The sequence below is a fragment of the Neovison vison genome, chromosome 4 (assembly GCF_020171115.1).
Source record: "Neovison vison isolate M4711 chromosome 4, ASM_NN_V1, whole genome shotgun sequence".
Classification (NCBI taxonomy): Eukaryota; Metazoa; Chordata; class Mammalia; order Carnivora; family Mustelidae; genus Neogale; species Neogale vison.
The window spans coordinates 28,839,657-28,961,552 of NC_058094.1; the positions used below are offsets into that span (position 1 = coordinate 28,839,657).

General features: G+C 41.6%; 1 protein-coding gene and 1 long non-coding RNA gene across 7 annotated transcripts in view; one reads left to right on the forward strand and one right to left on the reverse strand.

Moving 5' to 3' along the window:
- Window positions 1-3,279, reverse strand: part of LOC122905527 — a 7,643-nt gene extending 4,364 nt beyond the window's left edge. Inside the window, exon 1 of the long non-coding RNA XR_006384345.1 lies at window positions 2,578-3,279. This is a non-coding gene — a long non-coding RNA (uncharacterized LOC122905527). The remainder of the gene's footprint in view (window positions 1-2,577) is intronic.
- A 38,041-nt stretch (window positions 3,280-41,320) lies between these two features.
- SYBU (syntabulin) lies at window positions 41,321-119,378 on the forward strand. 6 transcript variants are annotated; one of them, XM_044245076.1, is made up of 8 exons: window positions 41,321-41,465; window positions 45,195-45,275; window positions 47,015-47,219; window positions 70,622-70,819; window positions 107,671-107,773; window positions 113,950-114,153; window positions 115,657-115,806; window positions 117,316-119,378. In XM_044245076.1, the coding sequence occupies exons 2-8, from the start codon at window positions 45,252-45,254 to the stop codon at window positions 118,418-118,420; spliced, it is 1,989 nt and encodes a 662-aa protein (XP_044101011.1). In that variant the 5' UTR covers window positions 41,321-41,465; window positions 45,195-45,251; the 3' UTR covers window positions 118,421-119,378. The 6 variants fall into 6 exon arrangements, with proteins under 6 accessions (XP_044101011.1, XP_044101008.1, XP_044101009.1 ...); XM_044245073.1 differs by lacking the exon at window positions 41,321-41,465 and adding an exon at window positions 44,682-44,780; XM_044245074.1 differs by lacking the exon at window positions 41,321-41,465 and adding an exon at window positions 44,682-44,780 and having other exon boundaries at window positions 47,018-47,219.
- Window positions 119,379-121,896: the final 2,518 nt, after the last annotated feature.

Sequence of the window (121,896 nt, forward strand, 5' to 3'; positions counted from 1 at the left end):
TAGCATCTAACACTCTTCCTGTTTGACTTATTCCTTTGAGGAAAGGCATGGCCTCCAGAAAGCCCCTGCAGTTAAACAGGAATACAGAATAATCAGAAATACTTGGGTTCAAATCCCCACTCTATCATTTACCACCTCTGTCACTGTCAACAAGTCATGGGCCTCCTTTTCTGCATCTGTAAAGTGTACTAACTGCTTCTTAAGAAAAGTATAAAATTAAATTAAATGATGTAAGTTGGTGCCAGGTATACAGTACACACTCAGAAAATGAGAACTCCTCTTCATCTCGGTTACTTGGAGAAATAACATATCAATCTAATCACACTTTCACAAATGGAAAGAGGAAAAGGAAAACCAAGATAGGCCTAGAATACAGTATTGGGTAAACGTTACGAACAACTAAATTAATTATAGACAGGGCACCTGGGTGGCTCAGTGGTTAAGCCGCTGCCTTCGGCTCAGGTCACGATTTCAGGGTCCTGGGATCGAGTCCCACATCGGGCTCTCTGCTTGGCGGGGAGCCTGCTTCCCTCTCTCTCTCTCTGCCTGCCTCTCTGCCTACTTGTGATCCCTCTCCGTCAAATAAATAAATAAAATCTTTAAAAAAAATAAATAAGAATAAAAAAATAATTAATTAATTATAGACAGGTACTAGCTATACATATTTTGATAAAAACAGTGAAAAACTAGACTTCAAATAGTCTTAGCACAAAAAAATTACACTTTAGCCCCCGGGGGGGGGGAAGCTTACATTTTTCTGTCAATATTTTAAGTGAATTTATTTTCCTATAACTTGGGAGTTTCTTATAGGACCATGTAGCTTCTGGGCACCCACTGAATCCTCCTACCTATGAGCTAGTTATTTAATATCCTCATGTCTAGAGAAATGAAAGGAGAATTTTCTCTAGTCTAATTAAAATCTAGGATCTGGGAAGAAACGACTGGTAAGGAAGAGGATTTTTTTTCTTCTTTTTTTTTTAGTAGCCATGAAGAATGCCCTGGCTTGCATACTTATGAGTTTTGAGGAGGACTTCTGTGCCAGACAAAAGAAACAGAGAACTCAAGAACTGAAAAGCATGATTATCGTAACATCTCAAAAGCTGCATTAGATTATCTTTTAAGATCTTCTTGATCTCCAAGACTCTATAGACATCTCCGTTTAAACGTTCCTTCTAAAATGAATTCTACACAGTTTCTACAATTATCTTGTATTCTTGCAGTCTATCCAGGACAGCTTGAGTTAAGTAGTTGGTGGTTTGATAACTATCTAGAGATATTTCTTGTGTTCTTAAATAAGATGGATGGTGAATATCTAGAGTTATTTCCTGTGTTTTTGCCTTCAGAAGGTCAACTTAGAGAAGATGCATTATGGAGGATATATACTGACAATGAGGAGAAACTAAGTTCTTATGGTCAATTTTGTTCCATGGCAGCCAGTACTGGGCCTATTCTGACGAAATCCATTCCTGACAGGACTTTCCTTCCTCTTCTTCCCATCTTGCAGTCCACTTGAGACTTCCCACTCAGAAACTCCACATCAGTACCATATCCACCCCCCCTTCTCCACTTTCCCACTCCTTTCCCCACCCTCGAGCCTTCCATTTTACCTCATGTGCATACACACACACACTCCCTATGATCTGAAGGCTTCAGAATAAAAATCTAATAGCATTTCCTTCCAAATAAGTGGGAATCCCTGTTTTAAAATCTCATGCAAGGGCATGAGACTGGTTATCTTTAAGCCGATAGTCCTGTTTTTCTGTGGCAATTTCCAGGCGCTTCCCTTTTTAGCTTCAAAACAATCTTAGAAAGAACTAAGAGGGATTCAATGGGAAGAACGCAGGAATGTCTGATGCAGAGGACCTGGAAGCCTGGATTGTGAGGAGAAGAAGAGGAAAAAAACCAAATTTCTAGGACCCTGTCCCAAAAGACCATAAATCAAGAAAGTGAAGAAAATGCTGGTACAGACAGCAATTTTGAGGAGAAGCCACAGGGACAAATTTATCTCTGTTGAAGGTCAAAGGAGGCTTACATCACTGATAGGACCTTGAATGGAAGCAGATAGGGTGGGATCACAAGGTACAAACTACCATCTAGTAAAGTCAAGATTGGGTAATAGAAAAATTTCTGTTGCGTTGAGGTTCCATTATGCTATGAAACTTTATTTTTCAAGCAAGAGGGTCTTTCCAAGACTTAGAAAATATAAGAGAGAAGAAATCTTAAAGTCTGAGCCTTATGATCAGACAGAAATAGAAGATAAACCAAAGGAAAATGAGCTGAGACAACAGAATAAAATGTTTCATGCATTTCACATTAGCCAACTAACGTGAGACTGCGTTTCAACTGTACAGAGTTCTCTCACACATACTGAGAAGTCTGTTATACTTTACGCTCACTCTATGTGCTAACCTCTAGGGACTCTGGTGAGTAGGAGAGCCAGGGAAAGGAGAAGGCAGTCAGGGTAAGGACCACTGGCATGCTGCTCTCCAGAAGCACTCTTCTGTGAAGAAAGCTCCCTTTAGGGGTAAAAATGAAGACAGATCTAAGAGTAAACAAATAGCATATCCAGAAACTCACCAAGAAGGGCTCTTAGCCAAACTGTGGTGGCTGCCCTTTGACCCTCAGCTATGGTAGGGTAGAATGATAAAATCGGTTTCATCATGAGACTTTAGTAAAGCTCCATGTTCTGGATGGAGCTCCACGGGGCTCTGGCAATTCTGAGCAAAGTATCTTCCCGCCAATTTCTTCAAACTACCTTCCCAGAAAAGCAGGTCGAGGGGCTGATGAATTAGTTTTGCATTTGTACTAATAAATCAGAACGGTTTTCTTCCGAGTCTTAAGGCTTCCTTCAGCCTCTCCTAAAGTCAGTACAAATTGTACGTATATTGCGCTTGTTACTAAAGATGTCTGGAGTGGTTTTTTGTTTGTTTGTTTGTTTGTTTTGTTTTGTTTTTTGTTTGTTTGTTTTTAACCCAGTCGCTATTACCTCTTGAGAGTTAGAAAATGAAGAGCCACGTTTATCCCCAGAATCAGGAAATTCAAGAGACACCTTGTTTAGGAGAGGCGTCCAAGGTCACTGGCGAAGTCGGAAAGAGCCGCGGCTTCAGGAAAGTCTCCGTCCCCAGCTTTGAGCAGTGTCTCCTTCGCCTTCCCCAGACGACAGGCTGTGGTCGCGAGAGGAATTTTCCCGGGAGAGACTGTCCTAACGGGGAGCTCGGGTCCACGCTGCGGCGTTCAGGGTTTGCGTCTCCACCCGGGGCCAGGAACATGTTCACTGCGGTGGGCTAGGAGCGCGAGGCGGAGGCCGGCCCCAGGCTCGCCGCTGCTCCCGGATCCCGACGGGCGCGAGAAGGGGGTTGTGCCCCGGACCCTCCGGCCCGCAGCCCTTCCCTTCAACCCGCGGGAACCCGGAGCCTCCGAAGGGCGCCGCCCGCCGTCCCCGAGTGGCTCGGGAAAGAGCGGCGACACCATCCGCTCGCCTCGGGAGACCCGCACAGAGCCCGCGCGTCGCGAACCCCGGAGGCAGGCCCCCCGCGCCCCCCGCGCTCGGCCCTCACGGCGCCCACGTCGCGGCGCCCCACCTCCCGGCGCCGACCCTTTCGGTCCCCGCCCTTCCCCTCACGACGTCCGCGGCTCCTGCGGCGGCCGAACCGGCTGCTGAGGCCCAGGCACCGCGGGTCCCGAGAGCGCGGGCGGCCCAGGCACCACGTGTCCCGCCCGGGCTGGCGCGGGCGGAGCGGGCCGGGCCCGGCTCCCGGAGCCTGAGCGCGCGCCGGCGGCTCCACCGGGTCGCTTGCGCACCCGACCCCGGGCCAGCCGGGCCCCGGCCTCCCGCGCGCGCGCGGATGCCTCCTCCTGGACGGCGCGATGGGCCCCTTTTGGGAGAGAGAAGGTAAGACCGGGCGTCGGCGCGGGTTCCAGTGTCACTGATCGTGAGCGACTAGTCAGTCCTCTTGGGTCCAAGGAGAGCGGACAAGGATACTCCAGACCAGCGTGGTGAGGTGGGGTTATCTGGGCGCTCGGGGACCCACCGAAGGAGATCGTTGAAAATGGGGACACTCGGCAGAGGGATGGAGGTGACAGTGTCCCAGTTTCATTGGTCATTGAGGTGGTTGAGCTAGACTCCTCGCACAGCAGGCAAGGTTGACCAGGCCATAGGATTTGGATCGCCTCTTTACTAGTCAGTCGTCCTCGAGAGGGGAGCTTGGAAGGGGTGCCTTTCAATAAGGAAGATTCAGTGAAGAATTAGTGTGATCCAAAAAGAAAGCCTCGGTAGATCTCTCAAAAGACATGGATGGCCCAAAGTCCCCAGAGGACACTTTTCAAGTTTCTGCTCCCTTGGGGATTTTTCATGCAGATTATTCGAGGTGAAGAGGGAGGACGAATTTTCTTCAGTATGTTGTTGAAGGACTCCGCTGATGCGCTCAACATGTCCTCATGCAGGAAGGCATCAACAGGTTCAAATTAAAATGAGTAAATTGTAGAGAAAGAGATCGGTAAGCTTAACATGGTGCATAGGAAGAGATTCCTAAAGCTTTAAATGGAAGGAGTCACTTGGGGAAAACGGCTTTCCAGTTTTTTTAAATCCTGTTCTGAAATGTGAAGCAAGGAGTGATCTCTGAGAAAGCAGGAAACTTCACTGCTAGGTTCCTTGCAGGTCTGGCCCTGACCCCAGACCCTGGGCAGCAGAAGCAATGACCTGCTTGTGTCTCAAACTCTCTTCTCAGAAAAGGGCCAAATGTGAACCCCAATGTTCAGAATTTTGAACTTGAAGTTTCTGCTGCAGCACTGCCTACTCAGATGCATTGCCAGGCACATTTTAGGGATGTTTGCTTCCTCTTCCCTAAAGGATGTTCTTGGGAGCAAAGAGAGTCAAGTAATCCCAATGCCAGGTTTTCTCCACCTGTACATTTGGAAGAATGGTAGCCCGTCCCCTTGAGAGATGGGTCCAAGTCAGATGATGTTTTTATTTGCTTCAGATTTTAGAGGAGCAGTATATTTTCATAATGCAGCTTTTGGTTAGTTGTTTGGTAGTGACACTATTTTAGTGCAGAATACATTTAAATATATTCAATCTTTGTTGATCTCCACATATTTAAATCATGATTTCTTAACTTTGTTGGCATTTAATAATCTTTAAAATAATATCATGACTGAGAACAGTAATCACAGGTTTTCTTAAATGCTGGTCCTCTAAAAAAAATCAGAGTCCAAACGTTCATTTTTATAGATGAGCTACTGAGTCTATAGAGAGTAAGTGAGTTGTCTAAGGACATAAACTAACCAGTAGCAAACTTAGAACCAGCCACTTCCTAACACCCAGTCCTGTGGTTTCCCCATATTTTACTAAAAATATGTAAGAGATAAGCATAAATAAGTAATTTTACAGACTAGTGATTGGCAGGTCTTAGAGATGGGGTGAAGAGGTCTGTGATTACAAAGAGGTGTATGAAGGAGATCCTTGGGATAATAGAATAGCTGTGTTTCTTGATATGAATGGTGTAGATGTATGAATCTGCAAATGTGATAAAATATCAGCAGTGTACACACATTGGACTAACGTCAGCCTCCTAGATTTCATTTTATACTGTGGTTATGTAATATACAGTCACTGGGGGAAACTGGGTGAAGGATATTGGACTTCTATACTGTCTAAGCAACTTCCTATGAATCTGCAATTATCTCAAAATAAAAAGTCTTTTTTAAAAACAATTTTGTAAGTACTTCAAAATTCAATCTTGACTATTTTGCTAACTCTGAGTTGTACACAAAATACCCTTTTTTGCTGTATATGCTATTTTATGTATGTGATACAAACTAATGCTTGCATATTTGCTCATTTGATATTTTTTAAAGATTTCATTTATTCATTTGACAGAGAGAGAAAGAGAGAAATCACAAGTAGGCAGAGCAGCAGGAAGTGGGGTGGAGAGGGGAGCAGGCTCCTCACTAAGCAGAGAGCCCAATGTGGGGCTTGATCCCAGGACCCTGAGATCATAACCCACTGAGGCTTAACCCACTGAGCCACTCAGGCGCCCCCGTTCATTTGATATTTAAAAAAAACATGTACACTCCTAATGCATATCTGCTCATGCTAGGATATCCGTATATCCTGGAAATGCTAAATAGCATCTTAGCAAGAGATGCAATTTAACATAATTTATTTAAAATTTCAGAAAATAGGCAGAAAGTGTCTTTTTTAAGTAGTTATTGTGCTAAAATAATGGGTGTTTTTCCTTCTTTTTTTCCTAGAAAAAAAAGGAATACTGTGGTCTTGGCTTTACAGTTGGTCTTTCCTTTTCTTAGCAGAATGTTTTCCGTGCTTCAGGCGATTAAATGGTTAGAGATCACCAAGTGGAAGTGGTGGGAAGACATAGGCTTCCTTTAGAAAGAAACTGATAGTCATAATGATTTTTTCTTCTTTATGAGAATTCAGGAATGTAAATTAATTAAAATATCTGAAAAGTTTTTTGTGGATTTTTAAGAGCTACCTTATCAGTTCCAAGATGAGGTTTTCTTTATGGGGTTGGCCGCCAATGGCAGAAGCCCTAGAACACATTCCAGAGGAAGTGGAAAACTAAAGCTTTGGCGGTCTTGTAGCCCCAGATCCTTGTAGATCATGAAAAAGGAAAGGAAGATTCTTGTATACACACTTCTGACCAAAGAAATATCATTCTCTGGGGTGCCTGGGTGGCTCACTTGGTTGAGTGACCGATTCTTGATTTCAGCTCAGGTCATGATCTCTGGTCGTGAGATTGAACCCTGCATAGGTCTCAGAGGGGAGTCTGCTTGAGATTCTCTCTCTGCCTTCCCTTTGCCCCTCCCCCCTTGCAAGCTTGCTCATGCTCTCTCTCTCAAATAAATAAATAAATCATAAAAAAAAAAGAAAGAAATACCATTCTCCATGGGAGGAGGAACTATTTCAGAACCTCAGTTATTCTAGTACACTTCAAAATTTCTACCATTTCTAAATACAAATTGTACTACTATTTACTTAATTACTATTTACTTAATTTACCAAAATTTATATCAACACACTTTTTTTTTTTAACTTAGCCTTCATCTAGGGAATAATATCCATGAAATACCAGGTTTTATGTGTTAGTTATATTTCTTCCAGTATGTACAATTAAATGTGTAAATTTAATAGAGACTTATCCATAAACCACTTAAAGTGTACCACCACTGGTACACTCAGGACACAGGCACACTATACAATGCAAAACTTTACGAGGCCCCCTAGGGACTGGTGAGGGAAGCAAGCCTAGAGTGGCTCGTGAGCAATGGTATGATGGAGAGAGAACTAGGTTGCTTCTACATCCTAGGAGCCATTTCAAAAATGCCCTATTATCCCTTCTAGAAAAAAAAAATTTTTTTCATTAAACTTTTTAAATTATATAGTATTCCTAAAAGTACTCTCATTCTTTATTGGAGTGAAACATCTCAGCAAGTATATTTAGCTCTGTAGAAACGAGAAGCAATATTTGGTTTTACTTTCTACAATTTATAGTAATGACTGTGTAAGTTGTCTCTCGGGCTTAATCACCAAGTGATATGAATGTGGGCTTTTTCAGTCTTTCTTCTCAGAGTAGGTCAATTTCATTTACTTGAACTATAAGGCATTTGGTTTGGTATAGAACCCTTTGAAAAACATCATGGATAAGAAAATATTTGCATTCTTCAAGTGAATTTTAAAAACTATATGACAAAAGAAGGGTAGATAGTATGGAAGGACCAAACCAGCGTTCCTAAAAATGCTTTCAAGGAACTTTAACTCCTTGGGCTTCTACTGGTTCCAAAATGAACTTTTACAACCATCAAACTTAAGTGAGAATATCCACTCATCACAGAAGAAGACAGGAGTACTTGGCTGGCTGAGTTGAGGGAACGGGCAGCTCTTGATTTCCGGGTTGTGGTTGAAGCCCTATGTTGAATGTAGAGATTACTTAAAACTAAAATCTTTAAAAAAAAAAAAAAAAAGAAAGAAAGAAAGAAAGAAAAGCAGAACATTTACTGTAACAACATGTGGCTTACAAAGGCATTCTTCAGGGCTATGATTCTTTTTTATTTAAATAATCTTCTTGCAAATATTAAAAGGATTGGTTGCTTTGTTTTTAACTTTGTTTCTCAAGAAATATTAGCATGCCTCATGGACAGTTAGAAAATATCTTCCTAGACCTTACCTACCTCAAAATCCATATTTGAACGTTCAGTCTTTGACTATGACTGAATTGATAAAAGGAGAAATTAACTAAGTCACAATCTAAATCCACCAGTTATTTCTGACCTTTTGTTTCAAGAAAAGCTAAGTTATTTACACAGTCAGATCAGATTATTTTCAATACATGGTAATTAAAGAAAAAAATCTTTTCTTGGGGTGTCTGGCTGGTTCAGTAGGTAGAGCACATGACTCTTGATCTCAGGGATGTAGGTTCAAGCCCCATGTTTGGTGTAGAGGTTACTTAAAAATAAAATCTTTAAAAATATTTTTTCTTTATCCTATTATCAATATAAATAGAAAAGCAAGAAGTTAGATTGGGACAGAATCATGTATAGGTCTATCACTAAGCCACCTCATTTTAGAATTACAGTCTGCCACAGCATGAAGAGAAAACGAAGATAAGATGTTTTCCTTAAGGAGGATGATACTGTTGTAGGAACAGTCACTGCCAGGTGACAGATGATTTCATCCTCTTCATTCTTCATCCTCTAAATTATTTAAGAGTTTGAAAGCCAATCAAAGATAATGTAGGATGTTTGGGCTGCTGAGTCAGCAAAGTATTCAACAGGTTGGTGCATCAGGAATACAACTATGTATAGATACATATTGTTGACTCTGTATTCCATCTGGTTTATCATTTTGCCTCAGCAAAGTGGCAATTGTGTAATGAATAGTTTAGAAAGAAAATGTAAGTGAATGAATAAATACATTAGGTTAAAAACACCTATTTGTCACAGTGTAATGTTCTGTTCACCCTAAAGTAATTTCGTTTTCTGTGCTGAGTGCATAGGAAAATTCCAATATAAAGTTAGCCCACCAAGAGCACATTTATAGAGTGCTTATATAATTTAATGTCCATACTGGGGCAAATAGAGAATGCAAACTCCATAAAACAGAGATTTTTTTTTTTCCTGTTGTATTCCCAGGGCCTAGAGCAATGTTTGGCAATAATAGGTTTTTAATAAATATTTTCAAACAAATAAGTAAATAAAAGAATACATGTATATATCGCATAAGCATATTAAAATTTATGAAAAATATTAGCATTAAATTCAAAATTCAGCCATAGGTTATTTTGTGAATTGCTAAATTGTGGTTAAGGTGAATTCTTCTAGTATAAAGGCAGTCCATCTCATCATTGGAAAGATCTAATTATCCTTATATTGAGATCAAACTTGAACTCAACTAACTGGAATGTCTTTATTGTCACCCAACCAGTAATTATTAATAATGATGTCATGTGAAACCTTGCCAAATTCCTCACTGATGTCTGTATGTTTTGCCACATGTCCCAAGTTGGCAGCCTATGGGCCAGATTCAGTCTGCAGGTATTTTTTGTTTTGTCTTAAAAGCCAGGGGTGTATTCACTAGTAAAAGTTTGCAGTTTGAATTTTTTTTTAATCAAGAGGATTTGCAAAGAAATCCCATATTTCTGATTTCCCTAGAAAATAAATAATAAAGTTAGAGCTGAGTAGTGGTAGCTGAGCACAATCTCTTTTCTTCACAGCGCCCATTACCATTCTACCTGATAGTACACTGGGGCATTTAGCTTGTTTATGTTAATTACTTTAACTAAGAAAGCCTCTAAATTTGTGACTTCTGTCCTAACTATTTCTCAGGTTTACTAGTCTTAATCCCATCAGAAAAAAAAAAGAAAAAGAAGAGGAAGAAGAAGAAGCTAGGTTTGCCCCAGTTTGGAGCCCAAGCTGATTTCTAAGTAATGCATTTGCTCTCCGAAGAGCTCGCAGACCATCTTTTTATTAATTTGTGCAAGAATGTTGCCTGATGTCTCACTTAGTCTCACCAATGTTTTAGACTCTTTAATTTTTGAAACTCAGAATTAAAAAGAATTATTCTTTTTTTCTAGATCTGTACCCTTTGGGCATCTCCAAGATTCTTGAAAGACATTAACAGTATTATCATAATCCTATTTGTAAAAAGTGAGATTATAAAGCCTGGGACATAATTTGTCTGTCAAACGAATTAAATACCTTCAGAGAAACTAGTAACATCACTTGGCCTGAGATTTACTCTCTTTTGCCAAGTTTTATTCTATCCTTTTTAGTTTGGAGATCATTTTGCATGATAGAGAAGTAAAAGAGAAGCTACAAAGTTACATCTTCTCTTAATCATCCATTAATAATAAATGAACTGCAACAAGTAGTGATTTTATGCTTTTTTTCCTCCAAACATAATTGCAATGAATATTGTTTTCATTCTTAATATTTTTGAAAGTCAGATTTCAAAATTAAATTGTGGTCTTTCTGATACTATGAACCATAGTTTTGCTGCATCAAAGGTTCCTGGGATCAGAACTGTGCATTTTTCATTTTTTTGCATTAATAATACTACTTATTATTATAATATTTAACTCAGATTTTAAATTGATTGAACATCACTCTTTTGTGTGAAACATGGTGATAATGTGAAGGAGAGATTACAAAATAATGTATATTTAAAAATACATATAAAAATGCCCTAAAAAGCCCTCTAAGTTCAATTTGTAAGATGAGTACATAAGGGGAAGAAAGTGAAGAGTTATCTGTTTGTCTAAAACTATGGAATAAAATATGAACTTAATCTCAGAAGTGCACATATTTTCTTCTTCCCTGGAGAAAACTGTAAACCTTTGGTGACCCAACCAAAGACAGTTACCTGAGTTTAAAACTATAAAAATCCATTTAAGTTCAACTTACTAATAGTGAGCATTACTTTCCCAAGGGCATAGCTGACATCTTTTGTAGTACAAATGAAGAATGAGGTAGAAGGTAATATTAACGTGTTCTCTCCTTTCTTCCTTGGTTTAACCTGTGCCCAGGGAAACTCAATTCATAATTTCTTCAATTTCACACCATTAATACGCATTAAGTTAACTCTAAAAGGTAATGTATAATAGTGTGAATGAGTTGGAGCCATTAAACCTAATGACACTTAAATGCATTCATCATAGTAATGCATGTCTTTAGAAGGGCCATTATGTTTTTCCATAAGATAGAAGGGGTTTGAAAGTATAAACTTTATATTATCTAGCTGAACATTATTTTGTATTCATTTGATTCTTAAAATATTTTAAAATGGAAGATAGCTACTATAAAGTTATTTCATATATTTTAACCTAAGGGCAACGTTTCCTGTGGGTGCCAAGAATAAGGCAGAACTTTGGGTCCTTTGTCCATGGTGCTGAAACCAGCTTTTCCCTCGGTGGCCCCACTACAGGGTTAGATAGAGCCAGGCAAAAGGATTGATGTTTGTCCCAATTAATGACTTATAAGAATTTAAATAAGGGTTAGAAATGAGTGTATTTTTCAGCTTTATAATCAGCATAGTAAGAAAAATTGTACCATAGGTTTGTGTATTTGAATAATGTGCAACATGGAGGCTGAAATAGCAAACATTTGTTTTTAACTCATTTGAAGTACAGCTTGGGAATTTTCACAATTTTGCTCCTACACACTGTTATTTATTAAGATATACCAACATCAGTAATATTAAACAGTTATCAATTTCTATTTGTTTTCTCAACACTTTTCATTTTAGCTTTTCTTAGGCCCATAATAATGCTTTCTCTTTGATTTGCTTTATATTCCTCCAGTACAATGAAAAACAGCATTAAAAATTATTTGAAATTAAACTTATTACTTTATTTATTTATTTTTAAAGATTTTATTTATTTATTTGAGAGAGAGACAGTGAGAGAGAGCATGAGCGAGGAGAAGGTCAGAGAGCAAAGCAGACTCCCCATGGAGCTGGGAGCCTGATGCGGGACTCGATCCTGGGACTCCGGGATCATGACCTGAGCTGAAGGCAGTCGGCCAACCAACTGAGCCACCCAGGCGTCCCAAAACTTCTTACTTTAAATATACCATGTTAACACATGAATAAGTTACGTTATTATTAGGTTTTGTTTCCTCTTCATGGCTTTAACTTTCTCATAGCATTTTTTACCCCATTATGCAATGCCTTGATCTATATTTCACTGCCCTGAGGAATTTTTTTTCTTTTTATATTACCTGCTTTTATCTGCCAAAGAAAATTTTGCACACCAAGGAGAAGAAAGAGGTAAAAAAAAAAAAAAAATAGAAGGCACATCTTTTCCTACCTTAGTGGATATTTACAAAAAGTGAAAAATTTCTTTTCTCAATGTCCCCAGTATATCTTCAAGGAGATGAGGTACTATTTATTTACACAGATTTCCAACTGTTCAGATTTGCTAGTACACAAGAGAGGTTCCATCTCTGGGACTTATTTTTTTTTTCTTTCTCAAGATATTTAAACTGAATTCTTTGTCAGACAGCATTGGTGTTCCCTGAACAGGCAGGAATATAAAGTACAGCTTTAGCATTAGCATTCTACTTAGAACAAAGGGAGGTGACCAGAAGCACCCCCTGCCAGTCTCTGGTTTACCTTTAGGGGTAGCCACAGGTACCTCTGAGGTTCATTTAAACAAGTCTCTAACCATTGGCTTCATACCTGAAGCCTATATTTGCCTGAGCCAGTGGTTTTTTTGTTTGTTTTGGTTTTTTAAGTACTTCCCCTTCTCAATAGGTAAGTTTGCTTCTGATGATGAGCGAGGACTCTTTATTTTGTGAAGGGTTATATTTTCTTACAGAGATTTGTTGTAAAAATTAAGGAAGATGTGGTTAACTAAACCGCATTTTATTATTTTTTAAATTTTATTTATTTATTTGACAGAGAGAGATCACAAGTAGGCAGAGAGGCAGGCAGAGAGAGAGGAAGGAAAGCAGGCTCCCTGCTGAACAGAGAGCCCGACGCGGGGCTCAATCCCAGGACCCTGAGATCATGACCTGAGCCAAAGGCAGAGGCTTTAACCCACTGAGCCACCCAGGCGCCCCTAAACCGCATTTTTTATAAAATGTTACTGATTTTTTTCAGAAAAGCCTAGTTTTGGAGGTGGAAGGCATCTGGAGGAAATTTGAGTTTCCAGGTGAGCATTTAAGCAGCAAAGACTTGATATTGCTTGATTTATAATTACTGCAAAAAAATTACAAATCAATTTATCATTTTGGTAGAAGGAAGCATCCTTATATCAAACCATATAAAGCCATACTTCTGTGTTACAAACTGTGAGTATCTCTGATCTAGTTGACAAGGAAAGAAGTGCTAACTACAGTGGCATTTGGCCATTCCCACACTTGCCAACTAGATAGCTGTTGAGTGAGTAATTGAGTTTCAGTGAGTTTCTATCCAGAGTTTATTCCAGACTCGATAATTTTATACTGCAGACTTTGCTTTAGAACATAACTGAAAAATAATGCTCTTGTTCTAGAAGTGTTTTAATTAAATTAAATTGAGTGGGATTTGTTAGTTGTTTAGAGGGTGTTCAAATTGAATGCTTCTAGTAGCCTATGAGAGTTTAGGCCTGCTCTCCTGGGTGGGAACTGTCACAGATTAGGACTGAAATGTCCCATCAGCCATTAAGTAGAAGTGCTGTATTATTTATTGCTAAACTATCTAGTATGTAGATTTTCAAAATAGCGGCCATGAATTTAATAGTCTAGTTTACAACTTGATGGAGACTCTTTCAGTTGAGTCTAAATGTGGCTGCTTTCTTAGGGGGTCCAATCCATGTTGGATGCCAGTTTAGCCCCCACCTCAAGAAAGCGGTAAAGGGTTGCTGCCTGCTGCCCTATGGCAGCTTTCTCTCCATTAAGGTGTATACTGTTTTTGCAGAAGTTCCGAAAGCTATCCCAAAGTGATGGTGATTATTGTTACTATCTGAGGAATCTCACTGCTAACTAATAACAGAGAGCTGTCCTTAATCCCCCACACTCACCTGGTGTCCCCAAACTCATCTTATTTGAGGTCACATGGAGGAAAGAGCAAAGCAATTGTGAAAGAACAGTGCCCTTGTTGTGGATGGAAACTAAGAGCAAGGCTTTCTAACCTTAGCTTCACATTACAATCACATGATGGGTCCTGGGCATCAATATGTTTTTAGTTTCCCAAGTAATTCTTAGATTTACTCAAGGTTGAGAACCACTGCCTAAGAAAGAATCATTTCCCGGCATAATTTTTAAAAGGCCTTTGCAACTGATCTCTTCTCTACTTCAGACAACAGTATCAGATAGGAGAGTGGTTTATTTACTTGTAGGAAAAGTAGGGAGGTATCAAGGTTAATCCAGCAATCTTTTTTTTTTTTTTAAAGATTTTATTTATTTATTTTACAGAGAGAAATCACAAGTAGATGGAGAGGCAGGCAGAGAGAGAGAGAGAGGGAAACAGGCTCCCTGCTGAGCAGAGAGCCTGATGCGGGGCTCGATCCCAGGACCCTGAGATCATGACCTGAGCCGAAGGCAGCGGCTTAACCCACTGAGCCACCCAGGTGCCCCTAATCCAGCAATCTTGAGTTGCAGGGAATGATGAAATGAAATTCGTAGGGGTGCAAACATATTTTGCTTTAGGGGTGCCCGGGTGACTGAGTTAGCTGATTGTCTGCCTTTGGTCAGGTCATGGTCTTAGGGTCCTGAGATTAAGCTCTGTGGCAGGCTCCCTACTCAGTGAAGAACCTGATTCTCCCTTTCCCTTTGTCCCTCCCCCCCCAACTTATGCTTCTTCTCTCTCTCTCTTGCTCTCACTCTATCTCAAACAAATAAATAAAATTTTAAAAATACATATTTAGCATTAAGATGTAAAGCCAGATGTTTTATCTAAATGCAGATGTATATGGAGTCATGTATGGAAAAGTAAAATGTAAGAGGGTGTTCCATTTTACTTTTCTATATCTCAACATATCTATAACTAAATATAAAAAGTAGTGTGCTTGAGGGCGCCTGGGTGGCTCAGTGGATTGAGCCGCTGCCTTCAGCTTGGGTCATGATCCCAGGGTCCTGGGATCAAGCCCCGCATCAGGCTCTCTGCTCTGTGGGAAGCCTGCTTCCTCCTCTCTCTCTGTCTGCCTCTCGCCAACTTCTGATCTCTGTCTGTCAAATAAATAAATTAAATAAATCTTTAAAAAAAAAAAAAAAGTAGTGTGCTTGAGTTATTCAGCAATGCTTATCACACTTCTCGTGTCCCTGAGACATGTCTCATCCTGAAGTTTGGGCAACACTCAAAACAGTTTCCTCATCTAGAAAAAGTGGCTAGATTACTACTTTACTTAGAGGGTTACTGGCACAATGCATGTCCAGATGTCTAGCATGATGTCTGATGCACAGTGGAGGCTGGCCCTAAGTTAGTTTTCCCCTTCCTTCTTCAGCCAATTAATTTTAACATTAAAACAGTCCATGTTAACCTTCAGGCAATGGGTATGAACAAGTTATTATGTCCCATTATATTATGTTTATTCCTCTTTTGTTTTTTAAAATGGATTAATTCAGAGCTTTGCCTGGAATATGATGTGTATGTCTTTGTAATTCATTTCAAAATATTTAAGGAATTCAAAGTAACTAAGAATTCATGCATAATATGCAAGGTTTATTAATTTGCCTAAATGTTAAGAGAAATGACTAAAAAATCCTTATTTTTAAATGCTGCAGAAATCATTTAAAATTGAGTTGTCTCATATTGTTAATGGTAAACTTGTCAGGGATTAATTTCTATATATTATGTTTACTTTTTTTTTTTAAGGATTTTATTTGTTCACTTGACAGACAGAGATCACAAGTAGGCAGAGAGGCAAGCAAAGAGAGAGAGAGAGGGGGAAACAGGCTCCCTGCTGAGTAGAGAGCCGGATGTGGGGCTCGATCCCAGGACCCTGAGACCATGGTCTGAGCGGAAGGCAGAGGCTTAACCCACTGCGCCACCCAGGCGCCCCACTATATATTATTTTTAAAGCGTCTTCAATTCTTTTAGTTTTGTGAACGTTGTCATTTATTGACAGTTCTTTCAGAAGCTTCCAACTCAAATCTGAACGCATACTAATGCATACCACTTGCCTCTTTCTAACCAAACACATATTTTTGCTTTTTTCTTTATCTCCCTTAACAGAGAGAGAGAGAGAGAGAGAGAATGAGAGAGAGAAAGAGAGAGAGACTTTTCTACAATGTATACTCTAGGATCTTAGCCGGTTTACATGTTAACTGACTCCTGCCAAAGCAATCCACTGAATGCCAAACTGACACATTCTTAATTATACAAAAAATCCCATTCCCTGTTGGGTACCATGTCCAACCTCAATTTATTAAGAAAATATTTAAGTCATTTTTAATCTGACAACCTTTGGACATCAAGCTATAAATCTCAATACACAAATTACTTATGCTTTGTCTATTTCAGTTGAATTCTTGCTAATTTATAGTTTGTGTGTGAAGACCCTGATGCTGGGCCGTGAACTTGGAGTTAGACAATTCCCGCTGATACTAAGACCCCACATTCTGAGTTGCTCAACCACAGTTTATTAAATGCACAGCAACCTTAACATCACTTGTGTTTGTTGTGTTCTTTCTAATAACGATAAACAACTACATGATAATTTATTAATGTCAGCAAATGTTTTTCTGAGAAAGTAACTTAGAATCTATATCAAGTATATGCAGAAATGAGGTGTAGTAAAAAATGAATAAAATTCACTAATGAAAAAATGAACAAAATTCATTCTTATTTATTTGTTTTCTTTTTTATATTTCATTTATTGCTGAGATTAGGTAGATGGTTCAGAGAAAATATAATCTAATACTAAGGAAAAAGATTTTCATACCTATGCTTACATTACATAGTATATTTAACACCCTCTTTATTTGTTCATTTTGACTTTATAAATGAGTTTTTCAAAAGGTTTACACTAATAACTCCTTTTTAAATCAAGGGGAGGAGGAACATTCTATACTCATTTTTATAATGAAGTATTATAAAGTATCCACAGCATCTTCAATGCATATTAATTAACTCTTAGGCCTAAGCAAGAAGAATGAGTCCAATTTATATAAGGAAAATAAATAAGTGACACTAGTCCTTCCAAAATAAATGAGATTGTTTTGTTTTCATATTTCAGAAAATAATATTTCTGAAACACATGGAACAAAACCAGTTTAAAACTTTTCAAATGTTGGAATTACTCAAAGTATTTTAGGGCAAAGTGCTCTTGGACTAATTGATGTGGCCAGAAATTAAATTCCAGTGGAACTGGAACGCACCAGAGTATTACTTTAAGAAATTTCTAGGAATTTCTAGGAAGACATCTGCTGTCTTCTTGAGCTTCCTCCCAGCCTCCACTGAAAGACACCCTTGAGGTTTAGGCTGAGTGTACTTCTCAGAGGACACATCAGAGAGAATTCTCCATGTGTGTATATTCCTTCTATCTCTAATGCTATGAATAATGAATAAGAAGCTTATGAAATATGCACTCACATAACCTTCCTCTCTTTAAAAAAAAAAATACTATGCCGTACCCATAATGAGGAGAAAACCTAAGAAACCTGAGATTAAATTTGTCTTGAACTTATATGACTTCACCATAAAGAATGGTTTTCTGCATATAAATTTGAATCCTCTCTATCAAAAAGAATTATTATGGGGGGAAAAACCAACATTACATATTTGAAGTCAGGAATTTCATACCTAATTACTATACTGTGAATCGAAAAGAGCAAGTCGCTCCATCTAGAAGATTTATAATTTGAGAGGTGTTCTCTCAGTCGGTCCTTTAAAAAGAACCTGTAGATGCTTTTATCCCTTAGAATACAAAGAGGAGCAATTCTGTATTGAGATTCCCTTTGATATCTACATAAACTAAACCAATCTCTCTCCTTCTCTGTGTCTCTCCCCACATCTCTCTCCCTGTCTTTCCTTTCTTTAGAGAAAAATAGAATCAAAGAAAATTATGTTATATCCAGAATGATATTATATATAAGAAAGGGAGGGAAGGAAAGAGGAAGGGAGAAGAAAAGGAAGGAAGGAATCAGGGTTGTTTGGTAAAAACTGATATCCTGGCAGAGATATGGCAAAAGTTTTTAAATTTAAAATATTATTTGAAGGTATATTTAGGAGCACTTGGGTGGCTCAGTCAGTTAAGCACTGGACTCTTGATTTTGGATTAGGTCATGATCTCAGGTCCTGGATTCCAGCTCCAAGTCAGGGCCCCCACTCAGAAGGGGGAGCCTGCTTGTCCCCCTCTTCCTCTGCACCCTCACTCTCTTTCTCAAATAAATCTTTAAAAAAAAAGATATATTTAAACACTGATGATAGAAGTGAGCTACCATTTATATACTCGTTCAGTAGTACTCACAAGACAAAGATAGTTACACAATAGGCTCTTTTAAAACAGTATTATAGGAAAAACATCATCATAGGATCAAGAGGCCTTTAGAAATTAAATGAGCCAGTGTACATGAAAATGATTAAGATATATAAGATTAAGGTATATAAGATAATATGTTTAAAGTTGTATTTTTCTGGGATTTTCTTTTTGTAAATACAAAAAGTCTCAATTTTAAAATTTCCTTAAAAATGTTACCGTTTTCATGTTCAGTTTTGATGTTTTTATTGGTATAGTGTCTCTCTCTCTCTCTCTCTCTATATATATATATATAGGTATAAATATGTAATAGACAATAACAGAATCTAATTTCTATATCATGGAATTTAATGTATTTATTAGAGTTCTGTTCATAATTCTATTATCACTAATCTTTCCTTCATTTGGCTTAAGCCAATTAATCCTCTACATTTATACTGAAAATAAAAGTACCTGTGATGAACAGTCCATCATTAATAAGGGCTTGGATAGCGTAAGCATGCATGAATTTCCCATGTTTTACATACGTAACTAGGATCCAGGCTCCGTCAATAGTACTTACAAAAAGAGAGTTGTAATCAAGGCATAAGCACTGATTTAAGCTAACAAATGCATGTCCTTCACATGGAAACTTTAAAATCAATGGATGTGCTCTTCTCTGTTATAAATAACATAGCTTCTGACTGCTTTGCATTTTCTTGGACAGACTGGGGAAGAGGAGTGGAATGAGGAAAGAATAACCCCAGAGGAACTTTGCATTAGTAGAATCTCTAACTTGCGCTCCAGAAATTAAAACATAGTGTTTGAATAAAACCTCACATGGTATTAAATCAGAAATGACAACTAGGGGTTTTCCACTTGAAATTCAACACACTGATATGTTTTATATAATAATACTCTGTAAATGTAATTGATTGAATCAGATTTTATAGGCATTTATGCCAGGGCCAATAATTATCTTCAGTTTCAGAGATCACTTACTTCACAGAGTAGTTAAATAAGTCAGGGAAATAAGCCTGCATTTCTCCTACCTGGTAAAAATTTTGCTGTTTTCAGTGTCTCTCCTTTCATAGGCACTCAAATATTTGACATGTGATGAATCTCAGTCCATTTGTACTTAAAGTCTAATGTAATTGAATTGAAGACACATATTTATAATTTCCTCACAAAATACACATAAGCAAAATGAAGGGGAATTTCAAGTTATAAATTACTGAGCTTGAGCTATCAGCATAATCTTTTTTCACTGTGACTCTTTTGAAGGACTCTCCTATTTGAAAATAAAACCACATTTATCATTCAGTGTTGCCCTGACTCAGTCATCTTGAGAACCCCTAAAATGTATTCAACTTTGCCATCAATGGTCTGAAAAAGAGGATACTATTTCGCTGCTTAAAATGATACCTTGAAGAATATGTTTCTTGGCTTCACTTTTTTTGTCAAAAATTATGGAGTGATAACCCCTTAAAATCACCTCTTACCCCCTATTCTCCTCACACATGTCCGTGCATACAAAAGGGACAGGATCACACTGTCTGCTGGGTTGAAGTTTGAAAGAAAGCACGCAGGGTAAATAACAGCAAGAACAACAATAATAAAATTCAAATTATCTTTGAAAATTCTTTAAATTGTTTGTAAGTTCATTATTCATCCAATTTCCTTCTAGCATCACTTTTTGTTAGTTCAATACCAGGTGGCTTTGTTGGCTTATAATTAGAACCCTTGTACATGTATTCGTATCTCTAAACCATTAGAAACGCACGTGGCTCAATGAGATGTGAGGAGGAGAAAAATAACAGATTCACATCTCCTATTTAAAAAAAAAAAGTTCTTTTACAGTTTGATACCATTTTTATAAAGCCCTCAAACAAGCACTATTAAACAACATATTGCTTATATTTTTAGGCCTAAGTTGACTCCCAAGCCCAAGCTGGAAAATGCTTCACTATTAAAAATCTCTCTCTCCCTCTCTCTCAACTTGAATAGTTGAATTTGATTTATGTAAATGAGAATATGACAAGACTTGACTGTTTTGCCAAAAAGTCCATTAGCCTTCTAGAATTACAAGGCTCATGGTGTCCAGCCAGCTCTCATTAAGAGTTGCCCAGGAAGCAGCAACACACACACACAATGAACTTGAGCCTTGGCATTAAAAAGAGACGAATTTGAATTTCTACCAGGTACATTAGTTTGGACAAGTTACTTCAACACTTAGAACTTCGGTTTCCTTAATCATCAGATGTAGGTCACAATACCCACCTCAAGCCACTGGTAAGGGTTAAATGAGAGAATTTTCATTAAGCCTACTACAGTGTCTACCAATAAATGGTATCTATTGATATTATCAGTGATTAGGATGGTTCTTTAAGGTTAGGGGTTTTTTTTGTTTGTTTTTAACTATTACTTTTTTTTTTTTTAAACAAACCACCAGGGGGTAGTAGAGAACAAATAGTTTGTATACATTGTTCAGGTGCTGTCTCTATGAAATTGCCATGTTCTTGTCCTCATAATACATCTGTCTGCCTGTCCTGTCATTTCAAAGTAAATGTATAAGCTTGAAAACATGAAATATGCTTTTACTATTCTTAAATATCCAAATTTTACATATGACGAGGAATAGGCTGTAGTAAGTATAAGATGCTTCATTCCTGAACTATTTTAAAGGAGATAGAGAAATATACTTCTTTCTTTGAAGTGTTTTATTCATACTTGGTATTTTATATAGCTGGAAAGGTTTAGGGTACTAATTAAAACATGAATTACTGCATCTTTGTGATATTACTGAAGAATACCATATTAATGGTAGCGAAGTTTTAGTGCTTTTCTTGTTTATTTAAGGAGTACAGGTCATTATAAAAACAATTTCAATATATACCCTTGACATATATCTAAGGGGTTTTAAGCTGCTACGTTTTTTCACTGTTGCATATAACAATTGATTGTATATGAAAGTCAGCATATCATCATGATATATGATATGTTGATATACCAATATGATACCATGATGAGATGCCAATTCCTGGTAAGAATGAGGTTGGGTATTTAAATTTAAATTAGAAGGCAGGCTAAAACCAGATCATTGAGATTGAGAAGGTGGGACACGAGAGAACAGTATATGAAACTAATGTATTTTCCAAAGTTGCAAGTTCTCAGGAAAAACAGATGTAGATAATAATATATTAATGGGTTTGTCCTGACGCTAGAGCTCTAGTATAATTTTAAGTCTATATTTTTCAGACTTTGAAGAGCTCAGTGGTTCTCCATCAAGGGGAGTTTTGTCCCCCAGGGGACATTTGGCAGTGTCTGGAGAAATTTCTGATTTGTCACGACCAGGGTGAGGGCAGGTGTGGGGGTTGTTCTGCTGGCATCTGGTGAGTGGCGGCTAGAGACGCATGACGCAGGGCACAGGACAGCCCCCCACAACAAAGAATTACCCAGCCCAATATGTTAATAGTGCTGATGCTCAGAAACCCTGGAGTAAAGCCATGAACTTTCAAAGACTATGCTGTGTTGTTGGCTATTTTCCATTTCTATTCCGTGTCCGCATTGGTCGTTTAGAGAAGAGCTCCGGGCCCCAAAGCACAGCAGTTGCCTTGGAGCTGATCTTCCCTTTTTAAAGCAGCAGATTTTCTAGAGCTTCCATTTAAAGAATGTGCCATATTCACTCAGTGTCTGATGGGGATTAAATGTGCTTTTGGAAACTTCGCAAGAAATGTACAAGCTCTCAGTAGAGAGAATTTGTAGAAAACAAAAACAGAAGAGCAGGTTTCTAGTTTTTCTTCCCCCAAATGGCCTCAGTGGTTTCAAAAATGGGAAGTGTGATTAACACTGCTTTGTATTTTAAGTCGAAGCATTTGGAAGCATGGGTATACTGCCTTCAGGACATGAAATCTTCAGTTACATGATCACTTATTTAGAAATGTGATGAAGTGTGAAGAAATTGTACCAGCAGGAGGAATCATTTAAAATTCTAAAAACCTGAAAAACAGTTTCATAGAACATGTATATGGTTACAAATCTGCTGGCATGTGTAGTAGAGACTTTGCGTTTAACTGTCACAAATCCACTAACTTTTCCTGACTTATTAATAGTTCAGAGAGCCAAAAGAGAACAAGAAGGTAATTTATTTACATTAATTAGCTGATTTGGAGAGAACATTGAGCTTTTCACTTTTAATCTATAATGACACCTAAATTGCCTATATCAAATCCAGCTAAAAATTAAAACATAAATTTCAAAAACCAAGAAAACAAATGTGTCATACTAATTTAAAGAGTTTAAAACTTGACAGTCATGGTCAATTGTATTAGAAAACTACCCAAATTAACTGTTTAATCCAATTTATCCAAATAGGTAGATCTGTTCAATGCAATATTATAGTGTTAGATATGTGGCCAAAACCAGAAAAATTCCAATAATTTTTATGTTGATAGCATGTTGATATGACAGTATTTTGGATATGTTGGCTTGAATAAAGTGTATTGTTAAGTTAACCTATTTCTTTTTATTTCCTTAATGTTGCTGGTAGAAAATTTAGAAGTATGTTTATAGCTCATTTTTTTATTGGACAGCACTGGCCTAGACCCTTCAGGTTTTAATTAAATAGTTACTTTCATGATCAAGCAAGCATTTTAGAAATTATGGTTATGTGAGAGAAAATGTATACCTAGTTTGGTAATAATTCTATGTATCATCATTTACATAGTGTTGACCTCCCATATCCTCATTTCTACCCTGCAGCAACCTCCTGCTTCTCCCAAAGAGGTTCTTCCACACAACCCTTGAATACCTTCTCTTCTCTCCTCTGTTTTTCCTCTCACAATGTGCCCATTGTCTGGGGTGCCTCCCCTCCTCAATTTACCTTAGTCTTCACCTCAGTCTTCAAGATCTAACTGAAAATATTACATTTTAGTAATTTTTTTTACAATTGTGAGTGGTCTCATTCCTAAATTTCTTCAGCACTTACTCTGTACTGGCCTTTCCTGAAGTGTGTTACTTCTTACACTGGGACTGCCAGAGTAGTGTTTTCTGAGGAGAAAAGTTACCATGGTCACATGGGTTAGGGAAATAGTGAATTCAATAGTGAAATTATTCTCTTTCCTGCAGGATTTCTTTGGGACTCTTATAGTTTAATCTGGATTAAGAACTTTTAAAGAGCCACTTGATATATAGCATTTTTCAGTCCTTTTTTCTTTTCTTTTCTTTCTTTTTTTTTAAAGTTTATTTATTATGAGAGAGAGAGAGAGAGAGCAGGGGAAGGGGCAGGAGGAAAGGATCTTGAGCAGACTCCCTTCTGAGTGTGGAGCCCTGTGCTGCTCAGCGGGATTTCACAACCCGAGATTATGACCAAGAATCAGACGCTTAACAGACTGACCCTCCCAGTCCATTTTGACAATGGAGTGGTTTTTTTCCTTCATGCATTTCACAGAACTGAGTTTCTAGAAACACATCTGGAGAAATAATGTGTATACCATTGATCAGCATATACCCTTCTGTACTTTTTTTCTCTTGATTTGAGCCATTATATAAACTCTATACCTTGACCTGAGTTCTCAAATTTTTATTTATTATTTCGTAACATACATTGTATATGATTTTCCAAAGTCAGAAATCACTTTGTCAACACTATGCAAAATGTTGCATTACCTGTTGATTTAGCTTAATACATTAAATGGAAATGTATTCCTGTTTGTGATGTGTTAGTCCTGTTTGTGGTGAGAGCAATATTACATGGACATTACAGTAAAGCCAAATGCTATAGTTCTTACTTTCAAATTTAAACTATAATTAGTGGGAGGAGGATAGGACAATCTGCAACACATTCATTAGGGAAAACCATCAGCAGCACTAAACAGAGCCACTAAGTACCTCAGCTCTTTCTTTGAGGGCAAAAGGGGTAAGTTACTGGAAAATATAAACTGGAGGTCAAGTAGAAGATGTGAAAATGAGAGTGAAAGACCTTTAAAAGTGTGCTAGGAAGAAGGAAAGACAAAGTTGAATAATAAAGTATCACCAGAATTATTTTAATTACATGACAGTGAAAAAAAATTCTATCAAATATTCATTTGGTCATATATTAACTCTAATTTATTTTTTCAAAAATATGCACTCAGTGACCAAATTCAAAAGGGTAATTGATTTATTACTATTACATGTACATGCAAATCAAAATGACAGTATTTAAGCCAGTCATAAGGGTCAAACGTGATAGATGGTACCTAGGAAATGTCATGTTAGGTTTGACCCAGAGACAGTCCTACCCATTTGGTCCTTTATTGTCCCTATCACGGTCAGTCTTTTCTCTGCCTTATTCCCTTGTTTTTATTCATATATTTTTCTAAACATGACTCCCTCCAAAAAATATATGTGAAGGGGACAGAGAAGAGATTGTCTTAGGTCTTTCTATATTTCTGGTGCCTGGTGCAATTCACTGAATATTTGCAGAGTCCCTGACATTGGCATTAAACGTTGTGTTGAAGAAGAGGCTAGCTGTTTTCTTGATTTCCACCTCAAAAGTCAAGAGCATATGTGAAGATCCAAGTTTCCCTTAAGAACACATGAGAAATATTTTCCATGACTTTTTCTATATTGTAAAATATTTTAAAAGATTTTATTTACTTATTTGACAGACAGAGATCACAAGTAGGCAGAGAGGCAGGCAGAGAGAGAGAGAGAGAGGAGGAAGCAGACTCCCCGCTGAGCAGAGAGCCTGATGCGGGGCTCGATGCCAGAATCCTGGGATCATGACCCGAGCTGAAGGCAGAGGCTTCAACCCACTGAGCCACCCAGGCACCCCTATATTGTAAAATATTTTAATCAACTGATCAACAAGTGTGTATTTATAATCTGTTTACTGTGTTTGGGGCCAGATGCTTTGGGAAGGTAAAAAGAAAGTAAACTACCTGCTTTCTTTGAATTGAGGGTTGAGAAAAAAGGAGAAACAGATAGTAGGAAACAAATGGAGAGTGGGAGTGAAGTTCTAGGGGACATACACTTCAGTTCGGAAAAGGGAAACTGAAAGTAGGCCTTGAAACCGAGGAACTCGGTTCGCAAAGTGAAGGCAACCTTGAAGGCTGTTAAAGCCAGAAGCGTGTTTTACATTATGTTCTGGTAGACATCAGAGAACCCATGAGGAGTTTTGAGGAGACAATCCACAAGAGGGGTTCTCTTGACTCACACAGCCCAGTCTGGGAACAGATTAGAGCAGGGAGAGACAACAGAAGGAAGACCATGTCAAAGACCGTTGGCTTTAGCCTAAGTTGGAAGGGTGCATGTCTCTTTAGGTTAGGGGCCATGGAATTAGGCCAGAAGTAGCTTTGAGAGGAGAACAGGTAGGACTCAGTGACTGACTGAAACAGAAAATTAAAACATGTGGGTGAGATGGTTAAAATGACCCCAAAGTTTTAAGCACAGATTAAAAAAAAATAGTTAATGTTTTTGAGAATTTGCTCTGTGCCAGTGTTTTGTGTCCTTTGCATGGATTTTCCTGAGTTGCATGATACATCTATTGATGTAAGTACTAATATTTCCCCTGTTTTATTAGGGAGGGAACAAATTCATAGAGGAAATAGAACTTGAACAGAAATTTTAATCCAGGCAGCCTAGATTCAAATCCCATACTCTTCACATCTATACTAGCCTCCGTCTCATGTTCAAAGAAGAGACGGTGACATAGAGAAGTTTGGGATGAGGAGTTAATTTGAAGAGAGTAAGAAAGAATGACTTATATTTGAAATAAAGTTTGGACTTAGGACAGTATTTGCAAGTACATGCGTCCAGGTAAGATTTGGAAATGAAAGCCCTCAGCTTTCAGATCAAAATTCGACAGTATATGTCACAGAGATTTCAAAAGTTCTCTAGAGAAGAAAATACATCAGAGATATCAAAGACTGCGTTTTTGCATAGATATTATTTCTCATAGGTAATGAATTTGATAAGCATACATATTGGCTATTTCATTTTATATGACCCTAGACATGTGCTCTACAATCCTCTTTGGTCATGTACCTCTAAGACACCATTTTTGAGCATACGCCCTTTTGTATGTAACTATTCTTCTTTGTTTTCACTTGATAATGAAGCTAATGATGAGTTCATACTGGGAGAAGACACAGCTCTATTCTTTCCTTGTCTGCTTCTCCTTGCACTTTGAGGAGGAACTTCAATTTGCCATTATTCTGCAGACTACTTTTTAAACCCATTTGTTCTGAGTTAAAACTAATCTGTATTATCCAGGCCCATGTTAACTGCACTCGGTTACAACTTTAGAAAGATCTCTCGTTCGCATTGCATTTTTTACATAGGTGGAATCAAACATCTGACTTGGGAACTAAATTAGGGCACTGGTTTCATTCCACATATTAAATAGTGTAATTTCTTTCTTTCTTTTTTTTTTTTTTTAAAGATTTTATTTATTTATTTGACACAGAGAGAGAGATCACAAGTTAGGCAGAGAGGCAGGCAGAGAGAGAGGGGGAAGCAGGCTCCCTGATGAGCAGAGAGCCCAGTGCAGGCCCAGGACCCTGAGATCATGGCCGGAATTTAAGCCACTGAGCCACCCAGGCGTCCTGATATGGATTGCCACACTGACATTTCCATACGCATAATTTTTCCAGCTGTCCTCCACTGACCATGGAACTTCTCTGCACTTTGGAGATCACTGATTTTGTCTTAACTTCTCAAGGGTCAGAAGGTGCTTCCTCCATAGGCCTCTACTAGCGGCTGCTGCGTGGACAGGTATGAGAACCGTGTAACTGCACACTCCTGTCCAAAACGCACCTGGTTGGTCCTTCCCAAGTTAGAGGCCTTGGAGTTTTAGTCTCTTCATGCAACATCCTCACTTTTTTTTTTTTTTTAAACATTTTAGTTTCCCTTTCTCCTTTTAATCACTTTAGCTTCAGCTTTCTCCTGTTTCATCTTATGGTTTTTGAGATATGTCAAGAATTTCATAATTACTTTCAGAGTAAGCTGCCATAGATTTGTATGATAAGGATCTATAGTCTCTGTATGTTTCTAGAATTTCCTTTGAGAATACCCAGAACTTCATGTCTTTTTCAGTTCCACTCACTGTGAAATGAGTACCTCCCTTTTATTTTATCAAAAGATAAGTAATGGGGGCCTGGGTGGCTCAGTGGGTTAAGCCTCTGCCTTTGGCTCAGGTCATGATCCCAGGGTCCTGGGATCGAGCCCCGCATCGGGCTCTCTGCGCAGCAGGGAGCCTGCTTCCTCCTCTCTCTGCCTGCCTCTCTGCCTACTTGTGATCTCTGTTTGTCAAATAAATAAATTAATATCTTTAAAAAAAAAGTAATAGCAGAGTCAGAACTTCTCAATAAATGTTTGCTCAGAGAGAAATAATTTGGAGGTTAGAGTCAAATGAGAATGTCAAAAATATTTACTAATCCTTATCAGGTGAGTAGAAAATAATATAAATTAATATGTCTTATTTTTATTTAGGTTACCGTTTTATTTTATCTTATTTTTATTTCATTTTTTCTTATTTTTAATTATTTATCTTAGATAATTATCTTACTTTAAATTTCTATCTTATTTTTTATTTCTATTTTTTCTTGTTGATCATTTTATTGTTTTCATTAGTCTTGAATTAAAGGTTTTCCTATGCTTGGGCAGATAATCTCACAGATAGGATGGCCATGCTGCACTTGGAAATGTATTCTCATTTGAGCTGTAGAAAAAAACTTAGCATTGAAAAATGGTAAGTGTGAATATTCAGATATCAGACAATAAGTGGGAACCCCAATTGGATTGTTTGAAATAAGACACAATCCTGACATAGTTAAGAACACAGTCCAGGGGTGCCTGGGTGGCTCAGTAGGTTAAGCCACTGCCTTCAGCTCAGGTCATGATCCCAGGGTCCTGGGATCGAGCCCCGCATCGGGCTCTCTGCTCAGCCGGGAGCCTGCTTCCTTCTCTCTCTCTCTGCCTGCCTCTCTGCCTGCTTGTGATCTCTCTCTGCCAAATAAATAAGTTAAATCTTAAAAAAAAAAAAAAAAAAGAACACAGTCCAGAAAGTGTCTGATATACTCATCTTTCCAATATATATAAATGAAGAAACAGATATTAAAATAACTTGTAACTGGGGTGCCTGGGTGGCTCAGTGGGTTAAAGCCTCTGCCTTCGGCTCAGGTCATGATCCCGGGGTCCTGGGATCGAGCCCCGCATCAGGCTCTCTGCTCCGCAGGGAGCCTGCTTCCTCCCCTCTCTCTCTGCCTGCCTCTCTGCCTGCTTGTGATCTCTGTCTGTCAAATAAATAAATAAAATCTTTAAAAAAAAATAAAATAACTTGTAACTTCTACCATCGTTCTGATAAAAGCCATTTATTATAACTATCAATGGAAAGAAAAAGTTAACAAATTCATAAGTAACCGTGGACCAACTTTTTTCCTAGCCTAACAAGAAAAAGAGCTTTTACTTTTTGATTTGCAAACAAAAAATACGGTTTTGGTTTTACTTTAAACTCGAAATCAGTGTGGAAAGATATCTACCTATTTCTTATTGAGATAAATGAAGCCAAATGGATTAGCTATAAGATGGCTCAGAATTAGATCTATTTTCGTCATTTCATCATAACTATTTGGCTAATTGGCTACTTGATTCATAAACACTCAAGTTGATTTAGGAGCAAAATTAACTTCTTTGTCCTTTCCATGTAGCATTTGTATTTTCGCATGACAGATGTACTTAGGATCTTAGCAGTGTAATTTTTTTTAAAACCAACTTGTGAAACAGTTTTATAAGAACACCCACCTCTGTTTCCAGAACAAATTAATAATAGTAAATATGTATTTATCCCTTCTCCTACTGACAGTCACTGGATTGCCCCTATTTATAGGGAACTGCAAAAGGGCTATAAGATTTGGAAGAGAGGAGAAGAAAAATTAAGTGAAGAACAGTAAAAGAGAACAACCGAGTGGCACCTAGTGTGGGAGGAGTTTAAATGTGGCAGGCAGAAGTCAAGAGCCCTGTGAACCTGGCAGTGGAGCTATGGTTGGTAAAAACCTATTGTTCTCTGTGTACAAAAGAAAAAATTCAAATTGGGCTACCGTGAAATACAGGGCTGCTTTTGTCAACAGCATTCTGGGTTCCTCATTGAAAAGGGACAGCGTAAGAAAGGACGTAGGCACTGAAAAGCTACAAAGAGCTATCAGCTTTGAAAAGTCCCTACCCTGTTACACTGGAGAACTTCAGTTTGACAGTCGTGAATAGAAACTTTACAGGTGCTGGGGCAAAAACAAGAGGCAGCAGATCGTCAGGTTGTTTGTGACTGCCTACACAATAGCTGAACTGGAAATTCCCTTGGTTAATTTTCTCTCGTTGCCCAACTGCAAGTCCATTGCGGAGCAGACCTGGGGCCAGACTAGCCCGCTGAAAGTAAACATAAGGCTCACCCCGCTGAAAGTAAACATAAGGCTCACCCCACTGAAAGTAAACATAAGGCTCACCCTCCTCATTGGAAAAGCCGTCAGACACGATCTGATGATCACTGTTCAGCAAACCCAGCACTTTTCCATCCTTATTAATGGGTTGGAAAACACAAAGACTGATGCCTATGAGAGGAAGTATATGTTCTATATATATGGGTAAGACTCCTTTGCCAAATGTTAAATTATGGAACTTAAAAGAGACCAAGCAGATGAATACAGAAGATTTGAGGGGTAATTCTTAACACAGTCTCAGAACTTGGGATAGATATAAAAGCAAATGTATTAGTGTAGCAGGGATGCTATGAGCTCTAATTTTAAGTGAAGAGAGAAGTTTCTCATCTGCTCAAGCAGGAAGTGGCTTTCCTAGTTTCAATGCCTTGTCTTTACCACTTAGAGAGCTAGCAGCTGTGAACACACTGAAAACACTGGCTTTGTTGATATTTTTGCCACACTTCTCTTTATAGCTTCCATCAAATAGCCCCTGTTTGTCTTTGTGAATTAAAGGCTTCAGCGGAATTTGTGGAAGACTAACAATACTAAAGAAATCAGATGAGATGCACTAGTTACAACATAAAAAAAAAAAAAAAAAAACAAAAAACAAGCAGGCAAAGCCCTAATTTCCTGCATTCGTGCCTCAGTTTATTTTTTTAAAGATTTATTTATTTTGAGAGAGAAAGCTCACGCATGAGTAGGGGGAGGGGCAGAGGATGAACATCTCAAGCAGACTCTCAGCAGAGTACGGACCCTGATGCGGGGCTCCATCTCATGACCCATGAGATTACGAGCTGAGCTGAAACCGAGTTGGATGTTTTACCAAGTGAGCCACCTAGGCTCCCCAGTGCCTCACTTTAAAAGCATGGTCATTGGAGGGCGCCTGGGTGGCTCAGTGGGTTGATGCCTCTGCCTTCTGCTCAAGTCATGATCTCAGGGTCCTGGGATCGAGCCCCGCATCGGGCTCTCTGTTCAGTGGGGAGCCTGCTTCTCCCTCTCTCTCTGCCTGCCTCTCTGCCTACCTGTAATCTCTGTCTGTCAAATGAATAAATAAAATCTTTAAAAAAAAAAAAAAAAGAAAAGAAAGCATGGTCATTGAGAAGGTTGCAAGTCCATTCCTACAGTGAGAATCCAGGGCTACCTGAAGATATTGACTAGTCTCAAATTTGTCCTACATTTTCTACTTATTATTGAGATAGTAGATCTACTCTCCAAATAGTGCTGTCTTCCATAGGGACAGTGTGATTGACTCATTGTCACATCACTTCTTGAGATGTGCTGCCTTACCCATGACCATCAAGAAAGGGATCTTACATGGTGCACTCAGTGAGTTACTAATGAATGCAGTAAGAAACCCAAAAGTATCATCTTTCAGTAGGACCAGACTAAATGGGAGATAACGTGATTAAAAATTTTAGAGAAAGTGTCCTCAATTATACTAACGTAATTCAAAATTGTGTGTATCGCATTTGGGGGGGGGCTCCATAAAGAAGTTGCATCTCAGTATTTAAAATTATTGGATATAAAACTCTGACCCAGAAACAAGCAAGCCTTGAATACACAAAGAACTGGAAGTGTTTATTAATCCCATTGAAGGGCTACTACAATTAAATCATGCGGTTACTTCCCAGTTGGCTAGAGAATGGGATTGCTCAAAGGTTTCAGGTTGAAAAGCCTCCCACAGCTCTCTAGGCCAGAAATTTGGCAGTGACAGTGAAAAACCACAAAGACAAATTCCCAAATATTTATCATATGATTTGTATTCTGCAGTCATTTCCAGTTTCAGCGGCAACAGTAGAGAGGAAAGGATGAAGTCAGGTTACAGGAATAAAATGCTTGAGAAAGGGCTTGAATGTGCAGAAATGCGCATTTCTGCAGAAGGCCCAGCGTGGGACTGTGTCACTACAGATCTGCTGTCAGCCTTTCCTTACTAAAGCTCACCAGAACCAACAAATTACCTTTTAGGAAAAGACCCTCTGAAAACCTCAGTTTTGAAGGAGAACTGTATCCTCCTAATTAAAAAAAGAAGAAGAAGCAGAATTTTCTACTCAAACTCCCTCTGTAAATCACCATTATCTCTGGTTCTAGCTATAAATTATGGAGAAGTGACTGGTTTGTAGTCAAGTGTAATAATAGAGCTACTCTGGCAAAATAGAATGAAGAAGTGAGTACATTTCTTATCATTAAGGGGTTGTTGTGTGTCTGTTTAGTTTTTAATGTTTATAGAAACAGTGCTCTGCAGAAAAGGAATTCAAGGGATTCAGCCAAGGGAAAGAAAGCCTTGCCTTCTTCTTTTTTTTTCTTTTTTAAAGATTTTATTTATTTATTTGACAGAGAGAGATCACAGTAGACAGAGAGGCAGGCAGAGAGAGAGAGAGGGAAGCAGGCTCCCTGCTGAGCAGAGAGCCCTATGTGGGACTCCATCCCAGGACCCTGAGATCATGACCTGAGCCAAAGGCAGCGGCTTAACCCACTGAGCCACCCAGGCACCCACTTGCCTTCTTGATTTTCCCTCGACTACACTTCTTCATTATGGAGAAAAAAAATACGCATAAGTCCTTTATTAATAAAATAACATTCTTTAGTTATGTTTATGTTTGCACTTTTCACTTTATCTTCAAATATAGTTTAAAGGTAGAAATTGAAGTTTTAATATTTTTAAAACATTTTTTATTTATGTATTCGAGAGAGCAGAATCTGTGGAGGGAAGCAGAGGGAGAAGAACAAGAGGACTTTGTGCTGAGCATAGACCCCAACTCAGGGCTCGATCTCAGGACCCTGAGATCATGATCTGAGCTGAAACCAAGAGTCAGAGTTTTAACCAGCTGAGCCACCCAGGTGTCCCTTGATGTTGTTAATATGAAGTAGGTCATGTCACTATCCTGTAAGTGTTAAAGTGATTATATTTTATGTTATTATTTAGAAATTGCCCAAAAGGATGCAGTCTGGCTTAACTTTGGAGTTCATTATTCTGCCTTTATTTTCCATGGCCTTAGAACATGTCCAAACACTGCTGAGGGCACAGAGTAAAATTAAGTCAGGTTACAGGAATAAAATGCTTGAGAAAGGGCTTGAATGTGCAGAAATGCGCATTTCTGCAGAAGGCCCAGCGTCGGGACTGTGTCACTACAGATCTGCTGTCAGCCTTTCCTTACTAAAGCTCACCAGAACATTATTCCTACTACCTATTCCTACTACCAAGCTTACTACTTAAATGTCCCCTAATATTTACCTAAGTTCTTTGTACCTACCAAGGAAAGTCTCAGTTAATATTTGTTGAATAAATAAAATCAGTTTCTTATAAATAGTCTGGAATTCACAGGATAAGATTTGTGGCCATGAAAGTATAATTCTGCAAGGCAGTTCTTAGGTAAGCATTACAGAAACTGCCTAATTATTATTTGTTTCATCTTCATTGTAATATTTTTAAAATATATCTTTTCATATATCTGTTATTGCAAAACTAAAATCCAAAAATGAAAACCAGAAAATTCTTAGGTCTGTATTTATTCCCCATTTTCAACATTTCATAGTCCTTTCACAGAGGTGTTTCTGAATTTAGAACTCAATGCAGGAACTACAGCCTTAACATAGGCAGAAAAAGAACAGTAATTGATATGTAGAAATTACAGGTGCTTACTATGATAAATGCAAGCATATTGGTTTTAACAAACTCACACTTCTATATTTAGCATCTCAAGCATTAGGAAATTGGCTGCTCTCAAGTGTATTTAAAAAGGGTTGGTAGTGAGGCACCTGGGTGGCTAGTCCGCTGAGAGCCTGCCTTCGGCTCAGGTCATGATCTCAGGGTCCTGGCATTAAATAAACAAAATCTTAAAAAGAAAAATGGAGTATTATGCCTCCATCAGAAAGGACGAATATCCAACTTTTGTAGCAACATGGACGGGACTGGAAGAGATTATGCTGAGTGAAATCAGTCAAGCAGAGAGAGTCAATTATCATATGGTTTCACTCATTTGTGGAGCATAACCAATAGCATGGAGGACAAGGGGCGTTAGAGAGGAGTAGGGAATTTGGGTAAATTGGAAGGGGAGGTGAACCATGTGAGACTATGGACTCTGAAAAACAGTCTGAGGGGTTTGAAGTGGCAGGGGGGTGGGAGGTTGGGGTACCAGGTGGTGGGTATTATAGAGGGCACAGCTTGCATGGAGCACTGGGTGTGGTGAAAAAATAATGAATACTGTTTTTCTGAAAATAAATAAATTGGGGAAAAAAAAAAAAAAAAAAAAAAAGAAAAGGGGTTGGCAGTGTGGAGTGTTCTAATATTTTCTTGCCCCGTAACTATTTATTATTAATATTCCAAGTTTCAAAATAGATCCGCTGAAGTCGTATATACAATTGAAAAATTTAAACATTTTCCTGAGTTTATTATAACAAAAAATGCAGCAGTGCAACCATATGAGTATTTAAAACTGTAAATGCCAGCCAGTGTCTTTTTAAAAATTAAATTCTCATCTAGAATTGTTTTCTATTTTAATACAAAAAGTCAAGTAAGTGGTAGGGGAAAACAGGAGGAAAACTATAACAAGGAGTCATGGGAATACTTCAAAGAGCATTCTTTGAATTCTCACTCAAGAGAAGTGAGTCCATTAGAATAATGAAGCTAAGATTAATATTTTATAATAAATAGGATGAAACGTATGTATTTTCTCGGGCAGAAGCTTTTCAAGATACACCAATTTGGAAGTCATTTTTTCACTTGATCACTAAAAAATTCTTTTGAATTGCTCTTCAGTTCGTGTGATTAGCCCAAAAGCTAACATAGTTTCTGTGTTCATCTTATCCTTAATATCACTTTATACCTATATATCCCTAATATATATCCCCTATATATCCCTACTACTATATACCCCTACAGTTACAGCAGAAAGCATTTTCAAAGCCAGAAATCATTGTCTTCGTCATTATTTCACCCTTAGGACTGGAGTAAATTCATGACCCTTGCAAGTCATATTTTCGAATGAGTCTGGCTGGAGGGTAGTAGGAGCCAGATGGTGGTGGTGGGTGGTGGAGGTTGGAGATTAGGAACTGTTCTGCGTAGAAGAAACAACATTTGTGAAAGTCAAAGGTAGAATACAAGAATTAGATCATGAAAGACCTTATAAACCATATGTTAGTGTATGACTGTTATCGTCAGGGCAATGGTGAACATTGAAGGGCTTGTACTGGGGCCTCAAATGCAGGGTCGGGTGGAGGGTGGTCAGATTTGCACTTTAAAGAGATCACTCTGACTACTGTTTAAAAATGTACTGAAGGGGAACTAGTCTGTAGGCCTGATTAGAAATCCAGGCAGGGGGAACCTGGGTGGCTCAGTGGGTTAAAGCCTCTGCCTTCAGCTCAGGTCGTGATCCGAGGGTCTTGGGATCAAGCCCTGCTTTGGGCTCTCTACTTAGCTCTCTATTCTGTTTCCCGCTCCCACTCCACCACCCGCCTACTTGTGATCTCTGTCAATTAAATTTAAAAAAAAAAATCTTAAAAAAGAAAGAAAGGAAGGAAGGAAGAAATCCAGGCAGGAAGAGAAATGAAAATGTTTTAGAGATAATTAAAAGGCAGAACGGATATGATTTAGGTTCCAATTAGTTGTAAAGGTGAAGGAGAGAGATGCTCTCTGAGTGTCGCCCAACTTCCCAGATCTGTAAAATGATTGCATTTATTAAATTAGAGAACACAGAAAGAAGATTGGCTTTTTGAAGAACTATGATAGACTCAGTTTGGAATACAGTGAATTTGTGTACCCTATGGGATATGAAAGTCAAGATATCTGGATGGATTAGGGCATAGTCATAGAATAGAGATGATGTGAATTTGTAAAATTTATGGAAGATCTGCTTATACATAGTAATTGAAGCAATTAGAAAAAAAGATATTACCTAAGGAGGGAAGGTAGGATGAAGACCTGAGAGGGTCAAGGCTAGAACCTGAGGAACATAAGCCATTTAAGGAATGGCCAGAAAGGATACACAGTGGAATAGGAAAAAACAGGAGGACTGAGGTATGGAAGGAAAACAATGTTCAGAAGTGTGGGAGTGTTTATCTCAAAGGTCGATGAGAGGTCAAGACTGAGATAAAAACTAACCATTAGATCAAACCATAGGGAGGTAATTTTTGACTTTGGGCCTGAACTCTACATAGAATGGTAGGTACACGTATTGTGAGTAGATTGGTTTGGGTTAAGGGGCAGGGAGAGTATGAAGCATGTGAACATAGATTCTTTTTCAGAAGTTTGATGAATGGGGAGAAGCAACTGGGTAGTACTCGAGAGATGTGAGTTTAAGAGAGCCATTTATATAGTTGTGAAAGGACTCAGCATGTTTAAATGATGATGTGAACTCGCTGATAGAAAAGCTCAAGTTAACAACCAAAAAGGGAGAAATAGCTAATAATCACAGAGAACACTTATTGAGTGCTTAATATACCCTAAACAGTCTTCCAGGTTCTTCATGTGTATTAACTCTTCTGATGTTAATAGCCCTATGAGGTAAGTGCTGTGATTATTCCATGTTACAGATAAGGAAATAGAAACCTGGAGTCTTAGAAGGACTGACTGATGAGATAAGTTGAATCGGTGGAAAGGGTGGGATCCAAAGCCCAAGCGGAGGAATTACCCTTGTAAGAAGAGGGATAACTTCCATTCTAAAGGACCAGAAATAGAGGTTGGGGTGAAAGCAGATCAATTTGTAGATTTAGAGGCAAGAGATTGAGTGGGGTGTTTTTTGTTTTTTAAGGTCTTTATTTATTTATTTAACAGAGAGAGACAGGGAGAGAGGCAACATAAGCAGGGGGAGGGGAGAGGGAGAAGCAGGCTTCCTGCTGAGCAGGGAGCTGGATGAGGGGCTCAAACCCAGGACCCTGGGATCCTGACCCAAGCCAAAGACAGATGCTTAACAACTGAGCCACCCAGGTGTCCCGAGAGACTGAGTTTTCTTAATAGCTTTTATTTTATCTGTCAATCAGGAGATAAGGGCATGACATAGCATGAGAGTGGAGGTTGTAGGCTGGTAGATTTGAAGTGTGGGGGTTTCAAGGAGACTCTGAGGAGAATAGGAAAGCATGCTGACCAAGGGGCATACAGCGATTGCCAGGCAGCACCGAGGTCCCACTGCAGCTGGAGAGCAAGGGCTAGCTGTGTCATCCATCCGCAGGTGTGTGGGGTTTACCTGAAGCTCAGCTTCAGGGCGAGGTAGTGCTGTTCAGAGTATCTGAAAAAGGTCCAGAAGTCTTGGCCTTGAGTCCACCATGAAGTTAAAAGATCTTGAAGGCAAACCATGCAGGTAGAGGGTATGGAGAAGGGCAGAGAAGAAGTGAGGGGTGTAGATCCATCATTTTATAGGCACTTACTTCTACCTTCTTCAGAACTGGTGTTTAATTAGGAATGGATTGTGTCCAAAGATTAAGAAAAAAAAAAAACAGGGAATGGATTGTGTCCAAAATTAGAAGATCTATATTTTTTCCTTTGAAAGAATGTATAGAAACTCTATACCTTCTGCTTAATTTTTCTATAAACTTAAAACTGCTCAGAAAATATGGAGTCTAAAATTTTAAGAAAAATGTCTGGAAATACAGACAGTAGGGACTCTCTGAATGTGACTTACAAAATGGCTCACTTTGATTGTCTATTTTGGTGGCTCAGGAGATAAAAGAAAAGAAAACCATTCTGAACAAGCCATTAAGGATCACACTACAAAGCACATACTTATTATCCCATACCCACTGGATAGTGAGTCTAGTCATTGGTGTTCAGTTATGTGTAGCCTTAAATTTTGAAAATTTTCTGAAAATGATGAAAGTTTGAATAAAGACGCTGCTAACGTTTTTTATGAAGACAGACTGTTGCAAACCAGACTTCACCTGTCAGGAGAAAAATTCACTAATGAACCAATAGGTGGCAGTATAACATGGTGTTCTTGAAATTTTAAATATTACTGCTAATTAAAATATTGATTGAAGCACCAGGTATGTGCTTGATGCTATACTAGGTAATCAGAACTCTGAGACAAGCCCATTTCTTCCAGAAGGTTACAGTCAAACAGTAAAGATTCAAGGGGAAACCTAAAGCTTCTTCTCTCTGTATCAATTCAGCAAAGACCAGTTTGTAGGGCAGCAGGTCTCTCAGAGTAAAAAGAAGGGGTGGGGGGTGGCAGGGAGAAGGTCAAGGAAAGGGAGGGAAGGGGAAGGAAGAAAGAAGACAGAAAAGACAGGAGAGAAGAAGATAATGGAACTCTAAAGGAGCCAAAATTATAAAAGGACCTATTCATCCCTTGAAATTCATTTCAAAACTCATCCCTGGAAGCCTCAGACCCGGACTAACTTGGACACTGGCAAACCCTCAGGGCATTCATTTGTCAGGATGTTAACACAATGAGTAGTGTAACAGCCAATGGCCCTGCCCATGTCTCTATTGGACTGTGAGATACTTGAGGACAGGAAATACCATTCATCTTTTAATACTCTGGAAACAGTGCCTGAGCCAGTGCCTGGCTCAGAATAGGAATGAAATAAATACTAATCACGCTATTTATTATGCCTTCTACCTTTTTAATCTTACTTTGGGAACAAAAGTCCTGTCAATATCTTTTCCCATGAAAAGTTCAGTTTCTTTCTATCTCATAAGTCACCTGGGGAAAAACTTAATGTTTCTCTTTAATAAAAGCTAAAATAAAAATCTTCGAGATATGGAGAATATGAAAAAAGCAAACAGGAGGTAGAAATGGTGGTTGATCCTGAGGAAGAAAGGGTATCTATTAAGCTCTACCATGTGCCTAACATAAATGATAGGCTTTGCATATGTTCTTATCTAATCCTTGCAACAGTATTATGAAGTAATTACTGTTATTAAGTCCATTTTATAGGTGAGAAAATGAGGATCAGAGAAGTTGATTTTCCCAAAGACATTAACTGGTTTCAACATAACCTTCCAGACAACCAATCTTTCCTCCACCCTCCCTCCCTTCCTTCCTTCCATTTTTTTCTTTTTCCTTCTTCTTCTAATTAACATGCATTTATCATATACTGAGTCCTAGAGGGATTAAACTATTTGTCTAAGACTACCAGTTACAACGAGGCAAAAAAGGACTCACCAGCCCTATGGGATATGAGAAGCCATGTTCTTTATTAAACTTCATTTTTTTTTTTTTTTTTTTTTTAAGTATAGTTATCTTTGCTGACTTCCGGAAACTCCTTTCACTTTCCTGTGGCCCCTTGAATCAGCATCACCTTATAGCGGGTTACTAGCTGGGCTTCTATTTGAAAGGAACACAGATATTTTTCTATCATCCTCTGAGTTGAGGTCATTTCTCAACCCTTGAATTTGCTATTCTTTAGCATACCACTGGCAGCTCATCCTGAAATATTTGGCTGGGCCAGTAAACACTAGGGCCAGGAACCTGGGAAGCTACCTTGAGCTTCTGAGTTTCTGGATGCAGCCCCAGCTGTTTGTCAACAGTGGTAAGGAGGACCAAGAGCCTCATACCCTTGCCCAATCAGAGGAAAACAGAGGTAACTTCTGGGAAAACAGTGGGCATGGGAGCTTAGCACAGCCATCCAGAAACAGCCAGACGTGATGGCATCACGAGGCCCCAAGTGAGAATTTTATTCTTATTTTAAAAGTCCTGTTTTTGATGCACCATAGATAAGCCTGAAAACAAACACCCAAAGATGCTAACAGAAGGAGTATGGATAATTGATGTTAGGATAATGAGATTATGAGTAATTTTTTTTTTCAAAATTTTGCTGGCATGGTTTTTGTAGAAGAAAATATTAAAGAAAATATTAAAGCTATCTTTTTAGAAAAGTACTTGTTTTCTTCTTTGATGGAATAGTGCTCTAGAAATAGCTAAAGAAGACACAGGCAGATGGAAAAGCATCGGCTAGGTTCCTAAATTCTGGATATATTTTGCTACAGATTTTTCTGCAGTGTATTGGAAATTTAGCAGGGACTAAATTTACTCATTAGGTCACAGGATTTCAGGTGATGAGGGAAGAGGGTTCACAGCAATGACCTAGGAGGTGGAAATCAAGCAACCCCTCCCCCCACCCCACTCCCAAATTCCCCTGGGGTTTGGTGCTTCTTGGTTTCCCCCCGAACTTCTGCAGCTGCTTCTTGGTTTCCCCCCGAACTTCTGCAGCTGCTGTGATGGCGCTCTGCTCCATCTTGCAATACTACTGGCACCCTTTGAGTAGACAATCTCAAAATCCTTCCCTCCCATCTTTTGGTAGAAATAAAGGCAAAATTACATGAGTAGTAATAAGAAGAACACTTAGTTGAAAGTTGAGCGGAAAACAAGCACAAAATCATGGAAATAAATGATATAATGGAGAACAGATTCTTTTATCTTAGTGTAACTCAAATCTAGCCAGAGATCTCGTTTCTGGGAACACAGATTATAAATTTCTTTTCTAAACCAAGACTGGTGTGGATGCTGAATGAATCCTTCAGAGCCTCTAATCTGGGCTACCTGCTCTTCCCCTGCTTCGTATGAAAAGAGTCTCAACCTCATCTTCTCCGTAGGGAGTTCTACCACTGGGCTCAGGCAGCTTTTAACCACCCAGTGCTTCTCATGCTTCTGGTCTCTTGTTCTACTAAGAATGGAGGATGAACTTTTCTCAGCTCAGAATTCAGCCTCTGGATTTAGGCCTTCCTATGCCTACCTTACAGATAACTTTCTTTGCCCTTTGTACAAGTCTGTAAGACCCACATATTTGCTGTCTTGTCTAGTCATTTGAAGCTTTTTATTAGGAAATGTCACGACTCAGTTTCTCCTATTCAGATGACAACCTTTACTCTCATACTTTCCAGTGCATCTCAGTTTCAGTCCTTCTAATCTACTGTCCCAATAAGTATATATGTACTTGTTCAAACACGTGTTCCCAGTTTGTTCAATACAATCACCATCCCTATGTCTTTGGCTAGTATCTCCCTCTAGTCTCAAAAATGGGCAAAAGGCCACAAAGAGCAGATGGCATTTGGGGAGGATTACCTCATGTTTGCTACCCCATTGGGTAGGTGGAAGACTATATCTGCATCATCCTTTAAAGCCCCCAACCCTCAGCCTCTCCCTGTTTACCTGGACTTTCCCTTAATTCCTGTTCATCTGAAGGATGCCTCTCACTGAAGACCCATTTGCAGAGCAGAGATAACTGACATACTGTGAACCCACTGGTAGTTCTGGCAGGTTACCCACTGCCCTCTATGTCCCCTACTCTCCGGGCCCCCTCCTCAGGGAGTGATCTTGAAGAATTCTACTCATTACAGTTTTATGGCATCCAAATCCCTTAACCATATAGTGACAATAACACACATACAGTAAGAGGAGCATTGATCACTCACACACGCTTCTAAGGGAAAATGGGCAGCTTTCCCCCCGGTAAGAAAAATATGGGTCTCCACCCCACCACAAAAAAATCCCAGGATGCTCCAGAATGCAGTTTCTTCTCCTCATGACGTGTTGTGAAGCACGTCAGCTGCTTCTTGTTGCTGTGCAGATCACCCAACATCGGGTCACTGAGACAGAAGGCAGCGCTAGCTCCCACAGCTGATAGGATTAGGAGATGGTGCTTTGTCAGCCTTGACTGAGTCGAGAGAAGCCCTCAGCATAGGCAGGTGAGCTGTGAGAGAGAGCGGATGTGGGGGGCTGTGATGGGTCTCGGTTGTATGGTGCAGACGTTTTCTCTTTGCAGTGCATTTGTATGTATTATCTTTTCTGTTAAGTTTGCATTTTGGTTGGGGGGGAGGTTCCTATCGATAAAAACCTGTTCTTTATCACATCTGATTTCAGGGATTGGCCACATGCCCCTCACAGGATTTTTGTGAGGCTCAAATGAGATTATAGATGTGAAAGAGCTCTGAAAATATAAAGTTTTGTGTAAATGAAAGACATTATTCATTTAATTATAAATTTTACATAAACAAAGAATTAAATAATATATCTCCTATTTGGGGGCATAATTACCCATACACACTCTTTTCCCCCCAATCTATAACATTCTATCTCCTATTCTTTCTGAGACCCGGGCAGGGATACTATTTATAATCTTGAAGGGCTCTCGCCTTCTAAAGCAGTCAGTATTCTCTAAAAACCAGCATTACATTCATTTCTAAAGGAAAAACTGCAAAATTACAAAACAAAACAACAAAATAAGTAACTAGAAACAGAAATGATGCATTAGAGTATTTTAAAGCAGATGAAAGATGAATATAATACTCTATATTAGATTATATCTCTTTGATGGTGTAACACAAACGTTATAAGACATTATTCTTAATGACTTGAGAAACACTTGAATGAAACTAAAGACGGCATAGATATTATCATTTGTACAACTTGCCTTATAGAACAGCAGAAAAACAGGCTTAGGTTCCAAAAGTACAGAGCTAAGAGACGTTAGAACACTAAATCATCAGCCTTTCCCTCAGCAGCGTTGCTATGGTGACAGCAGGGCCACCACACAGCCTCTCACTGCCTGCACTTCTGCAGTAAAAGCTTTCACTGAACACATGTTGGATTTTTTAGGCACACACCCCATCATCAAATACAAAGACATATTGGAAGCAGCTTTAGGAGTCATTTGCAAAACAGAAGTTGGGTCTCTTTTCTTTATGCTGTACTGATGAGACCCTATGGGTTTCGAGAATTCAGTCAATCATGCATTTGTTCATTGGACTATTGTGTACTGAGTGCCTACTGTATGACAGGACCCGTACTAGGCACTGCCTATGATTCCTGGTAGAGACAGATGAATAGGGAATTCTGATAGAAGATCATATCAGTTCTCCTGGGATACATTAAAAACAGGTATCCTGGAAATATGCAAGGACAGACCTTGAGGGATCAGGGGAGATTTCCTGGAAGAAGCTGTCTCTAAAGTGAAATTTATGTATCTTTAGGAGTCTAGTAGGAGATTAAGGAGAGTGAGGTGGAAGAAATGCTCTAGACAAAGGGACTAGCATGTGAACAGTCTAAAGGAAAAAGAAAACATGATACCTCCAGAGAACTGAAAGTTCTACTGTTTGAGTTAGTTATCCACGTGTGGGGGGAGGCAGAGTAGCCAAGGGGTGGAGGTGGGGGATGGGTGGACAAGGAGTGGCAACAAATGAGATCAGAGAAGTAAACAAGACTAGATTCTGAAATGCCTCTGTGCTACGTTCAGGATTTTGAGTACTGCTTGGGAGAACAACCGAAAAGTCATTAATGAGCCTTAATAAAGAAACACGGCTTTATTTGGCTGTTCTGAAAGGCCTTGTGGAAAAATTTAAAAACTGGCAAGAAAGGAAGAAGAGGCAAGGTTGGAAGCAAGACAACTCCTGTTAGACCACTACTGCAATAATCTGGGATGTTTGTGGTTTAGATTTTAAATGAAGACCGTAGAGTTAAACAGTGGACAGAAATATTCAGATTCAAGGTATTATTATTAGAGTAGCATGGGGATGACTTGTGGTTTTTGCTACGTGGGGGCCACAGGAGAGAGATGAAAAAGTCAAGAATAAGGTTCTGATTGGGACAGCTCAGTGCACGGTGTTTCTATTCTTAGGCCCCCAGACTCAATTCTCAGTTCTCAGTAGAGAATTCAGAAACACCGTTTGCCCTTAACAGTCTATTCCTGTGCCATAGTATATATCCTTGGGCTCATAATTTTGGAAATAGTCGATTGTAGGAATCATCCTGGATCATCACTTTTCCTGAAGTCCTTATCTAAGACAGTGCAGCTATAGAAAGTAGGAATTAATCACTCCTCCCTCCAAATAAAGAATTCTAAGATTACCAAGCTCACTGTTTAAGAAGTCTAAGTAGATTGAAAAGACCTGAAGATGTATGGGATAAAATTTCCTTAGGGATATAGGAAAAGGGCATATTGATTTCACTATTTTCAGGCTCGCTTTCGACTCACGTTGCTTATTCCTGGATTTGAAACTGGAAAGACTCAGAAAAATGCTGTTTGGAGGGCAGGCAAATGGGGATGGTGGTGGCTCAAATACAATTTTCAAGGATTATAGTCCCCTCGTGTACAACACTGGGGGTAAGATCAGACTGTTTCCCATCCACATTGCTGCTTAGAATTTCCTCCACTTCTGAATGAAGGGCATCTAAGTTATCATGTATGTTGAGTTCCATCACTAGAGAAGATTAACTATAGCAGGTGTCCTAAGTAAGGCCCATGACCTTACTGGTGACCCAGCTGATGATCTCAAAATATTTTAACTCCTCAGTTGAACGAATCTGTCTGCCTCACAGATGCTTTTTCTGCCTGTCAGATAGGAGGCCTCAGCAAATACTGAAGGGTGACCTGGACCTGACTTAACGACCCCCTTGTAAAGCTCTGTTCCATAAACTGGGTACAGCTGTTTGCTTGCCCCTTCTAATCCTCACAGCTACCCTTGAGGTAGATATTATTGTCAACCCTCAATTTAAGGAGCATAAACTTTGAAGTTCACAGAGGTCAAGAACTTTACCATAAACGCACTCAGCTGGGAAGGAGTCCAGTGCTGAGTTCAAACGTAGTGTCCCTCCCCTAGCAGTATGCCCCGGGGCCCATTCCCAGCCGCTGCAGGGCAGAGATGGAGAAAAGGCTGCTCTGAAGCTTAAAACAGTCTGGCTCCCCCAAGTCCTTGGGAAGCAGCCTCACGGTTCTTTCCCTGGCCCTTTCTGTTGCAAATCCCCCGAGGAGAATCGGCCTCTGAGATCCCTGAACGAGATGCTGTGTCAGTCCTGCAGCACTGGCTTGGCTGGGGTCCGGGAGCAGGGGGACCCGCCCCATCTCTCTCGGGCGAGGTAATTGTGGGGAGCCGTATGTTGACTCAAAACCGAGATGGCAGGGAGGGGCCGCGAGGGGAAAACTTTCTCCATTTTGGCCCTCGGTGATGTCGCAGTTTTTCTCCGCTCTGCTATCAGACGTGTACCCCCTTCAAACCGGACCCCAGGTGCCGAAGAGAGGGGGTCGGGCACTTCCCGGCTGGAGATGCTCGCTCCCCTGGCCAGCCCCCTGGGGTCGGGCTCCGCAGAGAGGGAGGGGCGCGCTGCGCTGGGGGGAAGCGCCCGCCGCGAGATCGGGCGGTCGGGCTGCCCGACGAGTCACCCGGGGGTCCGGCAGGTGAGGGAGGCGGCGGGGAGGCGGCGGCGCCCGGGGAGCGGCGGCGGGCAGCGGCCGCGGCACCACGTGTCCGGCCGGGGCGGGGCGCCGGGGCGCGCCCTCGGAGCCGAGAGAGCCGCGGCGGTGGCGGTGGCGGTGGCGGCGGCGGTGGCGGCGGCGGTGGCGGCGGCGTGTCGGCCCCGCAGCAGCCGCCGCCCGCAACCCGCGCCGGCTCAGCGCAGTGTCCTCGCTCCCGTGCCCGCAGGTGCCTCCTCCTGGACGGCGGCAGCGGCGGCGCGCGGACCCGGTGGGCAGCAGAGCGATGGGACCCCTTCGAGAGACCAAGGTGAGGAGGGCGCGTCGTGCGGGCGCTGGGGGCAGCGTCCGCGGGCGCCGGAGAGAGAGAGGGGAAGTGGGCACCGCGGGGCAGCGGGCGAGCCAGGTGAGGGCTGGAGGGGTGGCGTTCAGAGTCGCGGGGGATGGGGACAAGGAGGTAGTGGGGACGTTGGGAGGGCAGAGGAGCGTTTGCTCAGGTGATGAGACCCAGGAGATGGGAAGATGGTACTAGAGGAAAAGATTTGAGGGGTGGACGTGAGGATTAAAGGATTGGCTTTGGAGGGTTAATCCCGCCTCCTGAAATTGGGGATTTGGGATCTGGCTCTCAGAGGATGTCCGGAGTGTGATGTGAATAAAAAGGATTGGGTGTTCTGGTGAGTGAGAAGTAAGGTCCCTTGCATGTCAGCGACCCAGCATTGGTTCAGGGTCTGCGGTGTGCGGAGAGTGGCTGACGTGATACCTGCTGGCGGACTGATGTGCAGAACAAATCCCGAAGCTGGGTGCGGTTTTCGCCCCGGATGGGGTGGACGCCTGAGCGACCTCAGGAGTTCCCCGAGGCGGAGGCTTTCCCTTCAACTCCTGCACTCTGCAGATCTCCCAGAGGTGTTTACTTTGGCAGCGACCCTTCCTGGTAAGCGTCGTGGAAATGGGCAGGAGGTCATGTTTCCAAATAGTATTTGTTACCCAATGGAAAGGCCTTTTTCAGCTGCAGAGGTTGGAGGGAGCGGTGAGATTTTTGCAAAGAGCTCCTCCTAGGAATCCATTTTAATAAGGCAGGGTGGTGGTGACCCTGAAAAACACAATTTAAGATTCCTTCTGCTTCTAGATGATATGCCTTGTTGCCTAAGGCTTTAGCCTCAGTTTCCGCATCTGTAAATAGGGATTTAAGTTGGGGTCCTCTCTATGGCCTGGGTTGTAAAGGTCAAATGGGATAATGGTTGGGAAAACTCTTTGAAAATTGGAAAACCTTGCCAAAATATTACTTTTTATGCATTTTTAAAACCAAGATATCGCCCTCTGTGTTTAATGCTGTGTTTTTTTAAGGAGAGAGAGAAAACTCTCTTCTCCTGGGTGTCCTGTAAGGAAAACAAAAGCCAAACATGGTGTAAAAGGTGGAGCCATCTTACTGGGTATTGGATTTTTGTTTGCTTTTCTGTTGGCAACAAGCCTTGTGTACCAGGATATTAATGAATAATTAAGATCCTGGCCGGAAGAGGAGGGATTTGAAACATAAGTCCGCATGATCTATCAGGAAAGAATTGTTCCAGGTATAGGGGTCTACTTAGTGAGCAGATAGGAAAGCAGAAATCAGATTGTCACAGCTAATTCAGGGAGAGCAAAATGGAAGTCTAGAGGAAATCAAGGAATAAGCCAGAGTGTGCTTTGAGTAATAAAGAGCCTTTGAGAGAAGCAGAAGCTTGAATGTGATAGAGAAAGCCAGAGTGGGAAGGTGAGTTAGGCATAGCATAGGTGAATGGAATGGCTTCCCTGCTAATGGAAAGTGTTCGTGTGTGTGTGTGTGTGTGTGTGTGTGTGTGTCTGTCCACACTCAAGTATGTGCTCTTCAGTAGATTGGAAGGATTAGGCAGAGTTTCGGTGTTCACTTAAGCAACCGAGATAAGGACTGCTCTGTGAAAATTCAATATTCAGAAATGTGATTTCTTAGACACTGAGCCCAGAAGGGACAAACAGAGGTTAAGAGGGGGAAACAAGTTTCCTTTTGTTTTCTTTTTAATGTCCAATTTTGAGAAGGAGCAGAGAGTACAGCATCATGAGAAGGAGATTTCCCGAAGCCGAATTCCCCGTTTGATTCTGCGGCCCCATCTGCCCCAGCAACAGCACAAAGTGTCCCCAGCCTCTGAGTCTCCCTTCTCTGAGGAAGAGAGCAGAGAGTTCAATGCCAGCAGCTCCGGGTGCTCGGCGAGGACCATAAGCAGCAACAGCTTCTGCTCAGGTATAGTACCCAGGGAAGCCCTCCAGTCATGGAGTGTGAGCTCTGCTGGTGCACTGTGAATGGACCAGGGGGTGCCCCTTAGAGCCTGGGTCTACACTTCTGTTACTAGGATGAATTGTGATAGGTTGCACCAGTTTGGCACTTTTGACCTTCACATACAGCAGTTTCATATGGTTCGACCCTGACGGACATTTGCACCTGTTTTTCTATGTTATTCTAGTTTATAATTTACCACATGAAATCTGACTTTGGTTTCAATGACTGTTTAGAAAACGACTCCTTAATAAATCTGGGAAATGAATTAGCTTGCATTTTTATAATAGCAACCTTTACAAAGCTGTTTACTTCTGATTATAGAATCCGCAAAGACAAAACAACTCCTAATGAATGAGGTCAGGATCAAGGAGGTTTATATCCCAGGGCCAGCCTGACCTTGTAGTTTAGAGGAAAAGAGCACAGGCTTTGTAATTTGCCAGACCTGATGGAATCTCTGACCTTCTCTCCATTTATAAGCTGAATGACCTTGGGCAAGTGGCTTAACCTCCTTCAGCCTCAGTTGTTACATCCATAAAATGGGATGGTAACATCAACCTTGTACAGTTGCTGTGATGTTGAATGAGACCGAAAGGAACTCCTAGTACAGTGCCTGGCTTATAGAGGTGCTTAATCCATGATGGTTCTTAAAAAGATAAACTGGCGATGTCAGTTTGGGTGCATGGTTAAGGAAGTTTTTTTAAAGTTGTGAGCACATCTGGTAAAGGCACAAATCTCTTCATAGCTTCTGAAGGTGCCACCATTATCAATGACAGAGCCCATTACAACCCATTAGAGCACATGACTTGGAATGACTTGTATTCTTTGAGAAGTATTAGAAAATTGGGTAAAATTTAAAAGAATGACTGTCTAATAAGTAATGAAGAATGTTTCATAGTGGATAATTTTTAGGGTTATTTAGGGAACATTTAATTAGAAGGCTCACACATGTATGCAAAGGGACATGTGGATCAGGATGCTGTGAATAATTCCTGAATTTAGCAAGATACAGTATTCTAATATTTTTAGTATCAATGTATTTTTTGAGGTTTCTTTAAAGTCCATGGACTCCTTGCATAATTTCATGAAATAATTCTATCCTATGCATAAATTGTACATTAGGAATACTATGCTGCCAGCTTTTTTTTTTTTCTCTGTAAAGCAGATTTTCTGCTTGATTCTGAAAAAAATTCTATCAAAATGCCTTAAAGCTTGTTTCTTGCCATTGGTATTACATGAATCTAGTTTAAAATGGAGACCCGCGGATGGTTTGCTTGATACTCTTGCAAAAAAAAACACAAAGATACCTAGAACCTGGAGCCATGTTTGCAGAAGGCAGTGCTGTTTGCTTGGACTCCATTTTGGAGCTCAGTGAGTGTGGGTGAACCCAGGGGATGTCATTTCAAACTGACACACTTTGTTTACATAACTCCATTCCACATTTTTTCCTGATATTTTCTCCACATAATCGTTTTCTCTATGACTGACTTCAGGGTGAGTAGTGTTAGGAAGAAAAAAAAAAAAGATGGTCAAAACAACAACAAAAACAAAAAACTCCACATATATTTTAGAAAATATATTAGGCAAACCAGTAAGATTATTAACTTTGGTTATGACTCACTCCGCCCAAGACCCATTCTCGGATGATCTCTCCTCCCCAGGGACCCGTCTCCCACTAAGGCCATAATGCTGTACATGAAAATCGAAAGTAGATATTGATCCTTCTGCCATTAACTAGCTGTGAATTGAGTGGCAGAAGCGCCTAATTACGAGCATCTGTAAACCTGTCTTTCCGTCTTGAGCCTCACATCCAGTCTCGGGATGGATGACTCTGTTCCTAGGCGTCATCTTTCTATGTTGGTGCTTCCCCAAGGTTTGGGTCGGTGCCTTTCCTTCTTTGCTTTCCTTTCCTATGGAGCCCCCACAGGCCCCAAGACAGCTTTGAGTGCTGCGCTGACTAAAATTGACAGGAACCCCCTTTGGGGGCGTGTTAATGATGCTTTAGGAGGTCAGTCGGTGGATGGGAAATAAATGGGTTTGGTACTATGGGGAGCATTAAAGCTGCAGGCAGTGAGGTAGAGAATGTACAACATGTCCAACCAGCAGGGGGAAATAGCTCGTTTTAATCCAACCACTTTAACACTGAGGCCGGAATATGTATTGGCTTCATCGTGGCATTTAAGTTAGAGAACAAGGTACAGGCAAACATTAAAAATGCCATCCTCTGCTAAGATTAAACAAAGATAATTTAGAGATCTCCTGTAGCTTCATAGCCTCACAGCGATCATTCTGCATTAGCTTGTGCTCTTTATAAGTCATCACGTTCACTAATGCGAAAGGGAACGTGCAGAGTTAGGGGGAGTCTTACGATCAGGTAGTGAAATTATGGAGGAACACGACGCAATTTAATTTGAAAAGTACATTTTCAGAACTGTAAACTAGAGACTCTGTCCCCAAATTTGTATCAGAGGCATTAAGTATGAAGAACGTCGTATGTTCTAAGATCTTCAGTTTTTAAAAGAAGGATGTGGTGAGTTTACATGAAATTAAATTTCCCTAATATAAAGAATTATCCTTCATTTTGAGAGTCTGGCTTTCCTAATTCCTTAGATAGTATATTGTATTTTTGTTTTATATAGTCATAACAAAAGTCATGATGGTAGGTGGCAGTTAAACTTGAGCAAAACAAATGACAACTCCACGTTGGTGTGTTCTCCACATTATGTTTTTCTTTTAATTTTACTGATCTGTGAAATGAAAAGACTGGGAACCGTGTATTTTCAAAGTGACCTGTTCATTTTTGCCTACTCTCTCCATTCCCTCCCCCACTCCACTGCCTTCCCCTTATCTTCCCCTGGGAGTCTTGACAAGGAACATTTAATGACTTGATATTCTATATGCTAATTTGTATGTTGTATCTCTCTCATTTCAGAGAAGGGAGTTGTGTGTGACCTTTTGCAATTCATTTGGGGTGTATCCCCAAAGAGCGTTTCTTTTAATAGCTTCTTATTAACAGACTTTCTTTGCAGATATGCCTGTTTTGTGCACTTCCTTGGCACATACGTTTTGTACTCCGACATCATTCTCCTGATAAAGCAGTCTATCCTTTATAGTGTGTATTTAGTCTTCGTCACTGTGCCCCTAATTGGGCATAGTTAAGTTTGTATGGTCTTGGAGGCCAGGCCCTATTCAGTGTGCATGGCAAGTAAAATATTATATATTCTTGGTAAATATTAACTAAAGTTAAAAAAAAAGAAAAGAAGAAGAATACGTAAGGAAGTACATTTAATAGTAAGTCAATAGAAACAAAACATGCTTTCATGTCCCCTCTTTTATTCTTTTTTTTTAATGATTTATTTATTTATTTATTTATTTATTTATTTTTAGAGAGGAGGGGAGAGAGAGAGAAAGGGGGGGGAGCAGCGGAAGAAGGAGGGAATCTCAAGCAGACTCCCCCGCTGAGAGCTGAGCCGGCCCCCCTCCACCCCCTGCAGGGCTCTATCCCACAACCCTGAGACCTTGACCTGAGCCACATTCAAAAAGTTGGACACTTCAGCCACTTAGCCAGCCAGGGGCCCGCCCACTTTACTTTTAAACAGTTCTTGTAACCAGCGGTTGAGAAGATACCATGCCAGCATCTTCCTTCCCCAACGCTCCTGCTCCCTTGTTTTGTGTTGTAACACGTGTTCAAACCCCTGTTTGTGATTTGTGTCCTCCGTGTGGCCCACTGAATGAGTCCCCTGTCCATTCTTCTCCCTTCGCTTTGGTGGTAGTGTGTTGGGTTTGTCTTCCTACCGTGACTCCCTGATAAAGTCAGTCGGTCCCTCCTTCGCACACCTGACACAGCAGCCTGCTGTGCATTCCTCTGTCTTAGTTGAGGTCATAATTACCCCTTGAGGCTGGGAGGCAGATGGATTGCCGGGTTTTACTCTAGTTCTCCTTGGGGTGCCTTGTAAACATGGCAGGTGGAACAAATTATGTGTCGAGAACACTGGTGGTTTTATGGGAGACCAGTGATTTCTCAGTTATTTCCGTGTTGCTAAGGTGCACACACAGATACATGGGCAAGTTTGTGACTTAACCCATTAAACACATGTACCGGGTCAGTCCCCTAATTGGTCAGATTCTAAGAGTCTCTGCAGCTGAATCCTGAGTAAGGTGTTTGTGGAAAGTATTTTGGTTTTTACAGTGGCTGGGAAGAAATTCTTCTTCGAGTGCCAGTGACCTGGAGGTAATCATTGTTGCTGTTTGTGGGAGGAACAATTAAGGCAAATTACAACCTGACTAGTGCCCTGCTGTGACATGACAAGACCTCCAAAAATTTGCCAGGCCTTGCCAAACAGAACTATTTCTGCTTTGCTTTTGTCCAGTTGAGGAAACTTGGCATCTGGATAGAGTAAACCTTTGAACATAATAATCAGAATGCAGATGAACAGCTTCAACTAAAGTGAGCTGCAGTACAGAATTATTCTATAATTGAATGCCTGCCAACCTGCTGTGAAGAAAGAAAAACAAAGACCCTAAGACTTTAGTATCATTTTAATGAGTAGGGGACCCAGGCACTGTTGTGGAATATGTATTTCAAGTGCTTAGCTGCTTCAGCTGCAGAAGTAAGTACCCCGTGATACAGGTTACAAATGAAGGGCACAAGGGAAATAGTTCTTTGAGGGTGTGGTGACTGCAACAAAGAGGGCAAGAGCAAAATTTTTTGCTATTTAATAACAGAAACACTTAGCAGCGGGGACAGTAAATGTTAATCACGATGGGATTAGAGCAAGCCTGAGAGCAGATTTATGGTACTTAACATGAGAATACTAAGATGGTCCTAAAATAATGGGAATTGTTTCTCGGTTTCAGAGAATGGTGTTTGTCTACTTGTGAATCCTCAGGAAAACTTGTTTAAAATGCAGATGCCTTGGCCCTGCCCTTACCTATCATCATGGGATGAAAGGACCCAGGAATCTGTATTTTATAGGCTTTCCAGATGACTCTTGTGTCTCATGAAGTTGGAGCCTTAGTCTTTTGTGGTCTGTGTGGGTTTGGGAATTTTGGAAGAGGGATGTGAACGGTAATCCCCCAGTGGCATCACAAGATGAGGAAAGATCAAAGATGATAGAAGCGATGGTCAGCCAAGCTGTTTAAACTCAGGGCACGGCACAAGGAAATTGCCTCCACATTCCCTGGAAATGATAGCTTCTCAACTCTGTATTTACAGTTGCCGTGTCATTAATCTTAGCATTAATATTCTTTACACCTACATTATTGGTGTAACTTGTGTCCAAGTGGTAGACAAGTAAAGGGGAAGGAGAAAGCAATCTCTTCCTTTATTTTCCTGTATAATCCTCTCTCTCTGGATTTACCATCCCTAGCACACTTCTCTTCTGCATTTACTTTCTTTGGCATTAAGGTGATTTGGGGTACACTGAAAGCAGGTATACTGGGTCCACTCTTGGTAAGTACCCAATGGACTCACTGAAAGAGAAAAAAAAAGGAACCATAGCCTAGGAGCAACAGGACAGCCACTTTTTTTCAAGCTTCCACAAAAATGGAGTATCCTGTAAGCATTTATTAAATGCCTGCTGAGGATCAGAATTGTGCTAAAGCCATCATAATGAATAAAACACAGAGGTCAAAAAATCAATTACTGCCTTAAGCCTGGTGCCAAAAAATAAGTGGGATAACATATATATATATATATATATATATATATTTTAAAGATTTTATTTATTTGACAGAGAGAGAGAGAAATCACAAGTAGGCAGAGAGGCAGGCAGAGAGAGAGAGGGGAGAAAGCAGGTTCCCTGCGGAGCAGAGAGACCGACTCGGGGCTCGATCCCAGAACCCTGGGATCATGACCTGAGCTGAAGGCAGAGGCTTTAACCCATTGAGCCACCCAGGCGCCCCATGGGATAACATATCTTTAGATGCAATTCCCACACGACTATCTTGACTCACCTGTTTTGTTTCCCTGTCCTTTTTAATCTATGCACACTACACACACTTCTTCCTCATAATTGGAATCTATTGCTCCATTTATTTATTTATTTTTAAAGATTTTATTTATTTATTTGACAGAGATCACAAGTAGGCAGAGAGACAGGCAGAGAGAGAGGCGGGGGGAAGCAGGCTCCCTGCTTCCCGACTCGGGTCTCGATCCCAGGACCCTGAGATCATGACCCAAGCCAAAGTCAGAGGCTTAACCCACTGAGCCAGCCAGGTGCCCTATTGCTCCATTTATTATCAACATTGGCCGCTCACATTTCACAAACCCAAGCATTCAAAGAAGAAACATAAATTAGCATGGCTCAGTGGATAAACATGAGCCTTGGCATCACAGACCTGAGTTCAGAGCATGAAATGAGACTAGCAAGGCCAGGCCACATCAGGAAAGGTTTTAGATGTTGTGCTAACCCAATTGGTGAGATCGAGGATCTATGCAGAAACCAGACTCGTAATATAGAGAGTGAGGCCACGTGCACAGAGGACAATAGAGAGGACTCTAGACCTGGACAGCATGTGCTCCTTCTAACAGTATTCATAATTTTAAAAATTCAGGTTTTTGATGAACTCTGCCAGCTAAGTACCATCAATAGCCGATTGTGGCTCATGGGCTGCCATCTGGCAATTCCTGAAGATCTTGCAAAGTCATGGAAGGATTTTCAGCAAGAAAGAGTTGTGACTGAGAATTGAGAAAAATCTTTCTGGTTACGTGTTGGACAGTGGATGGAAGCAAGCAGGAATGATGGCAAGATGCCTGCCTGGTTTGAAGGCCATCGTGGCTGTCTCGTTAAGGACCATAAAATGATATGGGAGAGGGTTTGGGGGCTAGAACTTATGGGTCTTCATCATCAGTTGCAAGTGGAAGAGTTAGATCTAAATTTCCACTGGAAATCTAGGAAAATTAGAAAATTTTCCTAAGGAAAAGTTAGATCTAAATTTCCACTGGATGAGCACAAACGGAGTAGCAGGATTGGGGAGAAGGACACTGAGTCAGGTTGAGGAGCCAGATTAAGCCGTGTTGCATTTGAGATAAAAGGAAAGGTCTGGAGCTCCAAAGAGAAGTCAGGGATGTTGGTAGCTGAAGTCCAGGGAATTGATAATATTACCCGAGGGCGGTGCCTGGAGAAAGATTGGAGGCCCGTGGCTAGACCTCTGAGATAAAACAAGAGTAGACAGAAAAAGGAAACCAAAGCACCAAGAAAGAGTTCAGAGAGGAAGGAAGAGAGTCAGGAATGATCGTGTCTCTAATCCTAAGGGAAGAGATTCAAGAAGAAAGTAGCCAACAGCTTCTGATGTCACAGCAAGATTAAGGAAGGGGTGCACTAAAAAGTATTCAAGGATAAAACCACTAGGTTAGGCAGAAACAATCCCACAAAATTGTAGGGATGGCTGAGATGTGAATGGGAGGTGACAAATAGAGTGTAGACAACTTTATAAAACAAACTTAACTGGGGTGGGAAAGAGGAAATGGGAAGGATGAATACCTATCATTTACTTCGGCATGGATGGAACTAGAGGGGATTATGCTAAGTGAAATAAGCCAATCACAGAAAGACAATTATCATATGGTTTCACCCATATGTAGAATATAAGAAATGGAGCAGAGGATCAAATGGGAAGAGAGGAAAAACTGGGAAGAAATCAGAGAAGGAGCCAAACCATAAGAGACCCTTGACTTCGGGAAATAAACTGAGGGTTGTGGTCAGGGAGGTGGGTGGGGAGATGAAGTAAGTGCATGACGGGCATTAAGGGGGGGTAAATGGCGTAATGAGCCCTGGGCATTATACACAACTAATAAATCATTGAATGCTACACCAAAAAGAAAAATAGTGTTGCATTTATAGCAAAGATAGGACATTTATCAAATGACAGGTTATTTTGGTAAAGCTTTTAGGCTGAGGGGAAATAGACAAGAAAGAAAAAAGAGGCATACACAGACACACACATAGGGGGCAGGGAGAAAGAGAGAGAGAGAGATTAGCGGAGAGTAGAAAAGTGTTAACTTTGTAACATGACTCGGGTGGACCCAAAAAGACACGTATAGGAAGAAAAGAAAGGCTGGATGTGATTATAGGTAAATGTCAGAGCCAGGGACGTAGCTGAAGGATACATTTCACAGTTAGATTAGGTGCCCCTTGATGCTTCCTTTGTCACACCACATGACCAACCTGGTTTTTAAATTTGATATTTAGTTACCTGAATCCCCAGTAGACTATAAGCTTCATGAAGGCAGGAACAGTGTCTATACCAGACACACAGCAGTTGCTTAATAAGTATTCACTGAAATTTGGTAGAAGGCACAATTATGAGAACAGGAGAAGTATTTTCACTCATAAAATTTATTGAGAGCGTGTACTGTCTTCGTAGTTGGGAGAATGAAAAACTAGAACAGTACCCGATACTCAACTTAATGGGCTTATTAAGTGAAAGAAACATTCCTATCCTTGAGAGTTCAGCATCTCTAAATGTCAAAAAGAGTAATCTCTCTAATAGAACCATGACTCCAGTGCTGTGGGTAGCTAGGAGAGAGATCTTTTGCTAGGAAAATCAGAAAATGCTTCACTCACGAATTGGCACTTGCAAGCCATGAGAAAAACCAGCAGCCCAGTTTGGAGTGAAGAGGAAGCTAGCACAGAGCCACACACCCACATTTCCCAGGACTACAACTGGACATGAACCACCACCCCACCCTACTGGGATGCTTTTGAGAAAGCGCCAGTCTCCTTCCACTGACCCAGGGGAAGGAAACCTGGTGCACCTCAGGTATGCAAGGCTGCTGAGTATGCCTGCGTTGGCAGGTGGCTTTGCTGGCCCCGGGCACACAACTGCTCCATACCTGCCCTGCCTCTCAGCTTGGCTGTCTCCTGCTTTGGAGACAGAGTGCAGCCCCTCTCCCGCCAGAGGGGAGAGACACCTGCCCTGCTGCTCCTCCTGAGGCTGGACAGAGTGCCCTAGGTCCCACTGCCTGGGGTCACATCCTCGGACTGACTGTCCTTTTTTTTTTTTCTTTTTTTTTGGTTTTTATTTGAATATAGCTGACATATGTTCCAATAGCTTCAGGTGTACAACATAGTAGTTCAGCAACTCTGTACCTTATGCTCTGCTCGCAAGTATAGCCGCCCTCTGTCACTACGCAGAGCGACAACAATACCGTGGAGTATATTCCCTGTGCGGGACCTTTGATCCCTGTGATCTGTTCATTCTATAGCTGGAAGCCTGTAACTCCCACTCCCCCTTCACCTACTTTTCTCGTCCCCCCCCCCATGTCCTCCCTTCTGGCAACGACCAGTTTGTTCTGTGTTTGTGGGTCTGAATGACTGCTCTCTCTTTAGGGAACCCAAAGCAAGCTTTCCAGTGCAGACCAGTGCTCAGCTGTGGGCTCATCTGGCCCGCACTCCCATCCTTGCAGAAACTCATCTTTCAGGCCTTCCCTGGCTCAGTGTGACTTTTCCTGGGGCCCCTCCCCTTTTCTGGCTGGCTCAGTCTTTCTTCTGTCTTCTTTGGTGTGGGTGCTCTTAGAGTTCGCTTTCCTCACTGACACTAACCTAACCCTCAGAATTCTTGAGTCTGTGGACCCTAACCCACCCTTCTATTTATTCTGAGGTGTTTGTGAGGATTATATTTTTAAGGCTAATTATTGTACTTTTTAAACTCAGAAGTAATAAAAATGTGCAAACACATTGAGTGGATGTAATCACATCTATAGGATTTATTTTGTTTTGCTTTTTGTCAAAGCAGGGTCATGCTATAATGGTCTGTGATCCTTCCTGTTTATTTGTTAAGTGAATATTTTTTGAACACCTGTTGTGGGCAGGGCACTGTCCCAAGAGCTGATCTAGAGTGAGGGACAATCATGACAGAACTCTTGCCCTCCAGGACCAGGTGTCCAGGCAGTGCCTGTCCATGTCGTTGCTTGTCGGCACAGCAAAGTCCCCTCACTCATTGTGACGATGGCACGTATATCATCCTGGAGAAGGCCATTCTTCGGCCATTCTTCCTCAGACGGATGTTTTGTCCGTGGGCTTAACCTTCAAAATTCAGAATCTTATTTTATGAGTATCACTAGAATTAGGCTGGTATATGAGCATATTTCTCTGTCTCTCTCTTTGTTCCCTTTTTTAAACAAAGTAAATACCATGATATTACCTAAGACATTTTTTTTTTCAAATAGAAAAAACCCAAATGCAGCTATTGCAGGAACTGAGTATTGTTTTTTCCTTAACTTGCATCCATTTGTATCCCTTACTCCTTCCTACCACTCTGTTCAAATTCTCCATGTGAGAAAAATAGAACAGAAAGGGAGAATATTTAGATTGCTACAAGACAGCTAACTGTAGTTCAGGTATCCTTAGAGTGGTTTGCAGCGCCCTGGTTATAAAGTTTTCAAGAGATTACAAGATGGCTTCTTGATCTGTGTCTCTGCCTCTCACTCCTCTTTTCCTCCTGATCCTTCCAGTTCTCTTTCCATCTCCCTGTCTCCCTCCCTCCCACCTTCTTCCACCAAGGAACCCAAATAAATAAATAAACAACAGAGTCTTTAAGAAGGTGTGGTTTAGAAACTGCAGATAAACTCATATTGCTAAGGAGAGAGAAGGGCAGAGGTATTCGTATCATGCCTATTTTGGAAAGATCATAACCCCCCAAAGGACAGAGCAAGAGAAACGGAAGCTTGCAGGACAAGAGCCCCTCCCCACAGCCCCTGCCAGGCACACCTGTCTTGGGGCAGTGACACAGCCACCCTGTTCCCTAGTTTCCACACCAACTGCTCGCTCACCAGAACTCCTCCAGAGAGTCTTTCCTCACACCACATTAACTAATGGGACCAAGATGTTTTCCTTTCCAAATTCCTTCCCCTCTGGTTGCTAACACAAATACAACAACTTGAAGTTTGGTTAAAAAAAACAAAAACAAACAAACAAAACAAGGAGAGGCCCTTGTTTCCAAGACAGCATGAGTCCTGTGAAGAAATGGAGGCTTGCCTCCCTTCACTTCATCCTCCTCTACTGCTGAGGGCTGCACCAGAGTGACGTGTGGGAGCACTCGAAGCTCCAAAATAGCTCAGAAATCCTGGGAATGTTTACATGTGAGATGATTATTTTGTCTCCAAGAAACCAGGGAGACATTCATTAAATAATTATTCCAGTCTCCATTTTTTTAGATGTAGGTGACAAGTCTTGGAGGAAGGGCTTCATTTGCATTCATTCCTTCCCCAGCTCATCTCCATCAGCTCACACATGCAGTCACTCGAGTATACACACCTTTAAAAATAAGGTGCCTTTGACCTCTCATCTCCTTGTGCCTGCCATCATGTTTCTCTGCTTCTCTTCACAGCAAAACTCCCATCATTTGCTCTTGTCAAGGATGTGGGTGACCAGGCTGGCAGATCTTTCTCTTGTCTGCCCTCATTTTCCTTGATTTCTCGGCAGCACTCCACACAACTGAACTAGCCTCTCCATTAGGAAGGATTTTCCTCCTCAGCTTCTGTGGTTCCAACCCTCTGAGGTTCCTTCTGCCTCTGGAGTCACTTCTTGGGCACCATTTCTGGCTCCCCGCTCTCCCTGTCCCCATAATGTTACACTGCCCTCTTCTCCAGTCCTCCCCAAGGGCGGCCATCTTTAAGTTGCTCAGCCATAGGCTGGTGATGTTCCCCGGCCTGTCCTATTCAGCTGCCTACTTGATATCTTCAAGGTCATTGTTAATTTGTGCCTCAAATTTAACATATCAAAAACAGAATTTTTTTTTTTTTTTTAAGTGAGAAAATATGAGGTGAGGGAAGGGCAGAGAGAGAAGGAGAGAGAAAATCTCAAACAGATTCCACATTCAGCACAGAGCCTGATGCAGGGCTGGGTCTTACAACCCTAAGATCATGACTTGAGCTGAAGTCAAGAGTCAGTCATTTAACTGACTGAGCCAGCCACACGCCTCTCAAAAACAGAATTCTTGGCTTCAGCCCCTACACACTCATAAACCCATTTTTCTCCAACTCAGGAATGACCACCGTGGAATAATGCTTATGCAGAAAACCTTAAAAACTTCCTTGATCTCTTCCTATATTTCATTATCATGAGTTAAATGCCTTGGATTATTTTTTTAAAATATATCCCAGATCCATCTCCTTTCTTCAGTTTTCCCTGCTACCAGCTTGTCACACCACTGTCATCTCCGATTCCCACCATGGTAGGGGCCTCTGCAACCTACTTGCTTTGGTGAGTTCCTTCCTCAACCACAACATAGGGGCTAAGAAGGAGGCTTTGGAGTTGGGCTGTTCGGATTCTTGCCATGGCTCTCCCACTTACTGACTGCAACCCTGGCAGGTGGTATAAATACTAGTCCTAGTTTTAGATGCCCTCTGCAAAGCAGGATGATACTACTGCCTGTCTCGAAGGGGGATTAAACTTTGTTAATTAAAACTTGTGTTAAGTGTTTAGAACATGCCTGGTACTTAGTAGGCGCTCAGTTAGTATTAGCCAAACCTACTATCACTACTACAGTCTGTTCTCCACAAACCAAACTGTTGTCATCTGCTTAATGCACATCATGGCTTCTAGCACACTTAACAAACTTAGGATTCCTGGTCTAAGATCCCGCATGTGCTCAGACGTCTACGTCCCTTCAGCCTCCTTGTTAGTCCTTGTTAGTCCTTGTTAGCCCTTGTTAGTCCTTGTTAGCCCTCTCAGCCTTCCTGGCCTCCTTTCAGTTTCCTCAATGCACCAAACTCCTTGTTGTTCCCTCTGCCTGAATTTCTTTTCCTTGCCTTTTCCACAGTTATTTCCTTCTCATTCTTTTGGTCTCAGCCCAGGCTACCTCCTCAGGGCCTTTCATAACAACCTGTCTAATGAAGTGCCTTTCCGCCCCCAACCTAGCTAATCTACATGATATCAACCAGTTTTGTTTCATAAACAGTACGTCACCATCAAATATCTTCTCTACGTTATTTCTTGTTTTCCTTGTTTATTACTGTCTCTTTCCACCACCAGAATGTAAATTTCAGGACTAAGCTCTTAGAGAGTCTTGATCATCATAACATCCCTAGTAGCTAGAGAGCTACTGGCACGTAATAGGAAACCAGTAACTATTTGTGGAAGGAATGATTGGTTGGATGGATGGATGGGTGGATGGATGGATGGATGGATGGATGGGCTTCTTGCACTTCAACATTGGCTATTAGGTACTATCACATTGCGTAATACTGAAGCAAAATTGGTGTAGAGTCTAATAGACTTGTGAATTCTCACTCCAGAAAGGATGCTAAAATTAGGTAAAGGAATAGAAGTTCAAGTTTTCCTGTTCAAAACCTAGAATGCAAAATTATCTAAATGACAAGCATTTTATGGTTACTGTGTTGAAGCAAGAATATTGGAAAACTAGAACCAGAAGGAGTTTTCTTGCCTCAAATTTTTGTGGCCTGTTTATTATGGGATGGCATCTCTCTAACAGTTTCCTTTGTCTGTTTTTAATTTGAGCCTTCCCAGAATTGCTGCTGTTTCCTCTGGAACAAACATAGGTAAAAAATTTTAGAAAGAAACTAGCTTGTAGTGCTGGGGAAAACAAGGACTTGAGAGTCAGAAAAACCTGAATTTGCATCTTGAGTCAGTTACTTAGTAGCTGTGTGACTGTGGAATCCTTAACCTCTCTGAGCCTCAGTTGTCCCACCTATAAAATAAAATATTATTAAAAATTAGTGTTGGGGCTCCTGGGTGGCTCAGTGGATTAAAGCCTCTGCCTTCAGCTCAGGTCATGATCCCAGCGTTGGGATCGAGCCCCGCATCAGGCTCTCTGCTCAGCGGGGAGCCTGCTTCCCCTTCTCTCTCTCTGTCTGTCTCTCTGCCTGCTTGTGATCTCTGTCTGTCGGGTAGATAAATGAATCTTTTAAAAAACAAAATTAGTGTTATGTGATAGCTACTTAATAAATATTTTCTTAATTTACCTACATCCTTTCAGTGCATTTGAATGGTTTGTGGTAAGAATTTCACAGCGTTCAGATTAACAATGAAGGGGGTATAGCTCAGGGGCAGAGCATTTGACTGCAAATTAACAATGAGTTTAGGCTGTGACATTTTATGTTTTTTTCAGACTGTCTTAAGAAATGCCAGTATCTGGAGCAGGAAGAATACAAACACCTAGACCAGTGTTTAGCACGTAGTAGATAATAAATATTTGTTGAATGGATGAGTAAGTGGTCTCTAAGTGCTTCGGTCATTCATGAGAATCAACTAGATTTCCCAATAGTTTAAAGTAATGTTTCCTTAGAATAGCAATGATTTTTCCCCACAAAGTATGCAACGGAAGATTGAACAGCATCAAACCATAACTGAATGTTTCAAGACATTATGGCATAAAACCACGTTTTCTTCCGCCTGATGTTATTTTTAAGTACATCTTCTGGAATTGTTTAGTTCAGCATTTTGGAAAACAAATGAGCTCTGAGATCTAAATTGAAAAGTGAACCAGAAGCTCTAGAACTGTTGCTTGGACTTTGAAGAAATATTTTATTTGTAAACTTCAGAACCTCGTGTTTTATTCTTTTATGTAATTGGTGCACAGATACTCAAGTAGATACTTGGTCATCATAATTGCCACCAAAAGTTTTTTTTTTTTTTTAAACAATCTTTTTTTTTTAATTTTTTTTTTTTTTTAAGATTTTTCTTTATTTGACAGATCAGAAGTAGTCAGAGAGGCAGGCAGAGAGAGAGAGAGGGAAGCAGGCTCCCTGCTGAGCAGAGAGCCCGATGCGGGACTCGATCCCAGGACCCTGAGATCATGACCTGAGCCGAAGGCAGCGGCTTAACCCACTGAGCCACCCAGGCGCCCCGCCACCAAAAGTTTGATGACACTGGCTGGTAGACACTTCAGTTAAATATCAAGAAATTATGTAATACACGCACACACACGCACACTTCAGGCAATCTTAACATTTTAAAAATATATATGCACAAAAGCATATATATATATATATATTCATTTTGCAAGAACTATTCATTGCTTTCAAAATTTTACCAAAAAGCATTACAAAGTAATGGGGAAAGAATAGATTTCCTACATTTTAAAAAAATAATAATAAAGTTAATATCTAACATCACACTGCATTTTAAAATGAATGCCAGATGGATTAAATTTATTTATTTGGTTTTTTTAAAGATTTTATTTATTTATTCATTTGAGAGAGAGAGAAAACATAAGCAGGGGGAGCAGCAGGCAGAGGGAGAGGGAGAAGCAGACTCCCTGCTGAGCTGAAAGCCTGATGTAGGGCTCCATCCCAGGACATGGAGATCATGACCTGAGCCAAAGGCAGATGCTTAACCGCTTGAGCCACCCAGGCACCTGAGATGGACTAAATTTATATGAAGAGTATAAATATATGGAAGAAAGTATTAGTAAATACTAATTTTTTTGGAGTGAAGGATATTCTAGCTATTAAAACATTGAAAGAGGGACACCTGGGTGGCTTAGTTGGCTAAGAGTCTGGCTTCAGCTCATGTCATGATCCCAGGGTCCTGGGATCGGGTCCCACATTGGATTCCTTGCTCATTGGGGAGCCTGCTTCTCCCTTTGCTTGCCTCTCCCTCTGTCTGCTGCTCCCCCTGCTTGTGCTCTCTCTCTCTGACAAATAAATAAATAAAATCTTAAAAAAAAAAAACCACTGGAAGAAATCACAAAGGAAAATATGGAGGGACGCCTGGGTGGCTCAGTTGGTTAAGCAGCTGCCTTCGGCTCAGGTCATGATCCCGGCGTCCTGGGATCGAGTCCCACATCGGGCTCCTTGCTCGGCGGGGAGCCTGCTTCTCCCTCTGCCTCTGCTTGCCATTCTGTCTGCCTGTACTCGCTCTCTCCCCCCCCTCTGATAAATAAATAAAATCTTTAAAAAATATATGGAGAAAATACAAAGGTTAAATGTCAAAACATTATAAATTAAAAACTATATAGGGATTTCTTACATATTGATAAGAAATTCTTAACATCTTAGTAGAAAATTGTCAAACTAACAATTCATAGACTAAGTTAAAAAGGCCAGAAAACATATGAAAGACATTAAGCCTCACTAATAATTATATATGTGCAAACTAAAACATCAAAAATACGTTTTTTATTATTAACTTGGCAAAAATGCAAATAAATAATATTTAATATTTTCAGGACTTTTCTAAGTAGGGTATGTTCATTCAATAATAAGGAGAATTTAAGTTGTCTCAAACTTTTTTGAAAGCTTAGTATTTCCATTTTGGATATACATTCTATGAGATAATAAAATATTTGACCAAAGATGTATTTTTCATTTTTTTAAAAAGAGTATCTACTTATTTATTTGACAAACAGAGATCACAAGTAGGCAGAGAGGCAGGCAGAGAGAGAGAGAGGAAGCAGGCTGCTTGCCGAGCAGAGACCCCGAGGCGGGGCTCAGTTCCAGGACCCCGAGACCATGACCCAAGCTGAAGGCAGAGGCTTTAACCCTCTGAGCTACCCAGGCACCCCTATTTTTTACTTTTTATTTTTGTTTTTTGAGAGAGAGAGAAAGAGTTTGCATATATGTAAGTGGGGGTTGGGGCAGAGGGAGAGGGAGAGAGAGAATCCTAAGCAGGTTTCACACCCAGCCTATGAGCCCGACGTGGGGCTCCATCTCACGACACTGAGATCGTGACCTGAGCTGAAATCAAAAGTCGGACACTTAATTGACTAAGCCACCCAGGTGCCCCCAAAGATTTATTTTTAAAATGTGTTATTGAAATAATTTCAGTAATAGTGGCAAAATTGGAAACACCCTAAAAAACAATACAAGATGGAATTGATTTTTAAATAATACATTTACATCTTTTTTAAATAGATACTCGCTCTAAAATAATGTTTTTTTGAGAAATTTAATAAAACATTTTGAACCTGTTTAAAACATACTCAAAAACATACTATTACAATGAATCCCCATATACTTCTAATCTACTTTGTCCAGATTAAGTAATGACAAGATATCCTCCATATCTGCTTTGTCTATTCTTCTTTTCTTTTTTTTTTTTTTTTTTACTTTGCTGAAGCATTTTAAAAAGCAGATCTCCAGACATCATGTCATTTCATGTCTACTTGTATACCTCAGCCCTGCATTTCTTTAAAAACTGGACATTTTCTCACATAATCATAGTGCCATTTTCATTACTACACAATTAACATAATTCCTTGGTGTGGCAGAGAACATCGAAATAGCCCCAGTCGCCTTGAAGGTGTCTGTTTGCTTCCTCATAGCATTTAACCCAGAGGCCAAGAAACTTTTTCTGTAGAGAACAAAACAGTAAATATTTACGACTTTGCTAGCCAGATGATCTGTGTCACAATTATTCAGCTCTGCCATTGTCGCTTGAAAGCCACAGTGAACAATATCTAAAGGATTCAGCATGGCTGTGTTCCAGTAACATTCTATTTACAAAAGCGGGTAGCAAGCAGAATTTGCCTGCAGGTTGCTGCTTGCCAGCCCATGATTTGACTCATTACTCTCTGTTCTCCATATATTTTAGAAGGTGGACACTAGGTTTAAAGCTTGGTTAGATGCAGGGGCAATTTTTATAGCAAGACTACTTCATGGGGAATGCTGTGCGTTTCCTCTGGCATCCCGTTAGGAGGTCCATAATGTCTGTTCTCCGCCATTGGTGATGCTGAGAATGGGTGCAGTTGGGTAAGGCCTGATCCCTTCACTTGTAAATTCTCTAACAGACTACTGTCTAATGGTTTCATCCATTATGTGTATTATCTAAGTCAATTGTTTCATTAGAAATAATTACAAAATAGTGACTTTCTGTTTCTATTATTCCATCTATTTTCATTAACAGAAGCTTCTGTAAGGAAGAACTTTGCAACATCGGTGAGAGATTTCAGTTATACTGAAATATAATTTGTATAGGAATGGTTTTTCTTTCTTTCTTTTTTTTTTTTAGATTTTATTTATTTATTTGACAGAGACAGAGAGAGAGAGAGATCACAAGTAGGCAGAGAGGCAGGCGGGGAGCGGGGGAGGCAGGCTCCCCGCCGAGCAGAGAGCCCGATGCGGGGCCCGATCCCAGGACCCCAATCCCAGGACCCCGAGACCATGATCTGAGCCGAAGGCAGAGGCTCTACCCCACTGAACCACCCAGGCACCCCGAGGAATGGTTTTTCAATCAGGATTTATACTAGTTCTTTCTTTCCTTTTAATTGCCGAATTTCAACACAAAGAATGGGTCCCTGGGTCTCTGCCAATGATTGCCAATGCATTGGGATTCTTTAAGGTGGAAAGGGTCTTTTTCATCTTTAGTTGGTGTTTTTTGTTTTTTTTTTTATAACCATGAGCTCACAGATTTTTTTTTTTTAAGATTTTATTTATTTATTTGACAGACAGAGATCACAAGTTGGCAGAGAGGCAGGCAGAGAGAGAGGAGGAAGCAGGCTCCCCGCTGAGCAGAGAGTCCCGATGCGGGGTTCCATCCCAGGACACTGGGATCATGACCTGAGCCGAAGGCAGAGGCTTTAACCCACTGAGCCACCCAGGCGCCCCCAGATTTTTGTTTTAAATATCAAGTTGTTATCAGTCAGTTGCATTAATTATTTGTTCTTTCCAATTCTCAAATTATTGTCTTTGGCCAGTATGAGCCCTTTTGCATTGACTCCCGTCAGTCTTCAATAGCTTCTTGCTTTATAGCCTAACAAGTTCCAGGGGAAAGTGCTCGGTAGCAGGATAATGAAACTGAATATACTACATGTGGAAACAGCACAAAGCAAGTGAGCAAGTCAACTAGACAAATAATTAAAAGATCAATAATATTTTTTCTGGGTACTGCAGTTCCAGGAAACTGTTATCCATTTATGTTCTCTTTCCTTCTTTTTACTCTTCTGCACTCAAGCTAGACCCTTTGCATTAATTATTACTTTAACAATATCAAAGATTAAATGAACATTTTAACAACCCCAACAGATTTCTTTTAATTGAGCAAGTTCCTTTAGTGCATTTAAAATAAGATACAAATTATTTTAAAAGATACACGTTTTTTCAGAATTGTCAGTAGAGTAATTGTACAGTTATTAGCTATATGGCATGTTCTCAAAGAGCTTGTCATATAAAGAGAGAGGAGAAATAGATTAAAAAACATTTTTTTAACAACCTGCAGGCTACAACAGATGCCTGTTTCTCTCATCTGTCCTTACAGATCTTAACTTTTTTTTCCCTTAACAACAATTTGGAAACTATTTAGTAGGTACATTTCTTTTTTTTTCTTTTCTTTTCTTTTTTTTTTTTTTTGAATACCCAACTTTTGTAGTAGGTACATTTCTTATAGCGCTTGAGAAGGGCTGCAACTTCTGGGACTTCCTGGGTCTGTGAGTATTCTTTGTGTGTCCTTAAACTTGTATGTTGACAGATTCAAAGCAAATGAACAACAAGAACAAAAATGGCCTATTCCTTAGTATATATCAAGGACAAAATGTAACTTAGTCTCCTTCACGATAGATGATGGTCAAAAGTACACTTAGTATGGGCCAGTTTTACCCGTGTCCCATGAGGGACAGTCCTGGGCCCATTGAAGTGGGATTTAAAATTATTGACCCCAAAAGGAAGTTATCCTATATTTTCAGATGGATCACAGTGTGTAAAACATGAAACATGATCCTGTTTTAGGGTTATTGGGTTTTTTTAAGATTTTATTTTATTTATTTATTTGAGAGAGAGAGCACGAGCAGGATCTGGGGAGGGGCAGAGGGAGAAGGAGAAGCAGACTCCCCGCTGAGCCCAATGCAGACCTGTGTCCCAGGACCCTGAGATCCTGACCTGAGTTGAGGGCAGGCGCTCAGCTGGCTGACCCACACAGCCGTCCCTGTTTTATGTTTTCCTTTTTTTAATGAAGTTATACTTACCATGAACAATGAAGAAGTGTAAAAGCTCAATAATGTAAGCACCAAAGTAGGGTGTGTGTGTGTGTGTGTGTGTGTGTGTGTGTGTGTGTTTTAAAAGAAAAACTCCTCTGTCTCCAGAGACTGAAAGTCTTCCACATGCTCTATCTAAAGTCTTGCTGCAAAGCTTCCCTCTGCCAAAACCAGGCCAAAATGTTTTTATTTTTCTCAGGCATTTTTCTGGAAATTTAAAACACTCTACACTGTTTTGGGTAGGTCAATCAGGATTTCTGTCATTTCCTCTCTGAAATAGTTTCCTCATGGTGTCCTATTAAAATTTTTTTGTCATTGATAATTTCTTTATACTAACATAATAAAAACCATAATTATACATATTGTAATTATAAATCCATGGATTCCACAGGACAAATTGAGCTAGCAGCAGCAGGAAACAGGAGGCATACTCAAAGGGTTTAACCAAAGTGGGCTTTATAAATAAATCTGTTTAACATGTGCTTGGTCCACATGTAGTTTGGCACATGGTAACATTAGACATGAATAACCAAGGGGCATCTACTTGGCTTCAGTCTTCTTAGAGTCTTGGAGTAAATGTGAAGGAAAAGTATTTTACATAGAATTTCGGGAAGTACTATTACTTTCATCTGGACTAGGAGTCTGCTTCCAACTGTGACCATGGAGTTAAAAGGGAGGAGGAGAAGAGAAGGGAAGGGGAGGGAAAGGGAAAAGGAGCCTTAAACAAGACTTGTTGAAAAAATGACCACTTTTTCAGTGCCACACAGAGGAAAATACTGCAGGTGTCCCAGGTTACCAGATGACTCCCTGGTCCATGAACCTTTGTTGCCTTTGCTCTGAGGCTTACTTTGCATAACTTAAAGTTTGTTCTCTCTAGTAGGAAAATCAATGGCCCTACACTTTCCAAACTAGATATCTGGTTAGTGTTGATCTCATGGGATGAAACTGGCGAATACCCTGAATTTCTCTGATAACACACTGATTTTCTTGCTTTGACAGGCTTGCCAGCCTATAGGATATTTATCTAGCTCCGTTTGCTTATTTATAAGCTCCACTGGTATGGGCGCTGGGCATAATGTCTGTGGGCTGGTTCAGGGCCAAGATGCAGTTTAACCAATGAAAGATCATGTCTTATTCCCATTGTTTCTCTCTCAATATAAAGCACAATACTAGACAGTTAAGAGATGTTGGGGGAACACCAGTTTATGTCATGATTTAGATGCTGTTTTCAAGGTGCCACAAGTTAAAGGTTTATTTAGGTGTTACCTTCTCAAACCCTTCCCCTGGAGATACTAGCCGTAAATATTGATGATTTGTAAAGCACACACTCCAGGTTAAAAAAAAAAAAAAGAGTTGCTGCTGCCTTCCCTAAAGTGCCACAATTCTAGATAATTTCAGGTCCCAATTTTTAACCAGACCCTAACACTTAATTCTTGACATTATTAAAAGCATGGCTTATACATATTCTTTCTCATTTAACTCTGGCTAAATGATAATAGAACCAACAAAACACATTTGCTTTCTATTTACTTAAATTATAATTTTGACAGTGTTTCTCAATACTGGAAATCATTTGATTTTGTCCTGTTGAGTCTGAGTGTTTTCAAGAAAAATTGCTTTTCAGGTTAGAGACTCTGAAGCATGGACTTTTTATTTATTTGGGCCATCTCTCTTTCAAAAGAATTAATTTATGGAAGTGACTCATAAGGAAATAATTTTGAAGGCAATGGGTAATTTCGAATGATTAGACCTCGTTTGCTTGGGATTATCTGCTTTGGGATCAGAATCAAGAAGGAGGACCTCCTGAGGCGATGTGCAGGCCTGTTGAGCCTTGTAAGACCTTGTAAGAGTGCTGGAAACTGAGTAATTAGCAGCTTTGCACCTTTGGAGGGGAGCTAGGCTTTTTTTGGGGGTTGCAGCATGGGACATGCAAATGTCACAGAAAGGCAGGGACAGTAAGTGATGAAAGAGCTGACCCATAGCAGCCAGGAGGGGTTCTCAGCCCTCTCCTTCATGGCCAAAGTTTCTTCCGGAGTTTGGTAATAACAGGGAACTTGAAAGAGAACAGCCAAGGCAGAAAGCATGAGCAGTACACTAAAAACTACTCCCTTCCAGAAATGCACCATTAAGGTCCTGTGTATACTAATAAGTCCAATAGTCCAAAAAAAAAAAAAAGAATATTCAGAGAAATGAATCATCTTACCAGTGCCAAGTTCACTTTGTTCCAGAAACTGGGGCTATTTCATAATAAAATCTGAAATGGAAGCCAAAAATGAAGCAAAGGCCATGATTTTTTTTTTTTTTAGATGGATTCTAGTCATCTTTATTCAGGCAACCAGTATATTTTATTCATGCCTAGTTCTGTTTCTGTCTTTATTAAAGCTGTGGAGTTTGAGAGAGCCTTTCACAGATGGCAAATTATTTTTGTTCCTTTAATACTCATTAAAGTGTGATAGTCTTAAAAATTATTAGTACTAATAGTCTGTATTTCTTTTTTTTTTTTTGTCTAATGAGTTACTAAAGTAGCTCCACCATCAAAATATTTCTGTATAAAAATGAATTATTTAGTAATGAGTATTTGCCACTAATTGACTCTTTGGAGGAGACATACTTTTAGGTAATATTGATTTACCTTAAATTCCCATACAATTCTCTTACTCAAAGTATACATGAATTAACGAAGCATTATGAATATTTAATAAATATGAAAGCATTTATAGGAGTCAGCAGAATAACTTTCCTGTTTGTCTCATAAGCACCTACTCAGGTCACTTCGTATCATGCATCTTAGCTTATAATAATGATCATAGTAATAATCTGTAACTTGAAAGTTAAGGGGATATTTGTAATTTGAATATCATTTTCATTTTACCATTTATCCCACCCAGCAAGATACTGGATTGATATATTTTGGAGAGGGTATGTATGCTAATAAAACAGGATGCATAATAAAAAAAAACCCTTTTTGTCTGCTCTTTTGAACTCCAAAAGCCAGATTTCTTACCTATTAAACTCTCTTACCCGGTTGATAGGGCAACTGTCGAAAACTGGGTGTGGTCAATAATAGTCAAGTAATTTTTTTTTTTTCTAACACAAACAACTCTGAAGTGTTCCCAGTGATGCCCCCGAATTGTCTGGTGAACTTTTTGTTACTTAACTGCACAAAAAATATATGGACAGTTTTGACCCAAAAGTATACTGCCTAAAATGTTGAAATGGACAAACCTTTAAGTGTTGACAACATGAAAGTTACAGAAGTATTTGTGGTCCAAAAACTTCAGAAGGTTTTGCCTTAAGATAGGTTTCATGATAGCTGCTATTTTCTTTGTAAACAAAATTGACCAACATATGGAAAATAAAAGGAGGGGCATCTGCAAGCGTCAGTCCAGGTCCTCATAAGCAGAGTACATGTGTGTGAGTACGCGTGTGCATGGCTTCTCTCTGCCCTTGTTGATTTCCTTCTCCTCATTAATCACTTACTGATTCCTGTCTTCCAGATGACACGGGCTGTCCTAGCAGCCAGTCCGTGTCTCCCGTGAAGACGCCTTCAGATACTGGAAATAGCCCTATTGGTTTTTGCCCTGGAAGTGATGAAGACTTTTCCAGAAAGAAATGCACAGTTGGAATGGTTGGTGAAGGAAGCATCCAGTCATCTCGATATAAGAAGGAACCAAAGTCAGGCCTTGTAAAGCCAGGTAAATGCATTTACTTTTCATGTTTTTCTCAGAACAGTATGACTGGAGTGATTTCACATTTGAAATGAAACACCTGTACACCAGGACAGGGAATACCATATTATTGGTTGCTGTACCAGTACCCAAAAACATCTCCCTTTTTTAGGGAGGTAGGGCAAAAAGTGGAATATTTTCTGTATTGATTGTTGATAATTGAGTAAGTATAGGGGCATACGTGCATTACAGAGGCATGGGAAGAAGGAGCAAAGTTGGAGACATGTAAACTGAATGGTCTAACAGACATTTAAACTATTAAATTCTAACATAAATTTTACTAAGAAATTACTTGATACTGTCTAAAGTGCCCACAGATTATGAGAAGAACAGGTTATCTTGATAGAAAGCTATAGGGCTGGGCAGACTGACTAACCTAGTTATTTTATTTGCTTTTAAAGAATTAAATATGAGTCCGATGTTACATATATAATATAGATGTTCCACAGTCACAAAACATGAGGTGAAATGGAGATTTTTATTGCAATGAGTAAGGGAAATGGAGATTTTTATTGCAATGGATAAGATACCATAAATGCCAGAAAAGGTCGAGTCTCAGAATTTGCAATATGTAAATAAAGAATTTTTTTATATCGCAGAAATATGTGCAATATATGAATAAGTGTAGTTTCAATAAAACTAAAGTTATAACTTTAAAAGCCCTAGGTGTTGGCATTGAAAGACAGCTTATATATTGCATTATTTTCTTCAAAATCCAAGTTAATGCTGTGCGTATTTATGAGCCTGTAAAGACAGATCAGTGACTTGCATGAGTTCTCATTCGTTATGTTTTTCTTCTCTTTTTTTTTTTTTTTTTTTTTTTGGTGATGACATTATTGTGCAAGGAGAAATAAAAGCTTTTTTCAGTGGAGCCAAGGCTTGGTCCTATGCCCTCTTCCATCTCTGTCTGCTTTTGTTCTCCTGAATAATTGATTTGCACAGCATATCTTAATGAATTATTTTTCATCTTGCTTTTGGTCAACCAAAGACCATGTTGTCTTGTTTCAGGGAAAAATTTAAACTTTGTGAAAAGGAAATCCCCTCTTTGCTAGGCAACTGATAAATGGTAGTCATGATGAGTTTGTTAACAGTCCTTTGCTTTGAGATAATATGGAAAAGAAAGGGAGTGATACACAGTGGGGAAGGGAAGACAGCATATAAAAGAGAAAGATGGTTATTGTAAAGAGGATGTTGGCTACCTTCAAGACTTAAGACAGAGACAATGGGTTAAAGAATGTCATGAGATTAGAGCCAACAAATAAACTATTACCTCGTGTACCCAGAAGGAGAACCTCCCTCCCCCCTCCAGCCCAGTGGTTCTTTTTTATTTTATTTTGTTTTTTAAAGATTTTATTTATTTACTTGACAGAGATCACAAGTAGGCAGAGAGGCAGGCAGAGAGAGAGAGGAAGGGAAGCAGGTTCCCCGTTGAGCAGAGAGCCAGATGGGGGGCTCGATCCCAGAGCCCTGGATCATGATCATGATCATCCCAGGATCATGACCTGAGCCTAAGGCAGAGGCTTTAACCCACTGAGCCACCCAGGCATCCCGAGTGGTTCTTTTTAAAGTTGAGATACAATTCATATACCATAAAATTCACCCTTTTAAAGTATACAATTTGCTGGTTTGTAGATTATTCAAAAGTGAGTATTAAAAGGGAGTTACGATTCAAGGTGATGCAAACATCAGCACTATCTAATTTCAGAACACTTTTATCATCCGCCAAAAGAAGCCCCTGCCCATTGCGCCTCTCCAGTCTCCCTTACCCTCTGGCCCATGGCAACCACTAACCTACTCTGTCTCTGTGGACCTGCCCGTTGTGGGCATCCTGTAAACATGGAATCATACAACGTATGGCCTTCCGCGTTTGGCCTTTTCCAGCTTACATGTTTTCAGAGTTTATCCACCTAGCATGCATTCGAATTTCATTCATTTTTATGGCTCAGTGATATTCCATTGCATGGCTGTACCGCACATTAAAATGGATTCTTTTTTGAACAATTTTAGGTTTACAGGAAAACTGAATGGAGAGTACAGAGTTCTCACATACCTCTCCACCCCTGCCACCTCCAGCTTTTTCTTTATTAACATCTTGTTTTGGTGTGGTTATACCCCCATTTTGTTTATCCATTCACAGATGAGGAACATTTGTGTTGTTTCTGCTTCTTGGCTCTTCTGAGTAATGACACTATGAGCATCCATGGCAAAGTCTTTCATGAATCTGCTTTCAGTTCACTTGGATATATATCTAGGAAAGAGATTGCTGAGTCATACGGTGACCATGTTGAACTCTTTAAGGAACTGCCAGACCTTTCCAAAATGACTGTACCATTTTACATTCCCACCAGCAATGTATGAGGGTTCCACTTCCTCCACATCCTTGTTGATGGCTATTCCTGGCTTTTTTATTATACTTATTCTCATGAGTGTGAAGTGGTATTTCATCGTGCTTTTGATTTACATTTCCTCGATGGCTGAGGACAATGAGCATCTTTTCCTGTACTTATGGGCCATTTGTACATGTTCTTTGGAAAAATCTCACTTTTCTTTTAACCTGAGAGTACTCAACTGCAGAATCTGTTTCTTTAACATATGGGATGTATTTAAGAGCAGGAGTCTTGTCATCCTTTTTTTCTATTCCTAACACAGAGTCCAGTGCATTGTGGGGGCTTGATGGCAAAGGTAGGCTATGAGATTGAAAAAATAAAATGGTGCCGGAAAGAATGCCAGCTTCATGAGTTGCAAAGCAAAAGTGATTTCACTGTGCAGGTATAGTAGGGTTTGAATGCAACTTAAAATTATTTCATTTTGGTTTCCCACCCACCACCTTATTCTGAAAACTTTTTACAGTGGTGACAATACAAGGAAACAGGGACATAGGAGACAGGTATGGTGCAGCAAGAACAAACTCAAGATTAAATGGGAATTTCGATTATCATTGCCCATCCTTGTTTCAATAATCGTAAGAGGAATAATCATATGTTAACATAAGACTTAAAACCCTATGTGTTGTGTGCAGAAATCACACTGAGCAAGTCCTTAATCCTATAGTAGGTACTCAACTAGCTAAGGATCAACCACTTGACTTCCTGAGAATGTTTAAGGCCCTCAGTCCTCCTGAAGAAAATGTAGACCAAAAAAAAAAAAAGGAGGGAGGGGAGAAAGAAAGAAGGAAGAATGGGAAAAATGGATGAAAGCTAGAACAGTTCTTCATGTTGTTGGGGTTTTTTTATTTTTTTTTAAAGATTTTATTTATTTATTTGAAAGAGAGAAATCACAAGTAGGCAGAGAGGCTGAGGAAGGGAAGCAGGCTCCCTGCTGAGCAGAGAGCCCAATGCAGGACTCGATCCCAGGACCCTGAGATCATGACCTGAGCCGAAGGCAGAGGCTTAACCCACTGAGCCACCCAGGCGCCCCTTCATGTTGTTTTAATTCATGGATCCTTTGAGAATCATGAAGGCCGTGAACCCATACTCTGGAAAAATACCTCTATGCACAAAATACCACTTACTATTTCTGAGGTTCCTCGGACCTCCTTTATTAGCAATTATGGATCCTAACATAATGACCCTTGCCCAGAGGCAGAACCTGAAACACTACTTTGGTCAAACACCAACTTTTGTCACCAGAATTCTGATTTCCTCGCTCATGAGCAGACATTATCACCTAAGCAGTCTTTACCTCGTGGTGCTTTTATTTATTTGCCTTTAACCAAGGTCGAAGGAATCCCTAAAGCTTCTTTCTTAGTTGCCTAAAATTCCTGACGCCATCAATGAAAAAGTTGCTTGCGCTTCTGAGGGGACCCAATTCTGTACAGCAAGCTCTTTATAGAAAAATCTGCACCGTGACCTATAGTTCTCTGAACTTGCAGCAGAATAAACCTGTCAGTCTCATAAATATGAGGAGAGGAAATGCTGGAAACGAGGCCCCTGGATGACTCCACAATTTGTAAAATGCAGAGACATCATCTGCTAAACCACAAGGCACAGATTAAAATGTTCTCCCTCCTCCCCAACCCCAAGTGACCATCTCCACTCAGCCCAAACCGATCCTGCGCTCTCCATGTGCGCTCTACTTTTTTAAAATAAATCAACTCATTAGAACCAATACCAATTTATTAAAATAGCAAGCAATTAGTGTCGCTCCTATGGACGTTCTGGGCCTCTTTAACGTTAAATCACCCAGGCCCATTTAATTTTAGGTCCGTTGTTCTAGATTCTGGAAAACTGCTCTTCACCTCAAAAAGGAGTTCCTGACATGCCCTTTCAGTCATTCAGATAGAGCGAAGAATGCTCACTGAGATCTGGTGCAGGAGAAGGGAGATCTGTCACAGGATGCTGGGGGCATCTTAGAGAGGTGGACCGAACGAGCCTGCACCTTGCCAGCTGGGCACTGTGCGCACACAGCATGCCCCCTTCCTTCCTCAGGCCGGGCTTGCTCAGGAACTTCTTGGAGGCAGTGAGCCTTCTGTCACTTTGGCTTCCATCACTTAGTGCCTAGGCAGGCTTAATTAAAAATTGCCACCAAAGCGCAAAAGAAAACATCCCCACGGTCCAGCTGGATAATGGCTTTGCAAGTCCGTGGTTTCCTTTTATCTGCAAGTCAATTCAGCAAACACTCAAGACCGAATCTCCAGAGCCTGATACAGTGCCTGTCATAAAGTCGGTGTCCAATAAATACTTAAATGAAAAATACAGTGTACACCCTGTGCAAGGAATTATGTTTGGCGTGGGAAGAGCGTCAGAAGGATAGGGCAAAGAAGACCTCAGGGTCATCCCTGCACCTAGGGAGCTTATAGCTGAAGGCAGAGTACCGTGCGATAAACCTGGCCTATAGCGCCCATGGGAAAGAAGGGAACGAAGGCATTCTGTCTGTGAGCTCTGAGGGGCTCCCAGGGGCTCTTCTCAAGTTTGGTCTGCAGCCTTCCTGACCTTTCCACCCAAAACCGCAAGGCCTGATTGCATTACTGCTCCAGTACATTAAATGACATTCCAGGGGCTCCTAAAATGCCGATCTACTACTTGTCTTAGTCCAAGGAAGAAAGAGACCTGCTGTCATTATTTTACGAAAAGAAATAATAAATCCTTCCTCCACCAGGCTTGGTGGAGAGCTGGGGAAACAATTACATGATTTAAACAAATAATCAGAAGACAAGAAAGGGAGGGAAAAAAAAAAAAAACACCAGCTGATCGAGGAGATAGATAAAGAGCAAATGGTTAGGGTCATTATAATTTAAAAGAAATCCACTTTTAGAAACCAAAATGTTGAAATTTGCATTTGAAACATGTCACTGGGTGCCATCAGCGTTCCAACTAAGGTAGTATTCCCTTGTCATCTGACACCCCCAGGGCTATGGAAATTGGAGACCTGACCAGATGAACTCTAATAACCTCACAACAATAACAGAGGCCTGGTTGCTTTAAAAAAGACTATTTCCCACATTCAGAAGCATCTGCTGGAAAGCTCAGAAGGCACCAACCAGGTTCCCTAAGCAGAGAGAAGCTCTTTCTCCCACGTCGGATAGCTACAGATGTTCCTGGGCTTATCACAAACCTTTCATTTCAAAGTTAGTCCTGGGAGATAAAAGAGAGCTAGACCAGGTGGTGGGTATTATAGAGGGCACAGCTTGCATGGAGCACTGGGTGTGGTGAAAAAATAATGAATAATGTTTTTTCTGAAAATAAATAAATTGGGGGAAAAAAAAAACATTTAAAAAAAAATAAAAAAAAAAAAAGAGAGCTAGACAACTTACCTGAGAGAAGCCATTCTTAAAATAACGTGAGAGCTACCTGGAGGGGAGTTGAGAGCCGAGACGTGCACAGCTTCCCCGCCAGGTTACCCGGCTCGGCTTGTCCTTGGGGAAAGAAAGTGTGTGTCAGGGTTGGGAGCCCGGGGTCCAACCTACTGGGTTCAAGCCTTCAAGCCACCACTTCATAACCAGGCGTTCTTCAGCTGCTTATTATCTTCCCGAAACCTCTTGTTCAGGATCTGTAAAACGGGTTGTTTTGAAGATTAAATAGACTAATGAATGGGAAGTGCCCATCGTTAGACCCGCCACAAAATAATTCCTCGGTAAATGTTCATAGTGGTCCTTTGTAGCTTCTAAAATGCATGTCACAAATTCCATGCACTTTCTTTAGGAGAAAACCCTTTAAAAGTCTCCTCTAGAGCCTGTGTTTATTTAAAACAGCATTCTAGCTTGTCCTGGGCTCCTAGTTCAAATAAAATGGGAGCAGTGTTTCCTCTAGGAGGACACTGACCACAGTATGAAATGACAGCTGATGCCTTGACAACAAAGAGATGGGAAAATATGAAAGAGCAGACAAAAGACCGGTTAAAAAGCTCGGTGGCCTCTTAAGGGTTTAAGTGCTTTGTAGCACTGTGCAAAGTAGTTAATGTTCTAGAAACACAGTGAGTCATTGTGATGGTGGAGTCCGCAGAAAATGATGTGTCTGAGGGCAGAAAAATGTCTCAAGCATTTTAGAAATATTTTCATAGAGTGGAAAAAATTAAAACTTTAGTGCTAGAAGATTTTGGTTCTAAGGAAACTTCCAGCCTTCTTAGCAAAGCGTTGTTTTTCTAATAGCTTATAGTTCCAGTCAAAGGTCTTGCAGCAACAAAGCCCAGCCTCATATAAAGACTTCGATCTACTTTAGATACTGAAAATGTTACGAAAGTATCTGGAAGGATATATTAGATGTAATTGTAGGGCTTGAATAACTGTCTGAAATTGGATTTTAAAATTATTGGCTGGAGGCGGCTGGCTGGCTCACGCAGTAGAGCATGAGACTCTTGATCTCAGGGTTGTGAGTTCGAGCCCCAGGCTGGGCATAGAGATTACTTACAAAAATAATATCTTTTAAAAATGTATTTTTTAGCTAACATTTATGGAGCAATGACAGTCCCCGGCAAAAGTCTAAGCATGTTACTCTTTAATCCTAACATCCATAGGAGAAAAAGATACTGTTGTCCCCTGTGTTGCAGATGGAGAAACTGAAGCCCAGAGAAGTTAAGCAACTTATCCAAGGTGGCACAGCTTGTAGGTAGATTTTAAACAGGGCAGTCTTGCTACTAACTCTTAACCACTGCACTGGTTGTAAGGCCTGCCTTCAAAGGAATCATTTAATTACAATAAGAGAGCTTGACTATTGAGCAAGATTGTGTTGAATAAGATAGAAATTATTTTTCTTTAATGTCTGTAAAGCCCTAAAAATTCTTATTAATTTTCATAAATTAGCTGATATAGCCCGAATGTAGATTATGCTGGCTATTGCTGATAACAGATTCAATGAACCTCAGTGTAACTTCAATAAAGTCCACAGAACTGAACACATAAGACCGGGTGCAGATCAGTAAACTCTGAGGATATGAACATCAGAGGAATGTTCAGGTCTCCAGTGTTCTCCACTTCATCATCCTCTCGTCCTTTCCTACGTGTCAAGATGTTTATTGTGCTGCCCTGCATATCATGAATACTTTCCTAAGCACAGATCATTACACTTTGCCAACGTAGCAAGAGCTTTAGTGTTTATACTGAAATGGGTCTCTGAACCTTTCTTTCACCCTGAGAGAAAGAATGCTCACCCAGGCTACTGCAGAGAATGTTTTGTGGTGGACTCTTGTACGATCGATCACTTCTCCCCAGCAGAGACCAGACCAGTAAAATAAAGCTTAAATGGGATGAGTGTTTATCTTTACGGCAGGGCTACGTATCTACTCCGAGCATTTCTCCCATCTGTGCTTTTGACGGTGCACCCGATCAGTGTAATGGTGCCAAATGGTCCGTTAATGGTTTCCCCCTAAGAATTAGTGAATTATAATCCTCTTCTTCCCAAAGGTGACTGCCATCCAAATCGTGGGTCTGTAGGATTTATTTCATGTACCGTTCTAGCCACTGGTTTGGGGGCCTGCCAAATGCTTACTAAGTGCTCTAACGTGTTGAGAACGAAGCATTACTGGTCTCCCATACATGGTAGACGACCAGCAGACCACACACCCACAGCGGAACATAGTTACCCACTGCCAGCATAAGAGAAATAAACCTAGAAACTTATTCTGTACATAAACTTGGAAACTGAGTTATAAATCATGCAGATATATGCTTTAGATGGGACCTTTTTTTGTGCTAATTGGGGTGAGTTTATTGAAGAGACTGTCTGCATGCAAAGGGCATAATTAAGGGGATCCAACAAGGCATGGTCAAATGCTTGGCACCGGCAGGAGCTTGGAGACATTCCCACATCCCGGAGGGCGGAGGACAGGGTAGAGTTACCCGGAAGCCAGAGGGAGAGAACTCTGAGGCCACATGTGGAGCAGCTGTGCACTTTGGTAGAGGAATGAAGCCAAAGGATAGGAAAAGAGCCAGAGGGGTAAATACCCTGCTCTCTCTGTCTTCTCTGCTGGTATGATTTGTTGTGTGATGTTTTGGTGTACGGCACGGTTACTGGTAAAAAGTTATGTGCTGAACTACGTAGTATGTTCGTGTGGGTAACATACTTTTATCCCCTAAGCTTGTAGCTTATCTGAGAGCCAAGGCTGCAAGTCATGGTTAACCGAGGTAACCCTTCAGGAACCTGGCTGCAGTGAGCTTATACTTGGAGATGCAGGGACTAGAACGTGTATGGCATTGCAGAAAGTGATGTCTATGTCAGTCTAAGTAAAGAAAAGGAAGGATTTCCTCACTTTATTACACATAAGGGGTTTCTGTTAAACCGAGGCTTGAATCCTGGCTGTACATTGACCAGCATTCATTCATTCATTCATTCATTCAGTCAGTCAGTCATTCAATGAACAGTTATTAAGCATTTACTCTGTGCTGATGCTGTTGCTCTGGACATGAAGGATACAGGGAAGAAACAGACAAGATTCCTGTTCTCATGGAGTCTGCCTCTAACATGGGGAGATGGCTGATACACAGGCAGACAAACAAGAGGAGTTCAGATACTGACAAGCAAAGCCAGGAAATGCTATATAGACAGTGACTGAGTGGGGATGAGGCAAGGGTGTGTCTGGGGTGATGACTTTTGAGCTGAGAACGTAGCCATATTCCTTTATGTTTAGGGGAGGGTTAAAGGGCGGGGTAGGGCGGTGTGTTAGGAAGGTAAAGAGCAGTAGCAGGTGTCTGTATTGTTAGAGTACTGGAAAGTCATTGGAGAGTTCTTAAGAAGAGAGAACAATTTAAGGTAAATAGTCCAGATCCTTCTGGCTACTCTTTAGAGCTTGGATTATCAAGTGGTGCAACAGGAAGCTGGTCTACATTTAGATAGCTTAGCCTAGGAAGGAGTTAGCGGATACAGAGAAAAGTATAGGGATACAGTGTATATGACTGAATATAATGTCCCCCCACTTCCCTAATGAGAATAAAAAAGTTTTAGTTCATTTGTTAGCTCAAGTAAATCTTTGGAGATATGAATGAAATTGTATCTGATTTTTTTTTTAATTTGTTGTCTTCGTTAAATGTTCTTACTTATACTCTATTATTAATTTAGAAACATTGATTTTTTTAAAAGACATTTATTTGAGAGAAAGAGAGAGAAGAAAAGTGGTGGGATGAGGGGCAGAGGGGGAGGAGAGAATCCCAAGCAGACTCCCTCTGAGCACAGAGCCCGATGTGGGGCTCCATTCCAAGACCCCAAGATCGTGTCCTGAGCTGAAATCAAGAGTCAGATGCTTAACCTACTGAGACACCCAGGCGCCCCTAGAAACATTGATTTTTTTTTTTATTCATGGCTAATATAAAATCTTTTATTCAGTTGTTCTCCTCCCTAGAGCTACTCTGCAACTCCTCTGACTTTTCTAGAGCACATCATTTTCACCTTCACCCAATTCATTTGATAGGAAGCAATTTTGAATCGGTGTCTGGTGCTCTCGTTGGACATTTAAAAAAAAAAAAGATTTTTATTTATTTATTTGACAGAGATCACAAGTAGACAGAGAGGCAGGCAGAGAGAGAGAGAGAGAGGAGAGAGAGAGGGAAGCAGGCTCCCTGCTGAGCAGAGAGCCGGATGCGGGACTTGATCCCAGGACCTGATCCCAGGACCCTGATATCGTGATCTGAGCCGAAGACAGTGGCTTAATCCACTGAGCCACCCAGGCGCCCCTCATTGGACATTTTTTAAGCCTACAAGTATTGTGAGGGTATCTGTTAAGTTACTATTTAAAAAAAAAGAAAAAAAAGAAAAAAGACTCTAATATACAGAGGTTAAAACCAGACAGAGGTTTACTCAACCTCTCTTACTAAACAAAACCTAGGGATTTGGGTGACCCAGGCTGGGAGGCAGCTATGTCAGGTCGGCTGTCATCCACCAGGCAATGGGGAAGGGGAGAGGGACCAAGGGGCACTCAGTCATGTTAAGGTCAGGACACGGAAGTCATTTGCAATTATATCCCAGGACGTTTAGTCAAGTAGGCACCTGTGACAGCAGAAGAAGGAAGAATGAGGGTACATTGGAGGAAAACCTACAGGTTGTCATAGCACCTGAGGTACAGTATGGAGAGAGCTGATTTTTCTGTTTTCCTGTAGTTCTATGTGAGTATCTTTCACTATCCGAAGCTGCTTGGTTCTTGAATTCAGTTAGCAAAGGGGATGGGGTTTTTCTGACCTGTACAATTTAACCACTGACTATGTTGCTATTTAAAGTGTTCTTTAAAGAGTCTGAGGAATTACAAAATCTTTTTTTTTTTAATTTCTTGGTCTCCTTGCTTTTAAACTATACCATCAGTTGACCTCCAGAGGCACCCAAAACTAGCACAGACTGAGGTCAATTCAGACTGATGTGTCTTCTTCAAATGGCACTTTTTGTTCAAAGAAGGTAATTATGAGCAAAAGCTCTGTAATCAGAGGCTTTGGAAAGACTCTAATATATGGGGTTTCTTTTTTTCTGAGAGGTAAATTGTGGGAGGAGGGTTACATCACCTTATATTTAGACACTGAATAGGGTGGACCAGGCCACTTGCAGAGCTGTGGGGGAAGGGAAGTTCCAGGGCAGAAGGGTTTCTTTTATAACATAAAAAAAAAAAAATCTTCTCTTTTTCTTTGTAATGTGGAAGAATAACTAATAATTAGCTTTTGCAGGTTACTGTGAGAATCACAAAGTGTGTTGGTTATATAGCAGAGCAAATGCATACTGTACGCATGAAGAGGTCACCGCATGTCATATATCTTTGCAAAAATCGTTGTTAGTACGATGTTTGCAGTGATGGTATTTGCCTGGCATACACCATATGGTCCATAAATGATCACTGGTGTCATTGCTATTAAATAAAAAGTGGGGCAAGTTAACAGATAGCACAGTATTAATGCATTTGAGTGGCCACTCACCATCTCCTCTGCATTGGTCTGGTTTTATCAAAGATACCTCCTTTGTAAGAATTGTTCTGATATAATGGAGGGCTTTGGCGGAAGCTTAATACGTGTGTTTACTCTAAGCAAACCCATTTGGAAGGACTATGCTGAGGGCTGTCCCAGAGAGTCCTGGATTCCCTTTTCTCCCTTCAGAACAACAGATCTCTCCCGTTCCTCCCTCCTGGTCCGCTCTGTGAGTGGCCTTGCATTTTGAAATAGCTGGAATTCATGGAGTACACCATGCATTTTTTTTTTTTTTCAAAGCTTCACATGCTTGCCATTAAACTTCAGAATATGTGGGGTTTTGAGGTCATTTCTTCCTTGCCCACTGGAAGATAGTCATTACAGAAAGACTAAGTGTTTCGCTCCAGTGTTGTTAGCAGATTAGCCCTGACTGTTGTGTAGGCATTTCCTTCTATTTGACAATTTGGTATTTCTTTAAATGCTTTGTGTCCATTCATGAGGGCGATGGTTTCATTTGGAATGCTGCAGTCACCAGGGAGAAGCTCCTCTGCTCTTCCCTGATAGGCCAGCCATCCCTCTGCCTCCTGTTGCTATGGTGCCCAGCAGAGTAACTTCCTTGCCCTGCTCTGTCTCCATGGATACCCCACTCTGAGACTGTACTCCACGGAGAGATGAGCTGCTCACACTGTATTTCTGCACAAGACATACCCCAGCCTGTGGCGGGAGGCTGTTTGCAGAGGCAGTGTTTGCCATGAAAGTCTACGGAGCTTACCCTCTAAGTAAGTAGTATTAGTCACAGTAAGTAACTAATTATATCGAATCACAGAGGAGAGGCTCTTTCTGTATGGATGCGTGTGTAAAGTTCGTTGTGGCGGGCTAAAAATGTAGACTGAAAACAAATTTTCCACTCTGCCTCTCAGATATTCCAAAGGCAGAGTCTATACCTAAACTTTTAAACACACACACGTCTATTGTTTGAAATACCCCTTGTCATCTGTGAGTCTGTTTGTGCAATTTGAAGCCAAAACGAGAAAAATGGATCGTGGACTTTTGACATTCTAGAATTGCTCGTCTAACTCTGAGCATTGCACGCTGTATTTGTAAATGCAAAGCCGGGCCTTACTCAGTCGTGTGCTGTGGGAATAGATGAGCACAACCACAATTAATGCTAATTGGCCCCGCACATAGTTGCTATGGGCCTCTGTGTGGGCCGAGACGCGACGTATTTATTATCAAGAGAGAGCTTGCTCATGTGCTCGGGTCTGCCAGTTCATGGAAATTATTCAGAGCACATCTCTGTCCAGTTTTAATTTACTTTTCTCACATGGCATCCAGTAGAAATTCTGAAACTCTTCATGTTCATGGAATTGGGATGGGGAAGGGTGTTCTTTTTTTTTTTTTTTTTTCTTTTATTATTAACTGATTTGATCTAACACTTCCTCTTTACTCTACATTCCAAGAACATACGGGCTGGGTTTGCAATGTTGTAAAACACATGAGTCATCTTAAAGCAATTTTCATCTGGTGGGCAAATGATTAATGCCTGTGGTGTTAAAATTAATTAGTAGAAACAAAGACAGACAATACCTATGGTGAACCTAAATGTAGTTCAATAGCTTTGAAATTGTGTAAGATTTAGGTTTTTGGACTACCCACAGTAAATAACGGCATCTAGCAGCTCTACACAAAAACATAGCACGTGTTTTTTGGTATAAGAGAAATTCAGTTTCAATCACATACAAGAATGAGCACAGAATATTTTCCTAGGTTGTAAGTGTCTCTTATTTTCTGTACTTATGACTGACCATTCAGCAAAGGACAACTGTTAGTCATGCCTCAATTATAACTGCCCCAAATGGTGAGAAGGTGCCACCCTTTCAGGATGTGAAATGGACTGTGTGTGACTAGTCTGCACCTGACTTTGTCCTTGAGGTCAGGCTCTGGGTCATTGCCTTAATATTTTTTTAAAATATGACTTCCATCCTTCAAAGGAACAACAGACAAATAAGGAGGCATGAACTCTGTTGCAATCCTGGTTTTGGAGACATAGAAACAATGTTAATGAAACTTTTCCCAATGTTTTTTAGCCAGTTGGTAGCCGAAGACCCCATTTTCCCATTTCAGTGTGCATTCGATAAATTCTCCTGCCCATCTCTGCAGACCAGCGTAATGTAGGACTTTTTTGCCAGCCTCAGAATGTGTAAATCACCTCTCTATAACTGTTTCCTCATCTGTAGAGTGGGATAATAATAGTACCTATGACATAAAGCTGTTTTGAGAATTCAGTGACGTAATCGATGGCACATGACCTACCATCGTTGTATTACGTTGTGTTATGTTCCTATGAGCATGACCATTCTTGCAATCTGTGTGGTTAAGGAAGGTGATAGCTCAGAGCTTGCACAGTTCTGTAGTTTGGTTCCATTCAGGCTATCAGATTTTCTGTCCAATACTTACTACTAAGAACCCAACTGTGTGCTTGGTATTCTGATGGGAATTATGGCATTCGGTGTACATAATTATGTGCCTCACAAAATGTGAGACGTATATAATAGTTTTCTCTTTTCCAATGTGTGCCTTGCTCTTTTTGTTAAATGGCTATGTGTACATATAATCAAATGTTTGCCTATTCATTTTGCTGCTACTAATAGATGTGTAGCTTTCCACAATGGATATGTAAGATAAAAGGAATTAAATATCAGCATAAGTTGTTAGTATTTATCATAAATTAAAAATGTGAAAGTTAAAAATCTGGGTTCAGAGTTTAAGCTCACCTCCTTTCCTGAAAGGATTTCCGTTCAGAGGGCAGTAAATGACATACTTTGAAGAGAGACCAGTTTCATTAAGTTGAAAGTTTGGGGAGTGATGGGAGGAAGAGACGGGCATTGATTGATTAAGTATAAAAATAGGCCCCATGCTGGGATTTTTCCTTTTGCACTAATCCTGTGTGACATCTGAGCCAAAAAAAAAAAAAAAAAGTAAAAAGCCAATGCCCTATGCACAGAGCCTGCTGCTGCTGATTTTAAAAACGCACAAGGAATTAACCCAAATTACATTTTGCAACTTTATTTTTATTTTTATGTCATTTTCATTTTCCATTTCTTCTTTCTGGCATATCCTCTCTTTCCATCTGTTGGCCCTGGAAAGAACGTGGCATGTGGAACAAGGCTATACCAATTCATTGGAATGGAAAAAAGGGGAAGACATTTTTATGGTGTGATTTAAAACGAGCTCTCTGGAGTTGGGGAACTTGGGAATCCACGGATGTGCACATAGGTAGCTAAATATATGATGCTAAACATGATTTCATATGCAATATCACTCAGATAATGTAGCTAGAATAAGCTTTCTGTTGTCAGGCTTCAAGGCAAACAGTAAATCCTTAGCAACCTCCCCACCAGCACAGTGACCTTCTCTCTCTGTACTGTGCTGGTCTGTGACCAAAATAATGCCCCACTTTCTTTTCCATTGTTGTGGGTCATACAGTCACGTGCTCCGATGATGCAGTTGGTTGAATGCTCGGTCGGCTCTTGGGGCTGCAGGCATGAGTCGTGGCTCCCATCCTTTTGCTGACATCTGAGGAGCATTTGGAGCTCTCGGTTCTGTTTGCCGAGTCCTTTTTCAGCAGACAGAGTTTGGCAGTTTCAGAGGGAGGGATGCCTCTGTGTCTTGTGGGGCAGCAGCACTATTCAGGGGAACTGGATCTTCCTGAGGGTTTGGCTTCTTGCGCCCACCCCTGTGGCTGAGATAGGCAGGCTCCTCGGGCCGCTGCCAGGAAGATCTGATTTCTGCCGAGACTGTGGGCAGGCCTGACAGTTCCTGAGAGATGGAGGCTGGGCCTGAACCTGATACAGCCTGACATCCAATGCTTTCCCCCTCAGTTAACGGAAGAAGGGAAGGATCCAGGCCACAGGCTGAGAAGCTCTAGGGCGTACGGAGCCGTGGGTTAGGATCTGTCAGCGTCGTACCCTGCCAAGCCTCGCTTACCAGGGATAGCAGAGCAGTTTTGTCTGCATAAAGCTGGGGCATTCTTGAATTTTGGATGGGAGTCTCCAACTTCACATTTCCACCCCACCCTTCTCTCTTCGATCTCAGCCACCGCTTAAAAGAACCGAACCAGGAATGCTACTCCTTTGTTTTTTCAACAAGCAGTTACTGATAAGCCAGGAAATGAGCACGGTACTGGGATGTAACAGTAAACACGGGGGCCCCCTGTAACAAGTGTAACATGTTTCTGGGGGTAGTACAGCATCCCACCAGTTTACAGAGGAGGACCATGGAGCCCAGAATTTGGGGATCTGAAAGGCATCCCAGGGGAAGTAATGTGGTACTGCCACTTACAAAGGGGTAAACCAGGCTCTTAAATGCAAAGACAGTTTGGTATCGGAATTTCACAGGCCATGGTTGTCAATTTAAATGCTGTGTGCTCCCTTAGTGTTCTTTTATATTTCTATTGTTATGGTTACCATGTTGTATTTAATCATTGTTATTTTTTAAAGATTTTATTTATTTGACAGAGATCACAAGTAGGCAGAGAGTCAGGGGGGGCGGGGAGCAGGCTCCCCGCTGAGCAGAGAGCCTGATGCGGGGCTCCATCCCAGGACCCTGAGATCATGACCTGAGCCGAAGGCAGAGGCTTTAACCCACTGAGCCATCCAGGTGCCCCTAATCATTATTTTTTAAATGGCTCTTTTTTCTGCTGGGGTATGAGCCTTTCTAGAACATGAACAATGTTGGCTTTCCTTCTTTATCATTTTACTATCTTTTATTTTAAATTCATTATAGCTGCTTCCCTATTTCTTTTTAATATTACGTATACAATGTGACACATAAAAATATATATACAATACACACATAAGCCATTCACTGTAATAATAACCGTATAATAATAATAATAATAATAATAAATATTTGTGACCCACCTTCCACTTTCAGAATTGCCACCCCCAAAACTGCCTGCATTATCTCCCAGATCCCATTCTCCGCCTCCCCCAGAGATGACCGCGATAGTGAAATGCGTGTTTTATCATTTCCTTGCACTTTAAGGACAATCTTACTTACCATCTTAATTATATGTCCCTAAAAATATGTTGAAGACACAAGGGTAAACTTAAAAATCCTGGAGCCATGTTTTCTTTCCTTTTGTGTTCTCCATAATTAGCAGAGCGCGTAGAACTTAGGCCTCCCTAGATGTGTGTGAATGAATGGGTATGCTCTAGAGCCCGGAGGAGATTTGTGTGCTGCTACATGTCAGGGAGATACCTTAATTCAACTTCGGTGAGCTTGTTCCTTTTGAGCCTTGTTAGTTTTGCCTCTATGGGGTGCTTATAGATACAGACTGCAGAAATTAATTACACACTATTTTAATTGTTTGGGGATGCTTTCAAAGTACCAACTTCTCCTTACCATTTTCTCCGTTTTACCACCCAGCAGTTATTCTCCAGGGGTTCCGAAGAGAATGGCCTCAGTATTTTTGTGATGTTCTGCTTTGCTTTTCCATTCCATTTTGGTTTTTCCAAGAACATTGTGGGGTGAGGAGGAGGAAAGAGATGGAGAGAAGAGAGAACACTGAGTACACTTGAATTTAAAAGTTAACTTGTGGAGGGCCGGGGGTGGGGCAGAACGGCAGGGCAAGCAAAATGTTGGCCTGGGAATGCGTGTTCTGTGCCAGATGTCACATCGAGTTGAGATCCTGGGGAAGGTTTCATTAAACAAGTCCATGGAAATTCAGAGCATAATTTGTGTGCAGAGCATAATCTAATTGTGAGTGTGCTTCGTTCTTTTTAAGTGCTAAAAAAAAAAAACCACACACAAGAATCAGTGAAGAACTTTCTCAGGGGGGACGTTCAAAAGCATTCTGTTCAGAAGCTTGAGAGTTCAGATCATTTTTAACTGATAAACAGTGGTGTGAGGTGAAATGCTGCAGCTTGTGGCTGGAAGCTGAACTGGTTTGCAGAATTCCTTCTCTCTCTCCCCAACCTGCACCCAGCTCCAAAAGGTCACGATGGAAGCACCGGCTCCCTAGATGAAGTGCCCTCCCTGGGCCAGTTCTCTGCTCAGCGGGGCCTTGGACAGCCATCTCTGGGCAGAGCGTGGGAGCTGCCCACCTGCGCTGCACCTGCTCTTCTCCAAGTCAGTTCTCTGATCCAGAATTCTCTCTGTTGTACTGCCAGGCTTTCTCCTGGAAACATTTCCATGTGCCTTTATTATTTCCTCTCCCCGAGTCTCACTGTAGTTCCTTGAACACATGTCTGAATTAAAACAAACCCCTCTAGGCTTTCCATTTTTCCATTTGCTTTTGTTTCACCACTGTGCAGATGTCAGAAATGGCCAGAATTTACCCAGTTTATTTGTTCTAGTTTATTGACATTCGTGCTTACAAATAAAAGATATTTGCATTAAAGGTTACGCAGTGCTAGATTAAAATCTAGCATTGATCTTGGAGCATTTCAGTCCATTCTGATTAGATTGTTTAATTTTTCACATGGTCCTCAGGCACCAGGAGAGATATTTTTTCCTTTCATTTGACCAAGATAGTTCCTGTTTGGTTTGTTTTTCCACACTGTGCAGAAAACATACATATCTTCATTCACTTGTTCTTTTATGTCCAGACACTGCAGTCAAGCACGGTGCATGGGATGGTGTTACCACTTCACTTACTTTCTGCTTTTCCTGTTTTAAATTCTTTCATATTCACCTGTAGTTTTAAATGATTTTGACCCAATGTAGTTAATTTTCTGGACCTAAGAATTAGGTTCAAAACTAGAAAGGGTTTCCACTGCTGGGGCTCTCTCCCCTTCACCGTATGACCCACCTTCTACCTGTAATAGCCCCCTGCCCTGCCTTCCAGCTGCCCATCTCTTCTCCAGACACAGCTGCCACAAAGGCTGCATAAAATATCATGTTCATATCAGCACCTCATTCCACACTCCTCATGGCTCCCTCTTGCCTTCAGAGTCAGTGCCCTTAGCAGAGCGTGCCCATTCTTCCACTTTTCACGTACAGTTCACCTTTGTGGCTCCTTTATCTCCTCTGATCACTGTGCTCCAGCCAAACAAGGGATTCTGTATATTCTGAATATTCCTCATGTTTTCCTTCCTCTGTGTTTCCATGCACACCATCTCTTTCACCTGAGGTCTGCTCCTTTTGCTTCCTCCGACACTTCTTCATATTCTACCCAGTGTTCGAGACATCTTAAGTGGCTTCTTGTCTGTGACATATCCCCTCCCCGCTTCTCCTCAACCTAGCTGGGAGTACTTGTTCCTCTGTGTTCCCTCTGTGTCTTGCACTCATCATGTCTTCTCATATCGTAGTTGTTGGTCTGCGTATCTCATCTCCTCCTGAAAGGATCTTTGAGCAGCAGACTTCTTTTTCAGACTCTCTTCCCCAGCCCCACCCCCAGGGCCTTTGCACGTGCGAGGCTTATTGCATATTTGAAATGGACTAAATTGAATGTTACCATCTTGGTTTCCAGTTCTTAGATCTTTGGGAATTCTGATCATGAGGTACCAAGCTGAGAGGATATGAAAAAGAAAGCAGACTCTGGAGTCAGACAAGCCCACTCTGCTGTTCACTAGTTCCAGGCTTGGGGCAAATCTCATCATGCTCAAGACAGTTCCTTGTCAACACCCTGTGTGTTTTGAGAGGAAGAATTCAACAAAATAGCAGACGTAGAGTTTTTAGCACATTCTGCTTTCGGCAAATAGCTGCTCCTAACATTAGTATCTGACTCTGTCATTTGTTGTGTTAGTTATCTCTTCAAGGCCTGTGGAATCCATAGTCTGCTGTTCATGTTTTAATTCGTGTCATTAATAAAGCATGTTAAATAGGTTAAGGACAAGGACAGAGTCAGGTGACACATGACTAGACATTTCCCTCGAGGTTGACAGGCAATCCATTAGTCAACATCCTGTGGGTACTGGACTGTGCCATCATCCTGTGAGTATGTCAGCCTTGGTCCTAAGACTCTCCTTATTGTGTGACAACATGCCTAACGAATTCCACATCTGTGATTTACGTGGCAGCCTGCAACCCTAACTCGGTCGGAAGAGGAAGGGAGAATTGTCTTTCGTACCTGGTTCTTCATGAGCTCTTGCTGGTTCCTACTTGCCTCTACAGTTTTACGGCAGATCCACACCAAACTTGGCAGTTGGTGATTTTCAGAATTTGTCTTTTTCTCTGCTTTGAATCACAGGTGTACTTTTTGTCCATCTCCAACCTGCTGCTTCTCTTCCTTTGCAATTTCTCAGAAATTAGTGGGGTTATTTGCACAGTACCTTTTTTCTCCTCATTCAATAAATATTCTTCTGAATCTCCTATTTGTCAGGCACTGTGCTTGGCCTTGAGGAGACAAGGATGAATAAGATAGAAGCCTTTCCAGGTTGCATGATATTTGCTTACCAAGTTTTGGCCGAAACTTTGAGTTTTTGGTTTTTGCTTTTTAAAAAATAATATATAATGTATTATTAGCCCCGGGGTACAGGTGTGTGAGTTGCCAGGTTTACACACTTCATAGCACAGACTGTAGCACATACCCTCCCCAATGTCCATAACCCCACCACTCTCTCCCGGCCCCCCTCCCTCCAGCAACCCTCAGTTTGTTTTGTGAGATTTAGAGTCTCTTATGGTTTGTCTCCCTCCCGATCCCATCTTGTTTCATTTATTCCTTTTCTACTCCCCAGACCCCCCACATTGCCTCTCAACTTCCTCATATCAGGGAGATCATATGATGAAACCTTGAGTTTTAAGAGATTTGAGCATGTGGGATGGAGATAGGAGTGGAGGGACTATTTTTTCCTGCTTGTAATTAATACTAGTCCATCAATCCAACTGAAAGAGAAAGGAAGGTAACTCAGAGAGCCTTTCCAGGAGCCATTTCTGAATGACAAGAGTGGAGGACCTTGAACAGTGTGAAATCTGTCAAGGCCACAGCCCCTACTGTGTGCTAAAGGCTGCCGTAGACACTGGGATACAAGGACGAACAAGCCCTCAAGAAGCTGATGACACTCCGGGAAATTGCAAACAGACATCGCACTGCAGTGTGATGAATGTTCCTTATATTCTGGGTAGGCCGAGGAGCCTAAAGGAGGGGCACCTGCTTCCCTTCCTGAAGCAATTAAAGGTTGAGGCTGGAGACCTGAAGAACAGGTAGTAGTTAACCAGGTCCAGAGGGACTGGTTGCATTGGGCCGGGATGCAGTGGCAGCTGAAGGGAGGCAGAAGGGCTTGGAAATCACGCCGGGGAGTGGACTTGATCTGAAGGACATGAGTGCCATTAGAGGGTTTCAACAATGGGGGGTGAGGGGGTCACCTCATGAGATCCATGCTCTGGAGCAGCATGGACGATGGAGTGCTCGGGACCACACTGAGTAGCTGGGACGCAGTGGGGGGCTGTTGCGGTTAATTCCGGGTGAGAAACGCTGATGGCCTGGGTGTGGAACCTTCCCGATGGGAAGAAGCAGGCAGAACGCAGAGTTACTAAACAGCTCTGAGCGGGTGGCTTGCAGTTTATAGTTAAATATTAAAAAGCAAGAGCCATTTATGATGGTGCTTTTCATGTTTTAGTGTGTGTAAAAGATCACCTGGGGACAGTTTGTAAAAATGTGGATTATGGGAATCATGTAAAGAAATTTCAGTCCGCAAGTGTGGACTATGAGTCATTGTGTATTTTCAGCAGATAGCCTAGGTGCGCAGATGCCGGTGTCCTCAGACCACACCATGAAAAACCCATTTCTATTAGATGTTTTCAAATGGCAATACTTCTTTTAAGTGCATTCACAATATGTTCACTTTTCATTTAAGAATGAAGATTCAATACTGTTATCTCTGTTGAAAATATGTGAATGGCTCAGCCCCAAGGGTTAATGTGTTTAAAAAAAAGGCAGTCTCCTTGCCAGTGTGGTCTGTGTTCACTAATTGTTTGCTCTCCGTAAGAGATACAGAGCAGAGCAGAATGGTGATAATCTTGTTAAAAACCTCTGCTGCAGATTGATTGTAAATGAATTTTCAAAGGTTTCAGCATGCCCTTTGCAAGAGCAAGCAAGCAAGCATTTATGGTAAAAACCGTATATTCCCCAACTCTCGAAGTTCCTTGCAGGTGTGCCTTCTTAGTGCTTAAGGCATATTTTAATGCATTTATTATTTGGTATTTCTCAAGCCCGTATGCCTGATTTTAAATCCCAGCTGCACCTTTTATGAGCTGTGTAACCACAAGAAAGTTACCTGTGCTTTCCTTGTCTCATCTGTAAAATGAGAATAAAACTGTACCTTGTCTCATGGGCTTACCGTGAGGATTAAATAAGAATACATGTAAACCACTTTGAAGAGCATGCGAACATGGTAAACCATTTCTGACAAAAGCCCAGTAGTTTGTAAAAACCTTAAGTCACCTGCATTAGACGTTAGTCACATAATAAACACTTTACCTTGTTCTTTAAGCCACGGTACTTTAAAATACACACACACAGGGTGCCTGGGTGGCTCAGTGGGTTGGGCCGCTGCCTTCGGCTCAGGTCATGATCTCAGGGTCCTGGGATCGAGTCCCGCATCAGGCGCTCTGCTCAGTAGGGAGCCTGCTTCCCTCTCTCTCTGCCTGCCTCTCCATCTGCTTGTGATTTCTCTCTGTCAAATAAATAAATAAAATCTTTAAAAAAAATAAAAAATAAAAAAATAAAATAAAATACACACACACACACACACATTTATAGTGCCCATATGCAAGAATTCTTAGGGAAGTGTAAGTGTTTAGCAATACATACCGAACACATGGGTAAGTAGGCCAATCGTAGCAATGATGAGTATTTCTTGTGCACTTACAGTCATCCACAGTTGGTCCTTTAATTCTCACAGTGATCCCATCGGCAAGGCATGCTCAATCCCTTCTTGGAGTGAGGAACTCAGGGGCAGAGAGATCAAGGGACTGCCTGCGGTCCCATTGTCAGTAAAAAGTTCTGTCTGAACTCAGAAGCTACCCGTGCTAGACCCTGCTCTTACCTACGGGTCTTAAGCATTGTCAGTTATGTGAAGCATGGTTAGTAACACTCAGATTTATGCCAAGGAAACTGAGAAATTGACTCATCTTGAAGGTGAAATGTGTGAAAATGATCCCGAAATGTATACAGCGGTGTACAGCTGTGTTTAAGTCACAGTCAAGCCCCATGGTCTGTTTCTCGGAGGTAGCCATGCAGCACTGTGCTATGTATTCGGGATCTCGGTTGGGGTGTCTTAGAGCAATGCTTCTCCAACCTTCTCAAAGGCTTGTTAAAAACCCAGATTACTGGGCTCCACCCCTGCCTCGGGTCTGGGGTGTGGTCCGAGAACCTGCATTCCCAACAAGGCCCTAGGTGATGCTGATGCTGATTTGGGACCACATTTTGAGAACCACCATCCTAGAGGAATGAGAAGACTATTGGTGAATTTGGGAGCAGAGGGTGGTTTAAAATCTATGCTATAATTGTCTGACCTGCTTCACAGACCTAGTTACTAACTTCACAGAGACACTAGGAAGTGACAAGTCGTCAGCTCTACCATGGAGATACTTAGATGAAAATCAAAAGATAGAAATCTTTACTTTAGCTTCAACCTTTCCAAAGTAGGGCAGTGGCTTTCTGATTTGGAAACTTTTACACAGTCTCTTCCCCTTCTCCACAACAGTGGCGTCTTTTAAAAACCCAGATCGTTGCTGTGACTGGGACTCAAACCCAGCATTTGGCTTTAGAACGAGGTACTTGACCAACTCTGGGCTGTGTTAAGGAAGACACTTGTGTCCATTACTCCCTACCCTGGAGCAAGGATTGTCTCTCCACAATATGAGGTTATATTCATAAAACAGTAGCTCTGGGCCAGCTTCTCATGTTCATGGGCCCATCTCATTGCTGAGGCTAAGGGGCAAGGTCATGGAGATAACTTAAGCAAAACCTAAAATAGTATCATGGACTTCCTGATCTCTTAGAGCTAGTCAGGGTCAGAACGACCCAAGAATGAAGATCACCTTAGGCATGTTGGATCATCGTAAAACTGAGATAGGGTAAAGCAGAGAGTCCAGTTTTACTTTTAGCTCTTGACTCCCCATGACAATGAGAGGGAAAGGTATAGAAAGACCAAAGGTCCACAGAGCATTTCTTTTTGTCTATGGAACATATTACATAAAAGTGGGTTTACTCTTCTGGGGTTTTTTTGTTTTGTTTTTTGTTGTTTTTTTGTTTTTTGTTTTTTTCCTTAGGGAGACTTGTGCCTTTGGAAATACAAATAGTTGTTTATCAGAATGGAAACTCCAGCTAGATGAGTAACTGGAATAAACCCAGTTCATTTTCTCATCATCAGGAGAATGAAGAAATAAATTATGGTATAAGATACAGTGGAATATTACATAGCAGTCAGATGAATGTACTACAGATATATGGAAAATCTTAGCAATATGATTTTGAATCTAAATCATCCCAAAAGATAATACATATCATAGTAGCCTGTTTATGAAAAAGTGAAAGATGGACAAAACAGAAAACAAAAAAGAATCTACTTCTTAGGAATACTTATAGATGTGACTATTCTTTGTAAAAATGAAAGCAAGGAAATGGTGACCACAGAATAGAAAGTGGAGGTAGGTATAAGTTAGTGTAGACATTTTAGTTGTTGTGATGGGTGGTGGTTTCTTCATTTACTGTAAGATTAAATGTAAAGAAATAAACAAAAACATAAGTACAATAAATAAATACTAAATAAACATGAATACTGGCTCATACAAACCGGTCAGGAAAGAACTAAAATAAAGGTAGTCTTGCATGGACCAATGATGAGAGTGTGTCAGGATCCAAGGAATTTGATTAATCCAATTCTGTGCACCCGCGACTCATAGGTTTTCTGCAGAGAAAATAATGAAAAGTGACTCTCTGGGCCCCTGCTTGGTTCCCACACAGCACTGTGACCTGAAGTCTTTGCCACTTTCTCCCATGTCTCATTTCCATTGGTCCAGTAGGTTCTTGATACATGAAGATCACTGAAGGAGGGTATCAGTAGGCCATGGAAGATCCCAGCAGTCACTTCAGAAGAAACCATGGCTGCGGTATCTCTAGGGTAGGAAAACATGTGGCTCCTCTTCTCTAATCTCTACCTCTCTGAGGAAGGTAACATGTTGATATGTTTTCTCCAAGAAGCAAATGTAGGGATTTTAGAAAAAAAAAAAAAAAAGACTGTGTCCAGTACAAGACACTTGTTGTCGGACACAAATTTTGGGGCCCGTGGCTTAGAGGGATGTTCAACTAGGGGCCCCTGGGTAGCGCAGTCAGGCAAGTGTTTGACTCTCAGTTTTGGCTCAGGTAATGAGCTCAGGGCTGTGAGATCAAGTACTGAGTCAGGCTCTACACTCAGTGGAGAGTCTGCTTAGACTCTTTCTTCTTCTTCCACTGCCCCTCCCCCCATGCTCACACACACACTCTCTCTCTCTCTAAAATAAGTAAACCTTTAAAAAAAAAAAAAAAAAAGAATTTCGACTATCTGTCCCCTGAACTGCCTTCATCACCTCATTCGCTGCTGTTACTTCTCCCTCCAGGGCTGCTGCCTTCACATGCCGCTCCCTTTGCCCTGGACGACTGTCTCCACCACTCCTTGTCTATGGGTTGAATAATCATGGGTGGTTTTGAGAGCTATGTAGTTCGGGAGCCTCTTCCATGGAATCTTAATCCTGCCAGCAGGAAATAATATTTCCCTTTGTTGGCGTCTTTTGAACCCAAGTTGTGTCCCTCCTAAGGGATTTGCCCCTTTCTCGACAGCAGGGTCATTGTCTCAACTGGACGCCTGCTAGGGGTGCAGAGAGCTGTGGGGCGTTCCAGTAGGAACACATGAAATCTTGCCCTGGTGGAGCTTGTCTCCCACAGTGTGGTGACCCACAGCCTCTACGAGAAGGTTTGGTAGTTAACTCTCGAACTAACTTCGGAGGTTACTTCAGACGTTCATGTGAAATTGGAGAGTTAGGTCAACATAGCCCAGAGCTGAGGATGTACTCACTGATTTATAATCTTAAGGAAGGAGGCAAAATCCTTACCACCTTCTGTCTGTTTTCATGCTAGCTCTGTTACTCACATCCCAGATGACAGCCTCCCCTCACTCCTCGTTCCTGCTCCAAGTCCTTTTCCCTGATTTTGGTTACACATGTTGGGACCCAGATGTGATTCAGCAAGGGTGATCATAAGAAGAAAAATAAAAATAAAGGCAGTATTTTAAAGTGTTAACTGAGGGTGCCTGGGTGGCTCAGTTGGTTAAGTGACTGCCTTTGACTCAGGTCATGATCCTGGAGTCCGGGGATCGAGTCCCACATTGGGCTCTCTGCTCAGCAGGGAGTCTGCTTCTCCCTCTGACCTTCCCCCTCTCATGCTCTCTCTCAAATAAATAATAAAATATTAAAAAAAAAAATCCTCTAAAGTGTTAACTGAGTGCCAGGCACTACTTTTTCATATATTAGCTTATATAATTTTTTCAATACTCTATGAGATAGATACTATTATCTTTTCCCTTTTAGAGAAGAAAGCAAGGCACAGACAGGTTATGTGTCTTGCTAAGGTCACACAGCTGGTAACTGAGGCTACTAAACTGTCACCTCATAAAAAAACAAAGAGAAACAACTTTATAGAGATTGAAAATGCAAGGGTAAAACCAAGAGGTGATATATCATGCATGAACCAAGGGGAAAGGAAATCGAGATATTAGAAGTGGAGCATGGCTGAGAGTTGCCAAGGTCCAGTGATGTAATTACCTGGAAGATTGTTCCAGTATAGAAAAAGGGGAAGGTCAATGCTGCTGAGAAAGTCAAGGGAGAGGGTCCAGTGCAAGAGGCTGCTTCAGCGAAGATGTGGATTGTGGCAACCCTTCCTGCACCCCTCCCTGTCGGGACCACAGCCCTGGGGGGGTGGCCTGTGAGTGGAGAACACACACCATGTGGTGCAGCCTCGAGGCTGCCGCACAGGGTGGGGAAGAAAAGAGGAGGCTGCCATGACTGTTAGGTCTTGAAGTCAGCTAAGAAAATGGCTCTTCTGACTGAAGTGAGGTTAAATAAATAAATACATAAAAGAGGGGCATCCCAGGGCGCCTGGGTGGCTCAGTGGGTTAAAGCCTCTGCCTTCGGCTCAGGTCATGATCCCAGGGTCTTGGGATCAAGCCCTGCATTGGGTTCTTTGCTCAGCGGGGAGCCTGCTTCCCTTCCTCTCTCTCTGCCTGCCTCTGCCTATGTGTGATCTCTGTCAAATAAATAAATAAAATATTAAAAAAAAAAAAGAGGGGCATCTGGGAGGCTCAGCTGGGTAAGCATCCAACTCTTGATTTCATCTCAGGTCAGGAACTCAGGGTCCAGGGATTATGCTCAGAGTCTATCTCAGATTCTTTCCCTTGGCCCTTCCCACTGTTGGAGCACTGGCTTTCTCTCTCTGCCTGTCTTAAATAAATAAATAAATAAAATCTTAAGGAAAAATAAAATAAAACAAAATGAAAAACCATGCTGTTTTAGTGCTGTTGCCAGTCTCTGTAGCACGTGGTAGATGATGTCATGTCTTCCTAGCGAGTGGGTGTTTTTGCTGCATTCATGGTCTGGAACTGCCTGCAGACAACACCACTTTACTGGGAGTGGAAGTGGGATGACTTCAAAAAAGACTCATCCTTTCCTTTTATGCTCTGGACTTGAAGTCACAGACCTCATTCCTAGCCCTGCTCTGACTTTTCAGTGTTGATGACTTATCAGTCCCCATTTCTCTCTGCTACCCCTGCATCCCCCTCTGCCTCCCCTGTTAACTCCCCCGACAATGTCATCCCTGCTCTGATCCCACCCCGCCACCTCAAGGCTGGCTTTTCCCTGATTTAGGTCTTCCTGCCAGACACGGAGGCAGGCACTTCATTTTAGTAATCACTGGATAAACACTTTTCCTTAAATAGAACCAGCTAGCTTTTTTAAAGGGGCAGAAAGTCAGTTCAGTTCAGTGAACTTGCCAAGAACTTAAAGATAAGGAACATGTAAGAGTCTGGAAAATTCTTCAGGGCAGATTTACTTCTGTTATTACCAGGTTCCCAGAATAATCAATTAAGATGAAGTTCGTGGCCACAATAGATGTAACCCTCCCCAGACCTGTTCAGTGGAAGGCAATGGGAGACGGTTGCTTCTGTGCCCACCTGCTGAAAGGTTGGTGCCCAGTGCTGAGTCAGCACGGGGCGATGGTGGATGGTTGTGTGGTGGGTTTGGCGCCATTCAGCGTGTCAGCCATGTACACATCGACCACACCAAAGGCAGCAAGTCAGGGCTGACGGGCTAACCCAGACAGGGAGTGTGCTAGATTGTGAGCTGATTTTCTCTGCTGAATGGTATTTGACACCCCCAGCTCCAAACTGGTCAGCCCATCCTCTTTATTTTTCTTAATATTTTTTTAAGATTTAATTTCTTTAAACACTTTTTAAAGAAAAGTGAGCCGAACGCAGGTGCTTAACCAACTGAGGCACCCTGACGCCTTAGTCCCTCCTCTTTAAAACTGGATTTATGAGGACTTCAAACCATGGGCCAACTGCTAAATATCCCGCTAGCTCTACAAACCATCATGTGTGCACGAGTTTGGCTGGATCTAGGCCAGTTTTCTAACAAGCCACGTTTTCTCTATGTCCCTGTCACCCCTTACAACTCTTTGAAGATGGAGTTAGCCCAGAAAGGGGCTTCTGGAGATCTGTGAGGGGGCAAGTCACTCTGGAAGGTAGACTCTTTTCTGGGTGCTTGGTCCTTGACAAAGGTGATGTCTGGTCCACCTCAACTTCTGCTCACTCATCTTCAGATTTCCGTTGAAGAGAGTCCTTGCAATCTGACTAGACCTGGAGAAAGATTCCATGTATTCTTTATCTTTGGATTCCTCTTCAGTGTGGTCTGTGACCACTGGTTACATAGTCATCTGTGGTAATGACTGAAAATGCACATTCCTGGATTCTCCCCAATCTTTCTGAACTGGAATTTTTGTGAGTGTTAACCAGATATACACGCTGTTACTTAACTTTCCTGATAACCTTCAGGTAGTAAGATTTAGGAATCATTGCATTATTAATAATAATTGTAAAGTGAGTATTTATGAGCCTGTCAAGCACTTCCCACACATTTAACTTTTCATTTATTTCAATTTCACAGCAACTCTCCAAGATAGGAACTGCTCTCCACCTAGAGTGGGGCCTGACGCATAACAACATGACAGATGCTCAATAAATTTTTGTTAAACAAGTTAATCATTTAAAAAATACATACATATATACATAAATAGGAAAACTAAGGCTTGGTGAGGGTAAAATCGCCTGGACAGGAACACACAGCTGCTGAGAGATGGAGTCAGAGTTTATAGTGCCTTCTTTGGGTAGAGCTTGTTGGTGTGTGACTTTGCAGGCTGGCGCCTCCTTCTGGTGATGCTGGGTAGTGTGTGGCAGTGGTTATAGAAGATTCCAGAGGCACCTGATTGGCCTTGGGTTGAACTCTTGCCTAGTGTTCTCTTTTTGGCCATCTGTGGTAAGATAACAGGGACACATATTTATTTATTACTGATCACGAGAACAGGCCCAGGAAGTTGGGTGATCATTCACAAAACCAAACAGCATCTTTGTCTTTCCTGTACTCTACTCAGGTTGGCCAATGCATAGTGTTAATTTTCGCTGATGGTGATGCAAAGGGAAACTAGATGTATCTGGGGTTTCTTTCAGAAATGTTCACTCCCCCTGCTTTTTGGAAGTTTCTTTAGATTGCTTTATTCTTTCTTTCATCTGCTTTCTTGCTCAGCAGGTGTATTCCCTGTGTTTCTATCAAGACAAGTAGTTGTACCAGCCCAAGATGAACAGATAGAGATGTCTTTGACCCTCTCAGTCCTCTTGGGTCTCATCTCTCATGCTCCTACCCTTCTTCCTCAGACCTTCAAAGCTTCCTGGCTCAGGGTAATGACCTTTGGTAAGAATAGGTCAAGCAACCTAAGTGCATTTTCCCTGGGGCTTACTTAAAGTGGGTTGTAACCCAGGAGCAACTCTATAAAGACATTTGGAGGAGGCCATGGAGAGTTTGTTTTAGGACCACAGATTTTTGAGACATACTCTGTTGTACACACACACACACACACAGTAAAAAATAGAAACATAGTCTCCACTGACAAATGGCTGAAGGAAAACCACCTTTTGTAAAGAGTGTTTGTAAGAACGTTTGACTTAAGTAGGATAAGGCATTTTGTATTGTGGGTCTTTTTAAGGGAAAGATGTTTAAAAGCTTTTTCTGGCCTTCAAGCCACTGTACCAGTAGTTCTAACTAGAAATTATAACAATTAATATAGACTGAGTGCTTGCTACATGCCAAGCACTGTTCTAACTTTCTTGTATGCATTGCCTAATTCCTGGAATCCCTTAATGATGCTTACTATTAATATCTTTATTTCCATTTCACAGATAAGGAAACTAAGGTAGAGAGAAGGTAAATAATTTGCCTAAACCTTTACAGAGTTAGTAGAAGAGGCATGTTCCTCAAACCCAAGTGACTTGACTCCAAAGTCCTCTTAACACTACATGGAATGGTGTGATTGCTTTTTCCTATAAAGTGCTTTTTCTTTAAAATTTTTAGATCTTTTTCAAAGGAAAAATCAATTGCCCATTATTTTAGTGTATCCTATCATTTTTTTATAAGAAGAGTAATAAGCACATGGTTAGAGGAGCGAAATGGCTCAGAAAGATATAAAGTGAAGATGAGGGTCTCTTTAGATCCCTACTGTCCCATTCCAAAGGGAAACCACTATTAACAGATCTTTTTTTAATCCCTCAGTGAAAGGGTTCTGTGGATGTAGCCAGTTATATATTATTTAAAGATTTATTTATGAAGCAGCAGAGATGCCACACCCACTATTCGGCATCTTGTTTTTCTTATCTAGCCACATGGCTTCGAGATGTTTTCATTGAGCATGGACAGGTTCATGTCACTCCTTGATAGGTATTCGCCTAGGTGGCTGGACCACCAGACTTCACCAGCCATTGCTGATGGGCATTTAGGTTGTTTGTTCAATGCTCATGTGCGGGAGAAATTTCTCCTCACTCTCTTCTTGACTCTTCTCAGAGTGTTTTTCTCAAATCTTCAAGAGAGCTAGTATTCTCAAACTTAGATTTTTAATTTTTTTGCCAATCTGATACCTGAAAAAAATCTTTGTTTACATTTACATTTTGTATATTACATATGAGATTGAATGTCTGTCCATGTGTATTGGTCATTTATTTTTCTCTATCTACCATCTGCTTGTTCATGTCCTTTGCCCATTTTTCTTTTAGGGTTTTTTCTTTTTCCCCCAATTTGTATGAGTTTTTGGTAAATTAAGGAGATTGCCTTTTGTCTGTCTTCTGTTGTAAATATTTTCCTTCGGTTTATTATTTGTCTTTGACTGCTATTTTCCTATAAGGAATTTTGCTGTTATGTAGTCAGATTTTTTTAATACAAAACTGTCTTCTAAATACTTTAAATTTGAATCTCCTTTTGTTCTTAATTGTGTATATATTTATGCTTTTAAGTTTATGGTGGCTCCATCCATTAAACCTCAATCATAATGAAGATAAATCCTTTCTGAAATTACGATACAAATGAAAATGCATTTACACTTTTTCAGAAAGTTTTCTGTTCTGAAATGCAAGAAAACTTGCATATAGCTCTCCAATCAGTTTATTGATCTTTTGATCAAATATTCCTACAGGGGTTTTAGAGAATAGTTTGCAGAAACTAAAACAAAAATCCTGTTTAGTTTGTGAAGAGTTTCTTGGATTCATTGGCTGGGTGCCCCAGAGCTTCGCAGCTAAGAGTTTGTTCTATAGAATCTACTTTAAAGAAGCTTTTTTTTTTTTTTTTTTTTTTTGTAAATAGTGTCTTCTTTAATTACATGTGTCCACTTCCCCAGCTGCTCCTTAATAGCTCTGCTTGGCTTCAGTGGAAATGGCTCCTCTCCTCCCTAGAGACCTTTAAATAAAAGATCTGTGTATCTGTGTGTGTGTGTTGGGGGTGGGGGAGAAGGGCTGGGGAACTCTTTTTTTGTTTTTATTTTTTTCCCTTTTTAATTTGTTGCCTCTGTTTGAGGTAGGGATGTAGGTGGCCAATCTGAATTAATTTGATAGCTTTGTGGTGACAAAGGATAAAGGAAGGTTTGGGGTTGCTTCAATCAGTGGTTTAGAATGGCTTAACACAGCTTAGTAGACTCTGTTTTCAGAGGCTTGTGATGTTCTGATGTCTGAGGACTCCATAGTCTCCTGAAAGCAAAAATAATAATGTCCTAAGAGACCAGTTCGCAGGCAGTGTTTCAAAAAAAGAAGTCTAGTTATCAGTTTTTGCACATACTCTTTTTGTTTCCATTTTTCCTTCCTTCTCTCATTCCTGGCCTCACCATCACATGCACAGAATGCTTATTGCCCTAACATTATGAAAAAGAGTCATGCCTCTCAAGAGAACCAGCGGTACTATAAGCAAAGGCCACCAGAGTTTCTGGAGGCCAGGGAGCAGAGCTCACTAGTTGGAGAATGCCTTCTGCCACATGATGTGCAGTCACCAAGACATTGACATCAGGAGGTAGAGGTCATCAGGTTCATCCACTGCTTTCAGTCCTGGAATCCTGCTCCACCAACGCCAGCAGCTGATCAGAGACAATACTGATGAGGATAACTTGGGCATGCATTTAAAACTCCCTTTAGCTATTCGAACACAAGTCTGCGACAGCAAATACTGTGTCCTGTGCTCTTTCCGAGTATTCTCTATGACATCAGATCCGAGGTCAGTTATCTACACACAGGCACGTGGAGACAAACACACTCTTGACCATAAAAACTGCTTTAGGCTAATGTCATCCAAAAATATATGTAGTACAATATGAAATTTCTTGAAATTGAGCATATCCTTTGGCTTAAAAATTCTTTCAGGCGTTGATTCTAAAGAATAGCAGACAAGAGGGCACCTGGGTGGCTCAGTTGGTTAAGCATCTGCCTTCAGCTCAGGTCATGATCTCAGGGTCCTGCATTGAGCCCTGCCTTGGGCTCCCAGCTCAGCGGGGAGTCTCCTTGGCCTTCTTGGCCTAGGTACAAGTCTTGCCTCCACTTCTTGATAGTTGTACCCCCTTGTGCATGTCATTCAACTTCTCTGCCTTGTCTGCAACAGGGACTGATAATTGTCTCTTCCTCATAAGGTCTGTACTATCATGGGAAGTAAATGAGTTGATAAGTAAATATGCTTAGAATGGTTTCTGGCATATAGTGTTTGTTACTCATAAGAGAAAAATTGAACATAGCCTATATACTCACTGATTTAAAAGAACACAACACAGGGGCACCTGTGTGGCTCAGTCAGTTAAACATCTGACTCTAGTTTTCCTCTCAGGTCATGATCTCAGGGTTGTGAGATCGAGCCCCACTTCATACTCTACACTCAGCACAGAGTCTGCTTGAGTTTCTTTCTCCCTCTCCCTCTCCCTCTGTCCCTCCCCCTGCTCTCTCAATCTCTCAAATAAATCTTAAATATATATATAAATATTTCTTAAATATATATTTTATATGTGTGTATATGTGTGTGTATATATATATATATATATATATATATAAACCTAAAATGTAGTATATTTTCAAGATATTCACATATTTTAAAAAAAGCAATTAGGCTACATAGTAATGTATTAACTAGGAATGCTGAATAATTATACACCAAAAGGTTAACTTTAGTTATTTTTTGGTGATGGAATAATAGACTGCATTTTGTCCTGCAGATCATTGCTGTTTTCTAAATTTCCTTCAAAGGAAATGTGTTATAAAAGTTGTCTTTTTAACCCCTGCAGGAGAAGAATGGCTAACATTTATTGAGACCTTACAAGGGATCAGATGGTTTATGTGTGTGTGTGTATGCATGTGTTTGTAAACGCACACACACACGCACACACACACACACACACATTCCTTGCTTACAATAACCTTAAGAGGCAGAATCCATGATTATCATCTCCGTGTAACAGATGGAGAAACTGGAGCACAGAAAGGTGAAGGAACTTGCCAGAAGGCCCCCATCTAGTGACCGGTAGTGGTGGGATTTGAACCTGGGCTGTCTGACACAGGGCCTGTGTTTTTAGGTTAGGTGCCATCTTTGTATGGTTTGAATAATACCGATGATCCTTGAGCTATAATCCCCACAGCACTAACCTAGTTGCACACGCTGATTAAAGGAAATGAGTAGAGAGAGCCTCTCCTTCCTGGAGTCTTTGTTGCCAGCTGGTAGGTAAACGGGGACTTTCAGATCTCCAGTCTTCCCCTCCGTTATCTTGCTTAGTAAATGGAAAGAGTTTGTGTATCAGATAATGTAGTACAATTGACCTTTCCGCGTATCCCTTAAGAAGAGTGTGTTGACTTTACCTTGCATTAACCAAACTGAAAATATATTTTAAAACATGGCAAAGTGAAATGGCGTTAAGTAGCGTCAATGTTTTTCTCTATCCTCTTACTCAGTCCTGCATGCAGCCACTGGGTACCCTTCATGAATCTTCTAACCTCTTCCAGAAGGTAAGATAGAGAAGTATAGGAACAAACGTGGGCCCCGCCCATACGTAGGAGTCAATATGTCGAGTTCCAATAGCAGTGAGGTGGAGAGTGAACTCGTCCCTTCAGTTCAGAGTACATAATTACCACAGATCAAAGGCATCTTGAGGAGACAAAGGATTTTCAGCAGTTGTCTGGTCTGTTTCTATTGTAGAATTTCTGTTTTTATTCAGGCAGTTAAGTTGTAATTGGTGGGATTATGCGTTTCTTTTAAGAGATGAAAATTGGGTGTTTCGGAGTCATAATCTTACGTTAGAAAATCGTCTCTCGAGCCTGGTGGCTGCACCCACAGGATCTGTTTTTTGAAAACTGTCTGCCTTTATCACTTAGTCACTAACCTGATGATTTACTAGCAGACAAGGCTGGTGGAATTAGGAGGTCAGGACTAGCATATTGCCGGATAGCACTACCAATCATGAATCCTTGAGACTGTAAAATACTGCAGTTTAGCTAGTGCTTTATGCAGAGGGAACTAATTACATTTGGGGAGCCTGTTACAACATTAGACGGAGTCTCTGAAATCCGAAAGGAATAGTCACTCTCAGTCCTGATAAACAGCCTAATTCTCCTGGACTTCTGGTGGGAATTAGGATTCACTGCCATCAACTGTGTTAAGCGGCCGTTTTTGGTGTCTTTTCCAGAAGAGGATGAACTTCCAGAGAGGTGCTGGGAGTCCAGGAAGGGACTTCTGTCTCTGCCCTGCCTTTCCTTCTAGCAAACTTAATACAACTTGTCAGTGAGAGGATCTGTTCACCAGTGGGCCAGTCTGGCTGATCTTGTACCAAAGGTCCTCTTGGCCGTTAGGGAAACAGGACTATATAGTGTATCCAGGAAGCTCCCCAGCGCCCTCCTTCTTCCCACTGCCTTCTTGAGGCCGCAGCATGGTGTGGAGAAGTGGCATGGAGACTTGGTCCTGACCACGATTTGTCCCCCACAAGCCTTGGGCAAATCAGTTTTGATTTCTTCAGTAGTAGAATAGCGAGATTGATGTCTGCTTTGCAGAGCTGTCAAGATTAACAGATACAAAGAATAGAAAACTTGTCCTAGAGGGTCTGGTGCCTAGTAGGCACTCAATAAATAGTTATTATTGTGATGATAATTATAGTTCATGGCTTGTTAGAAACTCAAAGGTTTTTAACAAGGAGGACATGGGGAGATGGAGAAGAGAGGGGAGTTGAAGGAAATTGGAGGGGGAGATGAACCATGAGAGACTACGGACTCTGGAAAACAATCTGAGGGTTCTGAAGGGGCGGGGGGTGGGAGGTTGTGTCAGCCTGGTGGTGGGTATTGTGGAGGGCACGTATTGCATGGAGCACTGGGTGTGGTGCATAAACAATGAATTCTAGTACACTGAAAAGTAAAAAAGAAAAAAGAAAAAAAGAAACTCAAAGGTTTTAGGTCATTCCTATTTTTCTCAACCCAGAAATGTGAGCTGGCTCTGGGTTCTAGACCAGAAGAGTCACAGACTGTTGTAGGAGTTGAGAGATAAGGTCAAATAAAACTGTATACCTAGATTTATTTTTCCAAAAGCCTATAGAATTTTACCTTTTTTAAAAATCGTCTCTTCCTTCTTCCCATTTGTTCTTTTTTTTGCCTTTTCCACTCTCCTTCACTCCCCAAGGCAATCCATGGACTAGTTCTATTATTACCATTTCAGAACTCTGTATGTTTTTGTTGGAAATGAATTTATATTAATTATTCTGCCACACAACATGTTTCTAATTACATAACAATCTGTAGTCTGTACTCAAAATGTAACATGATTTTGTAAACTAATGAACACTCTCCCTCCCCCTCCCCCAACTACAATGTCACACATCCCTATAATAATCCCAGTTTCCATCACTGTCGCTGTGAACTTTCTTCATTCTGCTTGGAAATGTTCAGTTCTGGCTTTTTGTGAAGGATGTGTTATTTTTTTGTTTGTTTGTTTGTTTTTTAAGATTTTATTTATTTATTTGACAGAGACACAGGGAGAGGGAACACAAGCAGGGGGAGTGGGAGAGGGAGAAGAGGGAGAAGCAGGCTCTCCACTGAGCAGGGAGCGCAATGCAGGGCTTGATCCCAGGACCCTGGGATCATGATCTGAGCTCAAAGCAGACGTTTAATGACTGAGCCACCCAGGTCCCCTGTGAAGGTTGTGTTCTCAGTAGAAAAGCAGCAGGGGCCCCTGTGTGGCTCAGTGGTTTAAAGCCTCTGCCTTCAGCTCAGGTCATGATCCCAGGGACCTAGGTTCGAGCCCCGGGTCAGGCTCTCTGCTCAGCAGGGAGCCTGCTTTCTCCTCTATCTCTGCCTACTTCTCTGCCTACTTTGTGATCTCCATCCATCAAATAAAAAATAAAATCTTAAAAAAAAAAAAAAAAAAGCATCAGAGCAGTCAGCGTCACTCATCAGAAAGCAGGTTCAAGGACCTGTCTGGAGCCCTCCTCACTGTCCTCCCCGCTGCTTCCCCACTGCTGATTCTCTCCAGACCTAAAAGGGCCAGATTCAGGAACGGCTAGCTGACTGCAAAAGCCCAAAGATACACTCTCCTGGAAAAACGACTCTGGGACTGACAGGCATGCTCTTCCTTCTGCCTGACGTTTGGGCCGGAACGTTCCTGTGGCTGAGGGAGGGCTGAGGACGCACAGGAAGAGCCCTGCGTGTCTGTCCCCACCTCGGCCACCAGGGAGTGTCCGCAGGAAGATCAGTCTTAATGAAACCAGCCCCGCTGGGCTTCTAAGCTGTGTTTATGAAATATTGTCCTCGTTCTCGCACCTTCTCATATTTGCTTTGAGGAAAGGGCCGAGAGCCGGGAAGCTCTGGAATCCTGCCACTTGCTGAGCTGGAGTGTGCCCCTGCGGGGACCTGGGGGCCTGGCCGGGCAGGGAAGCGGCCAGCCTGTTCTCAGGTTTCTTTCCTTCACGCCTCTCTCTCTGCCCCCTGTTGTTTTTCAGGTAGTGAAGCGGATTTTAGCTCCTCCAGCAGCACGGGCAGCATTTCCGCTCCTGAGGTCCATATGTCTGCCCCGGGAAGCAAGCGGTCCTCTTTTTCACGCAAGTACGCACAGTTTCCTGCTCTGTAATTATTAAGATGCTTTACACAGGTGACTTACCTGTCCTTTACGTTCCTGTGGAACCACCTGGATGAACTGTCATTTCATATTTTGTTATACTCAGTGAGCAGTTTTTGTTTTCTATAATGATTTGAAATTGGAACTTTTCACTGTCTTCCCAGCTGGGTCACAGGGCTTGGCCAGGGTGTGTCTGCCCGTGGCCGTCTCTCATCCAGGCCTTGGCTGTGTGGCCACTCACCCTTCTCTCCCTTCCCCTTCCCTCACTCACCTGTGTACTTACCTGGTATCCAGCTACCAGTTTCCACTTCCTTCCTGCTTCCCCTTCATGAATCTGTCATCCCTTAGCTCTGAAGCCTCTGACTTCACCATTTCTTTCCACTAGCTGAGTTTGCATTTTATCCTCGTGAAAGAGACATAGTGAACCCTGATTACTCCCAGCGTTCACTTGGGGAAGGGGTGAAAAGAGAATAAAGTTCATAGACGTGGGTGGCCATCACCACAAGAGGCGTGAGAGCAGAAGTGCTACAGATGTGGGCTCTGGAGCCCCAGCTGCCTGGGTGTGAGGGCCCGCTCCACCCCCTACAGGCTGTGTGGCCCTGAGCAAGTTGCTTAACTTCTCTTTGCCTCAGTTTCCTCATCTATAAAATAGGGCTACAGTCATACCCACTTCGTAGGGTTTATTGTTAGGATTAAATTAGTTCATACATGTAGAGTGTGGGTCCGTGCTTAGAGCGTAGCAAGCATCAACAGATGTTCTCCATGGATGCTATTTGGGTTGCGGGAAGAGAGGGGCTATGGGAAGTCATGAGCTACCATTCACATTTGGCGGGAAAAGTGGTAAGCCTAGGATTCTCTCCTACTATCAGTGACATTATTCATTCAATAGGTATTTATTGAGCATCTACTATGAAGGTCTAGAGATAGGGCAATAAACAAAACTTCATGGAAATTATATTCATTCTAGTAGGAAAAGAAAGACAATAAATACATAAATAATAAAATCATTTTTTAAAAAACACACAGAGAAAGGCCACTGAGACTAATAGGATGTATGGCATCTTTAGGATAGGGTGTTTCCAAGAGACCTCTGTGATACGGTGAGCTCTGAGCCAGGGACCCAAACAGTTCAATGGAGTGAGCAGCAAGACCTCTGAGGATGATTTGTCTTTAGATTTTAGGCAAATCCCTTCACTTTCGTGGGCCACAGTGTCCAAGTTTGTAAAAAGAGGGTTGGACCACATAATTTTTAAGGTCCCTTCCTTCATGGAGAAAAACTGATTAGTTACTAAAAAGTTGCATTTTCAGGATTCAGCAAGCAAATATTTCCCATTTCTCTTCAGTGAGCAAAACATTTAGCCGATATTTATAAAGGGACCTCTGAGACACCATAGTGCAGAGTTTTATTGTTAAAAACAAAACTGAAGCCAGATAAAAAACTGTGACAAAAGAGTTAAGTCCACAATGAAAAAGCACAGTTATTCTAGCCCCAAACATAATCTATTTTGGAAATAAAGTACCTCTAGGATCACAGAATATGAATATAAACATTTTCTGTATAAATCAGTTGTGGCTTCCTCTGAGAATAAACCATTTATCTAACCCATTCAAGAAAATTAGCACATACCTATAGTACAAGTCTCAAAGAGCAGAGAACAAGAGGTAAAAAGAAATGGCCTGTCAAAGAAGCCAATTTTATTAAACATTTCAAAAGAATTTGTGTTCGTGGTTAAGTTCCAAGGTAATGTCTACAATACTGAGTGACTTTGAGAAAATTGTCTGGTCTGGAATCTGTGGTTTCTCCAAGTGACTGAAAACTGAAACGTGAAACCTAAAATAGCTAAGTAGAATTATTGCAAATCAGATACATGCTTAATAGATGGAAAATTGGAATTGGCAGTATTCTATCCATTATATTCACTTTTTTTTTTTTTTTAAATCAGACCCAGGCACAGAGCATAGTCAGTAGATTTCTGTGAGGTGGTATCTTGGACATTTCACGTAATTTTTGTGTTCTACAGGGCTGTGCATCAAGGACAACTCCCCTAGATGGGTTGGGTATCCTTGTCAACCTTGTAATAGTTTATGATCCTTTTAAATGGCTTGTTCCTCCTATAATGAATGAATTTTCTCTGTGGAGAATCAGCTTGTGGGAGGAAGGTGAGCAGAAACTTGGGTGGTGAAGGGGTGGGAAAAGTAAGCAACAGGTGGAGCTGGTGAGAATATTTTTGGTGGGATTTTAAAAACAAGACTTAAGGATTTACAAATGATCTCTTCTTACAGAAGGCCAACTCTGCTGACATTTCTGAGAAAGAGAAATTCTTTCTCTCTCTCTCTCTTTTTTTTTTGAAGATTTATTTATTTATTTTAGAGAGAGCGAGAGAGTGAGGGAGAGGAAGGAGAGAGGAAGAAGGAGAGTCTTAAGCGGACTCCAGACTGAGCTCAGGGCTCAGTCCCATGACCCTGAGATCATGACCTGAGCCCGAATCAAGAGTTGGACATTTAACCGAGTGCATCATCCAGGTGCCCCTGAGGAATTCTCTTTCTTAAACTAAAATCCTAATCTGACCAAGGGCAGATAGAAGTGAGAAAGAAAAAAAAAAATAAAGTTTGGAATTTGGAGTCAGAGAGACATGGCTTGAGTTTAGCCATCATTATTTATTGGCACACGAGCCAGAGCGCCGAGCCTTACTGCTCTAGAAAATGGGGTAATAGTGGCATCTACCTCACCGAGTTAATTGAACTAACATATGGGTGCTTAACATGGTGCCCAGAATTTTGTAAAAGGGCCATAAGTGAATATTTTCATCAGTAGTGGTAAGAATAATATTGGTGGCCATGAGGATGAAATGATGATAGTGGTGGTGATGATTGTCTTATTTTGCTTGCGCTACTGTCACAAAAGAGCACAAACTTGTGGGCTCACACCGCAGGAAGTCACCCTCTCACAATTCTGGAGGCTGGAAGTCCAAGAGCCGGTGTCCGCAGGATTGGCTTCTTTGGAAGCCTCGCTCCTTGGCTTAGAGCTGGCCATCTTGCCTCTGCTTCATCAGCAGAACCTTTCTCTGTGCCTGTGTCCACGTCTCCTCTTCGTATAAGGACACTAGTCGAATTGGATAGGATTTAATTGGATTTCATTACCTTTCTTAAAAGCGATTTCCAAATACAGTCACATTCTTAGGGACTGGGGATAGGACTTCTATATTATGAATTGGGAGTGGGGCACGGTTCAGCCCAGAACAGTGACCATGGTGATGACGATGATAGTAATGTTGCCGTGGAGTAAAGGACAACATTGGGCGAATAGACATTCTCCTTGGCCCCTTGTGAGGTTCCCTTCTTCTCTTTCTCTTCATTTCCATTCATTGTATTCAGGTGTGCAGGAGGGGGCAGGGGCAGTAGAATTCTGTCTCCTCCTTGTGGACTGCATTCTTCTTGTTCACCACACCGAGGGATTTAGTGTGGGCTGAGCAAAGTAGCATCGCGTTTGCCCGGCCATGGCCATGGCAAACATGGACCCCTGGCCTCTCCTTGAAAATGTTTTGCCATGACTTTGTACCTCCATGTGTTAGCATTTGAACTGAACTAAATGTAAGGAATAAGACTGATACTTATAAGCATGTAGTTTCTTTTTTATAAGTTAGCTATTATATTCTAACCACTCATTTCCTGAAATATAATTGAAGATTTAATTGTACTTTAGTAGTGTTTAGTACTTGAAGGGATTTTGCTTTATTCAGTATACCAGATGAGTTCTTCAAAATCCTCATCTAATTTCATTTGTATCTTAATGACTGCTCCGCAGTAAAAGTCAGTGGTGAATTCTTCAGGTAATAACCACATCCATAGCCAGTACTTACATACTGTTGATAAGCCCCAGACAATATATTCTATTTGTGGGTAAAGTAAGAAGGAGACATTTCTTCAGAGTTAAAAAAAAAAAAAAAATCTGTATTTAAATCTTAGTTCAGCTGTGCCTTTTTGGACCAGATTTTTCCCTGAACCACAGTTATTTCACATAACTGAATACTTAATGTAATGTAGATGAGAAGTAATAATTGTACCAGCTTTATACCATGGTGGTTGAAATTAAGTAAAACTGTGCTCTCAAAGCATCTGGAACAGGGCTAGGGTCTCAGAAGGTCGTTAGTGAAGGTCGACTCAGAAGGGGATTGCCCAGGTCAAACTCAGGGCTAGCTTTTTACTTTCAGCCCTGGTTTGTAGTGGTTAATCTTGCATATTTCTCACTGTCACATTCAGAAATAGTCAGGCCAGCTGGAGTAGGCTCAGAAGTGAAGTGTGGAGAAGCAGATCCAAGCCAGAGCCCGTGTTCTTTTCTGCTGCTCAGCCCAGCACCCCTGGGCTGCTGAAGTTGGTTTGTCACAAAGCCATCCGTCCATCTGTTCCATATAAAGTGTCCCCTTCTCACGAAAAGGAGGCAGAGTCTATCTGGATGATTTCAAAAGGAAAGAACTTTTTAACTTTAGAATTTGGTGATGTTTCATTTATATGTGATTTACTGGGTTGACAGCTAGTTGAAATTACATTTGATTTTAAATAAGTGCAGTTTCGGAGCCAAGTTTACCCACACGCACAAGCACATTTACACACGTTTCTCATTGACATGCGTCCGTTGGGTGCAGCTGTAATCGAAACTGCAAGGGGGAGGGGATGGTCAAAAAGCAGTACTTCTGTATGAAAGTATCTTGTTCTCTTCTGTTTCCTTGTAATGTCATCAAGAAATATTCCTGACACCGAACTGTTACCCTATTTAAGTAATTTCAACGTTCTCAAGTTGCTTCCTTACATAGTGGGTGTCAAATCTCTGGAAGTAAATGAATAGGGAAGTCCAAACAAGTTGATCCTGTCATACTATCCTGCAGCGGAATCGCCCGTCACATCTTATCAAATGCACTTGCATGCATTCTTTGATTCACATCAACTCTGCGAGGGAGGCAAGAAAGGTTATTACAGATCCCCTTGTATTAAGTAGCTTACTTGCCTAAGTTCCTAGTAAGTGGCAGTGCCAAGGCTCCAACCCAGTTTATTCATTTAATAGTCATTATTTCAGGAGCTCCCACCATGTGCCAGCAAGTAGTGGGGACAGAACAGACTATGCTCCGGCCCTCAGAACGCCCTTGTCTAGCAGGAAGGATACACAGTGTGTGGTTGTGATGCCATGAGATAAATTTCAGGGTACTAGGGACCACTAAGGAGCCCCATGTACACAAGTCTAGAGAAGGAAGAATCCAGGAAGGCTGCCTGGAGTAGGTTCCCATTGGTCTCGAAGTTGGAGATATCCCAAGGCTTAGGGTAGGGAGCAGGAGGACATTCTAAGCAGAGAAAACTGTAAGTTCAAACACATAAAGGTGATGGAGAGCTTGGATCATCAGGAAACTGTAAGTTGTTTGGACTTCTGGAATACAGAGGGAGGAGGGAGGAGTGGCAGAGGATGGGTTGGACGGGGAGGTGGGATTGGACCTCATGAGGCATGGGGCAGCCATGACAGCCATTGAGGACAGTGACATCCAGTTCCATTTTGGAAAGGCCACTCCAGCTGCTGAGGGGGCAAGACGACAGGCCAGGAAGCCAGGAGAGGGCTGTTCCATTTCAGTGGCTAAATGATAAAGGCAGTGTTAAGTCATTGGGGGTGGAAAGAAAAGGAAAGAAAATAGGTGGTTAAACTATAGACTTGAGACATTTGTGTGGGCTATGTTCATCTGTCCTCTTTTCTCCTCCTCCTCTGTGGGCAGTCCCCTTTCTCTTTATCTTCCAGATGAACCACCCTGGTTTTCTTACCCCAATATGAACCAAACCCAAACATGTTGAAGCTGAAAACAGGTGTCCTGGCATAGCCTCCAGAGGGGACCTCAACCAAATCAATATTTGATGCGGGGTGTGCTCTTAACAGCCATTTGGGATTAATCCAAAGCAAGCTTTATGGTCAGAAACTATTTGCGCGAATGGCAGGCAATGAGGTTGTCCGTGCTAATGGCAGATGGAAAGAAATCTCAGGCAGGTGGGAAGAGGGTTGCTAAGAAGGACAGTTTGCTAGTAATTATGTTGCCCTTTCAACTCTGTGCATTGGATTTCCTTAGTAGTAACTAGCATTGGAACCCTGGTCGCCCCAGGCATGTGAACATTTTACATGCTTTTCTCCCAGCCGAGGGCCCCATGGGCGGAGTAATGGAGCTTCGTCACACAAGTCTGGCAACAGCCCGCCCTCCCCACGGGAGAAGGACTTTCTGTCCATGCTGTGCAGGAATCAGCTGAGTCCCGTTAACATCCATCCCAGTTACGCGCCTTCCTCCCCAAGTAGTAGCAACTCGGGCTCCTACAAAGGAAGCGACGGCAGCCCAGTCATGAGGTGAGTGGGCTCCGGGGTCTGAATTTGCTCTCCTCGGTAAGTTTTCTTGCAAAAACTTAGAAACTTGAAAAAAAAAAAAAAAGGTATACAACTCTTGAGCCTTATTCTGTAGTAAAGTCACTTCTCTTTCCTTTCCCCAACTCAGCTAATCCCTCAAGGGCAGCTGCAGAAAGAACACAAAGCATAGTTTCTGCTAAGGCTTAACAGTCTGAGGAGTGACAGGCCAGGGAGGAAAATGGCACAGGGGCAGTAGGCGGAGACCTACGTCTTTCCCTCAGAACAGGAAAGAGTCATTCAGGGGTTGGTTCATTCATTCAAACATCAGATATGGGTTGAGTACCACATTGTGCCAGGCACTGTGTAGAGCACTGGAAACCGGACAGTGAATGGCAGAGAGGGTCCCTGGGCTTACTGCCCGGAGGACACTAAAGACATTGCTCATTTAATGACAAAAACACATTTAAGGTTATCCTGTGAGTACCGGTTGCTGTATGTGTTTTTAAGAGGTCAGGAGGGGATCCAGCTCAGTCTGGAGGGATCAGAGGAGGCCTCCCTGAGGAAATAATTTTGAAATGCAATCTGAAGTTCAAGCAAGGAATTAATTAGTCTGGGGGTGGGGGTTGGGAGGCAGGAGGTTCTGGAAAAAAGGACCTATGCAAGCTAAGGGGCCACAACAGAAGCGCTAGAAGGTTGGGAGCTGGACACGGATCATCTTGGATGGAGCACATGCTCAGGGGGAGCAGAGCAAGTGTAGCGGCCTGGACGGGTTCCAGAGTCGGGACAGAAGCTGGCAACTTTCCTCCCTCGTCTTCTTCCTTCTGGGTGGTCATTCTCGCTCATCGCTCTGGTACAGCAGGGATGCCCCAAGCTTGGCCAGGCCTGAGAGAGGCTGACATTCCAGCTCAGGAAGTTTTCTCAAACCCTGGGCACCTCTCTTGCAAACCACATTCTGGTGACAGTGCAATAGCCTTTACCCATTGGAAGAAGTTTCCTTCTTCCAATGGGTAAAGATCAGATCGTCAGATCGGCACCCTCACACCAGGGATTGATCTAGAAACAATTTGAATCCAGCTCCTAACCATCAGGATGTTTAGGCAGTGGCACACTGTGTGGAAAGTCAGGACATCTCACTCTCCCTCCCCCCCGCCACCCCACGCATTGTCCTCTGATCTAACAGTGGGTTACTCTGAACCCCCAGGCAGGCCCGTGTACAATTGTGCATTATTTTGTATGAGCTCATCCCTAAGCCATAGAGAATCCTCCTTCTCCACTGTCCCCACCTTCTCCACAAACACTCTCCCCGCAGTCTCCCAAGTAATGTGAGGTCCTAAGTTGGCAGGTAGGTTCCAGTCCCCCTTCCCAAGTGAAGAACCTTTACTGAGGTTGAAGACCTCCCCGGACACAGCTGCCGTTCCTTCTCAGGCTGTTAGCTTCTCAGGCTGTTAGCTGTGCCCTAACTGTTCTCACAGAATAAGGAACATTTCATTGCTTGGATTGTTTCAGGCGCTCTGGAAGGTACATGTCCTGTGGTGAAAATCACGGTGTCAAGCCTCCAAACCCAGAACAGTATTTGACGCCTCTGCAGCAGAAAGAGGTCACTGTGAGGCACTTGAAGACCAAGCTGAAGGAATCTGAGCGGCGGCTTCATGAAAGGTGAATCTGCGCGCCTTTCACTCCCATGCAGGACACTTTCTTTTCCCATCAAGTGAAATCCAAGCCCACACTCTAGAGAAATAGACAAGAAGGAAGATGATTTCACTGAATTTTTGCCAAATTCCTTAAATCGGTCTTTCAAAAGAGCCATTTCATGTTCCTGCCTGATTTGCTCCTTCAGGAGGTTGAGGGACCCTTTCAGGTTAGAGGGGATCCCCTGCTTTCTCTACGTGTGTACAGCTTTGATGTGAAGTGTTGGGCGTGTGTGTGGCTATTTTTACACGGCAGGAACACTGGCAGGAACAGTCCCCTACTTCCAGCAGAAAGGGTCACACAGAGGGGCCCCTCTCAAGCCCTGTTTCTCTCTCTGAGAGGGTGGATGGCCTGTGTATTGTGATTCCTGCAGGCTATTTCTGTGCTGAAGGAAGAGGTTCATTATTCTTGGCTAAGTGTTAAGGTGAAAAACAAAAAACCAAAAAACAGCCCGTGCTTAAGAGATCTTATCTCAGAAAAGACCTTTGACATCTTGGGGCAGGCCAGATTTTCTGCTTAATGATTTTCCCCTGGAACATTCTGGCATAACCGCACCAATCTCTGACCAGGGTAGCTGTGAACTCAGGGTGAGGGTAGCATGAGTCAGACCTCACTTTCTGGAAATCTTTGTTTATGATTTGGGGAATCTACTGGAGGGGTTGAGCAGTCATGGCAGGGAAGCATGGGAAGGCAATGGAACTGGAGAATAGTCCAATCTGAATTTAGAGAAGCAAAACTGACACCATCCCTTCATACAGATCACGATCCTGACTGCCTGGTCTTCATATCCACGGAGACTGTGAGGACTTGTATTTACATTGACTGTGAAGAAATGAGAGGTCAGGAAGAATTTTTTGACAAAGATCTTGAGATAGGGTCCCGTGAAGGATCTGAAACAGTGGGATGGATCTTCTTCAGTGTCGCGTGGCTCCCCTATCCTCTTCCCTTGAAAAGAGTCAGAATAATCAGCATTTCACAAAGTCCTTGCGACATGCAGCATTTTTTAATTTAAAAAATTTTCAGATTATTCTATGATCAGAACAAGACTGCAGGCCGAAAACCTAACCAGTCTGCCTTGTGTCTGTGGTGGATGCTCAAAAGTGAAACGAACTTTCCTTCCACACTGTGTAGAGGTAGGAAAGGGTAGGCGATGGACGGACAAGCAGGCAAAGAAGCTCTAATGCATTCCTATAACGAAATTTCAAATATTAAGTACTGAACAGAGGATGGTGCTTATACTTAACCACACCGCCTGACAGGTCGCAAGCCCTCAGAGAGAAAAACCATTTTTTATTCTGATTCAGTTCCAAGCTAATACCTGTGAGGAAAAAAAAAAAAAAACAAACCCTCAAAACTGATTTAACCTCTGCGTTTCAAGGGGGAAGAGCCCGGGCTCTTGGTCGAGTGTGGGCATGGCCGTCTTCTGCCGGCTGAGAGCCGACATTTCCCTTAGCCCCGCTTGTCTTCTCCCCGCAGGGAAAGCGAGATCGTGGAGCTCAAGTCGCAGCTGGCCCGCATGAGGGAAGACTGGATCGAGGAAGAGTGCCACCGCGTGGAGGCGCAGCTGGCCCTGAAGGAAGCCAGGAAAGAGATCAAGCAGCTCAGGCAGGTCATCGAAACGATGCGGAGCAGCTTGGCGGATAAAGATAAAGGCATCCAGAAATACTTCGTGGACATAAACATCCAGAACAAGAAGTTGGAGTCTCTGCTTCAGAGCATGGAGATGGCGCACAGCGGCTCCCTGAGGGACGAGCTGTGTCTGGACTTCCCCTGCGATTCCCCGAGGAAGAGCTTGCCCCTCGGCCCCGCTTTTGGCAAGATGGCGGACGGGCTGGCTCTGGAAGAGCAGGTCGTGGAGGAAGGGGCTGACCGCGAGCTGCTGGCGGGAGGCGGCAGGGCCGAGGGCGCAGATCTCTTGGATGGGATGGTGACGGCCGCCCCCGGCGAGGCCCCGGACCTGGAGCTTCTGCGCTGCCCGCGCGGGGCCGAGGCCCTGGAGCTGCTCCCCCTGGCGGCGGGTCAGGAAGAGGGCGGCGCGCTGGTGGAGCGGGCCGTGCAGACTGACGTGGTGCCCTACAGCCCCGCGGTCTCCGAGCTCATTCAGCACGTGCTCAAGCTCCAGGACCCCTGCCCCTCCAGCCCGGCGTCTCCCGAGGAGTCCGGGGCTGACTCGACCGAGAGCTTCCCGGAGTCCTTCTTGGCATGCCTGGTTGATCTGACGCCAAGAAATCCCAACTCCGCCATCCTTTTGTCTCCCGTGGAGACCCCATCCGCCGCGGGGGGTCCGGCGGCCCCTGCAAACCGCCTCATGAGAGAGCTGGATTTTGCGGGCTCCGTGGAGGAGAGACTGGACGTGGTCGTCCCGCTGCCGCGGGGGGTCGTCGGGAGGCAGTACTGGAGCAGCAGCTTCCTGGTGGATCTCCTGGCCGTGGCCGCGCCCGTGGTCCCCACGGTTCTGTGGGCCTTCAGTACTCAGAGAGGGGGGACAGATCCCGTCTACAACATCGGGGCGCTGCTGCGGGGCTGCTGCGTGGTCGCCCTGCATTCGCTCCGCCGCACCGCCTTTCACATCAAAACCTGAAGAGAAGTTGTCGCCGTGTGCCAGTCTGTCCCGTGTCCCGTGCTGCCCTGGGGCGGGGGGTGGGGGAGGGGAGGATGGGGGTGGACAGCGGGTCAACCTGTGGCGGTCTGTGCTCTGTCGTTTTGCTCCTCGGTATTTGATTTGCACTATATTTAGTTGACACCTGTTCGCTGTCTGAAACGAGAGGTATCTTCAAAGGCATGGAGACGTGGTTCAAGTTCAATGTCCCACCAGTGGTAGAGAAAGCATGCTCCTGACCCTGCCGTGTCGTCCGAGGTACCTGTGCTTCTCCTAGTGGTTCAGGAAGAGAAAATGCAGAGTTTGCACTTTCAAGACAGCTTCTGTAAGGCCGGCATGTTCGCTCCTTGCTTCGCTTTGTGCCGTTTAAAAATGTGTAATTGTTACAGCATTCCAGTGGTCTTGTGCACAGCAGGGGACTGTAACCAAAAATAAAACTGTACTCATGTAATTGGTTTGAAGAAGTCTTGAATAGCTCCTTAGTGTCTTACTTGGGGTTGATAAGGTTTGAGTGTTTGGGATTTTTTACTAAATGTAGCTCCAGAGTTGTAAAATGGCTTGTTTGTTCCTAAACCTGTTAATTGATGAAACTGTATGTAAGTTCACAATGTATTAACTTATTTTTTGCTTATTATATAGTGTTTTATTGGGAATTGTTTGTAACCGTACACTTCAGCATGATGAAAATAAAGATTAGTGTTTCCATTTAAATAAATGTTTTATCCTCCTGTAAAATAATTATCTGTTTAGTTTTACTCCTGTATATGGTAAGAAAGACTAAATGGATAGGTCCTTTCTTCTTTAACAGTAGGGGTCTGTAAAGCGGAATTAAGGAATGAGAAAGGGGAAAAATTATTAAAGAAAGGTGAGGGTTTCCTACTGTCTTTAAAAAATCTTTGCTTCGAAATAAAAGTAGCTTTGATTGTTTGCTCTGAAATTACCCATACACTTGTTTGGTCATATATTTATTCCCTAACGATGTGTTGAGTATTTGCAAAAAAGTTGGATTGATTTTTTTTTAGTATGTTAGGGATACAGAGAGGGAGAACATGCTAATACCATATGCTTCCTCCCCTTGGAATGATAGGATGAGGGTGGGTGGGTGGCTGGGAAGGATGAGATAATATTTGATTTTCTATAACCTTATTTATTCCCGCACTAACCTTGTGAGGTGGGTATTAGTCTGTTTTACAGGTAAGGGAGCTAAATCTCAATGAGGTAAACCACTCACAATTCCATGGTTCACCTCAGAAGCCAGATGTCAAGTGTCTGCAAAGCAAATGTTTTTTTGCCACTGTAAAAGGAAAAAAGAGATGAGGCGATAGACTAAGTTTGCACCCAGAAACTCTCCTTCTCTAGCACTTACGACTTTTTAAATATACTGTGTTTTTACTTGATTTACTTGATTATTGCCCATCTCTCCCACTAAAGTATTAGGTTTCTGAGGGCGGGGATCTGTGTTCTGTTTTGTTCACAGATGTATGTCAAGAAAGTAGAACAGTATGTGGTGCATAGTAGGGGTTCTAAAAATAGCTTTTGAATGAGTTAATTCATCCAACAAATACTTACTGGGTGGTAGGCACTTTACCAGACCTGCCAGCTGTACTAAAGAAGGCAGATAAATCTGCCCCCAGGGAGCTTAGGTTCTGTCTGTAAAGCCCCAGAACATGCCTACAAATGAAGAAAATCATTTTAGATGGTAAGTACCTCTAAGCAAATAAAGTATCTTGACCATGAGTGACAGGGGTAAAGGTAAGGAACAAATCTCTGAAGAAATAACGTTAGTTCTAATGGATTAAAAAGAGCCACATATGTAAAGATACAAGGAAAGAAATGTTTCAAAAAGAACAAAAGCAAAGGCCCTGAGTCAGAAAAGGGCAGGACATGTTACAGGGGCAACAAGGAGGCCCGAGTGACTAGAGCGCGGAAAGAAGTGGAGGAGGTGGGCAATCAGAGAAGTGGACAAGAGGCTAGTCTGTATGGGGCCAGGTAGACCATGCTAGAGTCGGTCTGAATTTATCCCAAGTGCAGTAAGAAATATGAACAGGACAATGACATGATCTGCGTTTTGTTTTTACTTTTTTTTTTTTTTTAAACTACTGCTGCTATGTGTGGAATGCATCGTAAACAGGCAGGAGTTGGAGCGGACAGATCGCTGGAATCATCTGGATGAGCAATTATGACAACTTGGTGCTGGAAGTGGACCAACAGACTAAGTTGACTAAAGATAAAACTCGAAGACCGAACTGAGGTGATTTGCAGAGAGATTGATGCGGGAGGCGATGCGGTAGAGTTAAAGGTAGAGAGAAATTAAGGATGACTCGGGTTTTTATTTGGGCACATGGGTCAGTGATGGTGCCATTTACTGAGAATGGAAAAAGAAACATGTTTGGGAGTATAAGCTTGAGATGTTGAGTAAATATGTACGTGGAAATGCCAAGTGAGTCATTGCATATATGAATGTGGAAGCCATAGGCATGGTCAGGGCTAGAGTCATAAAATTGGGATTCCTCAGCCTTTACAGATTATTTAAAACCATGAGCTGGATGAAATCATCCAGAGTGTGGAAAGAAGGAAAGAAAGCCAAAGACAGACCTAGGGCACGTCCACGTTCAGATAGAGATAGAGGATAGAGAACCAACAACAAAGCTGAGAAGAGGCAGTCCAAAGGTAGGAGAAGAACCAGGGGAAGGTGGTATTGTGAAAACCAAGAGGGGACAGTGATTTAAGAGTGGAGTGGTCAACTGTGTGGAAATCCAACCATGGAGCTGAGGAACACGAGAACAGATACATGCCCAGCGGCTTTGATGAGGTCTTAGCGACTGTCAAGATCCTTTCCTTTGGAGAAGTGGGGATGGAAGCCAGATTGAAGTGGGCTGGAGAGTGAATCCAGGAGGAAAAGTAGAAATCAATGTGTACTGCTCATTTTTTTTAAAAGTAAGTTTTACTTTGAAAGGTTGCTGGGACGTGGGTGTAATTACAAGGAGATACCAGTTACAAGCATTTATTTTTCAATATGGAGAGGAGATAGAACGTTGTTTGTGTGCTTTTGTGGCTGAGCGATGGAGAAAAAGAAACTTAATCCAGAGGAGGAAGGACTCATGGAAGGAGAGAAGCCCTTTAGAAGGGCAGAAGGGATGGGACGTCAGGCACAAGGATGTAGGTGTGGAGAGAGGTGATTTGTCTCTGATAGGGCCTTTCTTCTCTTGGAGTACACATGCGCCTCAGGACACACATGGCCACTTAGCACGCTGTAGAGCAATTTGGCTGAAATGGAAGGGAAACTATTTCTGGAGGTGAATAATCGGAAGTGTCCCAAAATAATGAGCCATGCTGACTCAGGTCCCTTCCTGTAGTCCAGCCCCAGCCTCAACCAATACCTCGATGCCATTATCTTCCTTACAGTCCCTTCTTGCGACTATTTTTGGCTGTTGCTAAATTAAAGTATCTTTACCTTA

Bases quoted from the DNA above. Each gene is read 5' to 3' on its own strand.
- SYBU (XM_044245073.1), top strand. From the start codon at position 44,721: ATGTCGCAGTTTTTCTCCGCTCTGCTATCAGACGTGTACCCCCTTCAA. The intron at 47,220-70,621 runs GTATAGTACCCA...CCTGTCTTCCAG, and splicing joins CAGCAACAGCTTCTGCTCAG to ATGACACGGGCTGTCCTAGC. The intron at 107,774-113,949 runs GTACGCACAGTT...CTTTTCTCCCAG, and splicing joins CGGTCCTCTTTTTCACGCAA to CCGAGGGCCCCATGGGCGGA.